The 142,401-nt window shown below is 41.2% G+C and overlaps 3 protein-coding genes across 3 annotated transcripts; all 3 read left to right on the forward strand.

The window, feature by feature from the left end:
* The first annotated feature begins 1,409 nt into the window (after positions 1-1,409).
* LOC124277703 (cyclin-F-like) lies at positions 1,410-11,417 on the forward strand. The gene is made up of 14 exons (XM_046713432.1): positions 1,410-1,540; positions 3,426-3,598; positions 3,912-4,018; positions 4,186-4,253; positions 4,470-4,660; positions 4,855-5,013; positions 6,115-6,344; positions 6,472-6,636; positions 7,515-7,822; positions 8,238-8,325; positions 8,532-8,631; positions 8,758-8,894; positions 9,247-9,386; positions 9,550-11,417. The coding sequence occupies exons 1-14, from the start codon at positions 1,534-1,536 to the stop codon at positions 9,999-10,001; spliced, it is 2,325 nt and encodes a 774-aa protein (XP_046569388.1). The 5' UTR covers positions 1,410-1,533; the 3' UTR covers positions 10,002-11,417.
* A 2,909-nt stretch (positions 11,418-14,326) lies between these two features.
* Positions 14,327-58,422, forward strand: LOC124277695 (cytochrome P450 4V2-like). The gene is made up of 15 exons (XM_046713423.1): positions 14,327-14,496; positions 18,669-18,781; positions 20,365-20,388; positions 33,909-34,002; positions 35,479-35,755; positions 36,134-36,306; positions 37,102-37,314; positions 37,911-37,980; positions 38,221-38,347; positions 38,844-39,038; positions 51,939-52,041; positions 52,903-52,970; positions 55,067-55,133; positions 55,679-55,858; positions 57,020-58,422. The coding sequence occupies exons 1-15, from the start codon at positions 14,337-14,339 to the stop codon at positions 57,178-57,180; spliced, it is 2,025 nt and encodes a 674-aa protein (XP_046569379.1). The 5' UTR covers positions 14,327-14,336; the 3' UTR covers positions 57,181-58,422.
* Positions 58,423-78,410: 19,988 nt separating this feature from the next.
* On the forward strand, positions 78,411-103,892 carry LOC124277696 (espin-like). The gene is made up of 7 exons (XM_046713424.1): positions 78,411-78,754; positions 89,832-90,133; positions 91,927-92,160; positions 93,347-93,522; positions 93,992-94,106; positions 99,505-99,608; positions 103,764-103,892. The coding sequence occupies exons 1-7, from the start codon at positions 78,411-78,413 to the stop codon at positions 103,890-103,892; spliced, it is 1,404 nt and encodes a 467-aa protein (XP_046569380.1).
* The last annotated feature ends 38,509 nt before the right edge of the window (positions 103,893-142,401 follow it).

The raw sequence follows: 142,401 nt of genomic DNA on the forward strand, positions 1-142,401 counted from the left end.
CAAAACAACTAACGGGAATGGCTCGCAGTAATTTCATTGTTTTACTCAAACTGTCATTCCAAATTAAAGACAATTAACATTTTCACGTCTCGTTGCATATTTTAAATCGTTCATGTTTGTTTTCAGAGTGACTCAAAGTACCTGATTCCTGGACAATCAAAGGAATCATTAAATACTGAATAATTGTAGTGCATATGCAGTACCTCATTAGAGAGATTGTAATATACACGAGATGTGCTCACATGTTCCCAACGTTTTGTTGTGGCCTACCAAGGATCATACGAAACACAAATGAGTTAAATGAAGAGAAAATAAGGTTATATAATCTGCACAACATGGTTTTTGTTTTGCACACAGATTCTAATGAAATGAAACATATACAACCTCAATTTCTAAAGATGAGGATCCCTATAGCAGTAGAGGTGGTCCGTGTTGTTACACTCACACCTATCTAAGTGTAAACATTCCTCTAAACCCTTGTGGTTTTTTAGCGAATGTGACGTTATGAATTGATGCAACATGTATCTGAGCATTATTACCCCCTGGGTTCTCTCAACGAGTAATGATTTATGATCACTTTTATAAACCTTGCTGTTGTCTACATGTGCACACATCGTTCAATGTGGTGATCCAGTGGCAGTCCATCACCCCGAGGCAGAGGTGGTGTCAAATCGAAAACACACAACAAAAAGAAATAAGGAAAAGGGTAGCGGCAGTGATTGGTGTGTCGGGCGTATGCCTGTGGCAAGGCACTCTACAGGGATCTGCACTGCTCATTGGTATTAAATTATCACAGATAGCAAGATACACAATGCACACCTGCCAGTTAGGTGTTAATTCTTAGACATAAAATAAAGTTCCTTAGAAAATCCTTTACACATCTTGCCACCTACATCTATTGTTTCATCGTTCAGTATTTATTGATAGCATATTCATTGTGCATAGACAATAAATGAATATTGCATACTTAACAAATAAATTATATTTATAAATGTAATATGTTATTTCATCATTATTATTTTGAGTAGTGTATAGTTGGCACGCCCACTGGACTATATAAATACAAATGATGAAAGTAATGTGTGAGTAAAAATACTGCACACGAAATATGTAGGTACGTACATCACATGCACAAGGTCTATTATATTTGCTTTCACCCTCTGCACATTCTGACATTTTCCATTGATAGGGTGGGTACAAAAAGCCATAGACAATTATAACCAAACGCCATCATTAATGTCTCTGAGTTATGCATTTGAAATAAAAAGAGATGTCAGTCCGTTAAAATGTCACATTTTCAAAAACATAAACATACTCTCATCCGCGTGCCCCTCACACGGATCACGCTATGCATTGTGGGAATGGTTGGGAAGAGCCCTCAATCGTTTTGAAACGTCACAAAACTCAACCAATCAGCGACGCGGACCGTTGATTTCGTAGCGATTAAGTGGCGACGGACTAAACTCGACGATCACAGTCAACTATCTTGTCTGTTTGCATGAATCTGGATTCATCTTTGGCAAATTTTACGATATGAAAGGTAAGTTAATTATATATTCAACATATGGACAATGCAACTTAAGTCTAATTAATCTATACAGTTAGTAACACGTATTGTTTTGATCGAGGGGGCGGGATCTCCCAACCGCTAAGCCGGAGCCTGTTTTGATTGAGGCGGACTCACCAAATATTTTGAACCGTGTATTATGTAGTATATATGTACATGTTGGCAAAGTAGACATGTGATTAATCTCATCAATGTTTGTTATGTCCAATATTATCAGTTTTCATTTTGAAGGCGACATTCGCCTTGTTTTCATTTTTTGGCGCAATGGTCAGTGAACGAGACCCGATTTAACTGTTCGAGTGTCCGCCAATTTCTTGCGAAAGCTATCTGAATGTTTAGGGCCGTTTAATTTTACAGTGCTCTCTTGAAAACGTATGTGAATATGTTGTGCCAGTCACACACCATTCTAGAAAAGTACAATCTGTTTTTGTCACGAAGGTGATGTGATAACCGAAGGACAAACGTGGCAAAATATTCAGTAGGCCTATAATGTATGGTGTGTGAGAGCGCCGAGGGCTGTAGATATTATGAAGTATTATGTCACTGCGAGTCTGGCTTACAGTCAGTCATAACCTCACTGAATAGTTGGGTTCTTTTGAAGTCATTAGACTACACTTACACATTAATTGTTTTCTGAATAAAAAGGTGCGTAAATGACAATAAGTTGCCAGTCTTAACTTGGCAAGGATTAGCAGATGTCTTCACCAGGCGATGTGTAGTCCAGTTGGTATACGTAGTGTACATTAGGTACATTAGAAACATCGCCGGGCAGTAGTTAGTGCACTTTGAAGAAGGAAACGATTTGGACGGCAATGCTTGTTCTATCCACATGTCCAACATATATGAGTTACCAAATTGAAATACAAACTCAAAGAAATAATGTCTATTGACAGGGAGTTATTTTGACATGGTATTGAACCAATGGCAGCATATTGTTAATTAACTACTTAATCTTCTTAATTAAAACCCCATTAATTAACTTAAGAAAAGAGAGACCAGAAGCTTTAAGTACCATTGAAAGCGTACTGTTGGAATGTTTTGACAAGCATATAATACTTCAGCCTCGTTACTCCAGTTAACAACTTCTGAAACCTAGCCCTCTGATTGGCTTATATGAAAATAAACGTGTCTTGATTGGTTGCTAGGCTTTGTTGCCCCCACGCTGTGCTATTTTTAGCTACGCACATGGCAAGTGAGATCGGGTCGTGTCTCGACTTGAAATAGGACCCTGAATCACTGTCAGCGTCAGTTCCACCTACTTTGTCTTACCAAACGGTCACATGTCTATTGTAGATATGTTTTGGCAAAACTGTAAGTAGATATTCAACATCCACTGCTAATTATGCAATGGTTTATACATAGTGAAATGTAACAAAAAATACGTCCTTTCCTTGTTGATGGACTGGATAGGCTTACAAGATTGCAGTATGTCAACTAGCGATGGCGACCACCATCATGCTTCTTATAAGACTTATGCGTGGAGTTGTCTCTTCTGTTTTCAAATGCATTTTGATGTCTTTGGTATGTCAATATTACAAGTACTCTGATTCAGGCCACAGGGGCTTGTGTTGCTGAAAATAATACATCCCAGGTCAAACGCTTGTTCACTGATAGCCATCTACATATAAATGCAGCAATATGAGCCCCTGTTATTCAGGCAAGTGCTTGCCTTTTAAGTAGTACTTGATACATTACTGATGCATATCTTGAAAGTACTTATTTGCATTCAGGTTCGGATGATAATTTTACTATGAGCCTTTGGTAACTTAGATATCACTGGAATATTGCCTACTGAGGTACTGTAACAGTTGATATAACTAACCTATGTATAAACATATGTATGCTTGATCTGTTTCAGTAATACAGAGTATAAGTCGGCTGCAGCGATCACCTGAGAATGTTTTCATCCCTGTGCACACACAACTGCGTCCCCGTACACGCAGCAGTGTCACTATATGGCATCTTCCTGAAGAAATACTCCTACATTTTCTTAAAGGTCTACAGATTAAAGATTTGCTGAACATGAGGGTGGTAAGTCTGCTGTTTTAACAATCGTGACATGTATGATAGTTGATGTGGTTTTCATATTGTGATACATTCAAATGTATTATGTATTTGCTAGCTACTTATAATGGAGGAACATTGTCAGTGCAACTTGTATTATGTCTGATACAGTGGGTGTAGGTTAGTGTGTATTTCTTAAATTGGATGCTGTAATAATTCTGCTTGTTTATAAGAAACATTTTTCATTGTTTCATTTAGCTTCTAGCATCTTTTTTACAAGAATTTACAGCTGTATTCCCTTTTTGTAGCATGTTTGTATAATAAATATGTTGCTTGGCAGGTTCATCCCTACTTCCTGCAACTGATCGACACACACACCTCTATCTGGACCGCAGTTACATTCCACAACTGCTGGCCATCCCCTGCCAACCTTCAACATTTCCAGAGGTGAGTGTCATCGTCACATACATATACTTTACTTCAGGAAGTTCCAAGTGACACAGTTAATCTTAATTACTTCCACAATATTGTCAATATACCAAATATGTCTGGTTAGCATATGAGTGTGTGATGCCTGTTGGTTATTGATGACAATGCTTCTTTCCATTGTACAGAGCTCAAGAAAATGGTAACCTGGAAGCCTTAATCAAGCTTGCTGTGGCATACCTCTACAGCGAGGGATGTAAGTATAAAGCCAACCTGTACTGTTTGGGATAATGTCTAACACTGGAGGTTTTCCAGTCCATGCAGAAGTAAATTGATGTAGTCAGGACATTATTTGAGTGACCTTCAAATAACTTGTTGGGTAATGATGAAGACAATAGCACATTTTGTACACCTGTGATTTATTCATTTAGAACTTTATATTACATATTCACTTTTCCTTGTTTTACTTTAGTGCCAAGTCCTGCAACCTCTGAACTGTGTCCATCCAATGGTAACCGTGCTGCGGAGCTGTTCTGTAAGACTGAAGCTCTCACCCCTAACACAGTCCCTTTCACATGGCTCTTTATCCGCCCTCCATGGTCTGTGAGTGGCGCCTGCTGCAAGGAGGGTGTCTTTCAGTTCATGAAGAAATACCTAGAGAAGGTAATTATGCTTAGCCATTCCTTTGATGTGCAGGAAGCATATGTAGGCAGGCAAAGTAATCAAACATTGTTGTTACGAGTATCTCTCAACACCTTATCCAGGCATATTAAGAATGCAGCAGTGGTTGTATTGAACTTGAAGGACTAGCTGCCTGTGGAGGTACACTAGCTGTATGTGATATTGTGGTGTTGCAGGAAGTCAACCGAGATATCAGTGTTTGTGTTGGGAAGATGTTGCAACTCCTGGATGGGGAAGGTACTGAGGCAGCTGCCGTCCACTACTTACAGTTGGCTGCCAAGCATGGGTCAGCTGATGCAGCACTTGCATTGTGGGAGTTGCAGTATTCACAGAGGGTAAGGTGGTTTTGTTAACATAACAAATATTTAAAGTGTTATGTGTGAACAGTATACTGTAACCATATATATTTTCACAGGGTGCAATTTTCGCGGAAAGTTCACATAAAGCCCGTTAGCGCAGTTGTTTTTTCACGCATTTCAAACACCTGAGTGATGGTATCCATCACAACGTTTACACCACCGATAGACATGCAATGATGAAAGCTAGCTGCCTTAATTGAATCGTGTTTACTAAAACAATCAGAGAGAGGTGGGATTATACTGTACTTGTGTCAACATTGTGATTTGTGACTGACGTCATATCGCTTCGCGTAAACGAACATACAAGAGAAGACCAAAGACGTCAAATTTGCTATTGTAAATTGCTGGAAAAGATTATTTACCTGTTCAGTTCTAATTTGTTTTTGCTAGGCATTGTCTTATATGCAGGTATTAAGATTACCGTGTGTAATTGTCTCGTATACCGCGCCGGAAATAGCAGTGCACACGTTCCCCTACCCGTGATTTAGTTTAAACGTACCCGATAATATTCCGAGATGAATTCTGATGCAGTGATCTTAAAAAGTTAGTATCTGAAAGTATTGTTATATAAAGAGAAATATATTCTAGTTTTGTGTCATTGTTATTGCAGGTTGTGCTCTATAAATGTAAAATATTTATAATCGTAACTAAGTTTATGCGACAGCTTTTTGGTGTATAGCCGGATAGTTTGTATGCATGGAACAATTTAACCTGTCACCGATGAGGTTTCGCGCGATCTCGCTATTTCCGCTGCGAACATCTGTGGACTTCTTGACATTGTTTGATCACGTAATTTACATGGACTGGGAATAATTGCTTTGATGTTGTTATCTGAGAGAATAAACAAATTGCATGTTGTTCCTACTTGAGTATTTGTCGTGACTTCACCATAAATATTTCGCTTGGTATGATTATTGGTGTAAATCTTTTTGCGCTAAAAGCACAAAAATTAAACCCACTCGAAAATAACTACGATTACGGTATTTCTTAAATGTCTATGTTAACAGGTTGATTCCGAGGAAGCGTTTCTTATAATAACAGTCATCTCAAAATGTCCTGTTTGTTTCTTTTGTGCAGGTATTAGACAAAGCAGCTGAACTAGAAAGTATGCGCCAGTTGCGTGATGTGGCCAGTATGGGATGTCTGAACGCCCGACTGTATTTGTGCAAGTTTTATGCATCTGGGAAATATGGTGGCATATCTCGCTCTCAAGTGGCAGCGTTCCTGAGAGAAGTCTTTCAAACTACCTCTCCCACAGGCACTCACAAGACGTTCCAGAACCACAGAGACCTCACCCCATCCATGAGGTAAGGATGAAGGACAAGATCAGTATAATATAAATAGGGCCTTCTTTGGTGAAGCTAACTATTGTGCTTTAACACTACACAGGTCCATGTTGGTAGCACATGTGTAATGTTTGGGTGTTTTCTTCAGATACATCCTTGTTGACTGGCTGGTAGAAGTAGCAGGGATGAAGGACTTCTCCACCCTCACCCTCCATGCTGCCGTCAACCTGGTGGATCGATTCCTGCAGGTGCATGCTGTTCCCCGCTCTCAACTGCAGCTCCTGGGAGTAGCAGCTATGGTTATTTGCTCAAGGTCAGTTACTACAGTCCTCATGACAATCCCAGTAGCCTAACCCACAGTCCTCATGACAATCCCAGTAGCCTAACCCACAGTCCTCATGACAATCCCAGTAGCCTAACCCACAGTCCTCATGACAATCCCAGTAGCCTAACCCAAAGACCCCTATGGTGATTCCAGCATAGAAATGTTTACCAATAACAAATGCTATAATAACTAAAATCAGTGTATGAAATAAGCCAAAACTCCAGCCAGCCATCAGGGCTGGTAACTTGAAAATGTTACCAGCCCCAAATGGATTTAACCAGACCAGACACCAAGCAAGATATGGTGAATTTACTCAGATGTATGCAACATCTAAAAAAATTTACCAGACCATTAGGCTGGCTAGCTGTAAATCTAGACCGTCTGTCAGAACTCTAGCCCGTCTTGCACGGTCGGCCGGGCCTTATTTCATACACTGCTAAAATGGATTGATAATCAAGCTCTGGGTGTAGCTACATCTGTTGTAACTGTTATATTGTACTTAACATAAGCTTACAACAGTTGTAGGGTTAAGATTGTTTATGAAACAGGTCCCAGAGTAACAACTACTGGTTTATATAGCCTAGACATGGTTATTTACTGGTCACTCTGATATAACGGGAATATTACGGACATCACCAGCATTTAATGACCTTCCTTCACTGAGAACATGTGTGGATGTACACTGATATTTTGCCTCGGTTAATCCATCATTTTCTTACAAATCATGTCACACAAACTATAACAGTTTTAGCTGGAGGGTCATACATGAGCAGACCCTCATCAAATCTTTTTCAACTAAAATGTTGCTATGATGTGTTTGTGCTATTGTCATGCAAGTATCTTGATATGTGTGGTTGTATGTACAGATTCCTTGGCAAGGATATTATCACAATCCGTGAGGCGGCCTGGCTCACTGACAGCACCTACAGCTATGAGGATGTAGTGAGGATGATGGGAGAGATCACAGCCACAGTGCGGGGCAACATTCGGGTGGCTACCAGCCTGGACTACGTGAACATACTGACTGTGCTGGCACCAGGCATGGACCGACGCTGTACCAAACTTGCCGAGTACATCTGTGAACTGAGCTTGCTGCAGGCTGAGATGGGACAGTACAGCCCAGCTGAGATTGCTGCTAGCTGTGTCCTCCTAGCTCGTATTCTAGTCAAAATGGGTGAGTTGCTGTCTTTATCATAACATTATCAATACAAGACCTACATAGACTTATAATGCTAAAAACATGTGTCTACTTTTTGAGATCTGAACATGCCAACTTTGAAATGATCTTGGGCAAAAGATTATTTATACAGCTATAATTTATTATTATTATACATAAAGACATCTTGTAGTTGTAGCCTATTTTCGAAACTATATTTTTCATCTTCATATTGCTTTGTCTGGCAGATTGTTTTGTCACAGATACATTTAATGACGATAATAATCTGAGGCAGACGTCATATCTTGTATACTTATCGTGTTTCATCTTCTAACATAAGTTCATAAGATTGGTGTTAACTATTGACAAAATTGATCACCTGGGTCCTTGTATGATGTACAACATCTGATGTCGTATTATTTTGTTGCTCCAGAAACCCCCTGGCCCTCTATGATGGAAGAGTTCACAGGGTTTTCAGTGGAAGACATTAGCAGGTGTGCCTTCCATGTCCATGAGAAATGGTAAGTGTTATCTCCATGCTAAGGATGATCTAACACATGCTATTCATGCTGAAATAACCCTCAAGCACGTAGTCCATTGGTGGAGCAGATATTGTGCATGAAAGCCTCTAACTAACTAACTAACTAGTCAACGACTAGTCAAGTAAAATATTCAAAAGTACCACATACTGGTTCTGTTATATAAGAATGACTATTTTTGTCTTCAGCTTCATGGAGGGGTCAGTTGTAGACCATCGTGACATCACTCTACAAGCAGTCAAACAGAGATACTCGGATGAGAAATACCACTGTGTCAGCAATATTGATGTAAGTATAGAATATGTAACAAATATGAATAATATCCTTGCTCTTTGAGATCCTACTTGTAATATCTAGAAAACTGAATCAAAAGTATCAGAGGTTTGTTTTCAAGGAGATTGCTATTGATTACAGATAATGAGTTACGAACAGCTCTGCTCAATCATGGGTGTAACAGAACACGTCCTGCATGGAACTGACGTGAAGCTCCGATTCAAGAATGCAGATGAACTCATTGTCTCACCATCACGGGGGAAGAGTCGCAGTCACAGGTACACACAGGTTTCATTGTTAATGCACTGCTAACTGGAGCAGGCTAATGTTGGGAATGACTTGAGCAGGCTAATGTTGGGAATGACTTTGAGCAGGCTAATGATGGGAATGACTTTGAGCAGGCTAATGATGGGAATGACTTGAGCAGGCTAATGTTGGGAATGACTTTGAGCAGGCTAATGATGGGAATGACTTGAGCAGGCTAATGATGGAAATGACTTGAGCAGGCTAATGTTGGGAATGACTTGAGCAGGCTAATGATGGGAATGACAATAACAGACAGTTGATCTGAAGTTGATAAGTTTCGTTTTGAAGACATGTTGGTATATTGTCCTTTTTTTGTTGACTCAGAACTATCAAACGCAGTATGGAACGTGAGAAAGCCTCAACTCCAACTGTTGAAAAGTGGGAATTCCCAGAGAGCGCAGTGATGTCAGGTTATGATGGTGACCATGAAGATGATGATGAGGAATCATTTATGGAACTTAATGGTGAGAACATTTCAGTATTGCATGATGCAGTAAATGTTTCCATACACATAGTATGTTATCTGCAACCGCTATGAAACGAACAGCTGTCTATACACCACTGCCTCGTCAGTACTCCATGTTATAAGGTGATCTTGAGGTATAAATAGCTTATTGTCCCTTTCAGACTCCATAAACAGTGTGATGACCTGTGACAGCTCTGACCTGACCATCGACTCCGACAGTGACACATACACTGCATGTCTTTCAAGCTTCTGCAATGGAGAATCCAGTTTGGGAGGAATAAAAGTGAAGCTGCTGGGTGCCTCCTCCTCATCTTCCCCTTGCCTCCCTTTCCCCACCAGCTGCCGGTGTGCTCAGTCTTCCTCCACCTCGGGCGTCTCCTCCCCCAGCAGCCAGTCTAGTCCCTCCCCACAAACAAAACGCACAAAGTGCAATTTCCGCAGTTTCTCTTGCTACTCCATGTCTCACAGTGACTATGACACTAAAAGCCCATTCGAGGATTCCTTCACCACAAGAAAGAGTCCTCGCACAGCAACGCAGATGACCTCGCCAAATGCTTTAAAAAGAAAGAGTCGTAAAAGAACAAGTAACACTGGAGGAAACAGTATATCCTAGATGGCCTGCACAGTTGCGAGCTTGTTGGGTCAAGCTGCAGACTGGGCAGACAACTTATGATATGTCCAGTATGTGTTGTGGAAATAGTACAAGTATCACTGACAAAGTGTTTACATTGTCAAGTAAGCTTGCTCACAAATCAATCATGTCCAACTGTTCCGAGTCAGTATCTTATATGTGATAATACCCCATGTGGCTGATGTCAGCTCATTGCTGACTGAACATGCCCCATGTTCGTAACTCAGGTGCTAACTCAGTGAAACTGAAACCTCAGTCAGGCTGTCTCTTTCATTGATCATATGATCTCCTGGCCTGTGATACACTTTGGGTGAATGAATGACGTTTTCATCTTCCAGAGGTATGCCTCAAGTTGACGGCTGAACAGAATGAAATGACCCCCTCAACTTGTGCTATTCCTCTGATGTGAGTGACTGGTTATTACAAGTGCTATGTGTGTAAATTATAAAGAGCATTATTGTTTATTTGTACATGAAGTTGTATTATTTATGAAACGTCCATCAGTATTGTTCAATGCTGTTTTGTGTATTTCTGTACATAGTTGTTAAGTTGGAAGAGAGAAGTCCAGTACAACTTGGTCATCTAGAGTAGCACGGAGGCTACACAAGCTCTCTGTTGTCTAGTTGCACATGTTGATTAGCTTGTAAAATCATTGAGAAAATTATCAAATGTTTCATGAATCCTGCATACCATGGTTTCTTAACAAATTAGATTTTTCACATACATGTCATAATCAAAATATCTTTTGGAAGAAGTATTGTGACCAGTGTTTTATATTTACCACAGTGCAGTTGCTGCCTCCTTGGACAGAAACATCTGGTACTGACACTCTTGCTCAGGGCATTATTCTAGCTCCTCGCCATATTTTAAATGGCCTATTTTTTAAAATCAATTTACAGTATTCATTATGTGCTTCCATTTTGTAAGAAAATCTTTACATAAAAAGTATGTATGAGTTATGTGGCATAAGATTACTTGATGAAAATGTTAAAGGATGTGTTGGAAAATATTGCCATAATGATGAAAACAAGTGAATTCAGCATAATCTCTGAAAACCTCATTAAATCTGCAGAGATTGTAGAACTTTATCATAAGGAATTGGTATGTGAGGAACAAGCAATTTATTTATTGAAACATTGTGAGAGGAAGACAGTTTGCATGGAGATAATTGTGACAGTGTCAGGGTGGCTCACTCTACTCAACCCGCTGACATGGTTGGAGGCATTGTCACCATGTTACCAAGTTGGAGCTGTGTTACCAAGAAAAGCCTAGTATGTTGGATGTTGGGTGCATGAGGTTTGAATGCAACTGAGAGCTGATATGCAGATCTGTGAATGTCAACACTGATATTGAGACATATTTATTATTTTTTTGTAATAAACACAAATACCAAATTTACACCCTTGACTATGTTTCATTTGGAACTGACATGCAGGATATGTACTAAACTTAGTACAATGAAAACTTTGTGACAAGAACAATACTATCAGGTGCTTATGACCTTGACATTGAAACTCACCTTCAGTATCAGTTGCAAGTTAGTAGTTTAATTCTGGAATATTCCAGATATATGATGGTGTCCTCTCATCAGGGCTTGGCCAAGGCCGTCCAGTGATGTTTTACGTGTATTTGGGATACAATGACATGCATCTACCAGGTCAGCAAGTCTAATCACCCAATCCCATTTGTCGCCTCATACAACAAACACGGTTTGCTGGATATCATTTCTTGCACGGATTTTCTCAGGTCCAGTTGCAAGCATCCCAAAGGGCTGGCTATTCAGCATGTAAACCTACAATGATATCCCATGGTGGTATTGAATGTAGAAATGCATATAGCACATGACCGTGTCATCACTTGTCAGTAGTCCTACACATTCAGATACAGGACACTAGTTATAATCAACTCAAACGGATCACTTATCTTAGTTCCTTGTAACTAGTTTGGTACATTTTGATGATAATATAGAGCAAGTAGCCAGACCAGTTCATTATATCTCTGTTATAAGCATGTTTGTTATAAACAGTTTACTGTAACAACTACATTCATAAAACTATCAAAAAATGTGCAGAAATTGGCATGTCAGTGAAAGGCAAACCCACTTCTGTGTGAGATTAACCTTCTATCTAGGACTCTCACGACCATTTCTGGTGTGACCCCTGCCCTAAGGACGATGTACCAAGTTCCACTGAGATACAGCCAATCCATTGTCAGTTAAAAAGAAGAAGCTATGACCCTTGACAGAAGTAGAAGTAATTTTGCGAGGCTGTAACGGAGATAAACATCCAAGTGGGACATCCAAGCACTGCTTGAAGACAAGCAACAACTCTCCGGCGCACAGAAAAAAGTCGCTCATACTGTTAATGTACCAGCAGTACACATCTGTGTAAAACATAGAACTGATATTTGTTTCTCCTTTGTGTTTAAACATAACTCGACAATTTCTGTTTACTGACTAAAGCAGGACAGTATGCGTTACCAGCATCATTCATTGCACGTTACCGTCATCCAGACTTTGAGTTACCGACATCCTCGCGTGATTTTAAAAATGCTTATTCTTCAACACATAGACATTAATAAGCAAATTCAGTGCATTGAATGTATTTCCACCATCAAAGTTTATCAGGGTGCTAAATAATGTTGATTGTATACACGTGTAAGGCTGCTCATTCGAGGGGAATAACCACCAAGCGATCTTACCTGCCGGCATGTTGGAAACTGGTAATGTGCGTTACCAGCATCACCTTAGGTACAGTGACTATGGAACCTTTCTAACCTTGTGGTGATAGCTGCCTGGCAATACCTTGAAGGAGCTACATATACATGAGTCTCCTCAATCATAATAAATATCATGGGTTTTAAACGTCAGTGTGGTCATATTGTGGGCTTAAAACATAGTGTGGTTATGTAGTCAGGTTAAAACAAATGGTGGATTTAAAACATCAGTGTGGTCATATAGTGGGTTTAAAACAGCGTGGTCATGTGGAGGGTTTAAAACGTCAGTGTGTTCATATGGTGGGTTTAAAACATCAGTGTGGTCATGTGGTGGGTTTAAAATCGTCAGTGTGGTGGTGGGTTTAATATGGTGGGTTTAAAATATCAGTGTGGTCATATGGTGGGTTTAAAACGTCAGTGTGGTCATATGGTGGGTTTAAAACATCAGTGTGGTCATGTGGTGGGTTTACAATATCAGTGTGGTCATGTGGTGGGTTTAAAACATCAGTGTGGTCATATGGTGGGTTTAAAATATCAGTGTGGTCATGTGGTGGGTTTAAAACATCAGTGTGGTCATGTGGTGGGTTTAAAATATCAGTGGTCATATAGTGGGTTCAAAACATCAGTGTGGTCATGTGGTGGGTTTACAATATCAGTGTGGTCATGTGGTGGGTTTAAAACATCAGTGTGGTCATGTGGTGGGTTTAAAATATCAGTGTGGTCATATAGTGGGTTTAAATCGTCAGTGTGTTCATATGGTGCGTTTAAAATATCAGTGTGGTCATGTGGTGGACATTAAACGTCAGTGTGGTCATATAGTGGGTTTAAAACATCAGTGTGGTCATGTGGTGGATTTAAAACGTCAGTGTGGTCATGTGGTGGGTTTGAATCCTGTTATCAATTATCCCATTTTGGGTTTGAATAATCTGTATGTTTACATGGTGGGTTTGAATCATCAATGTTTGAATAATTAGAATGTTATTATGCTGTTCATATGTCATGATTTGGAATCTTAATAATGTTTGACTGACTGTATGCTGATCTATGGTGAGATTCTAATGTTTGACTGACTGTATGTTGAATCATGGTGACATTCTAATGTTTGACTGACTGTATGCTGATCTATGCTGACATTCTAATGTTTGACTGACTATGGTGAACTATGGTGACATTCTAATGTTTGAATATGGTGACATTCTAATGTTTGACTGACTGCATGGTGAATTATGGTGACATTCTAATGTTTGACTGTATGGTGAATTATGGTCACATTCTAATGTTTGACTATGGTGAACTATGGTGACATTCTAATGTTTGGCTGACTGTATGTTGAACTATGGTCACATTCCAATGTTTGACTGACTGTATAAGAAACTGACATACGGTTAATTTGCGGTATGCCCCACAACAATTAATGCTTTCCTATGGCAATACCTTGCTCTTTATTCATTCAAAAAGACGTTAACCTCTGACCTACATGACTGTACCGCTAGGTTGATGCTGAAATTCATAGATTATTTGCACATGCGAGACAGTACAGTTATTTCGTATCTTGACCGATATTAACTTGGCTGATCACGTGACATCTGTCAAAGTCTTAACATGGCGGCAGTTGCAGTGATTGTTGCGGTTGTGGCGATTATATTCGTAACAATATGGTTTTTACAATCATCACGCAACCGGAAACTTGTAAACAAAGTGCCCGGTCCCGCTGCTTTACCTTTGATCGGAAATGCTCACCAACTGTCACCATCTGGCGCAGGTAAGAGGCGAATTTCAGGGAGTCGGTGTATGCGGTTTGTGACCTAGTAGTGCCGAGTGTATCGAAGGTAGTCAGATCCAGACGACGCGGTTGGTCTAAACATGGGATTCCAAAATTACGAGCAGTAAAGGTACGACTTGCGTGAAATGTTTAGTATGCTCCTCTTTTGCGGTGTGATGCACTTTGCTGAGATGTCGAAGTAAAACTCAGTAAAGAAATTGTTATTTTACATAAGGCTTCTTACAAGACACATCAAAATCAAAATCCATCTAGTGCACAGGTGACTTTCTTGAACCCAAACAATGATACACAACAAAGTACACAAAGAATGGGTTTTGAGAAGGACCAGATTTTTTAGGTCCACCTATTTTGGTCCACTGTAGATGTAAAGGCTTTTTTTCATAAAAAGAAGAAAAAGGTTTGTAGGTTTAATTAAATATTTATGACTGATGGCAAACAATTAGTGTGTTCTTTACTTGTTAAAAGAGTAACGTGTGGTTATGACATGATAATGTCACAGGAATAGGCCTATATGTGTGGAAAATGTTTTTATTACTCACCCATTGAAGATATCACTGTTTAATAAATATACAATGTTATTACACATTGAGTAATAACGTGTGATGCCAGACATATGATGTCATAATGGTTCACAGTTATGACGTCACAATATGCTAGTGCCTCTGTCCCAATGGTATTAGACCTTGCTTGACTGTGGAAAGCTAAGAGTCATCACACTGTAGGCAGTTTCTGTCAATGTATGTTGGAAAGTAATAAACAGAATGCTAAACTCGCTTCTGTGAAATACCATTTTTAAAACTTGTGAAAGATTTTGTATTACTTTCACGTGTTTGATACCAAATCATTAACTTATTTAATAAAAATATTATTACATTCGTTTAGTAACGTCTATATCTTGATTGACCTGATCATACACTGTTCATACACTGATTTTAACGTTTCAAACATCATATGTTTTCGGATGTCACTAGTAGGGGTGTAAAGCCTTGAATGATGGCTTGTGTTTAGGATAAAGTTACCTTTAAGTTAGTGAGATGTTTTAATGTTGTTCATGCAATTACAACAAATGTTTCTTAAGTGTCCCAAAATCTGTAAAACAAATATATATGCCGGAACAACCATGATATATGTGGTATGATACACACATGTAATAACTATCCATTAAATGCCATAATTATTTTAGTCAAAAAGATTATATACAATTGTAGTAAGAAAGGTTTCAATCGAAATATTTCTTACATCAAGAGACAAATCATACAATATTATAAAATATAATGCCACAAAATATGTATACATTAATCTTGACGCTACTTTCTAAAACTATGGTCCAGTTTACACATGCTATTCAGAACCGTTGAGTAGGTAAATTATATAATAATAATTATATAATTATATATTATTTTGCTTTTTTTTATACATGTATGTGATATGTGATATGTTACTGCATCATGCCAAATATAATTACAGTAGATGCCTGTTTAGTATAAATTGTTTGATCGGCATTCTTGAAATTGGTGAGTCTAAAATGAAGCATACAATTTTATGAATAGCAACTTCTTGTTTATTGCATGGATAGAGTGACCTTTTAGCTTGATAACGGTGTAAGAGTCTACACCAAAGTCGCTCTATGCAATAAACAAGAAGTTGTCATCCATAAGGTCATCCCATTCTGGTGTCCCCCGCCGTGATATTGCTGGAATATTCCTAAAAACGGCATAAAACCACACTCACTCACTCCCATAAGGTCGTATGCTTAATTTTTGACACTCCGGTATTGTTGTTATCAGTTGGGTCAGAAAGTAGGACATGCCTGGCCTCTAGCTTGATAACACACTCACACACACACACACACACTTTGCCCAGCATGTAGGTGTTGTGGTGCAATTGTCCTATAATAAATCTTGTCAATAGATTTTGTGGATTCCAGCATATCTAGGCCAAGTTTATGGGGAATCTTTTTGTCTAGCTTTAGGGAGGGTCTGCATAAAATGGATCATTTTGGAAAAAAATTGATGACAGTGTCCAAATTAGTTGTATTTTTCCAGTGATAATTATGTGTCAGGATGTCATAAAAAAAAAATAACATCAAGACTGCTGACTTAGAATTCCTTGATGTGGTGAGGGTGATAGCTGTTTGATTAGCATGTAAATAATTTCATCACAAACATTCACTGCCTGACATGGGATCTAAGCAGCAGGAAATAATATCATCACAAACATTCACTGCCTGACATGGGATCTAAGTAGCAGGTAAATAATATCATCACAAACATTCACTGCCTGACATGGGATCTAAGTAGCAGGTAAATAATATCATCACAAACATTCACTGCCTGACATGGGATCTAAGTAGCAGGAAATAGAAATAGAATTCCAAATGCAGCATATTCAAATGAGATAGGTCAGAGACAAACACTCCTTTGAATGTTTATGAGCAGTAAAGGTAAGATATTTTACACATTCCCAAGGCAAGGGAGGCAAGCTATTTTATGGATGACAACTTCATAATAGAAAACAAAGTTGTCATCCATAAAATATCCAGCTTCTCCAGCCAAGACATTCTCTTCCCACAGAGGTTACTCCTGTCATATCTTCCTACATAACCTCTGTTCTAATACGACCCTTTCTTGGTGTCAGCGTTCAAGGCTCGTGATTGGAGACAAGCCGATTTAGTTGTGCAATCAGCGACGTTGTTTCAAAAGTGATCATTCGCAAGGCCTCGGTAATTTCCGTATGCTTCGGGAAAACTAGAACCTCTTCCCCAGCGCGATGCGCAAACGTTTCTTCTAGACAGAACTCAGTCATGTAATGGCGTATCAATGGCGTCTCCATCGCCCTCGTTGACAACGGACAAGCTAGCCATTAAACGTCTTGTGTGTAACATCAACACAATTCCCCGGCAGATGGGGGATATTTGTGGCCCCGCATTTGCTTGTGTTAGTCAAATTGAATCTAAGTCGATGTAACACGTGTTCTGATTGGATAGAAAGAAGGGAGATAATTCGTGTTGCGATCTTTTGCCGCTAGGGGATTTTACGAGGACCGGGAAATATGGCCGTATTAGAACAGAGGTTATGTAGGAAGATATGACAGGAGTAACCTCTGTGGGAAGAGAATGCAGCCAAGAGGGTTTAACATACTACATATGCCCAGTCTCCAGCACTGCCGAACTAGACTGTTACACTAGTGGCTGTTATGAGTAATGTCATTTGTATGTCCCTGTTATAGGCCAGTCATATTTCTTCATTTCATTTAAGTAAAATGGCGGGGCATGGTCAAGATGATCTGATCAAGATCTACACTGTAATAAAATGGGTCTTACCTCACAAAGTGCATCAACTTACTTGAGTACCATGTATAAAAACATGAAAACATATGGAAAATATCTGGTACCACCTGATATCTGCAGTGCAGTTGATGAGCTGGATGCAGATGTCCTTTCGTGATTTTATTGGACTATGTATAGACCCATTTGCAGCCTAGTTTGGCATGACTGGAAACTGGACTTTAGATATCCGTTAACTCCCTTGCTCAGGGAAGATGGATATAAAATGGATAGCTTCTTGTTTATTCAATTACAGAGTTCTAACACATCATGCCTTTACTGTTACTCACCAACTTGTTAAATGTCTGTATGTATATGAGCAGGGTTGTGTTTTCACCACCGATGTTATTACTGTACCTTACATGTTCATTATGTGAGTGAGCAATGGTTTGCTTGCACTTGTCATGTGTAGGCATATGTTTGGGACAAAGACACAGTCATAGAACGTTTGCGAGTGTCAACAATTGCATGATGAACTTGTATACATACAGTGACCACTGTAAACTGCATTGTATTTTGTTAGAGCTGTTGGGTATGTCATGTGGTTCTGCCTATGCCAAGTGAACATGATGTGACAATATGCTCCAAAATATCCAGATACATGTTTAATTGTGGCACTTTAGTAAGGCTAGCAAGGGACATTCACATTATTAGTGTTACTTTCATGCTAGAATATTACATGATTGGAAGTGTTAAAGTTGAACTGTTACAATATGGTTGTGATATTGACCACTACAAAAGTAAACTTGCAAATGTAATGTTGTACCTTCAGTGTTGACAATTGGTTGTGTCTGTAACCATGTTAACAAGGATATTCTTGTGTTAGATTTCTACGGTCAGCTGCTACAGTTCGCGGAGACGTACAAGGAAGCAGGGATGTTCCGTATATGGCTGGGTGTGACACCGGTCATAGCCCTCTACAAGGCAGAACTGTCAGAGGTCAGTGCTGCAGTCATACAAGTATTGGTTTACTATATTCACTGTTGATGAGAGCACAATATTATTCACAGGATCTCATTTAATGATTTATTGATACAAGGGAAATTGAGAAAATGAGTCTGCTAAATTTGAATATGTGTGTGACCTGGCTGACCTTTTGCCATCACATCATTGGTCACATTACAACCCATCCTCTCATCAGCCGACTGATTGATGCACATTGACTCCTTCTGGGGGTGATTGTTTGATATTGTTTTTCACTGGTCACATTTTCACCCTTCCCTTCACCTGTTGATTGACTCACATACAAACTCCTTCTGGATGTGGAGGTGGCTGTTTTTTCACTGTCCTTATTTTGACCCATCCCTTCACCTGTTGACTGACTCACATACAAACGCCTTCTGGATGTGGAGGTGGCTGTTTTTTCACTGTCCTTATTTTGACCCATCCCTTCACCTGTTGACTGACTCACATACAAACGCCTTCTGGATGTGGAGGTGGCTGTTTTTTCACTGTCCTTATTTTGACCCATCCCTTCACCTGTTGACTGACTCACATACAAACTCCTTCTGGATGTGGAGGTGGCTGTTTTTTCACTGTCCTTATTTTGACCCATCCATTCACCTGTGGACTGACTCACATACCAACATGGTGTTCCGGATGTAGCTATGCTTATGATGACACAATCGGAGACATGAAGCAGGTTGGACAAAGACAGAAGTGGGAGACACGTCAGCCCCGGACATCCAAGACACCGACTCAGCCAGACACCCACAGGGCTACAGATAAGGGGCGTACAGGCGTAATGTACGCCTCAAAATCAATTAAGTACGACATAATATAAGATATCAAGCTTATCGTGTACGCACATAAATACCTTTGTACGTCTAACATTGTATTTCCGTGCATATCGTGCAAATAGAAATCTATTTCGGATAAATACTTGTCAAGTTTCTTTTGCGGAACACGATTTGACACATGAGGAAACCCCGACAGTAGGAATCACTTGCGTTGCCATGCAACGATATGCGTCACTATTTTTCGATTGTCTAAAAACTACACTGTTCCTATTTATATCCAGTCGGACCTGACATTTCGTGCATCACACGGTCGCTCAGTTATTTCTCACACGTCTTCAAATACAAATGCATGGTTGGAAATAGTGATCGATGAATCGTCCAGACAAACCACATCACCAACTCGCTCACACAAAAACATGTCAGTACTCCTTCAAAATTCTCAGTACACCTCCACTTGCAATATGATGTGTAAGTACACTCGCACCCCCAAAAGTTATCTGGAGCCCTGCACCCAGCCTACAACATCAAGCTAGGACATTGGCCGTGGCCCCGGACCTTCAACCTCTACACTATCAGAACACCGTGACAATACATCAAAACAACATCTATCAGTATTAGCATGGAATATAAACGGTCTACACTCAAAAATAGACAATTGTGAGATGTTTAGTTTCTGTAATTATTTTGACATATTTTGCTTTATTGAAACAATGTATCCATATTCCTCGAATGTATCGAGTATACTAGAAAATGCATTTCCAAATCATAAATGTTTTATTTCAGATGCTAATCATGCAGGTGATCGTGGTAGATACTCGGGAGGAATAAGTGTGTGTATCAGACGCTGTATACCTACACACTTCTTGAGACTGTATGAACAATGGACAAAGATGATTGTTTTAAAAATAAATTCATGCATTAATTACGAACATATATTTATTTTGTTTCTCTACATACATCCGGAAAATGCAAGGGTGTACACTGGTTCTGACGACGATGGGATTTCCCTTCTTTGGAAGAAACTACTGCACATTATGTCCGACTTAGGTGATGAGATAAAGTTTATACTTCTCGGAGATTTTAATACTAGAACTGCTTTAGATTCAGACTGTATTATAAATGATGATATTGACTATTTGCCTCTGCATGACGACTACAACTCAGACCATTTTGATATGCAAAGAATGTCATGTGACAAACAAACCAATAATTATGGCAGGAGTCTACTAACATTGTGCAAAGTTTTCAACCTCCATATTGTAAATGGAAGGAAGCAGGGAGATCTGCTTGGCCATTTTACTTTCATTTCAACAGCAGGTGCCAGCATTGTTGATTATCTCATAGTATCCAGTGAACTGTTTTCCAGTATAAGTGACATGAGTGTAATGCAGAGGATAGAATTGGACCATCTGCCAATAACGTGTCATTTCAATGGCCACTGGACAACTTAAACCCGGCTCTTTGAAGTTTCATCAACGACTCCAGCAACCACCCTGGTTTGATGAAGATTGCGAATGCTTAAAATCTGAGAAATACAGACACCTTCATAAGTTCAGGAAATTCAGATGTGACAAAAATCTGGATGCAAAAAAATCTTTCAAAGAATGTTGCAAATTTAAGAAAACACAGTACAATAGGAAACTGGCAGATGAAATTAATGCTGCAGCTGCAGCTGGAAACTGTAAAGAATTTTGGAAACAAATTAAGAACCAATTCCGTACGAACCACGTTTCTTCAATTGCAGCATGTGAATGGCAAGATTATTTTAGGAAATTATTAAATCCTGTACTGATTAACACCAACACTGATTTTGATGAACATGTCAAGGAATTCTTGGAAAACCACACATGTAATGACTCTGCAGGTTGTGCAAATAGTGACGCTTACCTTAACACTGAAATAACTGAGGATGAAATTACACCGGCAATATTGCACCTCAAAAGTGGAAAGGCTCCAGGCATTGATGGGCTTACGTCAGAACTCTTCAAATTATCATCAGGTTTCCTAACTCTGTATCTAAAGCTGCTATTTAACAAAATATTGGATGAAGGTATGTTCCCGAAACAATGGAATATTGGAATAATCTTAGCACTCTACAAATCAGGTGACAAGAAGGAGCCTACCAATTACAGAGGCATATCATTATTAAATGTTATGGGGAAGATTTTTACAACAATAATTGAAAAACGACTTAGATTATGGATTGATTTCAACAATTTACTCTCTGAAAGGCAAGCTGGATTCCGTCTACAATATTAAACGACAGACCATATCTTCACGTTACAGGCACTGTGCTCTAAGTATCTAAATAGAACGAAAGGGCGATTCTACTGCAAATTTATCGACTTCACAAAGGCCTTCGACTATGTGGATAGGAATAAATTATTGTATACATTAGTTAAAAGTGGATGCCACGGAAAGTTACTTTTGCTACTGAAGAGTATGTATACGTCAGTGCAAGCATGTGTTAGAGTGGACAACCAGAGATCAGAAGCATTTGATACTTCGTGTGGGGTTAGACAAGGATGTATCCTTAGTCCGGTACTATTTCTCCTGTTCATCAATAAACTTGCAACTGAATTATATAAGTCATGTAATCATGGGATATTCGTCACTCCAGAAATACAGGATCTTCTCCTCCTTATGTTTGCTGACGACATCGTTCTATTCTCAAGCAGCGTCATTGCTCTTCAACGTCAATTTAATGTCCTAGAACAATTCTGTGCCAAATGGGGACTGGAAGTGAATCTGAATAAATCTAATATCGTTGTGTTTCGCAACGGAGGAATCCTCACCCAGTTTGAAAAATGGAGGTATCGCAAACTGCCAATAAAAGTTGTAACATATTATGAATACCTTGGGATAGTGTTTTCTTCAAGACTTATTTGGACAAAAGCAGGTGAAACTCTTGCACAACAAGCGAACAAAGCTTGTCTGTCTGTGTTCAGACTATTTAATAAAAAAAAAAGAATTTACTTATTCCATCGCTTCAACCATATTTGATAGGAAAATAGTACCGATACTTCTGTACGGATCGGAAATATGGGGCTTCAGATACACAGAGGTCATTGAACGGATCCAAACAACGTATTTCAAAAGGTTCTTAAAACTTGGAAAATGTGTGTCAAACAAGGCCATCCTTGGTGAACTAGGACGTCTTCCTATGTTTGTGCTCACACAGGCTAAAGTAATAAAATTCTGGTTCAAATTACTGCTTATGGAGAATAATCGTTACCCTTTACAATCATATAAGATGCTTAAATCTTTCGACAATATGGGCAAGAGCAACTGGGTGTCAAATGTAAGAACCATTCTTTTCCGAACCGGCTTTTCACACATATGGTTCAACCAAGGAGTTGACAATGTAAAGTTATTCATGTTTATCTTCCAACAACGACTTACAGATATAGGACGCCAAAGCTGGCGCAACGATATCAATACATCAAAACATCTAAATCAATACTCACAGTTCAAATACAATCTCCAACTGGAACCTTACATCACAGAACTAAAAAGTAAAGATCTCATACGTGCTCTCTGCAAATTTTGGATTGCCCACAACGATTTTAAAGCCAACATCTTTTGTCATCAGGATGTGCCTATTGAAGAGCTCTACTGTACATTCTGCAATTCCCCACAGATTGAAGACGAAAAACATATTTTCTTTTCTTGTAAATAGTACCAACACTTCCGCGAAAAATATCTCATCCAACTTAGAAATGTATATATGGGCCCACTCTCACTCAATAATATTTTAAGCTCTAAACATCCACGTATTATATACATTACTGCTTTATTTATACACCAAATACTCTCTTGCAGGTATAAAGCTACAATGTAGTTAATGAGAATGACCATTGTCCATCTGTACCTTATATTATGTAACTGTATTATGGGCCATTAGGCCGACATTACAAAATAAACTCTGTCTGTCTGTCCTGGATGTGGAGGTGGCTGTTTCCTCTCTTTCTTTTGACCCATCCATTCACCTGTTGACTGACTCACATACCAACTCCTTCTGGATGTGGAGGTGGCTGTTTCTTCTCTGTCTTTTGACCCATCCACTCACCTGTTGACTGACTCACATACCAACTCCTTCTGGATGTGGAGGTGGCTGTTTCTTCTCTGTCTTTTGACCCATCCACTCACCTGTTGACTGACTCACATACCAACTCCTTCTGGATGTGGAGGTGGCTGTTTCTTCTCTGTCTTTTGACCTGTTCACTCACCTGTTGACTGACTCACATACCAACTCCTTCTGGATGTCCATTCCTTCCATTCCATCCTCCATTCCATTCCATTCCATCCATTTTATTCTTCCACTCCTTTCCCACACCTCCATCCTTCATTTGTGTTCCTTCCACTCCATTCCATTCTTCAATCCTGTCTTTTCCATCCCTAGCTCCATTTCACTTCTTCCATTCCTTCTTCTGGATGTGGAGTGTTCATTATTCCATTCTGTCTTCCATTCCTGTCCTTACATCCTTCCAACTCCTTTTTGTTCCATTTCACTCCTTTCTTTTCCATCCTCCGTTGTGTCCCTTTCCTCCTTCTCCTTTCCATTTCCATTCCATTCCTCCTTCCTCTTCCTTCCTGATCCATTCCTTTCTTCCTCCTTCCTTCCTCTTCTTTTCCATCCTCCCTTTCCTCCATTCCTCTTCCTTCCTCCTTCCTCTTCCTCCCTTCTTCCTCCTCCCTTCCTCCTCTCCTTCCTTTCCTCCTTCTCTTCCTTCTTTCCTTCCTTCCTTCCTTCCTTCCTTTCCTTCCTTCTTTCCTTCCTTTCCTTCCTTCCCTTCCTCCTTCCCTCTCTCTTCCCTTCCTTTCCTCCTCCTTTCCTCCTTCCTCCCTTTCCTCCTCTCCTTCCTCTCCTTCTTCTCTTTCCTCCTCCTTCCCTTCCTTTCCTTTCCTTCCTCCTTCCCTTTCCTTTCTCTCCTCCTTTCCTTTCCTTTCCTCTCCTCCCTTCCTTCTCTTTCCTTCCTTCCTTCCTCCTTCCTCCCTTCCTCCTTTCTTTCTTCCTTCCTTTCCTCCTCCTTCCTTCCTTCCTTCTTCCTTCCTTCCTTCCTCTTCTCCATCTCTTTCCTCTTCCTTTCCTTCTCCTTCCTTCCTTTCTCTTCCTTTCCTTCCTCTTCCCTTCCTCCTTTTCCTCTCCTTCCTTTCTTCCTTCCTTCTCTCTTCCTTCCTCCTTTCCTTTCCTTTCCTCTCTCTTCCTTTCCTTTCTTTCCCTTCCTTTCCTTCCTTTCCTTTCCTCTCTTCCTTTTCCTTTCCTTCCTCCTTCCTTCCTTTTCTTCCTCCTTCTTTCCTCTCTCCTTTTCCTTCCTCCTCCTTCCTTCCTTCTCTTTTCCTTTCCTTTCTTCCTTTCCTTTCCTCTCTCCTCCTCTTCCCTTTCCTCCTTCCTTTCCTTCCGGTCCTTCCTTTCCTTCCTCTCCTTTTCCTTCCTCTTCCTTCCTTTCCTTCTCTTCCTCTTCCTTCCTTCCCTTTCCTTTTCCTTCCTTGTTTCCTTCCTCCTTTTCCTCTTTTCTCTTCTTCCTTCCTTTTCCTTCCTTTCCTTTCTCCTTTCCTTCCTTCTCCTTTCCTTTCCTTTTCCTTCCTTGTCCTCCTTCCTTTTCCATTCTTCCTCCTCCTCTTTTCTTTCTCTCTTCCTTTCCTTTATTGCCAGGGGACCACCCTCTCCCTCCTCTTGGGATCTGGAAATCCTCTCTTCCATTAATCTCCCTCCCTCTCTTGCCCTTTCCTTTCTCTCTTCCTTTCCCATGGTGATGGATGGTCTGAGGACCCCAACCGTGGTTTAAAAGGACTTGTCTCACGTCCAGTTGGGTTCAAGTATTCAGAATGTGTCCCCTGGATTCCTATTATTGGAGAATTATGTCTTTATATCTTCAGTGAAAACCACCGAACTTCAGTGATGCGGCCAGTGGATTTATTAATGTAGACAGAAAACTGTTTAGCCAATATCACAACAATCAAAATATTTTCAATGCATATGCAAATTTTCAGTAGTGATAAAAAACACCTTCATAGTTAATTTTTTAATGTTTATTAACCGTGGATACAAGGCGTTATGTGTTGTGAGGAGTTATATCCCTTTACTCAGGGCACAGATGCCGTACAGGTCTAGAGATCCTACCTAGGTCTCTCAGCAGGGAAGGCAATTAAACCGGACAGTGTGTGCATCGGTCCTCTATCTTTAACACGATACGTTATTTCATTGCGAGTCCTGATTTGAACCAAATAAACATTGTATTCCAAGAGATGTATTTACAACATAAGCACTCACAAATTAGAAGCACATGACATTTGCATTATACACGTACATTTCAGAAAAAGTTGTAACTAAATGATAATGAACTTTGAACTCAATGTACAAGTTTGGGTAAGCATTCTATCCAGTATCATGGCATTACACTAAACATGTGTAACTGAACTGATCATGTCCATCAGTTTCTCGAGAGGACACTTTAGTGTGTGCTCCAAGTGAGACAAGTTTGTCTCTCAAATCAGCCACACACAGGGTCATCTAAAAGTGGTTGAGGTACTAGAGGCGACATTTCTGATGTCATTTTGGATACTAGCCCTTTTGGCTTCTAGCCTCATGTATCTCAGATTCCCAGTACTCAAGCTTACATTTAGTGTAAGAGATGCGTTTTGAGTGAGCCAGATGTGATTGACTTTCCACTGCGGCTTTTCGGACAGTCATAGCCTCAATGGGACCATCCCACTTTTGGGTTTCTGCTGATGAATCCTTTTGATGTCATCATTCATTTTTCCAGGGCCTGTCCACTAAAACCTACCAATGTTCCGTGCCTCGACATGAACACAGGAACATGGTACCTAAATTTCAGTGCATGTAGGCGTGATGTTCTTAGACAAGCACCCTTCCTTTTCTCTCCTACTCTAAGAATCAGCTGTATCCACTCCCTGGCCATGTCGTGGGTACAATTGCCGTGCATCGTTGCTCTCCAGCTAACTACCAACTTGTAGATGTCCTAAATCCTGTCCAAATGTCGATGAAGTCCGTCTCTGTGTCTGGTGTCAGTCGATCGTGAAGTTTGTCAGGCAGTTGATTCAGAATTTTCTTCTTGCTGTCCCCTGAAAGACTTGTCCATTTTAGTCCCTTAGCGGTCCCTATCTTCCCACACACTGAGCGACACCCACAGCTTCTGATGCTTTCCACTATCCCATCTAAATATCTAGGTTTCCCTTGCCTTAATTTTGTTAACTCTTTATCCCTTGTTTCCCCATCCTGAATAATCATTCTTTCCAGAGCGTCCGTGATTCTCATCAAGAGATGTAGCTTCGTCCAGGACAAAATTGTCGATACCTATTTCAACCAGTGGAGTGTGTTGAACACCAAACTGGAGCTTATCTGCGTGAGATCTTATCTGCGTCAATTGTCCTGCACATGGGCTCGTGGAATAGTACAACCAGTCATCGTCATGTTGTGTCGGTTAGATCCTTGTGCACTTTACACAGTGGACGCGCATAGTTTCAGTAGAACCCCTAACCTAGAACTAACTGGATCATTTTCATGTCAGCCCCAAAGAAAATCTCGATCCTATCGTTTGTCCCCAATCTGAATAAACTTGGCCTTTGCAGCAGAATTGACTTCTTCAAATAATGGAACCAGAGACATTTTGAGGTGGTAGTAGTTCTCTTTGCAGCTGACAATTGCTAAAGTACATTGGTTTCTTGATGCTTGCTTGACTGTGTCATCTCACGATGTTAAATGAAAACTACAAAATTTGAGGCTGCTAACCCTAGTCCGTCCCCACCGAACTTAATCTCAGCGTTTTTCTACATATGGCGAGATTCTAAATACTTGCTAGCTAGATTCAAGCTCGTTCTTAAAGCTCATCACTGCTCCAGGAACACTGCCAGGTACTCTGTGTATTTTGAACTCCGCGTGACGGTTTGCTTGAGGTTAAGCAACTCTTCCGACTCTGGGCGGGTCCTTGTTGACCTGGGCAGATTTCATGATAAGTTGAGTCACTTCGCCAAACTTATCAAGTACAAACAAGGATTTGTGACAAATTTTCCTCATCTTCTGATTTAGTCTGGTCATATCTAACAGTGAATTCATCACCATTTGATGACTTTAGTTTGAGGCTAGATGGTGTAAGTCCAAGATTAGCGTTACAAAGTCTAAAGCTTTTAACGTTGGCCTGAGCGTTGTTCAGGGTTCTGTCGTCTGGCGTTTGCTCATCTTTTCAATTGGTCTGCTGTGAGTGAGTGATGTTTGGTGGAGTTTCAGCGGACTGCCATGACAGTCCTGCTCATTTGCCTTGTATTTACAAGTTCATTTTCCAATAAACCCAATCTGTAGGTCTGCTTCAAATAGGCCTGCTTTTCACCCCAGTCAGCTTTTTGTACTTTGGATTAACTTTTGATATGATATGGTGGCGTCTGGCGTTCATCTATTCTAACAGATTGTTGCAATTGTACAACATTTAAATTTTAAGTTCAGAATGTCCACAAATGTAAAATCCTATGCGTAGTTGAATAACGGTCTATTTCTCTCAGACATGCATGGGATATTTCTAAACCTAGAGATTTTTTCAGCTGATTGTGAACTTTGTGGTGCACTGACAAATGATATGTCAATCCTACAGCCACTAGATCTTCCACCAACTTCACTGTTTTTGCCATGTCTATATTGTTTGCTAACCACAAACCCAGAGCTAAGTATATTACCGAATATAGACCATACTAACAGTCTATTACTGAGAGTTCAGTGTTCTCAAGGTGCACACTTTACTGGTGACAAACATGACCATCTTCTCCACCGGCTTTTGTCATAGCGTCAGGACTCCCGTCGTCATCCATATCTTCTTCATGGTAAGCCGTGGTGAAACTCTCACAGGAAAGTTAATCTCCTGACCTTAATGCATGATGATTCAGGAATACCACCAGTGTTGAGACAGACACAGTCTACTGAAATCGTTCTTATGAAAAATCTCCTTATGGTTGGCCCGGTAGGTGACCAAATCGTTATCTGTATGTGTCCAGCTGCGTAATGGCTGAATGTGGACCGCCGGTGACTTTACTGCTGTCTTCGGTGACCTCTCAACAGTAGCTGAAGCAAGTCTGAAGCTCACTAGACGGGAGGGCAACTGTAGTCTTCCAGCAGATGGGCAGGAATGTGGCCTGTGTGTTCCCAGGTAGCCTCTTCTAGAGGGTAGTCCGACCACTCCACTAGGTAAAGCAGGCCCTTTAATTAAAAATGTAATTTAGATTAACATACCCCCTCAAACATATGACAAGCATTAAACCATTCATGTAACCCCCATTATAATATGAATTGTTTTATGAAATGACTCGTGTGGGTATATCTGTATCTTACCAGCCCTGTGGGCTTGTTGGTTGTTTCAGTTACATTTGATACATGTGCATGTTGTTATATATAACTGAATAATGTTTATGAGTGGTTGAGACACATATTGAAGCGAACCGGTAAAACCTCTACCCGGCATAGGGAAGTCAGTAGAATGATCACATATGATAATTTTTGAAGATAATTAACTAAATACAATACATTAACACATACTGCAGTATGTCTAAATATAGCGTTTGACATTTCTTTTTGTCTTCATCATATTAGAAATGGACACAACCATTTCAGATGAAAAAACCCTTTAAAACAAGGTTTTAGATAGATAAACTTTTCGCCAGAAGTATATATGGATTATATTGTCCACAATCAATTGTCAGTTTCCTACCGCGAGGAGATGTTTTAAGCGTCTTGTCAAACAAGAAATATCCGAACTTGTTGAATGTAAAAGAAAGGAAATGCATCATGAAAAGCACCTTAAACATGTTTCTATGGTCTCTTGTGTTATCAAGACATAAGAATATGAACATACCTGAGGAGACTTAAGCTTCCAAATGACTCTCTGTACTGGATAGATTCCAACTGTGACACGGTTGCTTACAGATTTGTTCAGGGCAAAGTTGTCGCCGTGGAGTTGTCTGTAGTTTGTGACTGTTAAACGGTCGAAGTTCCATTTTTAACATTTGTTCGAACTGATTACACCAATGGCATTCTGAGCTTTTAGAGCTTATGCTTTCAATCCAGTGAAAACACAACACAAGCCTGACCTTTCATTGCTCTCATTGTCCCACCTGTCATAGCGAGGTTCACATGTCTGTACAGTACAACTAATGTTGTTATAGAAATTAGAATGGGACAGGTTGTAACTCTAATAGACTTAGTGATGTTTTCATATCAATCAAGGATCAGTATAGGCACACTTTAACTGGGTAGAGACAGATTAAGCCCGATTATCAACATTTCCTGATTAACAACTTTGTGTTGAAAACAGCATTGTTCTGTGTTTACAATGTGTTCCCGCGCCACCAGCTGTGGAAATTGGTCGTTATGAAACTTTGCATACATGTCGGCTAAATTACTCTCGAGATACCACGGACAGTAGAGCTCATAAACACGTGGTTGCCATAAGTAAATGTGTTAATTATTGACATATGACATATAAGATCATAGCATGATATTGAAATATATACATGTATATATATATACATGTATATATATATATATATATATATATGTAGAGAAATTCTCATATATATATATATGTGTGTGTGTGTATTATTGCAATGTGTATATGTTATTGTGAGCACTGTTGTAATTTGTTTTACCAGTTGGTAATGGAACATGTTTTGAATTCTTATAATTATGACACACACTACATATGTACATGGCCAACTTACGAGATATATTCAGAACTGATACATTCTTACTTTCCCCATCAAGTGCAGTTGTCAAGAACTAAATCTAACTATGGCCTGTGGTGAAGACTCTCGCCGGGATGCCAGAGTAATGACTTTTGGTCCAAAAGCTAGAACCACATGTGTTGTTATCTATATTGAAGGGCATTAAAATGTCCGAAGATAGAATCATAAGTCTATGCTTTGCCAATGATAACATGCCTTATTTTGATTTGGTTTACATGAGTGTGCATGAGCTTCCAACTAAACCATGGCTTTCAGGCAGACATGCCACCTGTCTCCCTCCCTATCCTAATACCCTTTCCTTTCTCTCTTCCCTTTCCTTTACCGCTCTCCCTCCCTCTCTTGCCCTTTCCTTTCTCTCTTCCTTTCCTTTACCGCTCTCCCTCCCTCTCTCGCCCTTTTCCTTCTCTCTTCCTTTCCCTTACCTGTCTCCCTCACTCTCTTGCCCTTTCCTTTCTCTCTTCCTTTCCTTTACCTGTCTCCTTCCCTCTCTTGCCCTTTCCTTTCTCTCTTCCTTCCCTTCCCTCACTTTCTCCCTTCTCTCTCTTCCTTTCCTTACCTGTCTCCTCCTCTCTTGCCCTTTCCTTTCTCTCTTCCTTTCCACCTGTCTCCTTCCTCTCTTGCCTTCCTTTCTCTCTTCCTTTCCTTCCTCCCTCCTTCCACTTCTCTTCCTTTTCCTTTCTTCCTTCCATCAGTCCTCCCTCTCTTGCCATTTCCTTTCCTCTTCCTTTCCTTACCTGTCTCCTTCCTCTTTTCCTTTCCTTCTCTTCCTTTCCTTTCATTCCATTCCTCCTCTTCCTTTCCTCCTTATTTTCCTTTCTCTTCCATTCCTTTCCTTTACCTGTCTCTCCTCTCTTCCCTTTCTTTCTCTTTCCTTTCTTCCTTACCTGTCTCCCTCCCTCTTTCCTTCCCCTTTCCTTTCTCTCTTCCCTTTCCTCTCTCCCTCCTTCTTCCTTCCTTTTCCTTCCTCTCTTCCTTTCCTTCCCTTCCTTCCTTCCTTCTCTCTTGCCTTTCCTCCTCTTCCTTTCTTTTTCCTGTCTCCTTCCTCTCTTGCCCTTTCCTTCCTCTCTTCCTTGCCTGTCTCCCTCCTCCCTCTCTTGCCTTTCCTTCCTCCTTCCTTCCATTTCCTCCATTCCTCCTTCCTTCCTTCCTTCCTTTTCCTTTCCTTCCTTCCTTTCCTTTGCCTTCCTTCCTCCTTCCTTCCTTTCTTTCCTTTCCTTCCATTCCTTCCTTCCTCCTTCCTCCTTCCTTTCCTTCCCTTCCTTCCTCCTTCCTTTCCTCCTTCCTTCCTTCCTCCTTCCTTCCACTTTCCTTCCTTCCTTTCCTTCCTTCTTTTCCTTCCTCCTCCTTCCTTTTCCTTCCTCTTCCTTCCCTCCTTCCTTTCCTTCCTTCCTCCTTTCTCCATTTCCTTCCTCCTTCCTCTTTCCTTCCTCCATTCTTCCTTCCTTCCTTCCTTTCCTTTTCCATCTTTCTTCCTTCCTTCCTTCCTCCCTTCCTCCCTTCCTTCCTCCTTCCTTCCTTATTCTTTCCTCCCTCCCTCCTTTCCTTTCCTTTTTCCTCCCTTCCTCCTTCCTTCCTTCCTTCCTTCCTTCCTTTTTCCTTCCTTCCTTTCCTTCCTTCCTTCCTTTCTTTCCTTCCTTCCTTCCTTCCTTTCCTTCCTTCCTTCCTCCTTTCCACCTCTCTCCTTCCTTCCTTCTCTCCTCCTTTCCTTCCTTCCTTCTTCCTTTCCTTCCTTCCTTCCTTTCCCTTCCTCTTCCTTCCTCCTTTCCTTTCTCTCCTTCCTTTCCTTCCTCCTCTCTCCTTCCTCTCCTCTTGCCCTTTCCTTTCTCTCTTCCTTTCCTTTCCTTCTCCTCCCTCCTTCCCTTCCTTTCCTCTCTTCCTTTCCTTCCTCCTCCCTCCTCCTCCTTCCTTTCCTTTTCCTTCCTTCTCTCCTTTCCTTTCCTCCTTCCTCCTCTTCCTTTCCTCCTTTCTTCCTTCCTTTCCTCCTTTCCTCTTCTTTCCTCCCTCTCTTCCTTCCTTTCCTTTCTCTCCTTCCTTTCCTTTCCTCCATCTCCCTCCCTCTCTTCCTTTCCTCTCCTTTCTTTCCTTCCTCTCTTTCCTTTCCCTCTCCTTGCTCTTTCCTTTCTCTCTTCCTTTCCTTTACCTCTCTCCCTCCCTCTCCCTTTTCCTTCTCTTTCCTTCCTTACCTGTTCCCTCCCTCTCTTGCCCTTTTCCTTTCCTCTTCCTTTCCTTTTCCTTCCTCCCTCCCTCCTCCCTCCTTCCTTCCTTCCTTCTTCTTTCCTTCCCTTGTCCTCCTTCCTCTCTTCCTTCTTTCCTCCTCTCTCTCTTCCCTTCCCTTCCTGTCTCCTCCCTCTCTTGCCCCTATTCCTTCTTCTCTTACTTTCCTTACCTGTCTCCCTCCCTCTCTTGCTTTATTCCTTCTCTCTTCCTTTCCTTTACTCTCTTCCTCTCCCTCCCTTTCTTGCCCTTTCCTTTCTCTCTTCCTTTCCCTTACCTGTCTCCCCTTCAATATCCCTTCCCTCTCCCCCTTCCCTTTCTCCCTCACCCAAGCTGTAACAAATATCTGCATGTCTCCCTTCACACAGTGGTCATACATTACATAATGAGGTATACAGTCTGCTAATCAACTGAATATCATAGCAAACATCATTAGACAAGTAGTACTTGCTATTCAACAACAATACTTGCTATCCAACAACAACAACAAAATGAACAGCAAGACATAGAGAAACCATCGAGGTAGTCTACACAAGTTTCATCAGTGTTTGATGAATCAAGTTTTAACACATCAAGTTTCATTCAAGATGAAGATAATATTTAATCATCATTCAACAAAGATTTTTCACAAGATAATCGTTCCATTTAGGAAGACCATAAACTACTAGTGTGGACTGCAGATGATTCTCCCATGTCTTCACCTTCAAGGGATTCATCTTTTGCTATGTTCTGAATCAAAGGTGAAGATATCAAGACGCTGACTTTACCTCCGATGAAGCAGATTTCTCAGATTGAGAAAAATCTTGTAGCATCTTTCGTGAAGACCTAAAGTATGCTGGTTATGCCTACACCTTTGAAACCAAAGAAGTTCCCATTGCACAACATGGAGGCTTTCTGCCAAGCACCAGAGATGCAGACTGCTCACTCATGGGTGACTTACAGGGTAGAACATAAGAAGTTAACACAACCAGATACTACTTCCAGAAGATCATTCTTTGGACTGGCCATGTCTTGTGCTATTAACGCTGATGAATCCTCAATTGAACAAGGGAAAGAGAGTTTCTTTCAGCGATGGTTACACAAAAGAGGAACCAAGAGTTCATATCAGGTCACATTAGTTCTGCTTATGCAGGGCTTACTTTGCTACGAAGACAAGGATTACTTTCGAATTCTCTGTGGTCAGACCTCTAAACGAAGTCTTCACTGATGGAAGCCCACCATCTTGGATGGTTGTATTTGTTGTGTGAATAAAGGTGGTTCAAGCTTCTAAGGATGAAGTGCTGATTAAGTCAGTACAAACGATGAACTCCATGTGCAGACAGTCAATGCAGAGAACTCAGTGTAGAAGTTGTTTTTCTGGTATTCAGAAAGCTAAGGCCAGAAGATTCACACTGACCAAGGGGAAAAGGACCTCCAATTTTCGCAAGTCCCAGGAAAAGTCAAGGGATCAATGTGACAAAGGTAGGGGCACAAAGGTTCTGGTGGAACCACCCTTAACAGTAGGTCCTCCAAGGATAGTTTATTCACTACTTTCTTCTAGCAAAGTGGACAGAAGCTATAGACTCACTTTTACTCAAGGAAGTGGTAGAGATCATTCAACCAGAAGACTTAACTCTGTTGGTTTTATCATCCAATCTTCCTGGTCCCACAGAAGATTTCAGGCAAGAAATTCCTACTAATCTATCACCTGAAATATCTTCAACAAACAGAGAAGTACAAGATGCTATATTTTCTAAAGTTAAGGCAACTGATAAGGCCAAATGACTTTCTTGCAAGCATAGATCTTCACGATGCGTATTTCTACACATCCCCATTAATCAAGGGTCCAGGAAGTTTCTGTGCTTCATGTACCAAGGTCAGCATTACCAATGGAAGGTACTTGGTTGGTTGTTTACTCAGGTAACCAAGCCCATAGTATCTTATGTTTATAAGAAGGGGATCTGTTGTGCCTTCTACCTAGACAAAGGATTCAGGTTAATAATAATAATAATAATAATAATAATTGGCGCCTAGTTTCCATCACAGATGCTCAACGGCGCTGCATACATCGTTACAAACACAGTAAGTGTGAAAAGAGTTCTATTCAGAAGCCATCTTGAAGAAGTAGGTTTTGAGCAAGTTCTTGAAAAGTGACTGGGACTCAGTTCGTCTGAGGGTGACTGGAAGATTGTTCCATAGAGCTGGTGCTGCTACAGAAAAGGCTCTATCACCCATGGAGGTTTTAGTGCTTGGCTGTGTTAGTCTTAACGTATCTATTGATCTAAGAGCTCTGGTGGGAACATGCAGATGTATCTTGAAGTGGATCCTGTACTTTACTGGAAGCCAGTGATGGGATTTCAGAACTGGCGATATATGGTCATGGCGATGGGTTCGAGAGACCACACGAGCTGCTGCGTTTTGAATTTTCTGCAAATTGTTGAAGATGCCGTGTTGCAAAAGAGCGATTTGCAATAGTCCAGCTTTGAGATTACAAGTGTTTGCATTAGGAGCTTTGTTGTCTCAATATCTAGGAAGTTGCGGATCTTGCCGATGTTGTAGATGTGAAAGAAACATGACTTGCAGAGGGACTTGACATATTCATCTGGGGACATGTTGGACTGGAAGATGATTCCCAGATTTCTGGCTGAGTTTGAGGTCTTCACATCCTCAGTTCGTATCTTGAGTGTGATTCCAGGTGGCATCTTCTGCAGTTGTTGCCGTGAGCCTATGGCAAGGAAGTCAGTCTTGCTGTCGTTCAACTTCAAATAGTTGACAGCCATCCATTCCCGGATATCCATAATGCAGCGTTCGATCTTATGAACTCCTTGTGAAACTTCTGATGGTTTGATGGAAATATACAACTGATTATCGTTCATTAACTAACACAGAAACTCAAACATCAGTTGAACTTCACTCTACAGTTGTTAGCCCAACTAAACTATCTTTTACCTTCACAAGATCTCAAGTTTCTAGAAATCGGATTCCTCATGAATGAAAACCTCATCAAATTACCAGGAGATCGGTGGACAAAAATCCAGAGCTATCTACTGTTATCTCTCAACAACAAGTTAACAGTCAAGCAATATCAGATGATCTTAAGTCTCCTCACGTCAGCGCAAGAACTTACAGAGTCGAAGACCTATACAAAGGTTCTTGAGACCATTTCTGGATCATCAGGATCTAAAGATTCGTCTTCCTTCACAACTGAAGAAACACATTCGTTGGGGGGTGTCAAGTAGAATATCTGCAGAGGACCTTACTTGGAAGAGCTGGTTTGAGAGATACATCTATTCTTAGAGGTTTCACTGCAAGGTTGGGGAGCTCACTTCAACACGAAGGTGAAGGCAGGGCTATGGTCCAAAGAAGAGAAAGCTCTTCACATCAACCAGCTAGAGTTCCATATCTCACGGGGTTCAACAACTCAAGAACAAGTAGTCAGTTCCGTATCCCAGCTCTAATATCTATAGTAGGAGCAGAAGATACTGAAGGTTTATCACACTGTCAGAATGGCTTGAAGAAGAAGGCAGTTCAAGAGGTTATTCATACATCTATCACCCAACACCAAAGTGCTCAGAACAACTTTGTGATTTTGGATGAGAGCTGTAATTCTCAGAGCCTACAAAACTGGGATGGCATCCAATCTGCATGAAGAAGGAGTCATAGCATTCACACTAGTGCTTCATGGCAACAGCTCCATCACATCCATTATGGAAGCATGTTTATGGAAGTCTGATACTGTCTTTGCCAACCACTATCTCAGAGATGTTAATACACAAGATGTTGCTGGTATTTTCCAATTTGGACCTTTGGTTGTAGTGCAACAAGTGGCAGTTTGTTCGTAGAAGTCAGGTTACTGTCCTATAACAAATGACTAAAAGTCTATGCCCCCATATTTACCAAAGAAGGTGGTGCCGAGGGGTTATATGAACAGTACATGAATTCGAATTAGTGTTAGTGTTAAATGACACAGTGACAGTTTTCACACAAGACTGCCATTATAAGATATATTCATGAGAGTTGGATGGAAGCTGATTACCAGCATCTGATCTCCAACTATCGAATACCATATTTCTGCATATATCTTTTCAAATATCTTTGTTCAACAGCACACTGTGCAATGATTTTAAACATAACATATGTTTTATTTGGGATTACACTTTCTTAGTAAAGTACAGATTCTAGTACTTTTTGGGTTGAGTCCCATCCGGGATTCGAGCACACAAAGTCAGACGCCTAGACCGCTCAGCCACCGCGGCTGAGCAGTCTAGGCATCTGACTTTGTGTGCTGGCGATTAGGTGCCTGACTCTGAGGGTGTGGGTTTGAATCCTGGATGGGACTCAACCCCCAAAGTACTAGAAACTGTACTTTACTAAGAAAGTGTAATCCCAAATATAACATATGTTACATTTGACCACTTTCTAACATGGCATTGTGTATTTCATGGTTTTCAACATGTTGGGAGTATTCCCTTACTGAAAATTTCACATGCAATATATCTGTGGAGCAACATCGTTCCAAAATAATTTGTCGATACAGTTTGTATGTGTGAGTTATGAAGCAAGAGTAGTATGAAGACTGAGGTGGGGTTTTTACTTGTTGCAGCACAGGGAGGAAATGGCATGAGCGACGTAAGATGCTCACACCAACATTCCACTTCAAGATCCTCACAGATTTTGTCTTGGTGTTCAATGAGCAGGCTCAAATACTGAAGGAAAAGTTAAGGTCCAAGGTTGGAAGCAAACCATTCAACATCTTCCCAGACATCACCCTGTGTGCTCTAGACGTCATCTGTGGTGAGTAAACTATGGTCCTCCATGAGATATACGAGGGGAAGCTCCTAACTACAAATACATGTCCAATGAGTCATCATTGATTAACACAGCAATATTCCACCTAAGTGACAGTGACTGTAAGGTAATAAAGGTTTGAACCAGTGGTTGATACCATCTAATTAGCCACTTCAGATTAAGTGGTTACTCATCTGAAAGTGAGTTGATACCCAGCAGCCACCAGTTGGTTTCAGTGAACACCATACATGAGGCAAATCACCTGTAAGAGGCGACTGGCAGGATCGGGTGGTCAGGCTCGCTGACTTGATTGGCACATGTCATTGTATCCCAATTGCATGGAATGATGCTCATGATGCTGATCACTGGATTGTCTGATCCAAACTTAATTTTTTACAGACCACCACCATATAGCTGGAATATTGCTGAATGTGGTGTTAAACAACAAACCAACCAACCACAATCCCTCATATTGCTGAAAGCACATCTTCTTCCACTGTTCGCCTTGTACAGTCCATTGTGAGTAGGCTGCTGCTGCATTGTGTGTCCACAGCTACACAACTAAGTCCCTCTCATGTTAACTGTGTAATGTTTGATTCCAGAGACAGCCATGGGGAGAAACATTAATGCTCAGAGTAATAGTGACTCTGAATATGTCAATGCAGTTTACAAGTGAGTATATACTGCGTGTGCCTGGCTTGTGTGAGGCTGGCTATTCATTGAGATATAATCTGGGGTTAGAGTAAGTACTTAGTCAGGGTTGAAAGGTTCCGGTGCCAGTCCTTTATGTTCTTCTTGTACTAGCATGGGTTGTCTTTCTCAGATAAAACACAGAGTGTATATGTGTGTTAGGAATGTTCCTTTGTAATCCCAAACACAACTGATTGTTTACCTCCTCTGTTACTATGTCAGGATGAGCACAATTTTACTGAAACGCATGAGGTCTCCATGGTACTGGCCTAGTGTCCTCTTCAACGCCTTTGGTTCAGGTAGTGAACATGACAGGTGTCTCGGTATCCTGCACAGATTTACTCAGAAGGTAGGTTCCACATCATGGCCGGTATGGGACATTGATAAGAGTCACTGGTCGGTATAGGGCTTCATGAGAGTGACATAAGGGCTTGGAACATATATATACATCATAATATGCATTGTCACTGACGGGGCTTACCACTTATAAAAGGAAAGGGAGTGTAACAGCCATGGGGCGCCAAAGCACCAAATTTGTTTCAGGACAAATTCAACGATGCTCACTGTACATGTCCCTATAGAATTATACATACACGTTACAAGCCAATAGATTTACCTACAAAATGAGATAAAGATCACAAAAATAGAAGCCGTACTTATCAGGTAGGTGATGCTCATTATGAAGTATTATTGGACATTTCAGCTGAAACATTTTTTGGGGGGGGTTGTGAGCATAATGTCAATGTTTAAATGTTTATGATAACAATATTGGTCAATATGCTTTTTGTTTTGTAGAATTGTTATCAACTCGGACAGTTTCGAGTGTATCTGTGCTTTGTTATCAGGTGATCTCTGAGAAGAGGCAGGAGTTCTGTTCCAGGAAGGAGACTGGAGCAGTTGGTACAGAGGGGAAGGAAGAGGAGGTTGTGGGCAGGAAGAAGCGCTTGGCCTTCATGGACATGCTACTGCACATGTCTAATGATGGAGTCACTCTGTCTGATGATGACATCAGGGAAGAAGTCGACACTTTTATGTTTGAGGTGAGAGGGTGTCTCAGGCTTGTTTACGACACTGGTGTAGGACATTGTTAAGACATTGATGAAAGTGACAGACTGGAGTAGGACATTGTTAAGACAATGGTGACAGTGACAGACTGGTGTAGGACATTGTTAAGACATTGGTGACAGTGAAAGACTGGTGTAGGACATTGTTAAGACATTGGTGACAGTGACAGACTGGAGTAGGACATTGTTAAGACGTTGGTGACAGTGACAGACTGGAGTAGGACATTGTTAAGATATTTATGACAGTGACAGACTGGTGTAGGACATTGTTAAGACATTGGTGACAGTGACAGACTGGTGTAGGACATTGTTAAGACATTGATGACAGTGACAGACTGGAGTAGGACATTGTTAAGACATTGGTGACAGTGACAGACTGGTGTAGGACATTGTTAAAACATTGGTGACCGTGACAGACTTGTGTATGACATTGTTAAAACATTGATGACAGTGACAGACTGGTGTAGGACATTGTTAAGACATTGATGACAGTGACAAACTGGTGTAGGACTTTGTTAAGACATTGATGAAAGTGACAGTCTGGTGTAGGACATTGTTAAGACATTGATGACAGTGACAGACTGGTGTAGGACATTGTTAAGACATTGGTGACAGTGACAGACTGGTGTAGGACATTGTTAAGACGTTGGTGACAGTGACAGACTGGTGTAGGACATTGGTGACAGTGACAGACTGGTGTTGGACATTGTTATGACATTGGTAACAGACTGGAGTAGGACATTGTTAAGACATTGGTGACAGTGACAGACTGGTGTAGAACATTGATGACAGTGACAGACTGGAGGAGGACATTGTTAAGACATTGGTGACAGTGACAGACTGGTATAAGACATTGTTAAGACATTGGTGACATTGACAGACTGGTGTAGGACATTGTTAAGACATTGGTGACAGACTGGTGTAGGACATTGTTAAGACATTGGTGACAGACTGGTGTAGGACATTGTTAAGGCATTGGTGACAGTGACAGACTGGTGTAGGACATTGTTACAGACTGGCATTGGTGACAGTGACAGACTGACAGACTGTTAAATGCCAGTGACAGGTAGGGCGATAATACCTGTTAACCGGTATATCGCAATTTGAACTTTGCAATATGATATATTGTGGTACACTTTTTGCGATCCGGTTCACCCGATACGATTGGCAATTTCTGTGACCATGATCGGTACTTTTCGTGATGTAGTTAAAAATACTAATAAGATTTGTATTTCTTTTATTTTTTCTTATCCTGACTCATGATCTTTTGCTTATCTCCCTTTTCCTTGCGAATGGTAGTGGAACACTTGAATCCCTTGAAGTTCCCAAAGCGGACGTAAAAATACACTCACCCATGAGTTACCTCCCTTTTCCCGCGTAAACAGTCATGTGACCAGCCTTATTTGCCACTCTCTCCCTTTTCGCCCAAGTCGATGGTTAGGCGAGCACTGGAGTCCTGTATACGGCATTATATCCTATTTTTCCTTATCCTGACTCATGCTCTTTTGCTTGTCTTCTTCTTCTTGCGAACATAGTGGAACACTTGTATCTCCTTAATTAAAGCTCCCTTCAATGTAAAATCACTAATTAGTACTCACCAAGAGTTGCCTCCCTTTGCCTCTGCGCGGGAAAAGGTGGCGCCACCCTCTGGCCTCATGCTTCACTCTCTCCTTCTTCGCCCAGTGAGCAGGATGTGAGAGCGCCTGTGTCTCCTTACACACTATATCCTTAGGTTATTCTTACTTAGTTACCTCCTATAGGTTACTATAGAGGTATAGGTAGTATCCTTCATTAATATGTATTGATAATTAATCGTATTTCTACTGTTTATTCACGTGAGTTCGTGATTGTTCAGATAGTTTTACGTTGATGAAAATCTGTACTATTTGTAGATTACGTTTTTCTGCTGCTGACCCGCATGTAATATGCCCTAGTTGTTCTACGCCTTGTGCGTTTGATTCACGTTGCAGTTACTGCATTAATCTATCTAATTCTGCTTTTGATAAATATCATCTTTGCGTCTTGAGACGTGCAGCAGATAGGTCACGCAAACAAGGGTTAGACAATGCCGATACATCAGAACCCCTAGCCAGTCAGCTGCTGTTGGTCGACCCCCTCCCGTCTGGTGTTCCGCTAGAGTTTCCCTCGGAGGAGGGGCGTGGGATGCAGTCCGCCGCCTCCAAGAAGCGTCCTGCCTCCCCAGACATCCCGTCATCGCAGCCAAAGTCTAAGAGGGCCTCGACATCTACTCAACGCAGACTCCGTACCCCCAGGGCAGCGTCTACCTCCAAGGGGAAGTCTACGAAGTCGTCAAGAACTTTCTCGGCCGAGATCGTTCCAGCCGCCGAACTGGGCCTCTACGATGATCAGCCGATCATCATCCCCGACCTACGCCACAAGAAACGACCGGTGACAGCTACAGTGACGTCAGCAGAGATCGCCATGCAGCCTGATGTGTCTACACCGATGTCGGACGATCTCCCTGAGGGCTCCGCCGCTAACATCGCAGAGAGGGCACCGACTACATCGTCGCAGACCGTCCCAGATAAACTGATGTGGAAAATCATGATCATGATGGAGGACCACTACAGACTGGAGAAACAACCAGCCCAGGGCCTGAGCCTTCGCGAAGGCTCCAATGCAGACGACACCCCAGAGGGACCCCCTGTCAACGTAGCAGCCACGACGAAGCCACCTTCGCGAAGGAAGTCACAGACCACCTCGACGAAGGACCCAGATGTACAGCCTTCGCGAAGGCGGGATAGATCATCACCTTCCTCGGCTTCATCCTTAGATGCGGACTCAGACCACCGGACTTCACATCAACCTCTCATCAGCGATCCCGGGGTAGAAGATGATGGAGGCATCATTTTCTCAGACGCTGAGATACGATATTGGATGGTAAACAACCTAGACCTTTCTTCACCTTCCAAGAGTGGTAACTCGGCGCTTACTTACCTGATGAAGGAGGACGATGCAGACGCCGTCACCTTACCTCCGATCGACCCGATTGCTGCGGTACCACAGAATCTAGATACAGCCTTCCATAAAGCCACGAAAGTTCAGACGCCACACCTACCTAACTTTCACGCTAAGAAGTTTTCAACTCATAACATGGACCCCTTCCTCAAGGCACAAGACATCGATGACAACTACAAGCTGATCAGCGATGTCAAGAATAAGAACTACAAGATTGACGATCGCAAGCTGGTGCAGATAGAAACCATGACAAGACGCATGTTCTTTGGCCTTAATAGATCTAGAACGATCAATGAGACTCTTATCACCAGATTTCGTGACACGACTTCTGAAGATGATAGGATGATCTACTCGGCCCTACTTATGCAAAAGAAGGACCAGCAGTTCCTAACAGATCATCTCACATCAGTCTCAGCAGCGCTAACCTTAGCTCGTCGTCAAGGCCTCCTCGCTTCCTGCAGCTGGGGTGAGCAGTTTACAGCTCCACTCTATACAGCCCCGTGGTCCTCTCCATCCATCTTTGACGGAGGAATAGAGAAAGTCTCCAAGGAAGTCACTAAGGATTCCAGAGAAGTCCTTATGATTAAGTCGATGGACACGCTAGCCAGCGTCATCAGGCAGACTTCACAAAGATATTCAGGGAGATCTAAATTCACTGGATTACAGAGAGCACGGGATAGGAAGATGGCCAGCTCCAGGGGAAAAGATTCTTTTCGTCGCCCATATGGCAACTATAGAGGAGGATCAGGAAGAGGCAGGGCACCCAGAGGTTCCCGCAACTATAAACGTTGAAAGACAGGTTCGGAACGACTGGAGTCTTCCACCCCCAGCCGTTCCAGTACAACCGTCACAAGTGGGTGGACGCCTTCAACTACACTGGGAGAACTGGGGAATGTTACAAGACCCTTATGTCTCCAACATTCTTCAACACGGATATTGTATCCCACTACAGGCCACGCCTCCGCTGACAGTCAACCCTCACAAGTTCGACTTCCAGGCACAACAACTACCAAAGTTAAGAGAGGCTGTTACATCGCTCTTAACCAAACAGGCCATAGAAGTACTAGATCAAGTAAACGTCGAACCAGGCTTCTACTCCCCAGTTTTCCTAGTACCCAAGAAAAACTCCAAGGAGAAATACGGACTCATTTACAACATGAGCATATTCAACAGACATTATCTACACAACCGCCAAAGTTTCGCATGATACATCTACCTCTGTTACGGCAGTTGATTCGTCCCATGGATTACATGGCCAGTATAGATCTGCAAGACGCATATCTACACGTCCCAATACATCCCGAATCCAGGAAATACCTACGATTTACACTAGACGGGCTGCATTACCAATGGAAAGTACTCCCATTCGGAATATCATCAGCCCCCTGGCTATTCACGAGGATAACGAAACCTATCGTCACCTATCTACTTCGTCTAGGGCTACGCAGTGCGTTCTACCTCGACGACGGGATACAAGTAGATCAAGATCCACAGCGTCTCAAACTACAGTTAAACTACATCATAAAGCTACTAACACAGCTAGGATGGTTAGTAAACTTACTCAAGTCGGACCTAGTACCATCGCAAGATCTGCAATTTCTAGGCATTCGATTTATCACGACTCTCAACCGTATCGTCGTGCCAGAAGACCGATGGCTCAAGATCCAACAGACCATTCCTCTAGCCCTACTCTCTCCCGTTACCACTACGACATTGGCAGAGCCTGTTGGCTCTCCTCACGTCAGCCCAAGACATGACAGTCAGAGGCAGAATACAGTTACGTCTGTTACAGGTCTTCATCAATGCACATCTCAACGACCTACAACCATTCAGTCTACCGAAACATCTCAGACCTCATCTACTATGGTGGACCAGGAGGTCGAATGTCTGCGAAGGTATTTGTTTAACAGAGCAGGAATTCAAAACCCATCTATATGTAGACGCGTCGCTCCAGGGTTGGGGAGCTTATCTCGCCAACCGGACGGCTTCAGGGTTATGGAATCAGCAAGAAAGCAAGCTCCATATAAACATGTTAGAGATGAAAGCGGTAATCAACGCCATACTTCATTGGAGCACGATTCTACAAAATGCGCATCTGATGATTCATACCGACAACTCGACAGTGGCGTTTTATGTGAACAAACAAGGCTCAACGAGATCACTGAACCTATTGACTTTAAGCTTTCAACTGTTCGATCTAATCGACGATCTCAACTTACATGTCAGAGCATGTCACATTCCCGGAGCCAAGAATGTACTAGCAGACGCACTCTCTCGGCCACATCTACCGTCACCGACAGAATGGATGCTCCATACAGAGATTTTTGCACAGATTATCAAGCAAATAGGAGCTCCGCTAGTAGATCAATTCGCCACACGCTTCAACAATCAGCTACCGACATTCAGATCACCAGTCCCGACCCACAAGCATGGGCAACGGACGCTCTAAGCATATCCTGGGAAGGCCTCAATGCGTACGCGTTTCCGCCGCCAGCAATAATCCCTCAAGTGTTACAGAAAATCAGACAAACACAGAGCCTCCAACTCACTTTGGTCGCGCCCTACTGGCCAGCCAGTACGTGGTTTCCCATTCTAATTCAAGAACTCGGACAACCAACACTAGAGCTACCATAGCGCTCGAATCTATTAGTACATCCACACACCAAACAGGTGCACGGAAGCCCACAAGTATTCCAACTTCACGTATGGACTGTATTAAAATGTGTTTAAACAAGAGAGGGTATTCAACCAGAGCGGCAAAAGCAGTCACGCTTGCCTTACGCTATTCTACACGTAACTTGTACGACGACAAGTGGCACAGTTTCGAAAATTACGCAGCAAATAAGGGATTTACAGCGAGAGAAGCTACACATCCACAAGTGGCAGATTATTTGTGTTACCTACGCCAAAACAAACATTTAAAAGGCTCGACATTGTCAACATATCTTGCCGCGCTTAGTTCTGTGATAACTATGAGAACGGGTGTCAAGCTAACCAAGACGCCAGAGTTACTGGCCTTACTACGTGCTTTCCGATTGGAGGATCAATAAGCGAAATTCCACGCCCCAGCTTGGGATCTGAATATAGTGCTCCAACACCTCACAAGTGAGGCTTATGAACCGTTGGAATCGACAACTTTTGAATTTCTCTCACAGAAAACGCTTTTCCTGTTATCTCTAGCCACGGCAGCCAGGATGTCAGAAATTCATGCACTAGATTATGAGAGGATACAGTTTGATGACAATCAAAACACAGCGCACCTGGGATTAAGATGGGATTTCATCGCCAAAAATCAATTGCCAGGTCAACCAGACAGATTATTCCATATTCCTGCACTCTCCTCGATTCTCGGATCTCAAGATACACTGGACTTATCTCTATGCCCAGTCAGAGCTCTCAAAATCTACTTACGACGTTCAAAAACAAGGCGACGATTTCTCAAACGATTATTCATCCCCTTATCGGCAACAACTCAGACCGAAGTCTCTCATACCACCATATCTATATGGATAAGAACTGTCATACTTCGCGCCTACAAGGCAGCAGGACTCGACCCTCCAACAGCATCAAATCCCCTTGAAATCAGGGCATTGGCTTCCACACTCGCTCTACACGGTAACTGTTCATTGAATACAATCATGGAAGGATGCTTTTGGAAATCTAACATGGTGTTTGCTAATCACTATCTGAGAGATATCACCACCGAGGACGTCTCAGGTATTCACCATTTCGGTCCCTTGGTCCTCGCACAGCAGTTGACAGTCCCTCGTAGACGTTAACACATAGTCTTACAAGATTATTATGTATATTTCATACCAGTATTATCCAGCTTATAACTCTACGGAGTTTTAGGGCTATGTATATACTTAGCTTAAGTCTACTCAGCTTTAAGCTTAGCATACTGATGATTATGTTCAGTTGTATAGCTTCTCCTTCCTCGAGTCGCTTTTATATCTTTATTTGCTGTTATCATAGTATATTATTATTGTAATACCCCATCTATGGCAATGTATAAACTTATGGTTTATAGCAGAGGAATTATCCTAAGTCAGTGCCATTATGAAGTTCCCCGTTAGGGTTATTACAGTTATATATATATAAATCACTAATTAATTTTATAAATCCAAAGTATTCTGTTCTTTTCCCACCTCCGCTTCTGTAGGATTCTACAAGCAAAGAGCATGAGTCAGGATAAGGAAAAATATGTAATTTTAGAGTAAAATTGATATTTTATACTTATCCTGACTCATGAGGTAAGCCCTCCCATCCTCCCCACATAACACTTTGGATTTCCCTGTAAATTCAAGTGTTAGGCTCGCAAAATCAGGAGAGAGTGAAGCATGAGGCCAGAGGGTGGCGCCACCTTTTCCCGCGCAGAGGCAAAGGGAGGCAACTCTTGGTGAGTACTAATTAGTGATTTTACATTGAAGGGAGCTTCAATTAAGGAGATACAAGTGTTCCACTATGTTCGCAAGAAGAAGAAGACAAGCAAAAGAGCATGAGTCAGGATAAGTATAAAATATCAATTTTATTCTAAAAATTACATTTTTTTTTAGATCCTATTCTTCAAAATTACGCTGTGTATGGAATACTTCATCGGCAGCCTTGGAAACAGTATACAACTACGGCCTGTTATCATCATGGGAATCTAATAGATGTCTAGCCTTGACAGCAGGATAAACGATGTCTATTTTTGGGAGTTGTCGCTGATAAAAGTCGGTACGAGTACCTGTCCCCTGTGATGCTACACTGCAGCCAGCCTTGCTATAAATAGACAACACTTCAATGTATGCTGATCAACACAGATCGCCTGCGTATATAAGGGGAAGAATGATGTATCATCACTGCAATCAGAGGTTAGCACTTCCAATGGAACGTCCTACCGTTTGGAATATCGAATACAAATAACCAAGCCTATCGGCACTTATCTGAAGCATCGAAGTCTACGCAGTGCGGGTTATCTGGACGACGGCATACAGGTTCTTCAAAGTGCCAATCAACTCAGACAGCAGCTGAACTTCACAATTAAGTTGCTCACGCAACTAGGATGGCTAGTGAACCTGATGAAGTTGGAGTTAGAATCAAACAAGATCTTCAAATGCTGGGAATAAGAATTATCACAACACAGAATCGAATTGTGGTCCCAGAAGATCATTGGGTCAAGATACAAGCCATGATTCCACAAGCAGTCATCTCTCCATTAACACTACGAACATGGCAATGTCTACTCGGTATACTAACCTCGGCGCAGGACTTGATTCGCACAGGAAGGTTACAACTAAGGCTGCTGCAACGGTTCCTGACAAAACCTCTGGACAGCGTCGACCCTATCTTGCTGCCAGACAATCTTAAGAGGTACCTACTTTGGTGGACCCACAGGTCGAACGTCTGCGGAGGGACCTATTTACAAGAGCCGGCCTTCGAAACACATCTCTACGTAGACGCATCGATACAAGGTTGGGGTGCACATCTCAACAATCAAGTTGCATCAAGGAAGTGGTCCAAACAGAGCAGCATTTTCACATCAATCTGCTGGAGATGAAAGCTGTGATCAACGCCTTACAACTATGGTCGAGCTCGCTTATCAACAGAATGCTGATGTCCACACGGACAACTAAATCGGGTCCACAAGGATCTACAAGATCACCAAGCCTACTACAGCTCACATTCCAGTTGTTTGACATCATGGAGGAGGCAAACATCTGGATAAAGGCGTGTCACATACCCGGAGCCAAGAACGTGCTTGCAGACGCTCTCTCCCGACCACTGCACCCGTCACCTACAGAATTGATACTCCATCCAGAAGCATTTCGGCTCATCATAAGGGAAATAGGATCCCCATGCATAGACCTGTTTGCCATGAGGTTCGGCAAACAACTACAGACATTTGTCTCGCCAATTCTAGATCCTCAAGCCTGGGCAACAGATGCACTGAACATATCATGGGAAGGACTAAACGCTTATGCGTTTCCACCCCAAAGTACTGTTGAAGATCAAGCAGACACAGGCGCTACAACTGACCATGGTCGCGCTATACTGGCCAGCGAGAGTATGTTTCCTAGACCTAATAGAAGATCTCGGAAGTCCAACAATCAAGTTACCAGATTGGCCGAACCTACTCATGCATCCGCACACCAAGCAAGTCCACGGGGAACCCAACACTGTTCCAGCTACACGTGTGGACCGTATCAAAACATGTTTGAAGAAAAGAGGATACTCCCCCAGGGCAGCCAAGGCAGTCACGCTAGTGTTAAGCAGATCTACTCGTAACATGTATGATGACAAGTGGCTGAAGTTTGAGACTTATGCAAGGCGGAAAGACTTCATTACGGTGAAAGCTACTCATCCTCAAGTGGCGGAATACCTGTGTCATCTTAGACAGACCAGACATCTGAAAGGTTCGACATTATCTACATACCTTGCCACCATCAGTACAGTGATTACCATGAAAATAGGCATCAAGTTGATGAGAGTACCAGAATTACTTGCTCTGCTGAGATCTTTTAAACGGGAGGACCAGCAAAAGAGGTTCAGAGCTCCGGCCTGGGATCTGAATGTAATTCTACGTCATCTTACCAGTGATGCCTACGAACCTCTAGACCAGACTACACTCGAGCTGCTGACACAGAAGACTCTGTTCCTGCTTGCGCTAACCACGGCAGCTCGAATATCAGAGATACATGCGCTGGACTGTGGTCGAACCAGATTCGACACCGGGCAACATGCTGCAGTTCATCTAGGACTTAGATGGGACTTCATTGCCAAGAACCAACTACCTGGTCAGCCAGATAGACAGTTCTATGTACCAGCTCTATCTACAATCCTCGGACCAGAGGACATAAAGAACCTATCCTTGTGTCCGGTCAGAGCCCTGAAGATATATCTTCAAAGACTAAGACAAGGAGCTGAAAATTCTAGCGCCTATTTATCCCATTATCCACAGAGACATCAGCAGAAGTCTCAAGAACGACGATATTGTTCTGCGTGAGAGCTGTCATATTGAGAGCCTATAAAGCAGCAGGACTAGAACCTCCAAGAGCTTCCAACCCACAAGAAGTCAGAGCATTGGCGTCAACACTAGCTCTGCATGGAAATTGCTCTATATCAGCAATTATGGAGGGCTGCTTTTAGAAGTCGGACACGGTGTTTGCCAACCACTACCTCCAAGACATAGCCACTGAAGAGGTCTCAGGCATTCACCAATTTGGGCCTCTCGTTGTAGCACAGCTACTAACGGCTCCACAGCGCTGAGTTGGAAAATCTCACCCTTTATCACGTTGAATTGTTGATAACTTTTACTAAGGAAAAGTATTAGTTTGAAAGTCCATGCGCATGGTCTAGGACAGGCTAGCATGAGTGATTAAACATCCTGTACGGGTAAAGATCTTACCTGTACATGAAAGGGTCGCAACTCATTTATGATAAAGATCTTATCATAATCTATGGGTTGTTATAAGATATCTAGTAATAAGAAGATACTAGTTTATCTGAAGTCACATGAATCAAGACGATTCATCTTGTCTGAGATGGAAGTAAGACAAGAAGTGGTCCCCCCAAGTTATAACGGAAGTTGGAAGAATAGGATCTCGGAAATGCCACTACACAGTTCCCATGGGGGGATACAGGACGTATCTAAGGACAGCTGATGAATCCAGGAAGCGGCTTGACCCACCACCAATCCGTCGGATTCTATAAGCAAAAGATCATGAGTCTGGATAAGAAAAAATATGTAATTGTTCAGTGACTACTGGCATTGTTTCAAATGAAAGGAAGACAGTAATTTCATTACCTTAGTCAACCCATTCAACACCACAGTCTAGAAAAACAGCCAAGACGTCACCAGACCCAGACACCGAAAGGCCGGTAAACTGGCCTGGCAGTAGGCGCATCAAAATGGTATATAATTTTAGGAACCTACCTAACATATGATTCACTTATTAAATCTATCACTTTTTACAATGTCTGAAAATACTTATTACATTTCAAATGAACTTATATTATTGACAGAATTAGAATTATAAACTTTTTTTTTTTTAAACAAAAAAACGATTCGGCAACGGGTCCACATCAAAGTTGTCAAAGAGGAAAAGTAACGATGTTTCGACGAAAAATAATTAAACAAATTGAATAAACTAAAGAATAAAATCAAGAACAGTACTCATAAAAGTTGTCAAACGTACATTATAAGTTCTTATTTTCCATCTTTTTGAGTGCGATCATGAAATGTAAGCCAAATAACATTTTGGCTTTCTTCGCCTCGAACTTCATGCTTGCACACGATGTTTAATGCTAAAATATATGCTTGAAGCATTTTGGTCACAGGTCATAACCAAGCACGAGATGACAACTAAGTTCCATAAGGTGGTGATTTTGTGCGTAACCCGTTCAGAATAGGATTATTTTACCCAACACTTTCGTCTACATCTAAAGTTTTCGTTTATGAGGACGGTATCCATTGCTGTAATAATATTGGTTGCCTTAGCTCACATGCATGATTTTGACTAATCACAAGCCTTATAGCAGACATTCATAAACTACTCGTGTCATTCCGGCAAGCCGGATGGTGACTCGTACCTCTCTTGTGGCCATGTTCACGACTAGTCTAGGAATAAGAAAAGCAAGATTGATCAGTCTAAGTAAACTTAGGCTCATTATTCGTTACACTGCTATACTGAGTCTAACAAAACCTTGTAGAAGGTCGCGTCAAAACATTGGTGACAGTGACAGACTGGTGTAGGACATTGTTAAGACATTGGTGACAGTGACAGACTGGTGTAGGACATTGTTAAGACATTGGTGACAGTGACAGACTGGAGTAGGACATTGTTAAGACATTGATGACAGTGACAGACTGATGTAGGACATTGTTAAGACATTGATGACAGTGACAGACTGGTGTAGGACATTGTTAAGACACTGGTGACAGACTGGAATAGTAGGGTAGGGTGATAATACCGTTTAACCGGTATATCGCAATTTGAACTTTGCAATATGATATATTGTGGTACACCCGATATGATTGGCAATTTCTGTGACCATGATCGGTACTTTTCGTGAAGTAGTTAAAAATTCTAATAAGATTTGTATTGTTAAGACATTGGTGACAGTGACAGACTGGTGTAGGACATTGTTAAGACATTGGTGACAGTGACAGACTGGTGTAGGACATTGTTAAGACATTGATGAAAGTGACAGACAGGAGTAGGACATTGTTAAGACATTGATGACAGTGACAGACTGGTGTAGGACATTGTTAAAACATTGATGACAGTGACAGACTGATGTAGGACATTGTTAAGACATTGATGACAGTGACAGACTGGTGTAGGACATTGTTAAGACATTGATGACAGTGACAGACTGGTGTAGGACATTGCTGACAGTCATAGGCTGGTAAAGGACAGGCTGGTATGAGGAGGATATGGCATGCATTTTACAGTAAGAAAACGTACACTATGAATTTATGATGATCAGTGATGACAGACAGGGATATGAACAGGTGTCAGTGATGACAGACAGGGATATGAGCAGGTGTCAGTGATGACAGACAGGGTATGAGCAGGTGTCAGTGATGACAGACGGTATGAGCAGGTGTCAGTGGTGACAGACAGGGATATGAGCAGCTGTCAGTGGTGACAGACAGGGGTATAAGCAGGTGTCAGTGGTGACAGACAGGGATATGAGCAGGTGTCAGTGGTGACAGACAGGGATATGAGCAGGTGTCAGTGGAGGCAGACAGGGATATGAGCAGGTGTCAGTGGTGACAGACAGTGATATGAGCAGGTGTCAGTGGAGACAGACAGGGATATGAGCAGGTGGCTGTGATGACAAGACATTGGGACATGAATGGGTTTCAGTGATGACAGAGTAAGCTAATGGTAAGATGAATATTTCCAGGGCCATGACACAACTGCAGCAGCCATGAACTGGGCAGTGTTCCTCATCAGTTCCAACACAAGGATACAGCAGAAAGTACATGAGGAACTGGACTCAGTGTTTGGTAAGAATGCTTTGCAAATCAGCTAAGAGGATATACTGCAGTGGTAATCTGGTCATTGCTGAAATAACACCCAAAAATATGTTCACACTTGGATTCTGATTTTGTACATGACAGTCATATCAAAAGAATGTTCACAAAGTTGTAACAAGTCGCAGTGCCAGACCAAGTGAGCTGAAACGGTAAGGCCATTTGTAAGACCGTGAGCATAAGAATGTAGATTTGTCTGAGTTGGGATGTAGTACAAGGTTAATTTAAACTTTCTCTTCTCGGAAACTAAAAGGCTCATAGAGGTCATATTTTGTAAGGATAGCAAGCTTTTAGTGGGGTTCAGTGTTTATCATTGCATTTTTGTACAGAGTATAGCATTATTGCCAAATTGGAAAGACTGATCTTTTCTGTAATTTCTCAGACAATATCACTCTTAGTGATTGGCTGTATTATAGATTATGTAATTTGTTTGATCTGGCTGAGAATTTGTGATGGCATCCCTTTCATTCATTCCCAAATCTACAAGCTGTATCATGTGAAATATGTATGGCATTGATTAACATATTTACTCAGATTTCAGATTGAACATGAAGTTATTCTTCAGCTTATTCTTTGTTATCATTGCATTTCTATTCATTTGCTATTTTGTTTCTGCCCACAAAAAACACTGAAGCAAATATGTGAGCCCCATGGGTAGCTGTAGAAATGCGTGATATTTGTCTTGAATACAGTTGACTCTGTCGCTTATTAATGGAGAAGATTCAAAATTCCAACGTAGGTGTGTACACAGTTGTGTCTGTATACCACATAGACATGTACTCAACTACAGTATGCTACAGACCTATACAGTGAGTATACTTGTATTACCCACAGGGGACAGTGAGGAGCCTGCCACAATGGAGAACCTGAAGGATCTCAAGTACCTGGAGTGCTGCATCAAGGTGAGGAGGAGGAAACACTCTGCACAACATGTGTTTGTCTACATTTCATGTGATGAGAAATACATTGAATGTAGAAAGTTTCCTTAAGTCCTGATCACTGTCAACTATCTATAACTAGTTGAGATATTAATAATGTCTTCTTACTAAGCTCCATAGCATACATGGCCACAAAGTCCTCCCTTGTTTCCTGTGTTTTTGGTTTCTGTCAACATTAGAAACACTTTTCTTAGTTGTCATAGCAATTACCCAAGTTGCACACTGTAGCAATTACCTAAGTTGCACACTGTAGCAATTACCTAAGTTGCTTTGCCTCGGTGAATATCACATGTCCAAGGTCGATAAATCATTGGATCAAACCCACTAGAAGTCAATAATTGTATAATACTACAAGCATGGACACAATTACCTCATATACAGTGACTGGATATAGCTTGATATCATTATAGAGTTACACAATTCAAATACAAAGATGTATAGACAACATACAGTTGGTATTCAAGGGTTTAAGCATCGTACAGCCAGTCACCTGCTATGGTGTTTGTGAAATCAAAAATTGTAAAGTTCTAAACATGTCTACAGTTCATATTATAATGGCATTACATGTAATATTGATCTTTGTGTTGAATATAATATCTTAATATTTGAAATGGCTAGTTTTTAGACTCAAATTGTGATAACTTGCTAATGTTTTACTGTCCTTTGTGACAGATATATCTGATAGTTAACCTAACTCTTCTCCTCCCTTTATGGCTGAAATATTGCCGATGTGATGTTAAATTTGAACTGACTCACTCATCCTAAACATTCCATACATACTGGTGTGAGGGAGTTCTAGTTACACTCATTCTTGACATGTAAATGTTATATGAGGATGATAGCTGACATGGTGCATACTTGCTTGTACTATCTCTTATTCTTCATAAGGCCAGAACAATTTTATTTCTTTTTTTACAGGTTTTTGTCCTGAGAAAACCTAAAGGCAGGAGGGAAAAAAAATAAAAATAAAATCACCAGTCAAAGTAATATTCCTTCTAAATACTCAAAGTATTTTACTTTTGGCAATTTATGAAGTGTATATGGGGCAAAAAACAATCTAAAAAAATTGTTCTTGTAAGTTTACATTTTTGGCCAATAAAAACATTAGGATTTATTTTTGAGCGGGGAAAATTAATTGATTTTGTTTTCTTATTCTTGAATATGACATGCAGATCCGTAAAACAAGAAATAACATTGGTCTGGCCTAAACTGACATTGTAACATGCAAATTACTTCAATCATAATTAACATGTAGCACACAGTGTAAACACTATAACACAGATCCTCTAATGCAAGGAATGTTAAGTAAATATGTTATCAAACAAGAATATAATAGCCTTTCATAGCCATTCAAACTTCATTGGAACATATCCCTAGTTCATATCGGGAATGTACCAGATACATGCAGCAATGCTATAGCAATTACATGAAGTTAGGACAATGTACTGTTTGCTTGGAAAGATTTCCACCCGTAACCCCCGTAATATATAAAATCATTATATGCCTAAGACTATACTCCTATGTTTTTTTATATACACCCTAAACCCTAAATCCTGACCTTAAACCTAACCCTAAAATCTAACCTCAAATCTAACCCTAAACCCTCGAAATAATCCTAATAAATAGAATGCATTTCAAGCGGGGGTTAAAGCCGAACTCTTACTGATTGCTCTACATGCACATATATTTGTGTTGTTCACTAACCTTGATTACATGCTGCAGATAAACTTCTAGCTGATGTATACAGCTTACACTATTAGGGCTGTGTTCTCTGTATGAATGTGTGTGACAGAGTGAAATGTTGGTAGGGACATTTAGAGACTGGCCGGACAGATTATATAATCTGGCTTGTGACTTATGTGACTAAGACAAAGAGAGTTGCTTCAGCCATGGCAGAATAATAGAGGACTACAGCTTAGCATAAAAGCTGACTTGTCAAGAATGAATAAAGATACTCTAATTACTAAAACCAGCAAATGTAAAACTATTCTATATTCCACAAAGAAAAACTAAAACCCCCTGCCACAAATTGATGACTGTTGTTTGATGTTGTATATCAGGAAGCTCTGAGACTCTACCCATCTGTACCGTCCTTCGCTCGCACCCTCACCAAGGATGCTGACATAGGTATGCAAAGGAGACATAGTTGTTGCCTCATTTGTGCAGAGACCATATAATAGAGGGACGGCCCTCCCCAACAGTTTATCACTAACCATCAGCGCTACGGCCTGGCATGTAACTGATACACATCAACACCCTGCTGCTAACTTCCCGCTACCAGTACACATGCGTGAGAGATGCGCAGACATTCGCAAATGAGCACTCTGGTAACCATGTAAACAATATTGCGTAATATCCGGGCCGAGAGTTAATTCCCTTAGCGGGATTTCACCGGCTGCGTTTGACAGTTAAACATTACATGGACAGCTCCAATAAATTATCTAAATCTATTATATGGTCTCTGATTTGTGACACAGGTATTAGGCACTGACTTCACTTAAGAAGGGAAGGTAGGGAAGAGATTTTTTGAAAATTTAAATATTACTTGTTATTCATTTTGTGTTGATGTAGAAACATGATGGACATGTAATAATATGTTGGTGAGTGTTCATGTAATAATGGCAGTAACAGGTGATATAGCACAACACACATATTGTCGTGTCCTGCTTCAGGGGGCCTTGTCATCCCTAAAGATGCTTCAGTCGTACTGTTGACGTCTGCCCTCCACCGTGACCCCCGGTACTTCCCTGACCCAGAGGTCTTCAACCCTGACAGGTTCCTCCCGGAGAATGTCAAGAATCGGCACCCCTACACCTATGTGCCGTTCTCAGCTGGTATGAGGAATTGCATTGGTAAGTGTCCACAGTTGACAGATAACTACAGGTGTCAAGACAAACTGAACTGACAAAAAGTTTGTGTTACCTGAGAACATTTGTAAACATTCCCTCTATGAATACACAATGCCATTTAGAAAGTGGTCAAATGTAACACATGTTATATTTGGGATTACACTTTCTCAGTAAAGTACAGATTCTAGTACTTTTGTTGGCTTGGAAATATCGAGAGTGCATGATGAAATGGTTTAAAGTAAAAAATTTGGGCTAATGGAAATAGTCCTGGAACTTGCACTTAAGTCACTTTCACACGCTATATTTGTTCAGCAATGATTCGAAAGCAGACTCACCCTCGTGGCGTCACCACACATGCTCACGTCTTCCTCTTTCCTTTGTGCAATCCACATTATTTTGCAGTGTTCCCTGCATCTCTTTTCTGTCACAATATCACCCGATCATTTTTAAATGCACATCATTCATGCATATTGTGAATTCGACTATTAACTTCTGACATCTACTGCCATTTTCATTTAGTGCCATATCAGCTCGTTCCACATCCCGCTGTATGTCCACAAATTACGGAATGGGACGAGTATGCCAAATAGCATCAGGATCATTGGTATAGTGTCCGTTGATTAAAATCACAGGGCACCATGTTTACCCGTAACCTTAGTGGGTCCCACCTTAGTAATTGTCCCTGACCTAATTGACCCTTTCTATTTATTTCCGTAACCCTCAGGAATAACTAGATAAATTTGTACAAATTGGAACAGTGTGAATGTAGCTCAGTTGGTTTGCTGGTGGGCTAACAATCCGAAGGGTGTGAGTTAGTGTCATGGATTCTCACAAAACTGGTCAAGTTATGGTGGTGAAATCTGAAGGTGCTCCAAACAAGAGGTCTGGTAAAGACTGGTTCAACAGGACTAGTCTGTCTAATGACATGTTAGTCCTGAATATTCTCTCTCTTATTATGATGTAAATAAGTGTAAGAGTATGGTTATGAAAACTCACTCACTCATACTTACTTGCACAGAATTTATTTTACTGTTGCTTCTTGCTTGAACAACTGGGTTACCTCCCTTTGCTCAATGCAGTGTAAATGACACTTTCAGTCAGTTCAGACTTTGTTTACTTCATTTCAGCCTTCATGCAGCTATTCATATACACAACTGTTTGTAGGTCAGAAGTTTGCCCTGCTGGAAGAGAAAGTCATCTTGTCCACCATCTTCCGCAACTTCACAGTGAGGTCACACCAGAAACGTGAAGACCTGAAACCTGTGGGTGATCTGATCCTGCGACCAGAGAAGGGTATCTTTGTCACCCTCAGCAGCCGAACCTGAGGGGGCCCCACACATCACCATGGCCACACCGTGAGGTCAGCACCTCGTCTTACGGATCATGCCATTGTAGGCCCAAAATGTATAAAGGCGCATGGTTTTGAATTGCATTGATCTCTGAATCTGATTAATGAAAACAAATACAGCAAATCAAGAAATTAATACAAAATTAATGCAAACAATTGCAATCATCACTTGCTCAAATTAATAGAGTGACTATTTGGAATTGATTGATAAGTCAGGTTCAAGGCACCTTGGAAGAAACAATGACATAAATAAAAATGCTCAGAATACGCATGCTAGATCCAAAGGCAGGGCTACGCACATCAAGAGCGTGACATGTATTTTGCCAAAGGTCGACACTTGCATTAATTTGGTATGTGTAATACTTAACAAAGCATGTCCAGTAAGTGTTGACAAACATGATCACTTGTTTTCGATTACCACATGATTCTATTACAAACACATCAACTGATTACTTCAAAATTCTGCTATCTTCGGTAATATATGGTAGCTCCATAGGTAGAACTGTCTTAACGCTGGTAATAGGTGGTGTATATATTTATATGATGTATGTATATCATCACCCTGCTTGTCACATAACATCATCACAGATATAGATGACACTACTGTTTTCACCTTGAGTCAGCCACACAACGCACAGCAGTGCAGGGAGGAACTAGCAGCACTTGTGTGATTATCACCAACAAAGGGGCCACAGTTTCACGGGATGTAATTGTTGAACTATATTGTTTCACCTTCTCAGTGTACACTTTTATAATCAAGTATGCACCTGTCTTCAAACTAGTCGATCATACAGCTCAGTGTGGCAGTTAATGTATGTTGTAATACACAGCCTGCAGTAGAACTAGCAGAATCTGCTGAGTGGGCCAAAGTTAGTTGTCAGGCTGCTTGAAGTCCCCAGCTGGCCATCAGGGTGAGGGATCAGCTTGCCAGGTGTGGTGTCCAGAATGAATGTTGACATGTTGCTGTCATAACGCCGGAATAACGCTGACCAACAAACAAACAAATCCATGACAGATTAGTCATTTACTGAACAGTCATCTTGCCATGCTCCATCTTGAGATGGTGGACTTTATTTCTACTGCATATTAATTTACTGTTGTTTTACATGTAGTATGTTGTCATTTATACTTCTGTTGGCTGCTCAGTCATTATATATACATGTATGATTTACACATCTGCACAGGGAAACATCAATAAATTGTGTTTTCACAAATTTTACTACTGGTATTTAGTATTTTGTTATCATTTTGTTTCTTTAGTAATGATGATTTTGTCCACTTCAGAATCGGTTGTAAATATGAGTTTTGTGAAGAGTATTGACAGATGTTGGAGACTTCATACTGTATGTCAGGGTCACTCAGCATGAACTTGCTATCAAAAGTGGTTGTGTATGCATAACTTGAGTAGAACAGTTTCTGGTATTACCCAACAGCCAAGGTTGTGTATGCATAACTTGAGTAGAACAGTTTCTGGTATTACCCAACAGCCAAGGTTGTGTATGCATAACTTGAGTAGAACAGTTTCTGGTATTACCCAACTGCCAAGGTTGTGTATGCATAACTTTAGTAGAACAGTTTCTGGTATTACCCAACTGCCAAGGTTGTGTATGCATAACATTAGAACAGTTTCTGGTATTACCCAACAGCCAAGGTTGTGTATGCATAACTTGAGTAGAACAGTTTCTGGTATTACCCAACAGCCAAGGTTGTGTATGCATAACCTGAGTAGAACAGTTTCTGGTATTACCCAACATCCAAGGTTGTGTATGCATAACTTGAGTAGAACAGTTTCTGGTATTACCCAACAGCCAAGGTTGTGTATGCATAACTTGAGTAGAACAGTTTCTGGTATTACCCAACAGCCAAGGTTGTGTATGCATAACCTGAGTAGAACAGTTTCTGGTATTACCCAACAGCCAAGGTTGTGTATGCATAACTTGAGTAGAACAGTTTCTGGTATTACCCAACAGCCAAGGTTGTGTATGCATAACTTGAGTAGAACAGTTTCTGGTATTACCCAACAGCCAAGGTTGTGTATGCATAACTTGAGTAGAACAGTTTCTGGTATTACCCAACAGCCAAGACTCAATGCCGTCTGATTCCTGCTGTATGTGATTACATGAATCAGTAATTATTACAATACACACAACACACATTTCAGTGTGAATCATAATAGAATAAATGCTTTTCAGCAAGACTGTTTGGCCAATAGTTTTAGGCATGGTCAACTTATGTTTTGTTGCACTCTGAGGAACACCCAGGTTGAGCCATTCTGAAACTCTTATATCAACCTATTGTTTACACTGGGGTCTGGCTATTCCAAACATAGGTGTTATTGAATGCTTCAGTTGAGTTGTTCTGATCTCTTCTGGTGAGCAATACTGTGAGGGTATTTCATAATGCATCCCTGAAACTAGAATACCAGTAAATGCACACTTGTGCATACCTCTTCAGAACAACATATAGACCTCAATGTAATGAAATTCCAACAAGAATGAAAACTAACCAAAATAGTGATATGTTATTGTGCTTTGATGTCCCAGATGTTGTCAATAAATAACAGTTTTGTAATTATTCACATGGATTCCAGATTCTGTGCTCTTACAGTAGTGTTTCTTCTATTTTTCTTAGATTTATCCTAAATGATTTCTCATATAACCCTGAACATCTTAAAAATAATCATAAGGTTGTTAACATCACACTTAGTGAGTTAGAATTTATCAACACAGCAGCATCATAGAGAAATGAGAATGTAATTTAATATATATATGTCTTATATAAAACATTCCAGTTTTATGTCTTTCAGTGGCATTTAGAAGTTGTACATTGATGTCCAAGATATTTTTGGACCTGGAATGGTCTCGAAACGTCGTGAGAGAAAATAAAAAAGAAGTTTAATCCATAAAAATATCTTGGACATTCCAGTTTTATCTAAAGCAAATTTAGAAGAGCAATACGATTTACAACTATTTATAACAGAGACTACAAGCCACCAGCAAGTAATATTGGAACAACTCATTAGGCATCGTGGAGATTTTTGTTCCTCAATGCCCACAATTGGCCCCTATATCCAATAAAACCTTGTCTTTGACTGAAATAAAAAAAAATGTTATATTGTAATGAGTAACCCTGTTTGGGCCAAGACTTTTTGGCTGAGCATAATAATTGCATATATACACACAAAGTGTAAGGATGTGATCCTGTTGTTTCTTTTCTGCCTGTATATTTTACATTCTCTTTCAAGGCATGGCAATAGGATTAGTCTGTCTCACAGTCCCTGAACCACATTAATTTCCCTACTGCCAAGCCCTCTCTGCAGTGCTAAAGCCCTAAATAAAGCAAGTCTAGATTTCCTCAGGTTCAGGGTCTGTTAACATCTGCAAGAAAACTAACTCACTTTGGGGGTCGGGTTACAAAGTAAACATATCTAACTACCATGGCTGGCCGGACCAACATCCTCACCAGTGGTCTGGAATCTTGCCTCACATTTTCATCTGTCAACTCTTAATTAACAAGCACATTGGGTGACATGAAGCTATAGTGGAGGCCTTGTGCACAGTTTCTGGTCTTGAAGAGACAAATCAAGCAAAATCTTGGGGAAAGGTTCCTCCTGAATGTTATGTTGTAAACAGTATTGTTTCATTGTCTGACTTGGGTCCACGCATAGCAGCCCAATTGTAAATGCGGTTAAGGATTTAATTGTAATTAAAACAATGGTTATTTTTCTTATTCCTGATATAAGATTATTGTGTGAAACTCTAGTGTGTTTTGAGTATCTGTTTTTATCTAATTGCTCAACAGTAAAACACATGGCAGGGACCTAGCACTCATGAAGAGTGAGTGAGTGAGTTTGGGTTTACATCGCATTCAGTAATATTCCATATATGGCGGCGGTCTGTAAATAAGTCGAGTCTGGACCAGACAATCCAGTGGTCAACAGCATGAGCATCTACGCAATTGGGATACGATGACATGTGTCAACCAAGTCAGCAAGCCTGACCACCCGACCCCGTTAGTCGCCTTCTCATGAAGAACCAAATTCAAAAGGCACAGCATCTCGGAATTAAATATGTTTACCTTCGTGATGTGATTGAGGCATGCAAGGTGAAATCTAGTGAGGATGATCTTGTATCTAGAAATACCCAGAACATCTTCAAGCGTAAGACAGACGCTGGCCTTTTCACTTCCATTGAACAGTTTGTTTAAAAAAGGTGGTTATCTATATCCTCTTCGCATATTATACAAATGGAAACTTTTGAATTTGGAGATAAGTTCAAATTCATAAATAATTTTGTTGGTGTTCCACACAGATCTTGCACCTTGGTCATCTAGTGTCCAAGTGACATTGTGGGCTGCAAGTTTCCCAACAGTAAAATGTTAGGCAGTAGGGGCACTTGACCGGCCCACATGAGGTGATGACAGCATGGAGATAGGACAGGGCTTAACAGGAGGGCCAATAAATATGCCTTTCACTTATAGCGTTATCTGATGGTTGTATGATGTGACTTCTAATTGGTAATGACCCCAGCACGTGTAGCCCCAATGCAGATGTTCTTAGTCTCTGAATCTCTGGTCTCCCTAGGGCTCCTTTTCAATATAAATGGGCTTGTTTGTTACTATCAAAATTATATATATTCAGAGACTAAGCCTTAGGTAGTTGTCTCAGATGAACAAACTGCCTGCCGATATGCACTTTGTATTTAATTACCAACGTTCAGTATTTGCCATCACGCATGGCAAATGAAGTTATATTCCTGTCCTATCGTTCAGCCTACGCCACTGCTTAGTTTGTACCTATGTCTACATACAGGTCGTCACCAAACACTTCAGTCTGAATAAATACACTGTTTATTGTTTAATGTTGGCAGACGATGTAGCTCCTGGACTGCTACACAAGGTATATTCGTATCAAGGCATGCCCTTAGGATAATACTAATTCTAGTTCACACGATTTGGCCATCGGAAGAATTTACATGAAGAAAGATAAACTGTTGTTTTTGTGGTATGCTGTGAGCAAATACCGTTACCATATTGACATGCAGCCGCCATGTTTGAAATTGGTGCTGAAAACCGCCAGCCAGGTTGAAGAAGTCAGCAACGTGGATATTGCAAACTTTTGCGACATTCCGTCATCAACAGTAATCCAGAGTGAGTTTGAGAAGCTCTTGAAATTCATATTGATCTGTTTAGGAAGATTCTAACGCGACCTTGAAGGTTGGAGATCGATCTGAAACTATATAGTGTCTGCGTGTTGCTATTTGGCGAGGTTTGACTCCTTGTAGACACAAGTTCAAGTGTCACTTCTCGAGGAACAACAGCGCATGCTTGTCATATTTGTGCACGATGTATGTAGTTCCGTGCTGGATGTATCCATGTTGGCTTCACTTACCATGAAATTGTTATATGACGGGGATCTGTGTTTAATAGATTGTTAATCACATTAAAATCTTGCGAACTCTTCCTCATCTTCAGTGTTAGGAACATAAATAGAGTCAGTATACTTGTTATGAAGAAAATATGTATGTGGATCCACGCTTTACCACCGACATACGTTGACTAGCTGCCAACGTATCTATAGGTCAAAATTATGTCAACTGTTTACAGATAAAGGAAATATATAGTCTCAATCAAATCATCTCTCGAGTTGACGAGTTAATGTAGTTATAGTCACACAAACTCTAGTTCTATGAAACCCATAACCAGACTTACACTCTGTCAATTATCTAGCCCGTTTACTTGATTTTCAGTGTGTACTGAGGGAGCTTGCAAAACTAGATAAAGTTTAATGATGTGCGATACGTATTCACAATGAGCATATTGCATTCCCAAATGTATTACCAAAATACAAGTCTTTGCTACATTACCTTTGAAGATCCAGGTTAGAATTGATCTTCATTAAACCATACTTGTCGTAAGAGGCGACTAACGGTATCGGGTGGTCAGGCTCGCTGACTTGGTTGACACATGTCATCGTATCCAAATTGCATAGATCGATGCTCATGCTGTTGATCACTGGATTGTCCAGACTCGATTATTTACAGACCGCTGCCCTGTAGCTGGAATTGCTGAGTGCGGCGTAAAACTAAACTCACTCACTCACTTTACTCCATTAAATTTGTAGGTTTATTTAGCATCAACCCGTTCTTCTTAACCGTGTGTTTCATTCAGTGTCATAGTACAGCTGGGTATATCCCTGATTCACAAGGAACGAACGGCGGGGTACGGGACATCTCGGGCACCTGTCTCATCAGTCTCACACGAGACGCAGTCATCCTCACTCCGGCAAGTCTCCCAGTCATGATGCTACACCACATCCACCCCGAGTACAGTATGAGGCCATGGGATGGTGGTCACTGTTCTGTAGCATGTATGCGGATTATCTTGTCAGTTATATATGTATTATGTGTTTACGACGTGTTTATGATGATGTTTGAAGTAGATCCTATGCTGTATATATTCACAAGAGCTTTTATTAGTAATTTAGCTGGTTATTACAGAGGATCCATTCATTCTCCCAACTACTATGATTCTTATAAAAGTACATCTTGAACTCCGAAGACGAACAAGGAATTTTGTTTCCCCAAGTCCCCAGTTGCACCAAATAAACTTATCTGTTTTTCCTTAACCACCTGTAAAACCCCTACAAGAAACGTATTGTTTCTTGAAGTACAAAATCCGAGTCTTATCTTCGTATTGTACAATTGTAACTGATGATACCCGTGAAGGTCCGGGTTAGAATATTGATCTTCAGCACCCCATGCTTGTCGTAAGAGGCGACTCACGGGATCGGGTGGTCAGGCTCGCTGACTTGATTGACACCTGTCATCGGTTCCAAATTGCGCAGATCGATGCCCATGCTGTTGATCACTAGATTGTCTTGTCCAGACTCGATTATTTACAGACCGCCGCCATATGGCTGGAATATTGCTGAGTGCGGCGTAAAACTAAACGCACTCACTCACTCGCTGTAACTGATGAGGTCGTCTACCGTAATGTATATATTGCATGAATGTTTGCATCACACGCTACACATTGTTAGGATGCCGTTAATACCAGCCTTGATGTCTCTGTTTGAACTGACAGGAACGGTACTAACTACATCCACACATGAACTGTCTCTGTGGATTAACTCTCAATTACACACTTGGAAAGTTTCAAACTCGTCTTTCAGGGTGAATAAATTACACAACAAACCTGGTCCTTCAATTAAGTATTGTCGATTACCATTGGCTTTGTGTTAATATGTTTTGTACGTTTTTAAACTGGCTGACATGAAATTGGCTTTCTTTACAGTTTATGCTTGATAAAGCAAATAGTGTTTCAGTCAACGCCACAATAAGAATGGATATGTTGCCAGACTCACTTGGCACTACCTTCAGACAAGAACAGCTGTAACAACAGATCATTAATGCCCAAGAAAATTCTCGTTTGTTGATGAAAAATCAAAGTAAATCCACAGTTGTACGACGTCATTCAAGGCCACACGTAAAATAATTAAAAATAGTTAAATTTACATAACAAAATGACAGTGGACTCCCGGGACAGATGTTGATCTTGTAGGTTCCCGTGAGTTTAGTGTGAAGATTGGCATACTGGTACACATTATTTTGACGTCTCGACACCAAGGAAGCTGACCTAAGATCCTCATTGACTTGTCATCCTAATACCAACAACAGCTTTCAGTGTTATTGGCTCTTGACTAATTCATCATGCTAGCTTTCTTTCAAATCACTTTCCAGAGTTTACAACGCATCCAGACAATATATTTGTAAGCGACAAACATCAGTGCTACGTGCATTTTCCCCACCAAAAAGACGGAACTTGAAATGGTATGTAGATTTTCAATAGTGCGAAATGTCGTTTTTCTGTAGGAAATGGCGTTAAGAGATCGCTGTGTTCAATTGTTCGACTACTGTAGACACAGTGTTTTACCGCTGTAAAGGAGGCTTCCGATTAAACGGTGTCAGCTGACATTTTCATTGATATTTCTTGTTAAGTTAGATCTGGTCACAAGGAAGTGCTTATTAATCACGTTCCGAGTCCAACGGCATTATTTAACAAAACCATGTGAACAAAGTTCCAGGAAAGTAGTTCCGCATGTCCGTGCGCACACATCGTTTATGTAAATTCTAGAAAATGCACCCAGTGCGAATGGATCAAGCTTTTAAACAAATTGCAAACAAGAATCGACCTGTGTCGTACAACACACTGTCGTAGGAAACACCCAATACAGGCACTCAACACACTGTCGTAGGAAACACCCAATACAGACACCCAACACACTGCCGTAGGAAACACCCAATACAGGCACTCAACACACTGCCGTAGGAAACACCCAATACAGGCACTCAACACACTGCTGTAGGAAACACCCAATACAGACACCCAACACACTGCCGTAGGAAACAGCCAATACAGGCACCCAACACACCGCCGTAGGAAACACCCAATAGAGACACCCAACACACTCCTGTAGGAAACACCCAATACAGACACCCAACACACTGCTGTACGAAACACCCAATACAGGCACTCAACACACCGCCGTAGGAAACACCCAATACAGACACTCAACACACTGCTGTAGGAAACACCCAATACAGACACCCAACACACTGCCGTAGGAAACACCCAATACAGGCACTCAACACACTGATGTAGGAAACAGCCAATACAGGCACCCAACACACTGCTGTAGGAAACACCCAATACAGGCACTCAACACACCGCCGTAGGAAACACCCAATACAGACACCCAACACACTGCTGTAGGAAACACCCAATACAGGCACAACACACTGGCACCCAATACACACACACTGCCGGAAGCTGTAGGAAACACCAGAACCCAACACACTGCAGTAGAAACACCCAATACAGGCACAACACACTGCTAGGAAACACCCAATACAGACACTCAACACACTGCTGGAAACACTCAACACACTGATTTAGGAAACACCCAATACAGGCACTCAACACACACTGCTGTAGGAAACACCCAATACAGACACTCAACACACTGCTGTAGGAAAACACCAATACAGGCACCCAACACACTGCTGTAGGAAACACCCAATACAGGCACTCAACACACTGCTGTAGGAAACACCCAATACAGACACCCAACACACTGCTGTAGGAAACACCCAATACAGGCACCCAACACACTGCTGTAGGAAACACCCAATATAGGCACTCAACACACATTTAGGAAACTGCTGTAGGAAACACCCAATACAGGCACTCAACACACTGCTGTAGGAAACACTCAATACAAACACTCAACACAGGCACTCAACAACACACTGCTGTAGGAAACACTCAACACACTGCTGTAGGAAACACCCAATACAGACACCCAACACACTGCAGTAGAAAACACCCAATACAGGCACCGAACACACTGCTGTAGGAAACACCCAATACAAACACTCAACACACTGCTGTAGGAAACACTCACTCACCCAACACACTGCTGTAGGAAACACTCAATACACTGACTGACTGAGTTTAGTTTTACGCCGCTTTTAGCAATATTCCAGCAATATCACGGCGGGGGACACCAGAAATGCATTCAATACAAACACCCAACACACCGCGTAGGAAACACCCAATAAGAGACACCCAACACACTCCTGTAGGAAACACCCAATACAGGCACCCAACACACTGCTGTAGGAAACACCCAATACAGGCACCCAACACACTGCTGTAAGAAACACTCAATACAAACACTCAACACACTCTCGTGTAGAAACACCCAATACAGACACCCAACACACTGTTGTAGGAAACACCCAATACAGACACCCAACACACTGCAGTAGAAAACACCCAATACAGGCACTCAACACACTGCTGTAGGAAACACTCAATACAAACACTCAACACACTGCTGTAGGAAACACCCAATATAGGCACTCAACACACTGATTTAGGAAACACTCAACACACTGCTGTAGGAAACACCCAATACAGACACTCAACACACTGCTGTAGGAAACACCCAATACAGACACCGAACACACTGCTGTAGGAAACACTCAATACAAACACTCAACACACTGTCGTAGGAAACACCCAATACAGACACCCAACACACTGCAGTAGAAAACACCCAATACAGACACCCAACACACTGCAGTAGGAAACACCCAATACAGGCACCCAACACACTGCTGTAGGAAACACCCAATACAAACACTCAACACACTGCTGTAGGAAACACTCAATACAGGCACCCAACACACTGCTGTAGGAAACACTCAATACACTGACTGACTGAGTTTAGTTTTACGCCGCTTTTAGCAATATTCCAGCAATATCACGGCGGGGGACACCAGAAATGCATTCAATACAAACACCCAACACACCGCGTAGGAAACACCCAATAAGAGACACCCAACACACTCCTGTAGGAAACACCCAATACAGGCACCCAACACACTGCTGTAGGAAACACCCAATACAGGCACCCAACACACTGCTGTAAGAAACACTCAATACAAACACTCAACACACTCTCGTAGGAAACACCCAATACAGACACCCAACACACTGTTGTAGGAAACACCCAATACAGACACCCAACACACTGCAGTAGAAAACACCCAATACAGGCACTCAACACACTGCTGTAGGAAACACTCAATACAAACACTCAACACACTGCTGTAGGAAACACCCAATATAGGCACTCAACACACTGATTTAGGAAACACTCAACACACTGCTGTAGGAAACACTCAATACAGGCACTCAACACACTGCTGTAGGAAACACCCAATACAGACACCGAACACACTGCTGTAGGAAACACTCAATACAAACACTCAACACACTGTCGTAGGAAACACCCAATACAGACACCCAACACACTGCAGTAGAAAACACCCAATACAGGCACCGAACACACTGCTGTAGGAAACACTCAATACAAACACTCAACACACTGCTGTAGGAAACACCCAATATAGGCACTCAACACACTGATTTAGGAAACACTCAACACACTGCTGTAGGAAACACTCAATACAGGCACTCAACACACTGCTGTAGGAAACACCCAATACAGACACCCAACACACTGCTGTAGGAAACACCCAATACAGACACCCAACACACTGTTGTAGGAAACACTCAATACAAACACTCAACACACTGTCGTAGGAAACACCCAATACAGACACCCAACACACTGCAGTAGAAAACACCCAATACAGGCACCGAACACACTGCTGTAGGAAACACCCACTACAGGCACCCAACATACTGTTGTAGGAAACACCCAATATAGGCACTTAACACACTGATTTAGGAAACACACAATATAGGCACTCAACACACTGATTTAGAAAACACACATTATAGGCACTCAACACACTGATTTAGGAAACACACAATATAGGCACTCAACACACTGCTGTAGGAAACACTCAACACACTGCTGTAGGAAACAACCAATATAGACACCCAACACGCTGCTGTAGGAAACACCCAATACAGACACCCAACACACTGCTGTAGGAAACACCCAATACAGGCACCCAACACACTGTTGTAGGAAACACCCAATACAGGCACCCGACACACTGTTTTAGGAAACACCCAATACAGGCACTCAACACACTGCTGTAGGAATCACCCAATACAGACACTCAACACACTGCTGTAGGAAACATCCAATACAGACACCCGACACACTGCTGTAGGAAACACAATATAGACACCCAACACATTGCTGTAGGAAACACCCAATACTGTTTCCTACAGCAGTGTGTTGAGTGCCTGTATTGGGTGTTTCCTACATCAGTGTGTTGAGTGCCTGTATTGGGTGTTTCCTACAGCAGTGTGTTGAGTGCCTGTATTGGGTGTTTCCTACAGCAGTGTGTCGGGTGCCTGTATTGGGTGTTTCCTACAGCAGTGTGTTGGGTGCCTGTATTGGGTGTTTTCTACTGCCGTGTGTTGGGTGTCTGTATTGGGTGTTTCCTACAGCAGTGTGTTGAGTGTTTCCTACAGACACTCAACACACTGCAAGACACAGATAGCAAAAGAGACTATGGTAGAAGGCAGTCAACACGCTTTAGTCAACATATATTGAGAATTTCTTGCTCTGCACAGCACGTCCTTCAAGGACACCGAACACACTGCGACAGAGAATATATCGAGTTTTACCGCAATGATATTGAGCTGATCCCCATTTTGAAAATATGTTTGCCTGCAATGCATTGGTGTGTGTATAAAGCAAGGAGAACGTCCAACGCCCTATGGCTTGTATTAGAGAAGATAGATGAACAGAGATTGACCGATATAAAACAAATGAAGGAACTTTGGCTTTATGGTTGTATTTTTTAAATACCCTAGAAAACGTTTTCTACTCACTGTATCAAATAATTGATCAGTTTTTTCTACCAGTAACGTGTAAACATGGATTTTCTTTTCCTTTTGAACACGTGTGAGGAACAGTAAAGGTTAAACATCACTCTTGAGAACACAGCCAGGCGACAAGTGTACAGTGCCAGGGCACATTCCACCATGACACAGCGAGTGACACAGATAGGTAGAAAAACGTCATGTTTTTGTTGACGGAGTAAGGATTCCTGGCCAAGAGTCTCGCTAGCAGGTAACAACAGTGCAGCAATATTGGTGAAATGAAGACAATTCTAAGCCACAAAGCCCGCTTATCTGCAATACTACAACACCGACCTGGCGCCGTCTCAAAACAGCCCGGCTGTCGTCTGCTGCACCCCAGGCAGTGTTTGGACCTGCAAACTCAGCGAAACACAAGCAATAACAACCGCACAAATAGCCATATCAGGAATTGGTGGAATCCACACTAGACGCATTTGACATGAATTCCAGATGTTGGTAAATGCATGTAGAATATTGAACGGTGACCAGGTTCCAAGAATCCTTCTAACGTGGAAAACGTAAATGTTTCATTTATCAAAGGTAAACTTTCAGGACATGGCAGCAGCGTTTCACACACTGTCCATAGGACTAGACAACTATTGGTATATCTTTTGGAGCGGTAGGTTTATGTTTTTGAAATATGCACACAGGTTAATCCTAACTTCAACACCATCGCCACTAGAGATGAATACAGAGCAACACATATAAACTTTACATTGAAAATAAAGTTTATCCTAAAAATGCCTGGAGACGCAGGTGCGTTTCTCTTGTGGCGAGTTGTTTAAAGACGTCAAGTATAGTCATGTACTGCTGTGTTTATCTTGTGGCGAGTTGTTTAAAGACGTCAAGTATAGTCATGTACTATTGTGTTTCTCTTGTGGCGAGTTGTTTAAAGACGTCAAGTATAGTCATGTACTGCTGTGTTTCCCTTGTGGCGAGTTGTTTAAAGACGTCAAGTATAGTCATGTACTGCTGTGTTTCTCTTGTGGCGAATTGTTTAAAGACGGTCAAGTATTGTCATGTACTGCTGTGTTTCTCTTGTGGCGAGTTGTTTAAAGACGTCAAGTATAGTCATGTACTGTTGTGTTTCTCTTGTGGCGAGTTGTTTAAAGACGTCAAGTATAGTCATGTACTGCTGTGTTTCCCTTGTGGCGAGTTGTTTAAAGACGTCAAGTATAGTCATGTACTGTTGTGTTTCTCTTGTGGCGAGTTGTTTAAAGACGTCAAGTATAGTCATGTACTGCTGTGTTTATCTTGTGGCGAGTTGTTTAAAGACGTCAAGTATTGTCATGTACTGTTGTGTTTATCTTGTGGCGAGTTGTTTAAAGACGTCAAGTATAGTCATGTACTGCTGTGTTTACCTTGTGGCGAGTTGTTTAAAGACGTCAAGTATAGTCATGTACTGCTGTGTTTCCCTTGTGGCGAGTTGTTTAAAGACGTCAAGTATAGTCATGTACTGCTGTGTTTCTCTTGTGGCGAGTTGTTTAAAGACGTCAAGTATAGTCATGTACTGCTGTGTTTCTCTTGTGGCGAGTTGTTTAAAGACGTCAAGTATTGTCATGTACTACTGTGTTTCCCTTGTGGCGAGTTGTTTAAAGACGTCAAGTATAGTCATGTACTGCTGTGTTTCTCTTGTGGCGAGTTGGTTAAAGACGTCAAGTATAGTCATGTACTGCTGTGTTTCCCTTATAGCAAGTTGTTTAAAGACGTCAAGTATAGTCATGTACTGCTGTGTTTACCTTGTGGCGAGTTGTTTAAAGACGTCAAGTATAGTCATGTACTGCTGTGTTTCTCTTGTGGCGAGTTGGTTAAAGACGTCAAGTATAGTCATGTACTGCTGTGTTTCCCTTATAGCAAGTTGTTTAAAGACGTCAAGTATAGTCATGTACTGCTGTGTTTACCTTGTGGCGAGTTGTTTAAAGACGTCAAGTATAGTCATGTACTGCTGTGTTTCTCTTGTGGCGAGTTGTTTAAAGACGGTCAAGTATTGTCATGTACTGCTGTGTTTATCTTGTGGCGAGTTGTTTAAAGACGTCAAGTATAGTCATGTACTGCTGTGTTTCTCTTGTGGCGAGTTGTTTAAAGACGGTCAAGTATTGTCATGTACTGCTGTGTTTATCTTGTGGCGAGTTGTTTAAAGACGTCAAGTATAGTCATGTACTGCTGTGTTTATCTTGTGGCGAGTTGTTTAAAGACGTCAAGTATAGTCATGTACTGCTGTGTTTCTCTTGTGGCGAGTTGGTTAAAGACGTCAAGTATAGTCATGTACTGCTGTGTTTCCCTTATAGCAAGTTGTTTAAAGACGTCAAGTATAGTCATGTACTGCTGTGTTTACCTTGTGGCGAGTTGTTTAAAGACGTCAAGTATAGTCATGTACTGCTGTGTTTCTCTTGTGGCGAGTTGTTTAAAGACGGTCAAGTATTGTCATGTACTGCTGTGTTTATCTTGTGGCGAGTTGTTTAAAGACGTCAAGTATAGTCATGTACTGCTGTGTTTCTCTTGTGGCGAGTTGTTTAAAGACGGTCAAGTATTGTCATGTACTGCTGTGTTTATCTTGTGGCGAGTTGTTTAAAGACGTCAAGTATAGTCATGTACTGCTGTGTTTCTCTTGTGGCGAGTTGTTTAAAGACGTCAAGTATAGTCATGTACTGCTGTGTTTCTCTTGTGGCGAGTTGGTTAAAGACGTCAAGTATAGTCATGTACTGCTGTGTTTCCCTTATAGCAAGTTGTTTAAAGACGTCAAGTATAGTCATGTACTGCTGTGTTTACCTTGTGGCGAGTTGTTTAAAGACGTCAAGTATAGTCATGTACTGCTGTGTTTCTCTTGTGGCGAGTTGTTTAAAGACGGTCAAGTATTGTCATGTACTGCTGTGTTTATCTTGTGGCGAGTTGTTTAAAGACGTCAAGTATAGTCATGTACTGCTGTGTTTACCTTGTGGCGAGTTGTTTAAAGACGTCAAGTATAGTCATGTACTGCTGTGTTTCCCTTGTGGCGAGTTGTTTAAAGACGTCAAGTATAGTCATGTACTGCTGTGTTTCCCTTGTGGCGAGTTGTTTAAAGACGTCAAGTATAGTCATGTACTGCTGTGTTTATCTTGTGGCGAGTTGTTTAAAGACGTCAAGTATAGTCATGTACTGCTGTGTTTCTCTTGTGGCGAGTTGTTTAAAGACGTCAAGTATAGTCATGTACTGTTGTGTTTCTCTTGTGGCGAGTTGTTTAAAGACGTCAAGTATAGTCATGTACTGCTGTGTTTCTCTTGTGGCGAGTTGTTTAAAGACGTCAAGTATTGTCATGTACTGTTGTGTTTCTCTTGTGGCGAGTTGTTTAAAGACGTCAAGTATAGTCATGTACTGCTGTGTTTATCTTGTGGCGAGTTGTTTAAAGACGTCAAGTATAGTCATGTACTGTTGTGTTTCTCTTGTGGCGAGTTGTTTAAAGACGTCAAGTATAGTCATGTACTGTTGTGTTTATCTTGTGGCGAGTTGTTTAAAGACGTCAAGTATAGTCATGTACTGTTGTGTTTCTCTTGTGGCGAGTTGTTTAAAGACGTCAAGTATAGTCATGTACTGTTGTGTTTATCTTGTGGCGAGTTGTTTAAAGACGTCAAGTATTGTCATGTACTGTTGTGTTTCTCTTGTGGCGAGTTGTTTAAAGACGTCAAGTATAGTCATGTACTGTTGTGTTTATCTTGTGGCGAGTTGTTTAAAGACGTCAAGTATAGTCATGTACTGCTGTGTTTATCTTGTGGCGAGTTGTTTAAAGACGTCAAGTATTGTCATGTACTGTTGTGTTTCTCTTGTGGCGAGTTGTTTAAAGACGTCAAGTATAGTCATGTACTATTGTGTTTCTCTTGTGGCGAGTTGTTTAAAGACGTCAAGTATAGTCATGTACTGCTGTGTTTCTCTTGTGGCGAGTTGTTTAAAGACGTCAAGTATAGTCATGTACTGTTGTGTTTCCCTTGTGGCGAGTTGTTTAAAGACGTCAAGTATTGTCATGTACTGCTGTGTTTACCTTGTGGCGAGTTGTTTAAAGACGTCTACAGCTGTAATATCGTCGCAAGTGTGACATCATTCCGATTCACATGATAATAAGGTTTGGATGAAGTCGCCCGCCCAGATGACATACACAATGCGATGGTCCTCGTCAAATGATATTTCACTTGTTCACACATAATGTTCATTGTGTCTGATATTTCTAACCGTGTGAGTGATAGGATCATAAGACCTAATAAGAAGTTATCAGATTTCGGGTGGAACATAGTATGTTTCAGGGATAATCTCAGTATGTAGCGATAATGACGAGTTCATACATGACTGTGTTTATTCCCAATATATTTGCCATCCCAAACACACGCCTCTTATCTGTCCCATTAGCTTCAGTCCGAGTATTATGTCAGCAGGTCAGTGATGTGTCAGTGACAGCGGAAACCTGTCTCTTAGTCAGGGGCATGTCACTACGGTTGGGCTTCCAGCACTATATCTGTGCTTGTCATTGGTTCTATGCTTCCATTTCAACCTGAACGTAATCTTAGGAAGTAAAGACTGCGTAACCACATAAGTCCCTTGTGCTGAATATGATATGACAAGGTAACTCATACTATGACTAACTCTTTTAATGTACACCCAAGTTGCAATGATCTTTGCTACGTGTAGACCATATGTTTAATCATTTCTCTGTATAATTGTATTGTTTTTATAAATGTGAGAACTGTTTGTAAATACTACCACGACGTCAATGGTAAGTAAATTCATAATGAATTTTGCCACAGCTGCATTGGCAGTGAAGTAAGTATCGGATGTTTTGGTTCCAAATCTGAAAAGGTCTCGTGGTAACTGAGCTCGGTTTGAAGGTGATCAAGAAATGTGCTTTAGTGACTGTAGAAGTAGCCCGGATTCAAACACTTCCATGCCACAGTCCAAACTGTGGAAGCCGTTGGCATCAGTGCCACCAAATATCGACAAAGTCGATTCATCGGTTGCATCCGGGATCATCTCCGTTTTCTATGATTGGAAAATGGATAATAACAAAGCATATTATTTTGATGCAATTATGGAATGAAATTAAGAATTAGAGATGTGTAGTCCCTGGGAAGTACAAGCTAGGTGCTGAAGGCGTTCATGCCAGACTACTCCTGATTTCTGTGTGTTCGGTAAAGTGTATAAAGCTCTACTTACATGAAGGATCACGTCACAGCATATGCGTATGTGGGGAACCATTTTGACAGCCAAAAAGACCTCTGCTAAACTGGGATGTAATCCCTCAAACCTCATTTGAATAACTTAAGATCAAGTCTAACTCTGTAAGACTATGAACTGAATAATTAATAAATGAATGCAATGGTCCCATGTCGACATACCGACAAAGTTATGCCAGGAAATGGGTAAAGTTTGATTTTTTTCCCCGTTATGCTTTGAATGGTATTGCAGCATCGACCCGACAAATGTGTATCAGAGAGACGACCCGTTGGAAGTCTTTATGGTGCTCTGTAGAATATTGCATATAGGATTAATTGCCATCACACCACTTCTAGTTTACATGGAGTACTTGCTAAATCACATTTTGATAGATATCACTGGGTGAGTGAACCAATGTCTTTTCACGCGACACCGAGGAATACTTACGTCTCAGTAAGCAATGCATGCAGCTCTGACAATCCATCGTCAGGGAAATGTATCTACCTCATGTAGTCATACACATTCTATATATACTGCCAGAGTATATTTAGGCGAATAATTTTCAGTAAGAAACGAGATAATACTGACTTCATATAAAGAGCTCTGTATGCAGGATATAACTTATTTCATGTGAACTTTTAAAAAAATTATGAATCGAGTAAAGTAACCTGTGCCAAAAGGCACGAGGACATATCCACAAAGTGGGCATGTTGACACGCAATCAACACAGACATTGTACAAGACCACTATCAATCCAGATGTACTACAAGTAGCCTGACCCGGGACACACAGTGTGGTATCAATTTGCCGTCCTCTACACCTTGAAATATACAGCAAGACAAGACACAAGAAGGGTTGTCAAGAAGGGATCATGATTGTGGAAACACGTGTTGTCGATTTAAAACGACTGTTCCCATGTTAGTCTAAAGTGATAAATTTAGAACGGCAAATGTAATTGAGATGTTTACAAAGATTCCGAACCGTTAAAACAAACTGAAAAACATTTAAGGTATTAAAAGTGCAACTTTGAGATGCAACAGTACAGGGGAGCCCAAGTGTGGTGTAGTCGGCGGCAATACCTGAATGTGGGGAAACATGCAGGGCTGCACACAAAAACACATTTCAAATTTCAATGAAAGCCCAAGTTGTTTTAAAGCAACAAAAAAAGACATGTAGGGGAAAAAGCTTTAACAGATACGAGGTTTACATTGCAGGGATGGCGGGTGTAGTTATTGATTGATGAGTGTGTGTGGAAGACATAGAGATACATTAAAACACTTCGTTGCCACATTTGGTCCTGAGGTCAAACAGTAGAGACATAGGACTACAGCAGTCCTCTCTGTGACAACAAGACCTGTAGGTGCTGAATGTATACTGTTGTCTGGGAATGTATGCTTGATGCAGTTCAATGTTCAAAGTACGAACCAGATCACTTCTTGGAACTTCAGACTATTTAAAACAATTGACAGTTTTGAAAACTGGAATGCCACTGAGACGTGAAGAACACGTTTCTGTGTATATAGAATGGCAGCAGATTGATTTTCAATTGACTTCAGCCTGTATAACATATGGTGGGAAGATGCGCAGAAGAAAATAGAAAAAATGTCAATGTAGTATTTCCTTCTGTCTATTTGCTAGAAAATGCGCAAAGTTCACATAGTTTAATTTCCTAAATCGAAGGACACAAACAGAGACAAATATTATCAATGTAAAGTATTTTTAGAAATAACCGTTCGATATATGGAACGTCAACTCCAACATCCAGGCAGCTGAGGTTCCATTATCGTACTCAGCAGGTTCCACTGTGCGCAACAGGCAAGATGAAAATAACAGTTAATTTCATTGTATATCAAATATTAAAAAATATGTTTGCAAAGATGCACTGGCAACCACATACGAGTGTTTACTGTATGTATTTCTGTGTTTTCTAAAATTGGTCACATTAGGATGACACGTTGTTGTTTACCCGTGATGCAAGCAGCTTGGTAAGGAATGAAGTATTGTCACTGGGGAGGGAAGGGCTCACCCTGTGCGATATTTCCAGGAATAGTGTTATATATGAAAGCATTACTGACAAAAAAGAGGGTTGAGGATGCTCACTGTCAACTCAGGCAAGGGAAGTCAGATAACTCTGTTCCCAAGGGTATTGATAGGTACGTGATCACCCTTTCCCCCTGATTACCGTTAACCATTGTGAAGTACTCACATTGTTGCACTATTTCTTACAACTCTTATCTCGGAATATACCTGTCGTTTTATCGTCTGCTTCAAATCAACCAAAACAATACCTCACACATGTAGACTCAAGAACTAGGGCTGGACAAACATCTGGATCACTAGGTTTGCCTTCTACAGCTAGGTGTTGAAATATGATACTCGTCACATATCCTGCCATTGAGTTTTCACGTCTTTCCTGGAGGACATTTGACGTGAGTAAATATGAAACACGTTTTGTACAGGTATTTCAGATGTCACCTTTTCCGATCGACTCACTCCTGGAGATATGTTGCAGGTTCCAGACGGACGGGCAGCGCGAGACAAACAGATAATTTATAAAAGAGACAAACACTACGCGCTCGCGATTCGCGCATAAACTGCTGACGACTGAATTCGGAGATAACGATGACGTCCTTGATTCCCAATACCGAGGACCATCCGACACCCGCCATGTTTGAACACGTGGAGAACAAATCAACGTTAAATACAAATAATTATTGCAGATCACTGTATTCAACAACAACTGCACAGAGATATATTTTCTATTTTATTGCATTTTCTATGGCAAGATAATCAACATTCTATGAAGCACTTGAATATATCACTTATGAAAACTATTAGTTTGTGATCAGGATGAAAAAAATACTACAAAAGAACGTCGGCGACCGTGAAACCACACTCTCGCCGTGCCTGGTGGCGTGATTCGACCCTGTGTGAACATATTTGCGATTCTTCCGCATCTATTTGTCCACTGCCTCAAATCTATAATGCCGCACTCTGGCTCCCCTAATCGCTGACACGATACTGTAGAGCGCCTCTACAAGCACCGATCAGTAAATTTGCTATACAATTGGCCACGTGGTCCAGGGGGCGGGTTTTCGGGGCTCTTTCACGTGCCCCCAAGAGATATGGTGTATTGGTCTGGTTTTCAGAGAAAGAACTAACAGTGGATGCCACAGGTGACACACCAACCTGTTGCGATTTAATGAAGATTCCGTGATTCGATTGATCAGTGTAACATTAATTGGGGGCCAGAAGGCTACACATGGTCTTCATTGAGAAACTAGAGACGACGGGAAGGTGGACGATATAACCACTGCCGCTGCAGGCATTGATTGTGACATTCTGACAGAGAACTGTCACGTATTCCCATCTCCTCGCACATCTGCCGAGTCGTGCCCCGCATTACTTCCACTCTCTACATTATTTCGTTATGACTGTGACAGAGGTTATGATTGCGGTAAACACTCCAGCAGTTCTTTTACTCTAGGATAATATTTCGTATAACGGAGACTTGGTGGACTTGTGTTAAAGATGCCTGCTTCTTTACAGGATGCGCTTATGTATCGGACACTTGACCGACCCATGCAAACTCAATATAAGAAGTTCGAATGGGCTAAAATGCATGACCGTGGACTAAGTGCCAATGATCGGAAACGTATGGCGCTTGCGTCAGGACATATACCCCTTCCAGGGGGAATGTCACCTCGGATAGCCCGACGGGTGGCTCCTGGTCAGCCCAAACCCAAGGCCCAGCAGACCGTGGCGTCGGTCAGGAGGAACCTGAGCATAGGCCGGGAGATGAGTCGAGACTTTCTCACCCTGGCTTGCTATAATGCTATAGCCACTGGTCAAATGAGCATTCTCAAGGCCATATACAAGACCGGCAAAGCACCCCAGGTGGATAAGAATGGAAACACTCCGCTACACGTGGCTGCTAAGTGTGGTCAACTGAGGTCACTGAGGTGAGTACTGGCCAGTACTTTAATACTTTTAATACCTTCACTTTCATTCTTACAAGCCATTAAGCAGCGCAGAATTTCTGCGTATATTTAATTCTTTACTTATTCTTTTGTTGAACAACGATAAGCACGTACCATTCCAAAGACTGTCTCTGTTGCATCATTCACGTCACCAGCTGCAGCTACTGTACAATTGTTCAAGGACTTCATGCTCCTCCTAAATGTGTGCTTCATTAATCATGCTATATTTCTTTAACCGTACCAGTTCTAAAACTTATACCTTCAACCTCTATTCGTGGGCAATCTTTTCTTCATTTCTCAAAACGAACATAACGGTGAGTATTTTTGCAAAGTAAGACGGGCTTTCAGTCTGAAATTACGTTGCAAGTACCCAGAATCTAAGCATCGTGCTCGTTGGTCCTGAAAGCAATGAGACAGAATTTGACCTTGCCACTCTTAGAGAATGTCATTGTGAGATACGGCGATCTCATGTGACACCTGGCCTCAAGTGTTGCTCTTCATCGGTTGATGGCGGTCATATAACGGGATATTAATACCCTAGCTTTAGTTAACAAAATAAACCTGGTAATTGTTGAAGTCATTATTCTGACTCCACCTCAGCAGTATATCAGCTCCGTCTGATATTCCAGGCACTGGTTACAATGTAGTGTAGGTCGGCGGAGACATATTCCTACAGCAATCCTGCCAAGCCAATAGCTAAGAAGTTACTACCTATTGCTTGTATGATGCCAGGTAGCGTGTAGACCATATCGTAGATCTGGCAATAAACCCCCGGCCACACTGACGTACGAGGAGTTGGAACATATTGGGGTTTGAATCATGCAAGGTGCTAGATAAACAGCTGGCATGTCAGAACACCTTGTGAATGTTTGCTTCGAGGTTTGAAACTAAGATATGACAAACACAGTGGTATCTGTTAAAGCTAGTTACACGATTATATGTTGTTAAAGACACAAAGTGTTGACTTGCTTAAACGAACATATTCTACGTTAGTTGCTCAAAGTGCGCCTTGACTCGTAAAGAGCTTGATACGGAAGATTTAGTCATGGTTTTCACATACAACGCCTAATCCTAATCAAAATAGATCTGCTTTAGTTCAAAAGAATTTGCCGTTTCGAAATGTCTAACTTGTATCATGTCTATCCAAACTTTAGTCGGTTGATATCAAAGGAATGCCTATCGAAATACTCTGATCGAGAGGCTTCTGGATAGGTCTACACAATGTATTGTACTAACTAATTCTGCATCAGTGGAGGAAAAGATGAAGAGAAGATAAGTAAGTCCATTTAGTTTCCTAAAAGCGCAGGTTTGTGAAAGATAAGCTGAAATGACACTCATCACGCAGAATGGCTGAAAGTCGTCAAGTTTCCTAAATGCACGCATTGAGCCCCACAACTCCATGAATAACGTACATGCTGCTGATCGATACTGTATACCATTCCGAGTAGACACTGGGCAATGTGCCGACATATCACCAAGGTTACCAGGTGAAGAAAAGAGGTAATATTAAAGATCAAGTCTTAGTATGACTAACATACTTGTGATCATCTGACGTATCCAGTTAATGGAGGCCACCAAGGCATCACTGTGGACGCTAGTCTCCACGTCATACAATGTACCGTAGTCATTGCTGCTGAGGCCAACCAAGGGTACATTCACTCATTAAGCCATTATCTTACCACTGTAACGTGTCAGAGATTTTGGAAATGTAACTACGAGCAACCACGTGACATAAGACTAAGTTTTAAACTTACTTTTTTACCGTCTTTACTTTAATGGCTGGGTCAAACGCTTGCTCGTGCTCATATGTCCTTCCTAAAATCTTTCAAATACTAGTATACTTTTCAAAGCAGCGAGCATAATATCTGCCGAGGAGCCAGCTAAAATACCTTTTGTTATTGTCGCTAGGGGTGCTCCGGTGTCACGAGTCAAATATTTCACACTGTTTGTTATTTTAATGAAAATAGTTATAACGACAACAATGTTTCAGTTGATATAGAAAACACCCCACAGCTAGTGGAAGTCCCACTGCGTTCTGTGTGTGTGATGGCTCAAGACAAGATGACATATACTGCTGAGTATAGAAACTAGAACTTCAAGAAATGGATACGATCAAACACTACAGATATTTCAAAACGTTACTAGGTTGAAAACGGTCGCCGAAACATTGTAAACTTAAATCCAAATGAAAACTGTATAAAATACATGAGCCTGGAATAGCCATTAATTTGTTGTTTGTTTCATGTTGAGCCTCCATCAAGCGTGGGTACTTTCCTCTAGCCTCGGTTTGCTTTCATTGAGTCACTAGGACCATGTGATCAAGCCAGCCCAGACATGTTGTGGATACGGCGTTCTCTCTAACTGTAAACATTTGTTCTGTGGCATGATCATGGTTGATTAGCATAGTAAACAAAGAAGCATGACAATCTGAAGCTGACAAATTCTTTAATATCAACTGAAATTGGGGAGACAAAAAGGCATGGTAACTTTGGTAAAGGATAGCAGTGTTGACGCATTTGGTTTTGGGATCTCACACTGTGCATAGCTGGAATATTGTAAAACCACACACTCTCACTCATGTTGGGCATTGTGTTATAAACCGACATAAGACAGATAAACAAATAGCGCATAGCACACAACAATATACACATGCAGAAGTGTAAGTCTAGTCTGCTTCAGGTATTAGTTCTATGTAAACACAGCTTGTAGTGAGGTTTCTGTAACTGACTATATTAGAATATTGTCTGAAGGCAGTACTGTGGATGCTGAACCATCTATAACTGACTATATTAGAATAGTGTCTGAAGGCAGTACTGTGGACGCTGAACCATCTATAACTGACTATATTAGAATAGTGTCTGAAGGCAGTACTGTGGACGCTGAACCATCTATAACTGACTATATTAGAATAGTGTCTGAAGGCAGTACTGTGGACGCTGAACCATCTATAACTGACTATATTAGAATAGTGTCTGAAGGCAGTGCTGTGGACGCTGAACCATCTATAACTGACTATATTAGAATAGTGTCTGAAGGCAGTACTGTGGACGCTGAACCATCTATAACTGACTATATTAGAATAGTGTCTGAAGGCAGTACTGTGGACGCTGAACCATCTATAACTGACTATATTAGAATAGTGTCTGCAGGCAGTACTGTGGACGCTGAACCAGTACTGTACTGTGGACGCTGGACGCTGAACCATCTATAACTGACTATATTAGAATAGTGTCTGCAGGCAGTACTGTGGAACCATCTATAACTGACTATATTAGAATAGTGTCTGAAGGCAGTACTGAACCATGGATCTATAACTGACTATATTAGAATAGTGTCTGCAGGCAGTACTGTGTGAACCATCTATAACTGACTAGAATAGTGTCTGCAGTACTGTGGACGCTGAACCATCTATAACTGACTATATTAGAATAGTGTCTGAAGGCAGTACTGTGGACGCTGAACCATCTATAACTGACTATATTAGAATAGTGTCTGAAGTCAGTACTGTGGACGCTGAACCATCTATAACTGACTATATTAGAATAGTGTCTGCAGGCAGTACTGTGGACGCTGAACCATCTATAACTGACTATATTAGAATAGTGTCTGCAGGCAGTACTGTGGACGCTGAACCATCTATAACTGACTATATTAGAATAGTGTCTGCAGGCAGTACTGTGGACGCTGAACCATCTATAACTGACTATATTAGAATAGTGTCTGAAGGCAGTACTGTGGACGCTGAACCATCTATAACTGACTATATTAGAATAGTGTCTGCAGGCAGTACTGTGGACGCTGAACCATCTATAACTGACTATATTAGAATAGTGTCTGCAGGCAGTACTGTGGACGCTGAACCATCTATAACTGACTATATTAGAATAGTGTCTGCAGTACTGTGGACGCTGAACCATCTATAACTGTACTGTGGACGCTGAACCATCTATAACTGACTATATTAGAATAGTGTCTGAAGGCAGTACTGTGGACGCTGAACCATCTATAACTGACTATATTAGAATAGTGTCTGCAGGCAGTACTGTGGACGCTGTCTACTGTGGAATAGTGTCTGAACCATCTATGTGGAACCATCTATAACTGACTATATTAGAATAGTGTCTGAAGGCAGTACTGTGGACGCTGAACCATCTATAACTGACTATATTAGAATAGTGTCTGAAGGCAGTACTGTGGACGCTGAAACCATCTATAACTGACTATATTAGAATAGTGTCTGAAGGCAGTACTGTGGACGCTGAACCATCTATAACTGACTATATTAGAATAGTGTCTGAAGGCAGTACTGTGGACGCTGAACCATCTATAACTGACTATATTAGAATAGTGTCTGAAGGCAGTACTGTGGACGCTGAAAAATCTATAACTGACTATATTAGAATAGTGTCTGAAGGCAGTACTGTGGACGCTGAAAAATCTATAACTGACTATATTAGAAAAGTGTCTGAAGGCAGTACTGTGGACGCTGAACCATCTATAACTGACTATATTAGAATAGTGTCTGAAGGCAGTACTGTGGACGCTGAACCATCTATAACTGACTATATTAGAATAGTGTCTGAAGGCAGTACTGTGGACGCTGAACCATCTATAACTGACTATATTAGAATAGTGTCTGAAGGCAGTACTGTGGACGCTGAACCATGAACCAATAGTGTCTGAAGGCAGTACTGTGGACGCTGAACCATCTATAACTGACTATATTAGAATAGTGTCTGAAGGCAGTACTGTGGACGCTGAACCATCTATAACTGACTATATTAGAATAGTGTCTGAAGGCAGTACTGTGGACGCTGAACCATCTATAACTGACTATATTAGAATAGTGTCTGAAGGCAGTACTGTGGACGCTGAACCATCTATAACTGACTATATTAGAATAGTGTCTGCAGGCAGTACTGTGGACGCTGAACCATCTATAACAGTAACACTTTCTACTGACGTAAAAATCAGTATACATTTTCATGAGAACTTTTCTTGAGTATATTATCTCCTACTCCTGATCTGCACAATGTTGTATTATCTGATACTATTTCATGCTGGGGCTAAAACCAGTTTTGGACATAACAAGCGGCTGAACCGTTACATCCTCCTTCCTAATCATGTCCCGTCACGGTCAGCATGCGCATAGTGTAAGGAGGGCACATTGTACGGTAGTTACTTCGTCTCACACTGAAAACATAGAGGGTATATGATGACTGCACACTGAAATGTTGATACAAAATACAATATGTGGAAGTATGGACAGTTGTGTTTCACAGGTTACTCTAAGTTACGGTGAGATCTGATATGCTATGATGATGTCTATAACGCTTAGAAATGTATTAGAACACACCTCACACTTTGCCCGGCGTTGGTGAGAAAGTCTGACCACCACATATTGCAAAGGGTGTAGATCAAGACGGAAAGGGAATATATATAAACCAGTATGTTGGGGCAGTCGGGTTGATCAAGGTGATCCGTGACAGAGGTCATCAACACCGTGTGTTCTGTGACGTCACACAGAACCCCATGTATTACTACAACAAGCACTGCAAGACTAAAAGCATGTGTCACATGCATCATTTAGCCTAAACTGCAGATCATATTTGATCGCGTTGTTTCTCTGCGAGATGAGCAGCATTTTATAAAAGGCATGTTAAATTCATGCAGAACGATGCAGTTGACAAACTCACATGCGCCGCAATCCGCCATAACGCTGAGACGTTGCCTACACGCCAGGACAGCGTGGCATGTCGTCACAGACGGTGCTCAGCTCCCAGTGTATACCCTGTTCAAACGATCCAGTATGGTCGGCTTACGTTTGTTCATTGGGAAAAAAGAATGTCTTATTTTACTATCAAACTGAAACTGGGGTCGTTGCTAAATGGCGCAGCCGCTAATTTGGTGAGATGTGTATATAAGGATTTCATGTAATCACATTAAACCCGTGTCTCAAAATAACACCTGTTGAAAGACATTCTCGCTAGCAGCCACACGGAGTACTCGTGTACCAGTTATTGTCCGTGGCGTTTACTTGTGTCTTCCCACTGCACGGTTCATACAACCCAGAGCTTAAGTATGGCTTACTTTTTATTGCTGCACTCAGCAATATTCCATCTTTAGGGCGGCGGTCTGTAAATACTCGTGTGTGGACAATCCAGTGGTGGACATCGTGAGTATCGTTGTAGGCAACTGGAATACGATAATACGCATCAACCAAGTCAGAGAGCCTCACCATCCGTTAGTCGCCTCTTGCAAGCAAGGGTCGCTGAAGACCAATTTTAACCCGGATGTTGAAGTTGTGACCCTACATGAGCTGTTTCTCTTATTGATCTTTAGAAGCTTTCCTCTCCTATAAACAAACAGGAAACAGGGTAATTGTTCATATTGTTTAGTTGACTCTAAGGGACCTAGAACCTTGGGCTGGTCACAGTGACCACGTTGTGGATGTCTGTATATGACCATTACAAAAACAGATTCCTAATGTATCGTGTATCACTTCGTTCCGAAAATCTAAGACAACACAGAATGGTAATGGAAATTCTATGGTGCATCAATACTATAAGTCCTTTCCTTCATATTCCATGTCGTCAAATTGCCCATGTTCCTTTTATTCTTGTCATTAGACACTGGCTTATATATCATGTAAGAATTAGCTGAATAATTCAGAAAGAAGGGTGACTCACAGTGCAATAACTATAACCCTTGGGCAAGGCGCCATGGTGGTTGAAAATCAATTACAGTCAACGTTTTACCTATAAAAGAATGCAGAAAACGAACGCTTATGTCGGATGTGGCCGGTGCAAGGTCGCGGATGCCTGACATAACTCCTGGAGCACTTGATCGAACTTGTAATGTTGCAAACAGCAGGTCAAGGTTAACGTTTTTCAGCCGTTTGGCTGCCGTGAAACTTGCTGAGAGAACTTGAAAACTGTTTGTTCTCTTTCAACAATACTGACGGGGTAAACAGTTTAACATTTAATCCACCAATATGTGCCCAGCTTCAATTTACGCGTGGTCAGATCCCTCATCTGATGTTGGTGAGCGTGAGTTGATCTCCTCGTGTCCACTGCTGACCACTCTCCCCCCACCCCACCCTTCAGCATACTGTGTGGGCAGATTGTGATGTCAGTAAACAGTGATACAGATGTACCGTACTGAACGTTGTACCAATGACGTATACATGGAGACGTTCTATATGTCATGTTTGATCATTTAACTTTGACAGAAAGCATATGGCAATATAGCATGGACATGTTTGTAATTGTTTGAATCTTTCAAATGCATTATTTACATGTTTGATTAATCCCCATATATTTGAACTGTGATTGAAAGTTAATGTCTTATTTGTTGTTTCACTTGATGATGATTAGGGTCGTTATATACACACAATAGATGATGATTAGGGTCGTTATATACACACAATAGATGATGATTAGGGTCGTTATATACACACAATAGATGATGATTAGGGTCGTTATATACACACAATAGATGGTGATTAGGGTCGTTATATACACACAATAGATGATGATTAGGGTCGTTATATACACACAATAGATGATGATTAGGGTCGTTTTATACACACAATAGATGATGATTAGGGTCGTTATATACACACAATAGATGATGATTAGGGTCGTTATATACACACAATAGATGATGATTAGGGTCGTTATATACACACAATAGATATGACACTTCGTGGACACAACTAAGCTAACAATGACAAACATGTGTTAGTTAAATACCGATGAATTGTCCTTGATATTTATAGAAAAATAGAAATAGATCGTTCATGCATAAAAACATGTGTTCAGTGTGAGAGTTATTTTTCTTAACCCTACAGTGAGAGTTTAAGGCCGAGAATGAAACTGGTTATTATCGGGATTTCTTGAAAGTCCCTCATAAGATGTTTCTGTCTATTTTGTTATACACTGTGATCCCTTAATGCTTGTAGACCCCCTCTAAGTGCCGTTCAAACACGCGTTAATTCCCAACATTCCTACGAGATGATCTGCATCTTCCTTGACGTCATGAATGTGACGAGGCGGCGGCAGCCCCGTCAGTGACTCACAGTGTCTCACATATCTGTATGTGCTCTAGTGTACTTTCCTCTTAGCTGCTGTGTTTGTGACCACGTGAGTCACAGCTTACCCCCAACGTCGTCAACAGCTGCCCCGGCTCGACATATCAGCTGCATGTAGGTAGCATGTTGATAGCGTGCTGGTAGCACAGGAGACACGCAGACCAACACGCCCAGCTATCTCACACAGCACCTCGGCCATCTCACACGAAACTGATAAATTCCCCCGAACGAGAAACAATGCATTTTTCACAGAATCGCTACCTGTCAAAGTGTTATTCAATAATGGAATTGTGTTGTCATTCCACCTCAACATTGCAATGAGTATCAAACTCTCGTTGTTGGCATGTATTGTAGCAAGTTGGGGAATATCACACCTGTTAGCTGGTGGACATTCAGTGGAACAATACAGTCGCTGGTTAATACTCTTAATGTTATACATTACATAATACACTTGACTATCATTTCTACATTCTAAAAATGGTACACGTGATTTGTTTTTGCTCTTTTGCAGTACATTATGATTATCAACACGACACAAGAAATATGTATTTTAAGAAACTCCATTAAACTTTGTAATTAAAATGTGTATGTGTGCAGACTTGGTCTCGGTGCAATATGGCTGAAAGAATGCCGATGCGACGAACATTTTTAACTCATCTTTTAATTCATCTTTCTCATCACAAGCATGTGAACTCACCTTGTGCATCTTGTGAGGGAAATGATCTTTTCAAGAATCTATGTTTTCATTTTTAATTACAACACACGGTGTGAACGAATGGATGGAACTGTAATTTGACGTTGATAATCGATTCTGGTTCTTGATAATGACAGCACTTCACGTGGACATGTGGTTTCTAAAACAGTGAGCTTCCCCCCGTATTTTAAGAACCGTGTGCGACCTGCTGTCTGGTAGAGAGGAATGTTGTACTGGTTGGAATCCCGGCATGCCCCGGGGTCTACGTCACCACTGCTCGCTAAGACAAACTGTCATTAAAGAGATTTTGTCTGTCTTGAAATAGCGCTTTGAAAGAACATGTTTAGTTGTTAAACACACCGACTGATGCATTTAGTTTCTACTGACAATAGACGTACAGGTAACACTGTACCTGATGCCTCGTGCTTACTTCACTTTCCAAGTCTGAGTATATATTGGTGTTTCTTCCAACTTTAAAATAAGTGTCTACATCTTTGTAAACAACTGAAAACAAGAGTTCGCGTTCTGTTTAAATACAATTGGTTTAAAGGTGAAGTAATTCACTGAAAATTCACTGAATTACTCCGTGTTATAAACTCTAGCACGAGTGCAAAGTTGTGTGTGCTTTGGGGTGAGTTTGTAACCTGTCGGATTATCGGGCGGCACTTTGACCATGTTCTATTGGTGGGTTAACAGATGCGTATGTTCACGATTCATGTGTCGTGTACAGGAACAGTAGACATCCAAGCAAGTTCACTCTTCTGTGTGAAATATCTAGACCGAACTAACAGTCATGGTTTGGTCGGGACTAAGATACAAATAAGTCGAGCTGACACACCAGTCTAACAGTGCTGTAGGAGATACCCGTGTGTTTCATGTGCATTTTACAGAATTACTGTGTTTTACGATGTTATAGATAACAAGTGACGCCCCTCACCCTACCTACACAACAAGTGACGCCCCTCACCCTACCTACATAACAAGTGACGCCCCTCACCCTACCTACACAACAAGTGACGCCCCTCACCCTATCTACATAACAAGTGACGACCCTCACCCTACCTACATAACAAGTGACGACCCTCACCCTACCTACATAACAAGTGACGACCCTCACTCTACCTACATAACAAGTGACGCCCCTCACCCTACCTACGTAACAAGTGACGCCCCTCGCTCTACCTACATAACAAGTGACGACCCTCACCCTACCTACATAACAAGTGACGACCCTCACCCTACCTACATAACAAGTGACGACCCTCACCCTACCTACATAACAAGTGACGACCCTCACCCTACCTACATAACAAGTGACGACCCTCACCCTACCTACATAACAAGTGACGACCCTCACCCTACCTACATAACAAGTGACGACCCTCACCCTACCTACATAACAAGTGACGCCCCTCTACCTACCTAACACAAGTGACGACCCTCACCCTACCTACATAACAAGTGACGACCCTCACCCTAATATGATAATCACCTACATAACAAGTGACGACCCTCACTCTACCTACATAACAAGTGACGCCCCACCCCTACCTACATAACAAGTGACGCCCCTCACTCTACCTACATAACAAGTGACGACCCTCACCCTACCTACATAACAAGTGACACCCCTCACTCTACCTACATAACAAGTCACGCCCCACCCCCTACCTACATAACAAGTGACGCCCCTCACCCTACCTACATAATAAGTGACGACCCTCACCCTACCTACATAACAAGTGACGACCCTCACTCTACCTACATAACAAGTGACGCCCCACCCCCTACCTACATAACAAGTGACGCCCCTCACCCTACCTACATAACAAGTGACGACCCTCACCCTACCTACATAACAAGTGACGCCCCTCACTCTACCTACATAACAAGTGACGCCCCACCCCCTACCTACATAACAAGTGACGCCCCTCACCCTACCTACATAACAAGTGACGCCCCTCATTCTACCTACATAACAAGTGAGGCCCCTCACCCTACCTACATAACAAGTGACGCCCCTAACCCTACCTACATAACAAGTGACGACCTCACCCTACCTACATAACAAGTGACCCTACCTACGACCCTCACTCTACCTACATAACAAGTGACGCCCCTCACTCTACCTACATAACAAGTGACGACCCTACCTACATAACAAGTCACGACCCTACCTACATAACAAGTGACGCCCCTCACCCTACCTACATAACAAGTGACGCCCCTCACCCTACCTACCTACACTCCACCTACACACTGTTGTGTTTCAGATGGCTTCTCCAGCACTCCAATGTCCCCCTTCTGGCCAAGAACGCCCGGGGGGAGACGTGTCTGCATGTGGCAGCCCTACAGGGACATCTCAAGTGTATGCAGACCATCATTGTGTGCAAGAAGGAGAAACCAAGTATTGCCGTCTCTGAGCGCGATAACCTCGGCATGACGGGGCTCCACCACGCCACCATCGGCAACAGGGAACGTCTTGTACACTGGCTGGTTCAGGAGTTCGGGAAGGACCTGTGTCTGGTCAAATCTTGTGACGGCGTCCTCGCCATACATCTCGCAGCTGCTGCAGGTGCGACAGCAACGCCTCAACGGTCATTTGTTATACATACGTCCATACATCACCTTACATATTCAATCACAATAGGGTATAGCAATTGGCAGCATTATATCATTAATGATCCTCTAACGAGTACAAATATAATAGTCTGACAATGTGAAATGTTTCATTTGAAAGCCATCATATCTTGTAAAAGCAATCATATTAAATAACGCGGCATGGCATTAGAAGTGATAGGTGATCGATGACCACGAAGGTGGTGTAGGCACTGGCAACTCGAGGTGGGAGAACGAGATAGGAGTGGAAGCCCCTCATGTGCTTGTTGATCTAGTTTCTGCATTTTTAATTATGTTGTTGGACCTGAGTCTGTTACTGGGTCTATTTTCGGTCTATCCATTATTTCTATCAGTTCAAGTTTGTACATTTTGTGTGGGGACCGTGAGATTAATATTTCTAATCCAGGTTCAAGTTCAAGAGTACAATGTAAACATTGTTATGATAATATTTTCTCCTTCAAGTTGAAGTTTGTGAGGTGTGTTTGTGGGTCGTGGCGTTGATCAAGCGCCATCACTCTATATATAGATCGCCAATCAGCAGGTATGAAAAACAACCCACATCATCAACACGTAACATTGTGCACCCAGGATAAACAACCACATACAAAACAACCAAGGACAATTAACCACTACTTTCTTCTACTACATTGTTTATCGTGCTGAATGTGTAGAGTTTATTTGCAGGCAACAGACAATGCACACAACTTCTGGCAGAAGCATGCAAGGGATCCGTGAACATGACCGATGTTTTCGGTGAGTGTAGCTGTGTTGAAGGGAGGGGCCACTATGTATGAACATGACCGATGTTTTCGGTGAGTGTAGCTGTGTTGAAGGGAGGGGTCACTATGTATGAACATAGCCGTCTACGGGATACATGACTGGGACTGTAGAATAATGCCATGCACTCAGTGATGTACATGACGTATGGAGAAATACAGACCTGGTGTATTTGAAATGACATTGATGTTTACCTGCAGTCGGGCGCCACTACAGAAAACCTGCATGCATAAATATTAGCAATACTTTCTTGTTGTCCAGTCATGACATTCTCTATTTGACGATGCATACTGAAATGTTTGATGTGTCCTTAATTTTAGAATTGCGATAGCAAGATGGCGCAATATCTAGCGAGCTTACCTTTCCTCACAAACCAGCATTATAGTTTACACCCGGTGTCTGTTGGCTTACACAACATCCCAAAATCTAGTACTCTCATATCTCTTTAAGGGAGAGGTGATTTTGTTTTTACTAACTTAAAAGATGTTAGAATATAGAAATCTTAAAACATCTTCATCAACATGTGAAATAAATACAAAGGTGCGTGAAGCACTGTTGACACAGAGGAGAACAACCTGTCAGTGTCACTGAGCTCGTGACAGGCAAACTGTTCCGTCCCCACTGTTCCGTGAGTGCTTCCACTCTGCTAGAGGACAACAGAAGAGAAGAAATGGTTGCTAGTGATGAGCTGCTGTCGTCTAGTTCCTCTTGCAGAATGGTTACATTACGTCGTTGCATTAAAACATGACAATAATAGCATCAAGGAAAACCAAGTTCTGTGGGTAGTCATAGAGGAGTCATGAGGAGTCTGCCACGTGATGATTACCTAAAACACACTTGGTTTTGCTTCATCTTCTTAAATGCTTCTCAGACAAGTTAATAATAGCATTCACAAGACGTAATGTGATCAGCTGGCAGTAGTGTGAAGCTTCCATGGTAGTCACTGACGGCAATATTTATGTCATCTCTCAGGGGCAACCCCGGTCTTCTATGCAGCCCAGGAGGGGCACCTAGAATGTCTGCAATACCTGGTTGAACACATGGATGGATCTCTCAAAATTGTAGCTTTTGAGGGGATGACAGCGTTTCTGTCTGCTGCTGAAGGAGGCCATCTTCACGTGATGAACTACCTGCTGGAGAAGCAGGGTTCTGACGCTCTGCTGTCCACCACTAACGATGGCGCGACCGTCTTTCACTACGTGGCCAGTAAGTGATTCATTTCTTTCGTCTTGGGGATGCTGTATTGAGACGTGGAAGGGTTTCTAATTTACAATTTAAATGTGAAAAAGTATAGAGTAAGTTTAGCTCGATTCCAATGCTTTAATTGAGAAAGGTAGATATGTAAATATGAATAGAGAATATAGAACCTGCCAATTACATTACATTACATTGATATACATTAATATAGCGCTAATATCCAGTCTTAAGAAGACTGCTCAAGAGCACTGCTGAACTCCGTATGCAATGCTGAACAAATGAGTTTTTAATCTGGATTTGAATGTGCTGAACGTCTCTACTGATCGAACAGAGAGGGGTAATATGGTTCCACAAAGTTAGACCGACAAACTGAAAAGACCTGTCACCAGATGTCTTGGTCCGACTTACTACAGTCTGGCACAAGGTCTGAGAAGTAAACTGGTGCTGTGTTGTGCAAGGCTTTGAACATCAGTACCAATATTATGTAATTTAAATGCAATTGAAGACGAGTATCATTTTCTTCTTGTATGTCCTAACTACGATAATCTTCGTAGAAAGTATATAAAAGAAAAAAAATATGTCCATCCATACAAGCTTAAGTTTTCACTACTGCTAAACAGTTCAAATACTAAAGAAATTGAAAACCTGTCCATGTATATTTTCTAAGCATTTGTACATAAAAAGCATATTGTTTCATTTCAATATGTAAAACAAATGTATATGGTGTACTATAGACCCGGAATAAGACTGATAGATGAAATTAAAGGGCATTTATAATTCTGTATTAATATAAAATAATTGCATACATGCATTATATATTATAAGCTATTGTTCTGACTAGCTTTACTGCTAAAACTTCAGGAATATTCCACCATGTCAAGGGTGCCTGTCAATACTGCATTAAACTAACTAATGTGTAAATCCACAACACCTGGGTGCTATGACGGTAGACATCCAGGTGTAGCTTATAACCACACTGAAAGGTTAATATCTGGGTCACTCGCGTCAAATATTCAAAATAATATCTGCAGTACAGTCGAATGTGTTAGGTGACGTAGGGAAATCACTAGCTGTACATGTCTAGTAATTAATACAAAAGCCTCTATAGAAACAATGATAGACTTCAAATCGGATCACAAATTGCAGTACAAATGTCTAATTGTAACTGTCACTGTCACTCACTCCTTCACTCCAGGTACAGGCAACTTCCACATCCTGCAGTACCTCCTGGGGATTCCAAACATTGGGGACCTGCTCCGGGTCACTGATGCTTTCGACCGTAATCCTGCTCACGACGCCGCCGAGAACGGCTTCGTGGAGTGTCTACGTATGTTGGTGGAGGCGGGCATCAGTCTGTATCTGCCGGACAAGGTAAGCACAGCCTATCAGTCACACATACATGGTGACCAGGACTTTTCTGCCCACACCTTCCCTCACGTTCTGCCAATACTACAGTGAAAACCTCTGTGCACTTGAAGGATATTTTGCGTCGGTGAAAACCTCTATGCCTCTTTTGTTTGGAGAATGTCTTAATGTTACATTTAGTCTTCCGATTATATTTTCAGAATGTTTACTTTATGCATATCTCTAAGGAATGGTATTTGTTAAACGAGAGGCATCCTGCATACCCCAGTGTTTAAACCCCTACCATTACCGTCTCTGTCAGTCACCTGCACAGATGCTTGCAAATATACATGTCGTGCATCCCCACTCGGGTAACAGACCTAGATGACGGTTGACCAACAGCACCTTACAAGAATCTGTCCACGCTGCAACTAACGTACATGTATATAATATATATGTGACTAGCCCAGTGTACAGTGTTCGTTGCTGTCCCCAGGATGGCGAGACGCCCTTGTCCCTGGCAATGAGAAGTGGCAACCCAAAATGTGTACTCTTTGCCCGAGCCGTGGCCGACTCCACTATGGACATGGCGAGTCTCAAGATGCTCAAAAGTAAGTTCTAAAACATCCGTGTTTCTTTCATCAGAAATATACAAGTTGATTCTGGAATGTTCCCGTTGATGGGAATATCTGCCTCTCTCCCTGTAACCTCACATGACAAGTCGTAATTTGCGTCATTCAATAGTATTTACCAGGGAAACAGAGAGTGAGTGTGGTGTTTGGAAATGCTTCAGTCATTTCACCACGTGTTTAGTGACTTGAACGAGGGCCTAAAGCCGGATAGATATTCACAATACTGTGAGAAGCAGAGTCGACTGGTAAGTCTGGGTATATCATAATCGGGAGTTTATTTATCACGTTCAAATTGTGATGTGCCAGGTGTTGTACAAGCGTATCCTGGCGAACGGTGGCACTCCTCACAAATACGTGCAAAGGCAAGTCAGTTATTCACCTGAAGAAAAGAAACAACAAAAAGTCCAAAACCAAAAACAGACAAACAGTCACTTATTTGTCAAATGTCTACCAGCTTTACAGAGGTCTTGAATGGTGATTCAAACCACTGCCGAGCAAGTGTCGCATCACGGTATGAAATGTTGATAGAGAGGGCATGTTCACATGTACAAATTTTGTGAAATGTATGGAGGAAATAAAATCTGAGTGTATTTACTTAGCCCTGTTTGTTTCAATCGGTTTGATCAGCTAACGGGTAAGACATTGTGAAATAAACTCTTGGGTTGAATACAGGACACTTCTAAGATCTCTTGACACCCGGGTGCATCACGAATCTACGACACTCTCCTATGTGATGTAATACTGTCACAGATCGAGGATTCAGTTGTCCACACAGTCGGAATAAACAGTTGGCAATGTATGTATCAGCAGTTGTGAGAGGCGGACGTATGATCTACACAGAGAGGCGGACGTATAATCTACTCAGAGAGGCGGACGTATAATGAATATATTTATCGCCAGAGTCGCAGCGCTCGGCCACTGATGACGTGTTGGGGCAATAGACAGAGTATCGTATCAGTCAGTATTTTACGTTGTAGGTGAAGCGGCTGTAACAGTACGCTAGGGGCGACACACTCCCGCGAGACTCATGCGTCAGATAGGCAGTAGGCGATACCTAATACTGGAATTATATCCATACTCACAAGACACATACATATAGCACAGGGGGCCTTTTACCCAAAACAGTGTTGGAAAAAAACGATGCAATGAAATCATTTCTGTCCTATACAAATTCTTATTAAAGCAATATGGACGTTTTAGGGGCGGTTAGGAAATGTCTGTATTGTTGTTTTCAAAGTAAGTGTTCTATTTTGTATACCAGCATATGTAGAGAATATAAATGTAAATATTAATTGTGTTTGGTTTTCGTCTGGGCCATATCAGGCACAGATACGAGTAGGCTTGTCTATTGCAGGCATAAAAATGCCTACGAAATGAGAACCATACAAATACATCTACAGTGTAGTTTGTGTGGAACAAGTGAATAGAACGCAACTCCTTGGCGGGTTATTATGAGCTGTTATACATGGGGCTACTTAGAGGCATATTATTATAGACCTATATATACGGGGCTACTTATAGGCTTGTTATTATAGACCTATATATACGGGGCTACTTATAGGCATGTTGTTATAGACCTATATATACGGGGCTACTTATAGGTATGTTCTTATAGACCTATATATACGGGGCTACTTATAGGCATGTTGTTATAGACCTATATATACGGGGCTACTTATAGGCATGTTGTTATAGACCTATATATACGGGGCTACTTAAAGGCATATTATTATAGACCTCTATATAGTGGGCTACTTATAGGCATGTTATTATAGACCTATATATATGGGGCTACTTATAGGCATGTTGTTATAGACCTATATATATGGGGCTACTTATAGATATGTTATTATAGACCTATATATATGGGGCTACTTATAGGTATGTTATTATAGACCTCTATATACCGCGCTACTTAGAGGCACGTTGTTATAGGCCTATATATACGGGGCTACTTATAGGCATATTATTATAGACCTATATATATGGGGCTACTTATAGGCATGTTATTATAGACCTATATATACGGGGCTACTTATAGGCATGTTGTTATAGACCTATATATATGGGGCTACTTAGAGGCATGTTGTTATAGACCTATATATACGGGGCTACTTATAGACATGTTGTTATAGACCTATATGTACGGGGCTACTTATAGGCATGTTATTATAGACCTATATATAAGGGGCTACTTATAGGTATGTTATTATAGACCTCTATATACCGCGCTACTTAGAGGCATGTTATTATAGACCTATATATACGGGGTTACCTATAGGTATGTTCTTATAGACCTATATATACGGGGCTACTTAGAGGCATGTTGTTATAGACCTGTATATACGGGGCTACTTATAGACATGTTATTATAGACCTATATATACGGGGCTACTTATAGGCATGTCATTATAGACCTATATATATGGGGCTACTTATAGGCATGTTGTTATAGGCCTATATATACGGGGCTACTTAGAGGCATATTATTATAGACCTATATATATGGGGCTACTTATAGGCATGTTATTATAGACCTATATATACGGGGCTACTTACAGGCATGTTGTTATAGACCTATATATACGGGGCTACTTATAGGCATGTTGTTATAGACCTATGTATACGGGGCTACTTATAGGCATGTTATTATAGACCTATATATACGGGGCTACTTATAGGTATGTTATTATAGACCTCTATATACCGCGCTACTTAGAGGCATGTTGTTATAGACCTGTATATACGGGGCTACTTATAGGCATGTTATTATAGACCTATATATACGGGGCTACTTATAGGCATGTTATTATAGACCTATATATACGGGGCTACTTATAGGCATGTTGTTATAGGCCTATATATACGGGGCTACTTATAGGCATATTATTATAGACTTATATATATGGGGCTACTTAGAGGCATATTATTATAGACCTATATATTTGGGTTTACTTGTAGGCATGTTTGTATAGACCCATATATATGAGGTTACTTAGGGGCATGTTACCATAGACCTATAAAGATGGGGCTACTTAGAGGCATATTATTAAAGGCCTATATATACCGGGCTACTTATATGCATGTTATTATAGACCTCTATATAGTGGGCTACTTATAGGCATGTTATCATAGATCTATATATATGGGGCTACCTAGGGGCATGTTATTATAGATCTCTATATATGGGGCTACTGAAAGTTTATTAAATGAACATTGAAACTCTCATGAAAACGTGTGAAAATGCACTGTGCATTAGTTGGAGTCATTATAAACCTATATACACAGACCTACCTTAGAGCAGGTTATTATATACTTCTGTACATGGGGGTCATTATAAACCTATATACACAGACCTACCTTAGAGCAGGTTATTATATACTTCTGTACATGGGGGTCATTATAAACCTATATACACAGACCTACCTTAGAGCAGGTTATTATATACTTCTGTACATGGGGGTCATTATAAACCTATATACACAGACCTACCTTAGAGCAGGTTATTATATGCTTCTGTACATGGGGGTCATTATAAACCTATATACACGGACCTACCTTAGAGCAGGTTATTATATACTTTTGTACGTGGGGGTCATTATAAACCTCTATACACGGACCTACCTTAGAGCAGGTTATTATATACTTCTGTACGTGGGGGTCATTATAAACCTATATACACAGACCTACCTTAGAGCAGGTTATTATATATTTCTGTACGTGGGGGTCATTATAAACCTATATACACGGACCTACCTTAGAGCAGGCTATTATGTACCTCTATACATGTGGGCAGGTTGTCAGTCAACTGCAGTGTTATCTCCGAGTAGCTGCGACACGTGAGATATCTGCAGCTCAACAGACTCACAAGACGTGTTTACTAAAGACGCACGGTAAACACCAGAAGCTGGGGGATTCTTCACAGCGTCTGACGTCACAAGGGGATAAGAATGTTTGGTTCTGACCTGAGACGCCCGTCCCACCTCCTCCCGACCGCGTAACAAGCTGTAGACGATGTTGCCTCCTCCCTCAGGGTACAACAACGTGGCTTGCAGATCAAGGCGATATTTTTGAAAAGTTTTTGTTTCAGGTTTTGAGAATAAATATTTGACAAAAGAATTGTATTCTCAAAAACGAACGTTTGAACACATCACAGCGTTGATCTTAAGGTGTGGCTTCGTTGATAGACATTGCAACATCGACTGTTTGTGTCCTTGTTCTTGTACATGAACCAAGGATGTGCGTTTTACATAGTTCTACATGTGGAAATGGAAACAAGTAACTAAATATTCCACAAACACGTACATGCCGTATCTGCAGGCGAGGGTAAGCGCCACTGGTAATTGTGTACGAGCAGTAAAAATTCTAATGAGTCTTCTGATTAAACTGCTTCCGGTGGAAAAGTTATTGTTAGAAACATAGTTTTAGTCAATACAAACACAAATATAGCATATTCCTATAAACTTCAATATACTCTTAAAATTGCTCGTCATTACGATTTTGGTAGGAAATAAAATCTCAAAGGTAATTTCAACAGTGGAAACTGCTCGTCCAGCTTCTAGCATTCTGAAATTTGTCGCATTTGACCAAAGTTATCACCTCTGTGTAAAGAACAAAAGTAACAGTGGTAATGATATAAGTAAAAACATGTATTCATATTAGTATTGCGAAATACTGAAATTTTAATAATAAGTATGACGATAGTGGCGATATAATTGATAACAATATTCTCAACTTTGATGTGAAAGGTGTACATAAATACTCTACATTCATGAACGTATAAAGTTGTTACGTTTTAAGACTGAGATATAAGTATGTCCAGCAATTAGCCAGACGTGTCTTCTTTCTGTCAACAGTTGTCTGCATGTTCGTCTGCACATGTATGTAATGATCCATTGTTGAATGACACGCTGACATGCTGGAAGCTGTGAACGGCTCGTGTCTGCGTGAGCCTAACCCAGGTCGGGGGGTTATGGTGTGTAACGACTGAGCTTTAGGTAGTAAGCCGGCGATGAGAAGTATTTGTGTTCTGCAGATCATGTCTATATTACCCATGTAGGCATTATGCTGGACACAACTACATCAGCTGACACAGAATAACGACACACCCCTCATCGTGTTGAACGTCCCCAGGTGTTCTAATGGAGTGTTTATCCCCGGGCCTTCACGTCAAACACGCGGGAATTCCCCTGTAGTTCCACGAGGAATGACGTTACAACACATATGTTTGAAACAAACCCGTTCAGAAATATCAATGTTACTGAAAATGATATTTATTTGGGTTGGTTCTATTTTTTTATTTTAATCAGTTGACAATCTGTAGAGTGGAATGTTTGACAACACATAACTAAAATACTACGTGTGAATTTCTCCCCAGAGAAACTAGGCTCCAAGTTTAACCAGATCAGCGGCATAGTGACAGTGCAGGCGTTGTCCAGGGATGCTGCTATATGCTTCAAGAGGGACAGGAAGTCAAATACCGTGAGTACATGTGTGTTGACATACATACCGGGAGTCAACACATATTGTCTGTAGTTTAATCAGTCGACCTAAAACACGATACAATACAAACCTTGTACAGTGTTTATTATTTGGAAGCATATGTGTTTTGAACGTTCATACATTGTTGTCATATGACATGTACTAATGTTACATAAAGTAACTAGCCATGGTGGGATGACACAGTGAGACCATATAGTCACGTTGCTGTACTGTACAAAGTGGAGAATGAGGATACTTGTTATGGATATACAACTTCTTCATTCTGTGATAGGCGACGTTTCATATAGATTCTAATGTTGGCACTTGCTTGACAACGACATTAGAATCTATGTCGAAACGTCGCCTTTCGCAGAAGAAAGAAGTTGTATGTCCATAAAAAACATCATCATTCTTCATCCCCCCAACTTCTATATGTCAAACAAGGAAGTGTACAAAGTGGAGTTGTAAACTTAACACTTTGTTTCAATGTTGGCATAACACAGGGCATGCCTGGACATACCTATACATGAGTGCTCCTGTCCAGCCAGAGCTAGAAGGAAGATCTGAGGCGAATAGTGACAACCGTAAGGGGCAAGATTTGATTTACGCGAGAAATGAATGGCATATATATTCAATTTGTTGGGGTTTTTTGTGCTTACCTGTTACTTGATAAAAATTGACACTTTACATGACGAAGTGACGTTGTTAAATGAAGTTTATTACAGGTGAAATGTTGCGTTCCAGCCGTTTGTAACTCATGGGTGAAACAAGTGCACAGCACACACGATGTATAAGAAACCAATTATTTCATGAACAAATCGCTGCTTATTTCGTAATCGTTTTATTTCGAAATGGGAAATGCATGAAACGGATATAAGTTCTGTGAATGTGTATACACAGTCTGAACACAGTTGCGCTCTTTTAATAGGGTGATGAATATAGTTAAAGCTATTTTAATGGGGTGATGAATACAGTTAAAGCTATTTTAATGGGGTGAAGAATACAGTTAAAGCTGTTTTAATGGGGTGATGAATACAGTTAAAGCTATTTTAATGGGGTGATGAATACAGTTAAAGCTATTTTAATAGGGTGATGAATACAGTTAAAGCTGTTTTAATGGGTGATGAATACAGTTAAAGCTATTTTAATGGGGTGATGAATACAGTTAAAGCTGTTTTAATGGGGTGAAGAATACAGTTAAAGCTGTTTTAATGGGGTGATGAATACAGTTAAAGCTGTTTTAATGGGGTGATGAATACAGTTAAAGCTGTTTTAATGGGGTGATGAATACAGTTAAAGCTATTTTAATGGGGTGATGAATACAGTTAAAGCTGTTTTAATGGGGTGATGAATACAGTTAAAGCTGTTTTAATGGGGTGATGAATACAGTTAAAGCTGTTTTAATGGGGTGATGAATACAGTTAAAGCTATTTTAATGGGGTGATGAATACAGTTAAAGCTATTTTAATGGGGTGATGAATACAGTTAAAGCTGTTTTAATGGGGTGATGAATATAGTTAAAGCTATTTTAATGGGGTGGTGAATATAGTTAAAGCTGTTTTAATGGGGTGATGAATACAGTTAAAGCTGTTTTAATGGGGTGATGAATACAGTTAAAGCTGTTTTAATGGGGTGATGAATATAGTTAAAGCTGTTTTAATGGGGTGATGAATATAGTTAAAGCTATTTTAATGGGGTGATGAATACAGTTAAAGCTGTTTTAATGGGGTGATGAATACAGTTAAAGCTATTTTAATGGGGTGATGAATACAGTTAAAGCTGTTTTAATGGGGTGATGAATATATAGTTAAAGGTATTTTAATGGGGTGATGAATACAGTTAAAGCTGTTTTAATGGGGTGATGAATACAGTTAAAGCTGTTTTAATGGGGTGATGAATACAGTTAAAGCTGTTTTAATGGGGTGATGATGAATACAGTTAAATGCTTAAAGCCATTTTAATGGGGTGATGAATACAGTTAAAGCTATTTTAATTTTAATACAGGGGTGATGAATACAGTTAAAGCTATTTTAATGGGGTGATGAATACAGTTAAAGCTGTTTTAATGGGGTGATGAATACAGTTAAAGCTATTTTAATGGGGTGATGAATACAGTTAAAGCTATTTTAATGGGGTGATGAATACAGTTAAAGCTGTTTTAATGGGGTGATGAATATAGTTAAAGCTATTTTAATGGGGTGATGAATACAGTTAAAGCTGTTTTAATGGGGTGATGAATACAGTTAAAGCTGTTTTAATGGGGTGATGAATACAGTTAAAGCTGTTTTAATGGGGTGATGAATACAGTTAAAGCTATTTTAATGGGGTGATGAATACAGTTAAATCTGTTTTAATGGGGTGATGAATACAGTTAAAGCTAGTTTGTAAACATGTACCTCTGCAGTCGTTGGAGGTAAACACGGCATGGACGAGGTCTTGAACTCAGGTCAAATGCTATTTTCAAGACACGCTGAACACGCTGGAAATACATATGATGAGAGCATGCGAGATATTTCCAAGTCTGTCACAAGCAAGCGAAGTTTGCCACATTGTTCCCCGACACACTGGGGGTCAGATGGGGATAGCATCTCGGGTTTCCATCAGCTGAGAAGTACCTCAACGTCACTGATACATTCATTGATGTAACTTAAAGTCCCAATGAGAACCAATTGATGCTTAACGTGCGGGTTTTTACAACTTTCCTATAAAGCACGTCTTGAATAGATAGCTCTTCTTTCTGTATTCAAAATAGGGTTTATAAAAGTCAGTTCGACTAGAATTCTTGGAAAGGCGTTGGCAATAGAAAACATTTAAGCAGAAACACAAAGTCTAAATTTCAAGATGTTCTAATCCTTAAGCAAAGCTTAATTTCTTTGAAAGCAAATTGCATTTGGAAAAGTTTCAATAACGAGCAAGTCCCTCAATTTCTCCTCACGACAGTTATATTTGTACAGAAGGAGATGCAACATCAAGCATGTGTTCCTTGGTTTAATTATCAACCTGAGGGTTTTACCAAGTCCAATACATTTTCTTTTAACTGAAGTGACATTTGGCGCTGGCGCGGGGGCGATGTGTGCTCTGGACCAGGGCTGTTCTCTCTCTGCCTAACTATTAGGCAAATTACAAGACGGGCTTCTTTGGCATAGCTCATTAGTCTGGAACGCCTTGTATATCTGCAACTGATGTTATGCAATTGCTGGAAAGGTTTTGTAGTTAAACATTACGGGGCAGGGCGTTGTAGACAAGAGACGCCATCCGCTAATCGCAAACTACAGCACAGTGTTATATATTATATATGTTTGCTTCATCAAGGCAAACCCGCGTTGATTTTCAATATGTAATTTCTATTCATTTCCAGTTTGTAATCTGTATACGAAACATCCGTGAGAACTTAAAGGATAAGGAAATGTTCACCTCTGAAGGAAGTCCTTATAAAGTAGAGTTGATTCGTTCATTTTTATAAGATTTAATCGTCTTATTACGTATCACGTGTTGCCCAGAACATTGATGCACCGACTCCTGCTTAACACTTACTGTACTGATGGATAGACTATACCAATGTCCGGATCTACTTACTTAAATGTCGGATCATATGCGTAAGTAATGCATTGTATTTGTTCGTACTGAAACGTTCGACGCAGTATATGCTAATTATATACAGCGTAGAGTCTGTCAAAGAGTAGAGTAAATAATTTGTAACGCTGATGACAGCCATATCAGTACAGGACAGGGATTCACATAGTAGTTGTTACGTTATTTATTAGGTGGGGCGTTTTCGTATTCGTGGTGCGCTATTTAAAATATACTAGTTTAAAAGGAATTCAAGGACTACTGAAGTATTATTAAAATCCTTGTGAGCACTCACGCACGACCACACACAAGCGCTCACACATACACGATCACACATACACGATCACACACGCACGATCACACAAACACGATCAAACACACACGATCACACATACACGATCACACATGCACGATCACACATGCACGATCACACACACGATCACACATACACGATCACACATGCACGATCACACATACACGATCACACATACACGATCACACATACACGAAACACATGTTATCACGGAGTTGCTGCACCTCATGCCTCCCAAACGACCTAATTAGTGAGGAGTCCGATGTTGGCAGGTTGTCGTCTTCAGGAAACACGAGATGAGCTGTGATCAGATCGGCCAGTTTACACAGGAAGAAAGACAATTGCCGGCTTACTGCTGGGCGGACTATCCAGAGACTGCTGGGGACCCGGGTCCTCAGTAAACACACAACTGTCACTAGGATACCTCCCTCCTAGGGCCGCAACATGCATGGGGATGTCATACAATGTGCCACGGTTATCTTGATATGTAATGTACATACTCAGTGTCTTACCTCTGTTCTTTCATGAATCATGCAAGAATTCACAGACGAGCTCATACATCCAGATTAAATACAAATAGTAATGATAAAAAATATTGATCTTCAACCCACGAGTAAACTATGGTTTGCGTAATTGATTTTTCCAGAACATGAAATGGACTCCAGCCGCAAAACATCATGTATCGTCATGTTTTATCAGTTGAAAAATAGACTTCATGAAATTACTGCAGCTGTTTGATATACGGCTTTGAAACAATGCTCCCAGTGAAAACTATCACGTACTGCTAGAGATAGACATCCCACTTCATACTAGGTAGGTACGTTGCGAGGCCACCCGTCCCTTGTCCAACTAAAACTTTCAACTTGAGACAGGGGCCATACCCTAAACTGGTACCCCTGTGAGGTGGTTCTGTTTGTTAGGGATACCTCTGTGATAACGGTGTCCCAGTGAGTGGGTGCGGGTGTTGGGGTAGCCCTGTGATGGGGAAGGGGTCTTTAGGGGTACCCGTCTGATCGGGGGTGGGGTGTTAGGGGGTCTGGCCAAGTCTGCTAGTGACTTGATCCCCACATCCGTGTTTCCTGCTGCACCCCGGCTTCATGACCGTCTCCCCCTCTCGCTGACCCCCTGGCGGCTCAAGGGGTTGCGCCTTAGGCACACACAATGTCTTTCCATTGCACATATACTCTCATTTCCGGCATTGCGTCACGTGCCATTTTTCTCTGTCTTGTTTTTCATTAAGTATGGTAGTTAATTGAAGCCCTTGTACTATTGTCACAAAGTATGTTCACTAATATTTGTGCCTCAGTGGTTAGAGTTGAAATGATTAGTGACTGTATGACTAATAGGCAACTACATACTTATGTGTCGTGATTAACAGTTGGACGGATAATGTCATTGTTCGGGGTAAACTTATAACAAACAAGTTTGACATGGAAAAGGATTCATAATGTGAGTATAGGATTATGACACACTGAATTAATCATATTTTATTTTTCACTTTGATTGTCATCGTTATAATTTGAAATGACGTTAATAGGTTATGTTGACATTCTCACGCCAATAGCGGTATGATGACATGGCGACAACCTGTTATATGGTGTTGTTGATGAGGAGTTGGCCCTCTGATGAGACATGGTGGTCAGTGGCAATGTGTTCATTCCCGTTAATAGCATCATGGCCACAACTCCATCTTACCATGTCCGGTGAAAGGATTGGAAGAAGTACATGGGAAGATAGCATCTATTGTATAGTGACATGGACGCGAGGATGAGCGTTAATCTAGTAACAATGTCCTCTGAGATGGGCGTAGGCTACAACCACATCCGCTATCATAGCCACTGACCATCTGACCAGTCACCGGAAACGACCATCGGCATCAAACAACTTCATTGTCCTTGTCATAGAAACTGAAAGATAATAGCATATCATTAATGTGTCCTCCAGAATGTTGTTACTGTCTGTTATCACCTCGTGATTCAGACTAACCACCCTTTCAACTTTACTACAGGGTACAACATGTATGTCGGATCCTATTCGTCAGTGACACGGAGTTCAGGTTTTTACCTTTAGGAATTAATGTCTTTCCGTTAACGTCTATGTTCTATTTCCGTTTCATTTTCCGCATTGTTGCTCTTAAGTATTAATATCCATATGTCTGCAAGAATATCAGAAATAGAAACTGTTTGGAATCATATACAAAAAGAATGTAGAAAACTGTAATAAAAAACGTGTCAGACTATGTAAGCTATTCTCGTTTGGGACCAATTAGCAGTTCTTTCACACACCTAAGCATCAACACCAAAGAAGATAAAATCCTCATTATTTACACGTTGTTCCTTAAAATGCATTCCTCCTGGCGTGTCCACACACCGTCTCTGACAATACTAATATACAAAACAATGGCCTATTGACGTGGTTCATATTTCGCATACATCAGGCGTAGGAGTCACTGACTGCGTCTCAGCTCCTGGAGGTTTGCGCAGCAGAGGTGGAGCCTAAACTGTTGTAATCCTCATCAAACACAGAATCAGAGCTAATCCTTAACCAGCTTCCTAGCATCGCTGTCTGGATTCAGAAGTGGTTGGGCATACAAAGACTTCTCAAATAACCAAATAAACCAGCTAGAGTCTTCGTTCAACAACCATTTCTCTCGTTTTCCGAATTAGCGCAATTTTATTACAAACAGGGGTTGATAATTTGGCTGCTGTCTCCTGAAACGCAGTGTACCCCAGGCGTCCCTGTCTCCAGACCGCTGCCAAAGAGGAAGTGGTGGCCCACTCACCCCAAGGGAAAGTTACCGCTTAAGAGGTTAAGCCGCTGAACATAGGTTTTTTGGCGATCAAAGATGACTAGCATTTGTCTTCTGCTTCCATAGCCCTCATGACGTGCTTGGGGAGCTCTGGACTATAAGATCGGACAATGCTGTAACAGTATACACCAAAACACACGTCGGAATTATACCATCTTGTTTTTGCAGTCTTCTCGTAAGAAAATGGGACAGTACGAATCATCTCACTCGGACTATTCAGAACTCCTTGCTCTGAAACAAGGAGTACAGATGTGGCCCAGCTGGCACCGAAGTTTAGCCTCAAGGAGGTCTCCAAGAGCCGCCAACAGAGGAATATTTCGTGGAGAGTTTATTCTGTTGAGATCCTCACCCCCTGGTACTTGTGCAGGCAGGGACGGACGCAGGAAAGGCAGCCCTCAAAACGGTTATCTTTATGCGCAGAGGAACCGTGAGTACAGATGTGGTTATGTTTTCCTTGAATGTCATTTGTATTCCATCTTACCATTCTAATGACGAATATTTCAGGACATTTCTTTAGATATGGAAGTTTGTTCCTCAGTACATTACATGACATCCAGTAAACAGTATATTGGCAACACCCCTTAACTGTCTTGCTTGATGGGAGCAGTGGGCGTGCCTGTCAAGGGCTAAATGATTCTGTGCTCTGAATTTGAATACAAAACACATTGATAAGGAAATTTTGAATACAATATTACTTCTCTTAGATCTAGTTTTGGGGATACATGTCTATGTGTAAACACCCATTCACACCCAGGAGAACAGACACCACGCACGTCAGGTTAACTTCGGGTTGCAGTGTGGAATATAGTTAATGTGCTGGGTTTACCCTGAAGCCTCGCAGACTACACTACTGTGTACAGTGTAGTGGTAGGAGTAGTGCTCTCAGAAGATATCCATACCATTACATAACTTGATGTTATCAGTATATACACAGCGTCAACAGTTATGTTTGACATAGATAGTTTTTGAAACGAAAGAAAACATTAACACATTTTAATGTAAGATCGCATATTTCTTTATGTACAACTTTCATTAATATATGTTACCTCACTACAGAGAGAATCTTGTGCATAACGTATACTAGTTTGACCATGATGTTTTTAAACAAACCTTTTGTTTTTATCTTTATAAAACGATAATGGCTTTATTACTATGTGACAAACACATGTTATTGTGCCTGGTACCACGGTCCTTCATCTGAAGAGGCTGACGCCCATCAACATGTATTTAAACTGATGCAACGTCTATTCAGTGCATTCGAGACAGTCCTGTCGACTTTTGTGTGAGAAACAAGTGACAGTGTTAGCTTTGTGAATAAGTCAAATTGTCTGCCTACTCTCGGTGTCTATGATCTGTGTTTAGAGTTAATATCTCCGGTGTTGAATCCCTGCTAAGTGAGCGAGGGTTGCAATGGGAAGTGCCGACTTCAAGCGATATGTTACAGAGCTAAAGTAAAATGTCCTAAAGCGGACAGACAAATGGTGTTGTCGTGATCGTGCCAAGATACAGTGCGTAACCCGCCGCCACTCCTCTCTTAATACAGACTCAGCTGTACCGATGTGGCGCACGCACGGTGTGCCTTGAAAGTCTTAAATGTTAGAAATCATGGACGTCATAACGCACTGAAGGTATTCGTTCCGTCAAGAGGCGTTTTAAGTGGTTAATTGATCTCCACAACTTAAAGTTTGTCATTTTTGTTGTTGAAGGCAGCATAAAAGATCTTAACATAGAGCCAGTCTCTGATGTAACCTCTGAGTTTTGACAGTAAGAATTCCCCCGAAAATTAGTTTTTGTCATAATGGATCAATGAGGTATTTTGATTTGGTAACTTTCCTGTTCTACACAAATACACAGAAGAAAATATTTGGTGTAATTCCCTTCACATTCCACATTGTGAATAAATCACATTCATTAGAAAGGAAAACCAACTTCTGAAAAGAAGAAAGTGTTAGGCAAGGATTACAATATTGGGAACAATACAGCATTTGACATGACACAACATCGTTACAAAGAATAACACCATCCATTTGATTCTTAAATCTGCATAATTATATGACTTAAAGAGACATGCATTTGATTTTGCTTCTTAAGCCTGTTGGAGAAAATCGGGTTTTTTTTGTTTGAAATAGATTGCTGGAATGGTGAAAGAGCTTTGGTGTTTCATGTTAAGGAATATTATATACTTGTGAAGTATGTTTTGCAGACACCCAGAATTCTGGAATTAAGCGGATAACCCGTGTAACTTCATGTTATGTATCATGCCTTGGTGCATTAGTCAGGTTTCCGTTATACTGGATATTGTTACAAGTAGGCGTCTTGACGATTGCTCCTTAATTATTTGATGTTTGGCAGTTTCGGTGTTCTTGCAGTGCCCTGTTGACACCTTATCTTTTGGAGGACCTATATAGAATAACTTAAAGCCTTCATGCCTGTTTAGTTGAGCCATTCTTAGGTGAAAAGAAAGTGAATTTCACAGCACTTAAAGAAGTGAGAACTGTAATTGCCAAATGAGGAATGGTAACCCAGTCTGTTCCTTGATAGGTTTTTAAAACGACATCTTCAATGAAGTTACCTATGCGAATAAAATCACCTTTTATAATCTTCCTGTAATGATAGTGTTGATAGGTTCGTACTCACCGGGAATTTCATCCACAAAACACAGAGGAAATGGCCTATTTTAAGTACTTATTGTAACGTCCAAGACAGTAAGCCATGAATGTCGTTTCTATAAGCAAGTTATGGAACACGTGCCAAATGTGGAAACAACGTGTGCACCATCAGCGCCTTTAGCTGGTGGTATGAGGTGCTAGTCAGTGTCGATCTGCTTATAGTAGTTAGCATCTAGACGTACGTTGTCAAGACAAGACAAGACAAGACAAGACAAGAATTTTATTGTATTCAAGGCCTCCGGCCCATATACAGTTTACAGAGTTGTACATAAGTATTTTTTACAAGTAAGTTGTAACTAATGTTTCAACAATTCATCTCTTAACTTACTGGAGTGTTTTATAAACAATGACAGATTTCTAATATTTTGTTCATTGCAAGAGCATAATAGTGATTTAAAAGCTGCATCGGGGGGTTTTGACAGGTAATACTCCGGTATATATTTCTTCCTAATGTCAGCATAAGATTTACAGATAAAGGTGAAGTGAATTTCGTTTTCTACTGCTTCTTTGCATAATGGACAGATTCTTTGATTCGTCTCGATGGACATTTTTCTTCCTTCATTTACGATTAAATTTAGCAAGCCTAGTCTGAATTTTATAAACGTATCCCTTAGACGTACGTTGTCAATAGTTGTATGTTACATATGAGGAACATCTGAGAAAGGGGGGAGGGGGTGGGGGTGGGTAATACAACAAGGTAACCTGTTAGATTACAAGGAGATGGGCCAACTGTGATCCCGGAAGGGGTGTCCTAGCCCCTGATGACAGGCACATCTGTGGGGGAGGTGAGGCGGAGATCCTGCACAGAGGTGCACATTTCTCACAACATCCGTCTTGGTATCCAATGTGTATACAAAGTCTGCTATAAGTGGTTCTTCAGATAACAAATTACTATAACACCTGATGTTTATATATGTTTCCATGTTTTTATATTTAACATTATATTTTGAATTTGCTGATGACATGACTGCAGTTTTCGATCCAGAATGTCAGTAACAATGTATGCACATGGATGTGCCACAGGCAATATTCATAACTGATTTTCAAAAACTTACCATTTCGATTGCATTGTAATCTCAATTAATCGTGAAAGGGTGTTTCCAATAATCATAGCTGATTTTTTAAACTTACCATTTTGATTGTGTCTTTTACAACCATGTGTTGTGATAATTGTTTTGGATGTGGGCGTTATAGTTGAATAATCTGAAACCAAGGGACTAAACGTCTTCCCAACGCTCAAGTCTGCAGTGTGAGTGGGTTTAGTGACTCAGCAATATTCCAACTATATGAGCATCAACCTACGCAAATAGGGATACGATGACATGTGTCAGCCAAGTCAGCGATCCTGACCACCCGATCCCGTTAGTCGCCTCTTACGACAAGCATGGGTTACTGAAGATCAATATTCTAACCCGGACCTTCACGGGTATGTCTGCAGTGTGGCAGCTTTAACCTTTAGCAGATTCAGCAGCCTGTCATGCTCCATTACGTGGAGATACAAACAGGAAGTATAGGGACAACACCTATCAGAGCAGCCTGGTACTCCTGAACCGATGTGAGGATATGATCGGCGAATAATTCTGTTCCTTTAGAGTATATCTGGCAGCATGTGATCAGCAGGCGACGTATGGTTAAAATGTTAGCAAGTCACATGGAAGCCCTGGCTGGTTCCTAACATGGTCGATACAGTGTGAGACGCACGGTGTCCTTCCTTTCCACATCCACAAAATGTTAAAGACCTGCTTGTTACCTAATCTTTACGTTTACACTGACTATCAGTTACTGCTGGATGCAATGAGTGGAACACGACAGTAAACTGATGTGGGGCTTTGGTCTTTCCGGTAAATATAGCCGTCAGTGTTCTTAGAATCAGTACGAAACTCCTTCCACATTGTTTTGTTAAGATGTGCAATGAGGCATAAGTAAGTAATAATAAATACATGAATTCACAAGGAAAAAATCAAGGGCGTCCTTGTGAAGTTCTAAGTAGTCTGTCATACAGACAAATTAAGCCAAGAACAACCATGCAAGTCTAGAATATGTGGCAAGTCTAGATTTGATCTGAAAATGAAGAAAGTCTCTGGGCTCCTTTTCATTATATTTTATGATTATAATTTAGGAACTATTTTTTCCTGTAAAATATGTTCATTTCAGAGACTAAGGGGCAAGATTTCCCCTTCCATCAAGATGGTGTTAGGTGTAGTCCGGTACCAGCCTGTGGCATCCACATTTGAAAATACCCTTCAACTAGCATTGAACTGTAATGATCACGTGGGTAAAGATTTATTGGTATCGAGTTGATAATCAGCATAAAACTGTCTTCAGTGGAACATATTTAAAGTATAAGCATCAAGGTAACTGTGACAATTATTAATGATAATCGTTATAAGTATTGATACACTCTTACTGCATAATCATCGACACAATAATAATGTGTCAAGTATTGATATTAATAAAATGCCACTGCATGGTACATCCATGCTCATTGTAAGAACAATCACTGCTTACAGTTGCCCATTGTTACAAGTACTACTAGTTCTAAACACTGTTACAAGAAACTATTATTCTCCATGTGTATTGGCCTTGGGTCCAGTATCGGTGTAAGTATATTGCTGGAGTTCCGGGACATATATACTGAACTGTAGCAGGTGAAGATGGCGTGTTCTCCACAATCAGAATACGAACTGTTGGGGATCCACTCATGTCCCAGATTGAATGATTCTGAAAGTCACGGCGATGTTGACATGTTCATAGCTCGAGTTCTTCATGATGATGTAATTGCAAACCAATGGTTATTTCTCCAATACAAATTTAACAAACGACAAAACATTGGCATTGTCTTGTAATCAATGAAAGTTTCACACCAACTATTTCACATTAACACGACGCTACATGTTTTGCTTCAACCCAGAACTTGTGGCTTGGGATAGCAAACACGGTGAGCTAACACTGTGGGGTTTACGGACGTCTGTGAGGCTGGCTTGGGTGAAGGAGCATCGATCGCTCACCCAGCTAGACAAACACTCAGCGAAGAGCAAGGGTATCAGGGTACCTTATGCTGTTATTCTAATAGTCTTATAAATTGTTTATTTCGTTGAGTATACTTTTGGAGATGAAAGTTCTAGAAAGTAAGTAGGGGAAATGCATATTAATGGTCTGTTGTGTTCACTCTGATGTTGTAGAAATGCCAAACTTCCCTGTACGAGGGAAGGGTAGAAATGCATATTCTTGGTCTGTTTTGTTCTCCTCGTGGAGATGCCAAACTTCCCTGTACGAGGGAAGGGTAGGCATGCCTACTACTGGTCTGTTGTGTTCTCCTTGGAGAGGTGCCAAACCTCCTGGAACAACAGAAGGGTAGACATGCATGTTACTGGTCTGTTGTGTTTCCACTGTTTTTACTGCGTGGTGTACTGATCAGGGTGTTTTTTTTCTAAATATGTTTTTTAATTCAAATTACTCTGTTGCTAAAAGCTCGTTAAGGCACACTGGGCTGTGACTTATGACGAGCCAAAATACCTATTTGCCCCAAACTGCTTATATGGTTATGTTAAAGAATGAGTTAGAATTGACATCTTTTATAAGAGTGGGTGAATAAATGTTGTTTACAACCGCGGTTAATAATATTATGGCGACGTCATCAACAATTGGGTCTAGATCAGAAAAAGAAGTGACTAAAAGCTAGAACAACTGGTATACCTAATTCCAAGTATTCTTTATGTGACGCTGAACAGGTTTCTCTGCACCTGGACGGTTCTGTGTTATATACCTTATATACTTGAGTACATGTTCATAATGCCTGGATTGATATCGGAAAGGACTTTCGAAAGCAAAAGTACGCCAATACATGCTTCGCTGTACTTTATCTATTCTCTACACTTCGGGGCCATCAGTAAAGCTGTTGTTGCCGTGTCCAACAGTAACTGAGCCTATGGAATTGTATCGACTTCTGTGGAATATTACAGTGTGTTGAAACGACTTCACTGAATGCCACAAGAACAGTGTTGTAAAGACGGAGATGTTTTCTCTTCAACACAGATGTGAGCAATTCCACATTTTGGGGTAACAAAATTCCTTTAGTTTTAGTCAAGAAAGGAGACCTAATCTGTGCAATGGTTTTGTGACAAGGAAGATGAGTCACAAATATTGGCAAATGTTACAATCATGTATTCTACTTGAAAAATATATCTAGGTAAAGGAGGCTTGATGTTTCAGAGGCACATAACCTTGTTTTAGTTTTACTATTGTAACTGTGTTTAATTTCTAAAGTTTTGCCCAGCCAAAGGAAATTTAGGGCGTGGCTGTCGTGTTGCCCAAATACCCAACAGCGTCAAGTCTTGACGTGTCATTGTGGACATACAGGAAGAGAAGAATCTATATATGTGAAGTGATACATCGGTATAATCACTGTAAGCATTCATTATCCATTTTGTTTAAGTATCAATACACGTATACGCTCTTCCCTTGAGGGTATAATAAATGTTACGTGAAATAAGAATTGTGATGAACGTTCAGTTAGGAGAAAGCCAGATTGTGAGTCCTGAGCGCAGTTAACCTCGACAGACCGTAAAGACTAACAACTCACGTCCGACATCGACTGATGAAATAATTGAAATGTTACTCGTTTCAGGCGTGATGTGACTTTACTTAAATGCATAATACGTGTCTGTGTGATAACGATGGGAAAGTTGAGTTGACTAGTTATAATATGCAAAATCTGAGCTTAAACATGTTACAGTGAGACGGTTAAGTCAGTCACGTTATGAAATAACTAAATCTTTAGGTGAAATAATTAGAGTAAAGAGACACTAAAATCTACAGACATCTCATGAAATGCTTGAAAAACAAGTGAGTGGGTGAGTGAGCAATATTCCAGCAATATCCCGGCCGGGTACACACATTGTACCCATGTGGGGAATCGAACCCGAGCGACTGCTTTAATCCTACCGCTCCCTGAAAAACAAGTGTCTGTTATACATTACACTCGCTGATTACTCGAGTTGTTGATTGTGTCATTGGTCTGATCCGATTACATCGGCCAATGTTCCTTGGGCATCCGGGATATTGATCACTCGGCAGTGACTCGGATCTCTGCACATGTCATCAAATAAAAGCCACAAAAACACTCTTTCCATATCAACAAAGAATGCCTGCCAAGAACAAAAACATCCGAGATATCTGGTTTGAGTTGACTTCAGTTCATCGCAAAGTACAAAAGCTTCAGAGCCAGTTTTGGTAGAAAGGGTTAGTGGAGATATTAAACACATGCGTGTGCCTTGGACGAGTGACAGTAGTTCCCGAAGTTGGCCATGTGTTATTGCATGTGTGCAGTATGCTAATACATGCGCACGTCGTCAGGGCACCCAGCACAGTCCATGTGCAGCCACGTTTGGTATGAAGGCACGAGTTGGCCACAGTTCGAGATCCTTGTTGCAGGGCATCATCGAGCGGCTTCACACTGAGCATAACCTTTACAGTATTGTCTACTCCTATACAGTACACATTATACCACCCAGTACCATCCAGTACCTCCATCCTATACAGTACACATTATATAACCCAGTACCATCCAGTACCTCCATCCTACACAGTACACATTATATAACCCAGTACCATCCAGTACCTCCATCCTACACACAGTACACATTATATCACCCTGTACCATCCAGTACCTCCATCCTACACACAGTACACATTATATCACCCTGTACCATCCAGTACCTCCATCCTACACACAGTACACATTATATCACCCAGTACCATCCAGTACCTCCATCTTACACACAGTACACATTATATCACCACCATCCAGTACCTCCATCCTACAGACAGTACACATTATATAACCCAGTACCTCCATCCCATACAGTACACATTATATCACTCAGTACCATCCAGTACCTCCATCCTACACACAGTACACATTATATCACCCAGTACCACCCAGTACCTCCATCCTACACACAGTACACATTATATAACCCAGTACCACCCAGTACCCTACCACAGTACCTCCATCCTACACACAGTACACATTACACCACCCAGTACCATCTAGTACCTCCATCCTATACAGTACACATTATATCACCCAGTACCATTCAGTACCTCCATCCTACACACAGTACACATTATGTCACCCAGTACCATCCAGTACCTCCATCCTACACACAGTACACATTATATCACCCAGTACCACCCAGTACCTCCATCCTATACAGTACACATTATATAACCCAGTACCATATTGTACCTCCATCCTATACAGTACACATTATATCACCCAGTACCATCCAGTACCTGGATGTGCGTGTGCGTGCAAGCCTGTCTTTACATAATATAGACCTCGAATGAATGATTAAGTGGTTTACAATATCGATTTTCATTCCAATAACTCACTGAATAGAGTGTGAGATTTGAAAGATTCTTACCATATGTCGAAAATGATATTTTGGACAATGATCCCAGAGAGATAACCTGAACAAGAGACTTTTCAGCACAGGGCGTGTAGTGTTTGTTTTAAGGTTCAGAGAGTTGTCTCGTCCTGGCGATGAAGACTGGGGGAATATGTCATTGCATTCCCATTTACCCTGTACTGGCTCAGTGCTGCTTCTACTAGTCCCCACTTACAATCTACTCGCTCAGTGCTGCCTCTACTAGTCACCCACTTACAATGTACTTGCTCAGTGCTGCTTCTACTAGTCACCCACTTACAATGTACTCGCTCAGCGCTGCTTCTACTAGTCCTCCGCTTAAAATGTACTCGCTCAGCGCTGCTTCTACTAGTCCTCCGCTTAAAATGTACTTCGCTCAGCGCTGCTTCTACTAGTCCTCCGCTTAAAATGTACTCACTCAGTGCTGCTTCTACTAGTCCTCCACTTAAAATGTACTCGCTCAGTGCTGCTTCTACTAGTCCTCCGCTTAAAATGTACTACTCAATGCAGTGTGTTCTTCTACTAGTCCTCCGCTTAAAATGTACTCACACTCAGTGCTGCTTCTACTAGTCCTCCGCTTAAAATGTACTCTCACTCAGTGCTTCTTCTACTAGTCCTCCCACTTAAAATGTACTCACTCAGTGCTGCCTCTACTAGTCACCCACTTACAATGTACTGTACTCAGCTGCTCTACTAGTCCTCCTTAAATGTACTCGGCTCAGCCAGTCTTCTACTAGTCCTCCACTTAAAATGTACTCGCCAGTGCTGCTTTCTACTAGTCCTCCTCTGCTTTAAAATGTACTCACTCAGTGCTGCTTCTACTAGTCCTCCACTTAAAATGTACTCAAGCTCCAGCTGCTTCTACTAGTCCTCCTGTACTCTACTTCAGTCCTTCTACTAGTCCTCCGGATTAACAATGTACTCACTCAGTCCTGCTGCTTCTACTAGTCCTCCACTTAATGTAATGTACTTCTGTGCTTCTTCTACTAGTCCTCTAGTCTCACTCAGCTGCTCTACTAGTCCTCCCACTTACAATGTACTCACTTCGCTGCTGCTTCTACTAGTCCTCCGCTTTAAAATGTACTCACTCAGTGCTGCTTCTACTAGTCCTCACTTACAATGTACTCAATGTGCTTCTCAGTCCTCTCAGTGCTGCTTCTACTAGTCCTCCGCTTAAAATGTACTTGCTCAGCGCTGCTTCTACTAGTCCTCCGGCTTAAAATGTACTCACTTCGTGCTGCTTCTACTAGCTGCTTCTACTAGTCCTCCGCTTTCAATGCTTAACTTGTGCTTCTACTCACGATTCAATGCTCACTCAGCTTCTCTACTAGTCCTCCGCTTAAAATGTACTCACTCTAGTGCTGCTTCTACTAGTCCTTCCTAGTCTTACAATGTACTCACTCAGTGCTGCTTCTACTAGTCCTCCGGCTTAAAATGTACTCGCTCAGCTGCTTCTACTAGTCCTCCGCTTAAAATGTACTCACTCAGCTCATGCTGCTTCTACTAGTCCTCCGCTTAAAATGTACTCACTCAGTGCTGCTCTACTAGTCCTCCGCTTAAATGTACTCACTCAGTGCTGCTTCTACTAGTCCTCCGCTTAAAATGTACTTGCTCAGTGCTGCTTCTACTAGTCCTCCACTTACAATGTACTCACTCCAAGCTGCTTCTACTAGTCCTCCGCTTAAAATACTACTCGCGCTCAGCTCCGCTTTCTCGCTCAGCTTCTACTAGTCCTCCGCTTAAAATGTACTCGCTCAGCTGCTGCTTCTACTAGTCCTCCGCTTAAAATGTACTCGCTCAGCGCTGATTCTACTAGTCCTCCGCTTAAAATGTACTCACTTCGTGCTTCTTCTACTAGTCCTCCGCTTAAAGTGTACTCACTCAGTGCTGCCTCTACTAGTCACCCACTTACAATGTACTCGCTCAGCGCTGCTTCTACTAGTCCTCCGCTTAAAATGTACTCGCTCAGCGCTGCTTCTACTAGTCCTCTGCTTAAAATGTACTCGTTCAGAGCTGCTTCTACTAGTCCTCTGCTTAAAATGTACTCACTCAGTGATGCCTCTACTAGTCACCCACTTACAATGTACTCGCTCAGCGCTGCTTCTACTAGTCCTCCGCTTACAATGTACTCACTTCGTGCTGCTTCTACTAGTCCCGATTAACAATGTACTCACTTCGTGCTGCTTCTACTAGTCCTCCGCTTTCAATGTACTCACTTCGTGCTGCTTCTACTAGTCCCGATTTACAATGTACTCACTCAGCGCTGTCTCTACTAGTCCTCCGCTTACAATGTACTCACTTCGTGCTGCTTCTACTAGTCCTCCGCTTAAATTGTACTTGCTCAGTGCCGCTTCTACTAGTCACCCACTTACAATTTACTCACTCAGTGCTGCCTCTACTAGTCCTCCGCTTACAATGTACTCACTTAGCGCTGCTTCTACTAGTCCTCTGCTTAAAATGTACTTGCTCAGTGCTGCTTCTACTAGTCCTCCGCTTACAATGTACTCGCTCAGCGCTGCTTCTACTAGTCCTCCGCTTAAAATGTACTCACTTCGTGCTTCTTCTACTAGTCCCCCACTTACAATGTACTCACTTCGTGCTGCTTCTACTAGTTCCGATTTACAATGTACTCGCTCAATGCTGCTTCTACTAGTCCTCCGCTTACAATGTACTCACTTCGTGCTGCTTCTACTAGTTCCGATTTACAATGTACTCGCTCAGTGCTGCTTCTACTAGTCCTCTGCTTACAATGTACTCGCTCAGTGCTGCTTATACTAGTCCTCCGCTTACAATGTACTTGCTCAGCACTGCTTATACTTGTCCTCCACTTACAATGTACTCGCTTAGTGCTGCTTCTACTAGTCCTTCGCTTACAATGTACTCTCTCAATGCTGCTTCTGCTAGTCCTCCGCTTTCAATGTACTTGCTCAGTACTGCTTATACTAGTCCTCCGCTTATAATGTGCTCGCTCAGCGCTGCTTCTACTAGTCCTCCGCTTACAATGTACTGGCTCAGTGCTGCCTCTACTAGCCCTCCGCTTACAATGTACTCGCTGAGTGCTGCTTCTACTAGTCCACCACTTTTTTATCATTATTTGACAGTGTGACTAGTAACTGAAACAACATTTAGGCTAAGTGACTCCCATTGAGGTTGGTGTATGTGAGACGATCGACATGACAAGAAATCCATCTTCCACACCATCACTACAATGATATCTTAGTTTATTTATTTATTGACTACTCGTTAGTGGCGATATCGACTGACTAAGCCTCCACTGATCACTCATTTTTATGACACATATTTGGCTGTGACCCGACTGACTACTCGTTAGATGGCGATATTGGCTGACTAAGTCTGCACTGATTACTCATTCTTATGACACTTATTTGGCTGTTTCCCAACTGACTACTCGTTAGATGGCTATATTGGCCTGCTAAGCCTCCACTGATTACTCAGTTTTACGACATTATTTGGCTGTTTCCCCATTGACTACTCGTTAGATGGTGATATTGGATGACTAAGCCTTAACTGATTACTCATTTTTATGACATTATTTGGCTGTTTCCCGATTGAATACTTGTTAGATGGCGATATTGGCCTACTAAGCCTCCACAGATTACTCATTTTGATGACATTTTTGGCTGTTTCCCGATTGAATACTTGTTATATGGCGATATTGGCCTACTAAGCCTCCACAGATTACTCATTTTGATGACATTTTTGGCTGTTTCCCGATTGAATACTTGTTAGATGGCGATATTGGCCTACTAATCCTCCACAGATTACTCATTTTGATGACATTTTTGGCTGTTTCCCGATTGAATACTTGTTAGATGGCGATATTGGCCTACTAATCCTCCACAGATTACTCATTTTGATGACATTTTTGGCTGTTTCCCGATTGAATACTTGTTAGATGGCGATATTGGCCTACTACTCCACTGATTACTCATTTTGATGACATTTTGGCGATATTGAATACTTGTTACTATTGGCCTACCTCCACAGATTACTCATTTTGATGACATTTTTGGCTGTTTCCCGATTGAATACTTGTTAGATGGCGATATTGGATGACTAAGCCTCCACTGCCTACTCATTTTTATGACACATATTTGGCTGTTTCCGACTGACTACTCGTTAGATGGCGATATTTGATAACTAAGCCTTAACTGATTACTCATTTTTTGGCTGTTTCCCGATTGGCTACTTGTTATATTAAGTACTATTTCTAATTACTGAAGATAGCTCATGTCTGATCCGCGGAAGGTTGCTACCTACTCGACGTAGCATATACTTGTCTGCAGCCTCAGCATTATCAGTTTGCGATTGTATGATGATCGGTAAGGAGAATGTATATGAATCGGATGACATTAGTAACTTCGATTAAGAAATGTCTGTGCCACGAACACATTGGATTGTGTGGTCTCAATCCTAGTAGGAGAATCAACAGAATGTTTATACCCAAGATTTTTCCACTCCGTTCTGCTGATATATTCATGAAGTTAAGTTAATTCTGCTCTGTCGCAAACGCCCTGTCGAAGATCGTCGAAGTGATATTACATAGAAAGAGGCATACCTAGTCTCAAACAAATTGAACACGCGTTGTCGTTCTTACCAAATATGTCGGACATTCCTTTCTTGGTCTCCAGAGTTATGTCTGCCATGATAAAACACGTCTTTCCTATCTGTCATTCCCCAATACACGTGGTGTTTACTTCCACTGCAACCTTAAGTGATGTTTTACCTCAACTGGTTCACAGCAGAGGCAGTCCAGCGGGATCCTGAAATAATGAATCTGTTGTCCTAACGCTAACCATGCACTTACTGGGCGTGTCGAAATGCATCTACAACATTGCCGGTAAAGTAGTGGCACGAAGCAGATGAAGAATATACTCATTACGATACTGGGATTGTTAGACGTGTAAGTACAGGCTCAATTAGGAAGTTTTCATTATCATACGTTACACAACCTGATGTCAACTATGTCTTCAGAAAATATTGTCGTAACACATTTTGAAAACTGTGTAGTCCGTACAAATGAGTGATTTAGGGTGAAGTTTGCTTTAACATGTAGTCCTTAATCCCATGGTTGATTCCATGCATGATTCCAGTTGTTCATGCCGTTATGTGCGCTACGACAGAGGTTATAGTGAATGCTGATCCTTCTGACTGACGCATGTTTCAGTGTTTAGGAACCATTCCTAAAAAGGAGAAAAAAACATGCCTAATAATCTTCCCCCAGCGAAAACACCTCATGAGTTGAAATCTTCTCTGACGATTTCAGTTGGGCAAAATCGTTAGAGACCATTAGAGGTAGAGTGTTCCCAACCTTTTAATGTCTTTGAATGGAGAATGTACATGTTTCTTTTCTTTACAATATTTTAAATTGAGTTTATAATGTTAGGGATTGTGGATTTCCATTGTATATTGCAGCAACCTTGTCATCTGTATCACATGGTCAACACTTTATGGTATATGTTTTGTTCTCACTATTCAAACAGTAGCCGTGCGGGCTCAGTGTGTGTTGGGAGGGTGTTAGGGGACACTTTTTAGGTTATAATGTATCTAACCATTTCTTGCTGAAGGATGACAATGATGATTCTGAATGAGATTAGAAAACATTTCTCGAGAATGAAGATGACGAATGTTGTTAAGTCGTTATAAAGGGAAGCGGAAGTTGTTATAAAGGGAAGGGGAAAAAGATGACGAATGTTGTTAAGTTGTTATAAAGGGAAGGGGAAAAGATGACGAATGTTGTTAAGTTGTTATAAAGGGAAGGGGAAAAGATGACGAATGTTGTTAAGTTGTTATAAAGGGAAGGGGAAAGATGACGAATGTTGTTAAGTTGTTATAAAGGGAAGGGGAAAAGATGACGAATGTTGTTAAGTTGTTATAAAGGGAAGGGGAAAAGATGACGAATGTTGTTAAGTTGTTATAAAGGGAAGGGAAAATATGACGAATGTTGTTAAGTTGCTATAAAGGAAGGGGAAAAGATGACGAATGTTGTTAAGTTGTTATAAAAAGGAGGGGGAAAGATGACGAATGTTGTTAAGTTGTTATAAAGGGAAGGGAAAAGATGACGAATGTTGTTAAGTTGTTATAAAGGAAGGGGAAGTTGTTATAAAGGGAAGTGGAAAAGATGACGAATCCTATGAGATATACATCCGATATCATCTCGCGGATTAAGTCTGAAGCGCTGCAGATAACCTGCATATAATTGTGTTCATGTGTACATATATACGAGACTTTCATTTCAAGGCATACTGTTTCAGATTTGATTTGTTGCTATTTTTGTTTCCTCAAATTGATCCTTTCTAGATTCCATTAATATATATCCAGTTGACTAAGTTACTGTCTCCACACTGTCAACTCGGCCAAGAGGACGTAGGCCTTGTTAGAACTAACAGCTATAATCAGATTTGTTACAATATTACACTTAGGAACTGGTTTAACGCATCACATTTAGCATGAAGCACAGTGAGCACATGCAGCAAGACAATATGTAGACGGTGCAGTATGAAGCACAGTGAGCACATGCAGCAAGACAATATGTAGACGGTGCAGTATGAAGCACAGTGAGCACATGCAGCAAGACAATATGTAGACGGTGCAGTATGAAGCACAGTGAGCACATGCAGCAAGACAATATGTAGACGGTGCAGTATGAAGCACAGTGAGCACATGCAGCAAGACAATATGTAGACGGTGCAGTATGAAGCACAGTGAGCACATGCAGCAAGACAATATGTAGACGGTGCAGTATGAAGCACAGTGAGCACATGCAGCAAGACAATATGTAGACGGTGCAGTATGAAGCACAGTGAGCACATGCAGCAAGACAATATGTAGACGGTGCAGTATGAAGCACAGTGAGCACATGCAGCAAGACAATATGCAGTAGCACAGTGAGCACATGCAGTATGAAGCACAGTGAGCACATGTGAGCAAGACAATATGTAGACGGTGCAGTATGAAGCACAGTGAGCACATGCAGCAAGACAATATGTAGACGGTGCAGTATGAAGCACAGTGAGCACATGTAGCAAGACAATATGTAGACGGTGCAGTATGAAGCACAGTGAGCACATGTAGCAAGACAATATGTAGACGGTGCAGTATGAAGCACAGTGAGCACATGTAGCAAGACAATATGTAGACAATATGAGCAGCAAGACAATATGTAGACGGTGCAGTATGTAAGACAATGTAGCAAGACATATGTAGCACAGTGAAGCACATGCAGCAAGACAATATGTAGACGGTGCAGTATGAAGCACAGTGAGCACATGCAGCAAGACAATATGTAGACGGTGCAGTATGAAGCACAGTGAGCACATGCAGCAAGACAATATGTAGACGGTGCAGTATGAAGCACAGTGAGCACATGCAGCAAGACAATATGTAGACGGTGCAGTATGAAGCACAGTGAGCACATGCAGCAAGACAATATGTAGACGGTGCAGTATGAAGCACAGTGAGCACATGCAGCAAGACAATATGTAGACGGTGCAGTATGAAGCACAGTGAGCACATGCAGCAAGACAATATGTAGACGGTGCAGTATGAAGCACAGTGAGCACATGTAGCAAGACAATATGTAGACGGTGCAGTATGAAGCACAGTGAGCACATGTAGCAAGACAATATGTAGACGGTGCAGTATGAAGCACAGTGAGCACATGCAGCAAGACAATATGTAGACGGTGCAGTAAAGTGAACTGTTTAAACTCTTAGGAGCTCATGACATATAAATGTTAACATCAAATACTAGTATTAGAACAAAGGTAGGGGTTGACTATACAAATGCTATGAAAAGAAAAAAATTGTCTATAAAACAGTTTAAAGTTTGCACGTGCCGCAAACAGTATATAGACGCAACAATGCAGTATATACCACTGTAACAGACTATATAGACGCTAAAACAGAGTGTATCGATCATATAACACAGTGTATCGATCATATAACACAGTGTATCGATCATATAACACAGTATATAGATGCTGTCAATCTTTATTCCGTACTGAAGAGGCCATAGGCCTATACTACATAAAACATACATACATGTATATTCACCCGACTAGTAACATTTACATTTTTTCAAATATTATTTTTCTTTGTAATGTTACATGGAATATACACATTGATGAATTCTGAAGCATGAAATTGTTTGTACTTGTTAGTAAGGATGTAAATTTAATAACGTTTTGATATCTGTAAAAACGATTAGGTAAATGTGTTCTTCTAAGATCTGAGTACAGCGGACAAACAAGAAGGAAATGGTACTCATCCTCGACAGTATTTAAATCACATAGTTGGCATAGTCTGTCTGGTCGATTAATATTAGTATAGCGTCCAGTTTCTATAAATACATCATGAACATCGAAAACGTGATAGTGCAACTCAGAACTTCTATACTGTTATCTTAGAGGGACCAGTCAAAGCTTATTGCGCTTTAAAGAGTTTGTAATAAAAACATTTGTTTCATGAAGTTAGTGATTCAAACCATGGACATTAGTATTAAGTACATGTATTTGAGTCAGTGACATGATAAAAGTAGGGGAGCAGCTAACGTTTTGCTCAAACAATGCGTTACCAAAACCAGTTTTATAAAGCAATGTTTTTATGATCGTTACCCAATTCTTTTTCCATTATTGTCATAGACTATCATCATATTGTAACACATTTTGGGAAATATATGTGCCGGCATGTTTAACAATCTTAACCAGTATTTGATAGCCTTAACTTGAGAAAAATATACATTGGGAATCGACCAAATTCACCATAAACCATAACACTGGGTGTATTTGTCTTAACGCCAAGAAATCTTTTACAGACATATAAATGTTCTTTTTCTATGACATCGAAATGTTGTAAGCCCCAGACTTACCAGTAGTATAGGGCTTATTTTAACATCAATTTTTTTATAAAGCGACTTAAATGAAACTTTTCCTAAAACATTTAACTACTTATAGATACATTTAAAAACCTTCTGAGCTTGTATGGCTGCCTGCTTAGTGTGTTTATTCCATGACAGGGTTTTGGTGACGTAAACACCTAAATACTTATAGAACGACGTTATTTCTAAAACTTCTCCTTGAAAAACCATTTTTCTTCTCCCGATATTTGTCCCATCAATTCAAAGACTACAAAATTCGTTTTATCTTTATTTGCACTTAGTTTCCAATTATCACAATAATTCTTATTTCATGAATTTGTCTCCGTAGACCATTAACAGTACTGGAAAATAATACAATATCATCTGCAAATAAAAGCAAAAACAGCTGCGTAATATAAGGATTAGCTGGATGCCATGATTGCAATTTTCATGAATTGGAGTTGCTAATTGATTTATGAAGAAACTAAACAGAAAAGGGCTTAAATACAGCCCTGTCTTACTCCTAACTGGCTTGTAAACGTTTTTGAAACATCATTATTATTTCTTACACATACGTTACATTTTCATAAACGCTACATAATAGTTTATTCATTTTCCCACTTAAAGATTCCATAGTTTATTTATATTTGCCGAGTCAAATGCTTTCGATGAATCTACATAAAGAGCATAAAATTTACCACATTTAGTACTTAAATAGTTTTGTTCAATTGTTTGAAGAATAAAGATACATTGTATTGTCAACTGTTGATTTTCCTTCTCTGAATCCCGCTTGCACATCATGTATTTTATCCAGAGTATATGCCAAAGAACTATTTATGATATAAGTAAAAAATACTAAATATGCAAAGGAGGGTAATCCTTCTATATTTACTCATACTATTTATATCGCCCCGTTTATGTATGGTGATAATTACACCAACTGACCAAGATTGTGTGAATATACCAGTCTCGAATATAACATTAAATATTAGTTCCAAATATGGCATTCATATATCCGCTATAGTCTTAAATATTTCAAGAATAGTATCATCAATACCAGGGGGTTTGTTGCACTTGAGACGTTGATTGCTTTCAAGTATCTCATCTCTCGTTGTTGGTGCATCTAAAATCTGATTTACAAATATCATATAAGAATTACTTTCTGGTGCTCCATGAGAATAGTGGGCGTCAAGAGTCATTATCTGGGACTGCAAACAAATTTTCAAAGTATTTATACCACTCTTCAATATGTATACTATTTTCAGTCTTTTTCGGATTAAAACTCTTTAGCTCCAACCAAAACTGTTTTGAATCATTGATACTGTCTTCCAAACGTTTTTGTTCACATTCAAAATACTCCAAACGTTTTTGTTTGCACATAGCTGTGTCCTTGTTCCTAGTTTGTGATCTTCATCAAGAGATTGCCTATCCCTGTTTTTTCGAAAGTAATTTAATGATTTGCATCTATCTTTCTTTAAACTTTCACAATCCCTATCATACCATTTATTTGAATTATCTGCCCATGGTTTACACTGTCTGCATCTTTACATATAGACACATAGTCGGAACGCTACAACTCTATATACACGCTACATGTATTATGACGCTGAATATATCGTCATAACACTGTATATATCGTTATAACACAGTATATAGATGCTATAACGCAGTTTATTTGGTATGACACTGAATATATCGTTATAACACTGTACGTATCGTTATAACATTGTATAGATGCTATAACACAGTGTGTAGCACTATAGACCCTATAGCACGGTATTCTGAACATTGGTGTGAAGTTTGTGTGCCTGTATGTGTATGTAACTAATCATTTGAAAGATGTACATGCATGTCCTTCTATCTGGGGTAACTGAACATTTGAAAGATGTATGCATGTCCTTCTATCTGGGGTAACTAAACATTTGAAAGATGTATGCATGTCCTTCTATCTGGGGTAACTAAACATTTGAAAGATGTATGCATGTCCTTCTATCTGGGGTAACTAAACATTTGAACGATGTATTTGAACTATGAAAGATGTATGCATGTCCTTCTATCTGGGGTAACTAAACATTTGAAAGATGTATGCATGTCCTTCTATCTGGGGTAACTTCTAAAACATTTGAAAGATGTATGCATGTCCTTCTATCTGGGGTAACTAAACATTTGAAAGATGTATGCATGTCCTTCTATCTGGGGTAACTAAACGTTTGAAAGATGTATGCATGTCCTTCTATCTGGGGTAACTAAACATTTGAAAGATGTATGCATGTCCTTCTATCTGGGGTAACTAAACATTTGAAAGATGTATGCATGTCCTTCTATCTGGGGTAACTAAACATTTGAAAGATGTATGCATGTCCTTCTATCTGGGGTAACTAAACGTTTGAAAGATGTATGCATGTCCTTCTATCTGGGGTAACTAAACGTTTGAAAAATTTATGCATGTCCTTCTATCTGGGGATGTATAATCTGGGGTAACTAAACATTTGAAAGATGTATGCATGTCCTTCTATCTGGGGTAACTAAATGTCCTTCTATCTGGGTAACTAAACTTTGAACAAAGATGTATGCATGTCCTTCTATCTGGGGTAACTAAACATTTGAAAGATGTATGCATGTCCTTCTATCTGGGGTAACTAAACATTTGAAAGATGTATGCATGTCCTTCTATCTGGGGAAAGATAATGTCCTTCTATCTAAACATTTGAAAGATGTATGCATGTCCTTCTATCTGGGGTAACTAAACATTTGAAAGATGCATGTGTCCTCTATCTGGGGTAACTGCATGTATGCCCTTCTATCTGGGGTAACTAAACATTTGAAAGATGTATGCATGTCCTTCTATCTGGGGTAACTAAACATTTGAAAGATGTATGCATGTCCTTCTATCTGGGGTAACTAAACATTTGAAAGATGTATGCATGTCCTTCTATCTGGGGTAACTAAACATTTGAAACTAAACATGTATGCATGTCCTTCTATCTGGGGTAACTAAACATTTGAAAGATGTATGCATGTCCTTCTATCTGGGGTAACTAAACATTTGAAAGATGTATGCATGTCCTTCTATCTGGGGTAACTAAACATTTGAAAGATGTATGCATGTCCTTCTATCTGGGGTAACTAAACGTTTGAAAGATGTATGCATGTCCTTCTATCTGGGGTAACTAAACATTTGAAAGATGTATGCATGTCCTTCTATCTGGGGTAACTAAACGTTTGAAAGATGTATGCATGTCCTTCTATCTGGGGTAACTAAACATTTGAAAGATGTATGCATGTCCTTCTATCTGGGGTAACTGAACGTTTGAACGATGTATGCATGTCCTTCTATCTGGGGTAACTAAACATTTGAAAGATGTATGCATGTCCTTCTATCTGGGGTAACTAAACTTTTGAAAGATGCATGCATGTCCTTCTATCTGGGGTAACTAAACATTTGAAAGATGTATGCATGTCCTTCTCTCTGGGGAACTGAACATTTGAAAAATGTATGCATGTCCTTCTATCTGGGGTAACTAAACATTTGAAAGATGCATGCATGTCCTTCTATCTGGGGTAACTAAACATTTGAAAGATGCATGCATGTCCTTCTATCTGGGGTAACTAAACATTTGAAAGATGTATGCATGTCCTTCTCTCTGGGGTAACTAAACATTTGAAAGATGTATGCATGTCCTTCTATCTGGGGTAACTAAACGTTTGAAAGATGCATGCATGTCCTTCTATCTGGGGTATCTAAACATTTGAAAGATGTATGCATGTCCTTCTCTCTGGGGTAACTAAACGTTTGAAAGATGCATGCATGTCCTTCTATCTGGGGTAACTAAACGTTTGAAAGATGCATGCATGTCCTTCTATCTGGGGTATCTAAACGTTTGAAAGATGTATGCATGTCCTTCTATCTGGGGTAACTGAACATCTGAATGACGTATGCACGTGTTTTGTTATCATCTGATTCACATATGCACTTGCCTGTGTGCAGTAAGCGAGGGCAGCTTGTGGGGGCAACTGAGGCAGCACAAATACAAATATTGAATACAATAAATATTTTATATGAAAAGTGGCTTATTGCTCTTGACGTGCTTTGCAGAAAGAACCCGGTCATGTATGGTGGAAATACAAGGACAATACTTCTATAACAAACTGGATTCATTGTGGAACACGGAGGTCCATAGAATGTACAAAGGAATATTTAAGTATAACTCTACAACATCCTATTACAAAATGTTAAAGTTTGTAAAAATAGTTGGACACAAATATCTAAGATTTTATTCACTGTCAGATACATATTTCATCTCTTCCTCTTGATTTTTAGTCATTTGACACAAATGTTAAACTTTGAAGATGTCTTTCACATTACAGAACCATTACATGGAAACATTATTCCTATAAAAACTGACCCTGAAATCCACAGGTCACAACGTGCGCACAACGAGACCTTGAAGTTGGAGAGTATGTGTCACTCTGATGTCTTACAGTCCAATATTTAGACAAGAGCGCTAATCCATAATTACTGTTGGTGAACTTCACCTTCGGGTCTGCGTCAGTATGCGTACATGAGGCCGCTCAACTCCGGCCGCCGCCATGTTTACTTTCTTGTGTGCAGGACTATTCCTTAGACTCATTGCAAGATACACGTGAGGAACTGTTTACTGGATATATTTTATCTTGTAACGACAGAATCTGTAGAAAGTCCACAGATTACAGGTCTAAGATAAACGTAGTTAGACAATACACTTATACAAATCCTCTTTACATACAGGTTCAATGTAGATTTTCCCAGTACATGCCCACTCGGTATGAGAAGAATGTATGGAACAATGTATTCACTAACCGTCAGTGTGTGTGTGTGTGTGTGTGTGTGTGTGTGTGTGCGTGCGTGCGTGCGTGCGTGTGTGCGTGCGTGCATACAACAGCTAGAGCAGGGGTATCGGTGCAGGAGTTGAACAGAGTGGAATTGTCCGACAAGTGGAAGTGACCAGTGATGTGGCTAGGGTGTAGGGGCTACTGTATGTACACAAGTAGTATACACATTGAGAGAACAGGACCACTCGCCCTCATCAAGCCTTTTCACCCCAATAAGCTGGGTGAAAGTGAGTTGGCTTCACCGCCACAGTCCGTGGTATTTCACGTATTTCATCAGATTCATGTAGGTTGGTGGGGGGGGGGAGTCCGACATTGTGTTCAAGTCACAGACGGTCAACAGAGAACCATAGAGATAATGCTAACAGACCAGTGCTAAAAGACCCTAGAAAACACTGGACTTGAACCTCAATCCACAACCGTCTAGAAATTTAAGGGATGAACTTTTCAAGTCAATCCGGCCAATTTGCCCCTGTATGTGCTCTGTCGCACAGCCCCTGAACCGCTTTAGTTTCCGTCCCGCCCAGCCCTTTCTGCAATGCTAATGCACTAAATGAAGCAAGTCGCAAAAATTCCTCGCGATCTGAATCACCCTTCTCACTGAGGCTCCTTTTCAATGTAAAAGGAATTTTATATGTATCAAATTTATACATGTATTATATTTATATACCTATCCAAACCGAAGCAATCTGCCCTGTCTGAAGATGATACACATATATTGCGTGTCCCGATGAACATTTAGTACATTCATTGGGACGCCTCATTGTATTTGTTAGGCAGTGAGGCCAACCGGTCCCAGCGCGACGGTTAGCAGAACGAGTCAATCGTTTATAACATGGTTAATATATATGAAATTATTATTACGTTAGACTGGTATTTCTGAACAAAAACGATTTAGCTCGACTGTAGTAGATATCTCTCACAAACCGAGCCGATTTATAGCAGTCACAATGTTAAACAGTGTTTGTAATGAACTGCAGCATCTGTTAACTGGTGCAAGAGATTCCGATCACCTGTTGACTGGTGCACGTGAATCTGATCATCTGTTGACTGGTGCACGTGAATCTGATCATCTGTTGACTGGTGCACGTGAATCTGATCATCTGTTGACTGGTGCAAGAGATTCCGATCATCTGTTAACTGGTGCACGTGAATCTGATCATCTGTTGACTGGTGCAAGAGATTCCGATCATCTGTTAACTGGTGCACGTGAATCTGATCATCTGTTGACTGGTGCAAGAGATTCCGATCATCTGTTGACTGGTGCACGTGAATCTGATCATCTGTTAACTGGTGCAAGAGATTCCGATCATCTGTTGACTGGTGCACGTGAATCTGATCATCTGTTGACTGCCACGCAAGATTCTGATCATCTATTGACTACCACAAGGGATTCCGTTCATCTGTTAACTGGTGCACGTGAATCTGATCATCTGTTGACTGGTGCACGTGAATCTGATCATCTGTTAACTGCCACGCAAGATTCTGATCATATATTGACTACCACAAGGGATTCCGTTCATCTGTTAACTGGTGCACGTGAATCTGATCATCTGTTGACTGGTGCACGTGAATCTGATTATCTGTCGACTGGTGCACGTGAATCTGATCATCTATTGACTACCACAAGGGATTCCGTTCATCTGTTAACTGGTGCACGTGAATCTGATCATCTGTCGACTGGTGCACGTGAATCTGATCATCTATTGACTGGTGCAAGAGATTCCGATCATCTGTTGACTGGTGCACGTGAATCTGATCATCTGTTGACTGCCACGCAAGATTCTGATCATCTATTGACTACCACAAGGGATTCCGTTCATCTGTTAACTGGTGCACGTGAATCTGATCATCTGTTGACTGGTGCACGTGAGTCTGATCATCTGTTAACTGCCACGCAAGATTCTGATCATATATTGACTACCACAAGGGAATCTTATCATCTGTTAACTGGTGCACGTGAATCTGATCATCTGTTAACTGGTGCACGTGGATCTGATCATCTGTTAACTGGCTCACAGTATCCCCAGATTTGACAAGCGCATCACGTATTTATGTGTGTTGTCTACCTTGAACTTGTGGGACTTTGCTGTAGAAGGGTTCCAGCTTTACGTGTAGTGTGCCTGACGTCGGGAGGTGACCCACGTAAGCTCACAGAGATAGGACCAAGGCCTGTTGTTGGTTCATCTTCCGACTCCAGTGTTCACTGTGGCTGCACACATCTGTTGGTGTTTACCGCACGCAGTCCCCGAATAAGGCGATCACGGGTTTGAGGAAACATTGACCCCTGGTCAGTGACACTCCTACTGGCGTCTGTTTCAACATTCAGCAACTCGTCTGATCAGACCTTGATACATGAGCGTGTCGGGGACTTCTTTATTGAACTGTTCTCACATACAATACTTTCAGCTAATCTCAGCATCGTATTTACTTCAGCAAGCTCGTTAGATCAGTAGGGCATGAACAAATGATACGTGGTGTTCCTAATGTTATCAAGCAGCTGTGATAGTCCAGCTACGTCTACTCTGTAGTCTATAGTGCTCTGTAGTGTAAAATGCTCTGTAGTGTAGTGCTCTGTAGTGTATAGTGCTCTTTAGTGTATAGTTCTCTGTAGTGTATAGTGCTCTGTAGTGTATAGTTCCCTGTAGTGTATAGTGCTCTCTAGTGTATAATGCTCTGCAGTGTATAGTGATCTGTAGTGTATAGTTCTCTGTAGTGTATAGTGCTCTTTAGTGTATAGTTCTCTTTAGTGTATAGTTCTCTGTAGTGTATAGTTCTCTGCAGTATATAGTTCTCTGTAGTGTATAGTTCTCTATAGTGTATAGTTCTCTGTAGTGTATAGTTCTCTGTAGTGTATAGTTCTCTGCAGTGTATAGTGATCTGTAGTGTATAGTTCCCTGTAGTGTATAGTTCTCTGTAGTGTATAATTCTCTGTAGTGTTTAGTTCTCTGTAGTGTATAGTTCTCTGCAATGTATAGTTCTCTGCAGTGTATAGTGATCTGTAGTGTATAGTTCTCTGCAGTGTATAGTTCCATGTAGTATATCAAGCTCTGTAGTGTATAGTTCTCTGTAGTATATAGTGCTCTGTAGTGTAAAATTCTCTGTAGTGTTTAGTTCTCTGTAGTGTATAGTTCTCTGCAATGTATAGTTCTCTGTAGTGTATAGTTCTCTGCAGTGCATAGCTAGCGTCAAGAAGGCGAAGCAAACGTTTAGCTTGCGGCAAAGGTCAACCCTTCCACAGGCCACTTAAGTATGCACACACCTGCTCAGTACTCCCTGCTAACACATACCTCCATCGCTGCCGACCCTCTGAGCTACAAGGAAGATTTCCGGTGCCCCAGTTGTGTGCACTATGTTGCGCATGCATGTAAATCCCGTGCAAATCTCACCGGCTGCGCAGGAATTTCGGGACGGCCCCAACTCTTTTCAAATCCTCAGCATCCAAAATGGACTTTGTGTTAAGCTTTCACAGTGTTATGTAAATCATGCAGACTTTCAAATGATAGGTTATGCGAGAAATGAAATGATAGATGTTTGAAGAAGTTACGGACGCTGGTTTCAACAACTGTAGACAGATGCCTTACAGTTATCTTGATGTTGATCTTTCCAATTATGTCTGGCGGCTGAGAAACAGCGGAAGCACACCTTAATCTGGAAAATCATCCGCGAAAAAAACAGTATTGTGAAAACTGTTGGTGAGCGACATTGTAGTTCTATCTTACACCCCTGTCCAGGAGAAGCCACAAGCAGGATGTGTCACATAATTGCCAGGAACTCCCAGCCATCTCTTGTTGTAATGTACTCAGTATCCACATAGCGTCTCCTGAGCCACCAAGTTGGGGCCTATCAACAGCCTGGCAGCAACATACTGCTCGATAGCTTGCTGAACAATTACCAGTGACACTGGAATCTTCTGTGACTTTTGGTGTACACAATGCATACATTATCTACATGCACGGTGTGCTTGCACAAACATACACCAACAGTGGTATTAGGAGCTGAACACTATTGGTTGGCATGTAATGGGTTAATTCTAGTTGCATTACACTGGGATCAGTATTCCATGCCAACTGCTTAGAAGGTATAACTGTGGCTGAAGTGCCTTACACACAGAGCAGTTCTTCTCTGATTACACGGTACAAATGCACTTGAAAATGGTAATAGGTCACATATTTAATTACATTTACAAACAATTGATCACAGAATCCATAATAAAAGAAACCAAGTTGATATTGTCGTGTTGAATACAACCCGTTCAACATTAAGTCACAACGGACTGAAGGTGCAGCTACTAGTAACCAAATGCATAACTACACATATAATATAGTCAGAGTAAATGGTCTGTAAGAGTCTGTATTTGTGATCTTTACATCCATGGCCATATTGAAATATGAACCCCATTGCATAGTTTACAGGGAGATAACTCTGTTCCTTCCTTGTGTTTCCAGGGCCGTGCCCTATCAGCCTTCCTCTACAGAAACATGAGTACCCCACCCGCATCCACCAGATCGAGGCTGAGGAGGAGTTGGACATCGACGACATAGACAGGCAAGTCAAGTATCCAGTGTTAACTGGGATGTGAGGCGTCATGTCTACTAAGCAGACTTCTCTCAATGAAAATATAACATTAATGCTTTGGTTTTGTCCTCTATAACATCACCTGTCATGGTAAACATTTACTTAGTGTGAAATATTTATATGTCATGTATGTTTTTAACTTCATATTTGTCAGTTAAATGTTGTATATGTACTTTGAATATGTTGAGTATCAGCTTGTGTTTGAGAACCTTTGCTTTATGTATATTTAACGTCCCTATTTGAACTGCCATTTTCCTGTGAACAGGTTCAACCACCGGTCGCCGCTGGGTCTGATCCAGGAGTACAACGGCTTCCGGCAGGGGAGTCGCGAGACTTCGCTTGATGACATCCAGGAGGAGGAGGAGGACCTGGATTGTATGTCCATCTACAGTCGCAAGGTCGGAGCCAGGAGTCTGGGCAAGAACAGTATCTATGAGGAGGCCGAGACGGTGTTCTCCTCTAACTCCATGGTTGACATTACCCGGGATTGTGGGGATGGATCAGGCTTGACTCCGATCAGCGCGGAGATCAAAAGAAACAGTCCTATGATACCAGAGGAAGACTATAGCGCTGATGAGTCCGGTATTTCCGCTCACTCAGATGCTGAAGATAAGACAGGGTATACACCATCTAGCTCTGATGAATCACACAACAAGAAATGTTGGGATGGATCATCGGATTCCGCCATGAGAGATTCTGACGGATCCTCTTCTATGTGTTCTGATGCTGAGGTGACGGCTACTGTGGCCCAACTGCATATACCTAAAAACGGGAAACCTCCCAACGTGGTATCCAGTGATGACATGAGTGGCGACGACGGTCAACCATTATCCAAAAATAGTCTCCCCGACTCTGATGACACCGGCTTGTTTTCGATCAGTGAAAATACAGATGGACATGGTTCAGATGAAGCTAGTCGAGAACGTCTTCCTCGATTTGCACTTCCTACAGCAGAAAGCCGAAGTCTGAAGAGTCTGGACACCCCCTCTGGTCACTCCAGGAAGTGGAGCAGCACCTCCTCAAGTGATGACGAAGCAGGAGTCACTGTCCCCAACGTCCATCGCTACAAGTCTAGGGGAAGCCATGCTAATCTTCAGTCTTCTCAAAACCAAGGGCCCAAACCTTCAACGTCTGAAGACGACCACCTGTACTCTGAAATCACAATTGTCAGCGATGCTGACGAGTCTGATGCCGAGGATACAGACATGGTTCCACAAATGAGTGCCACATCCGCAGACCTACTCAAGAGAAGTCCTGGGCGGGGTAAAACAAAACAGGAGACTAAACTCAGCTCGGGATCTCTGGCAGACATCATGCGACAGAGCATCAGCATGGGAACCTTCACCAGGAAAGGAAAGCCTATGACACAGAAGAAAACGTGTAATCCGGTATTTGACTCCTCCAGTATCAAAAAGGACAGGCAAGCTGCTGCCGAGAGAAGACTGTCGGTCACAAAACGGCTGAGTCAGTCATCTGATGACGACATTACGAGTCCATATGACAGTTCAGACGATTCCAGATCATCAAATGATAGCAGTAAACCCAAATGTGGGCAAAAGATTAAGGCGTTACAAGATATTTTGATCAAACAATCACTTCCGTTTGCAAACCCTGCCTTTTTCATGGTATCTCCAAAGAAGGAGGAGAGCGTATCTCAGCCTAGCAGTCCTGTGGACAAGAAGCCTCTTGACCATGTCTATGAGCCCAAGCCTAAAGTAGTCACCTCAGTGCCAAGAACTTTTCCTCCCGGAACTGTGCCTCCGCCCCCACCCCCGCCTCCCCCACCACCAAGTACTCTCCCTAAGGTGCAGAGACCTGTAGCGAAGTCTTCCAACTTGTCAAACATCATGCGTAGGGTGTCAGAAAAAGCTTACTGTAAAGGAAAGGATTCTGACGACTACTGCCTTGACACAGAGACAAAAACAAGGATTATGTCAATCAAGTCGATGCTGCAGAGAGCCAGTAGCTTGACTGAGAAGGACGGTACAGCCAGGACCCTGCCAAGGTGATGTTTTCACCTCCTTGCAACTACATTGTGATGAACTTTATGACTGTGATACGTTCATACGACGGTTGTCTCCCTGACTTAGTCGACACATGAATCAATCGGTGATAGTGGAGAGTTGGATGCCGAGGATGCTTTGTACCAGGTGGCAGAAACAGCATTCTCGATGCACAACTCTCCTTGTAGAAGCAGTGTGTTCAACCTTGTGTAAGGATATGCGAGGAAGACAACAGACTAAATGACTGCGAGGTATTATGATTCCCCGGTAGTATTACGGCAGTTGCGGACAGTGTAGGGTGGAAGTGGAGAGGAGAGACAACGTTGTGCTTGTGGTTCCACGGTACTGTGATTGCGAGGGGAGAGGAGAGACTACGTTGTGCTGCTGGCTCCTCGGCACTGTGACTGCGAGGAGAGGAGAGACTATACATGGTGCTGCTGGCTCCTCGGTACTGTGACTGAGGGGAGATGGGGGAGACTACGTGGTGCTACTGTGATCGAAAGGAGAGAGGAGAGACTACGTTGTGCTGCTGGCTCCATGGTACTGTGATCGAAAGGAGAGAGGAGAGACTACGTTGTGCTGCTGGCTCCTCGGCACTGTGACTGAGAGGAGAGAGGAGAGACTATACATGGTGCTGCTGGCTCCTCGGTACTGTGACTGAGGGGAGAGCGGGGAGACTACGTGGTGCTACTGTGATCGAAAGGAGAGAGGAGAGACTATGTTGTGCTGGTGGCTCCACGGTAGTGTGATTGAAAGGAGAGAGGAGAGACGAGGCTTTGCTGCTGGCTCCACGGTACTCTGATTGAAAAGAGAGGGGAGAGATTACTCTATGTCGTTAGCTCCACGATACTGTGACTGAGAGGAGAGACTCCACGTTGTGTTGGTGAGAGAGATAGCACAGTACAGTGACAGGAGAAGGTGTGGACATTTTGTAGACACCTTGCACAGAAGTACTTCCTGGTGAAGTAAGACAACGGGGCTATTTGGCACTTGACTGTGCTAAGACTTCTCTGGTACTGTTGTGTAGGGGTGAGGTCACGGGTCACGTACCAGCACCCATCAGCAATGAACATGGAGATATTTACTGTACACTATTGGCTGATGTTTATTTGGGGTCCCATGGGTAGCAATGCGTGTACATTACCAGTCATCACGACCAACTAAGCTTTCTCACAAAAACAAATGTTATAATGATAAATATATGAACTACTAGTATTTAATGTCAACTCGGTATCGGTAGTTATATTTCATGTGTGAAAGTTAGCACATGAATCAAGGATGTATTGAACAGTGTTATGGACTAGTATTGTATATAAGATATATGTTACTATCTGTTACAGTTGTTATGTACATAGTGTCTATATTGTTACCGCGTCACGCGGAAATGGTTTACAGAGGTCTGTTAAAATGTAAGAGATCTACTTACTTTAATTGTACATAAGTACAGAAGCCAAACATAGTAGTACAGAAATCAATCTATTTGTATTGCACTATTAAGGTTTCATTGTTGTATTAGTATAATTGTTTCATTGATTTTATCCAAGCAATCCTTAAAAAACGCTAGTCAATTGCACCTCCCGACCTTCATTGATTGTATGTCCTGCCACATTATAACTCACCTTCCGACCTTCATTGATTGTATGTCCCGCCACATTATAACTCACCTTCCGACCTTCATTGATTGTATGTCCCGCCACATTATAACTCACCTTCCGACCATCATTGATTGTATGTCCCGCCACATTATAACTCACCTTCCGACCTTCATTGATTGTATGTCCCGCCACATTATAACTCACCTTCCGACCTTCATTGATTGTATGTCCCGCCACATTATAACTCACCTAATATATTGTTATGCATATTGTTATATATCACATCGCCATATTATTCATATATATTATCAGCTTTGTAATACAACCAATTTTTAATAAAATCTGAAATGATAAGGCGGATTTGTGTTCTCACTGCAGCAACAGCGAGATGGCTCACAGCCAGTTGTTTGTGTGGTATCTTCAGGTAGTGTCCACTCAATGTGCTCATGTGTTAGGGAATACAGACGTGTCACGTGATTCTCACTGTACGTGTGTGAGTTTAGTTTTACGCTGCACTCAGCAGTATTCCAGCCTTCTGGCGGCGAACTGTAAATAATCGAGTGATCATGAACATCGATCTACGCAATACGATGACACGTGTCCACTGTACGTGTAACAGTAGTTGGTGACAATATGATATAAGTATGTATGTATGTGTGTATGTAATACTCGTACCTATAGACAGCGGGGAGTCAGGGTTAGAATGGGTTCCTGTGTTCTGTAGAGGAACTTCAGACATGAACCAGAGGGATGCATGGGACATTTGGTGATAATGTCAACCACTTGGCTGACTAGCACAGAAACTGTCGTGGACTGAAGTGGCAGAGAGATTTAAAATTAAGGCTGATGGGTCTTCAACAGGTCGTCAAAGGATCTATACTACTGGAATAAAGTAGCTGTGCAGTATTTCATGTTATACAAATTTTAATGCAAAAAGATAATGACATGATTTGTGGTGTTTTCCTTAATCACTGTTTAGCTGTTGACAGGATAATATCGAAATCTGTATGATTTCACACTAGGCATCGCGACATGCCCTTGAGGAGATGTGGTGTCAAAAGTCAGTTCACAAATTCAGCATCGTGTGTGTCCACTCCCATACCATAACGCTTTCAGACACCAAACTGAAAACGTTGTTCAACAGCGCACGCGTCAGCATACCGTTCACCTCGCCGTCTGTACACCATTGCCCTGCCATCTGAGCTGTCCAGATGAAATCTCGACTCGTCAGTGAACAAAACACCATCCCAATCTTGTCATTTGTACCGTAGATCTATGCTGTGTGCACCGGGCAAGACGTGCCTGTCGGTGACGTTGGAGCAATATTGGACGTATTGCAGGCCGTCGGGGCCGGGTGTTGTGGTCCCTCAGTCAATTCAGTTCTTTATGGTATGAAAGGCCATAGGCCCATATACAAAAGAGATACATATTAACAATGGCATATATAATCAACTTTCTAACTAATCAATTCTTTTCTTAACAAAAATGCATTGTAAATAAATAGGGCTACTTTGTGTTGTTTTGGAGGTTCTTTGCAGGAAAGTAAGGAGGACAATAGATTAACGTTGATTTGAGATAAAGACAGTTGCGGTAGATACTTATTTCTTAGATTTTCATATACAGGACAAATAAACATAAAATGGAATTCATCTTCAATAATGTAACAGAATGGACATAATCTTTGGGTTTTTTCCATAGAAACATATCTTCCACGGTTAATTAATAAATCATTAAGGCCTAATCTAAAGTGTATAAATGCATTGCGAACATTTCTGTAGCGAAGGTGAGCAAGATAAGACTCTGGCTCAAGCAACGACTTAAATTGACAATATGAAGCATATCTAGAACTTTCATTAATAGTTAAATGCCATTCCTGCGTAAACATACCAATAGCCCGCATACGGAACTGTCTAATAAACATATTTACACTGCCAACTGTCTGTGATAACCAAATACAACCAAAACCATAAATAAATAGTAAGGTGCAAATATGAGATGTCCAATTATTCTTTCCAAGATAATCAAGATGCACAAGCATATTGAAGGCTTTTTAGGTAAACGATGTTCAGGCATATTAATTATTTTACACCAGTATTTTAAACAGCGACAATAAGATGATATGTATAATGGAAACCTCCCACATTCACCATAAACCATAGCGTTTGGGGTTGAAAAACCAACATTTAGAATTTTTTATAGGCGAGCAAATTAAGTTTTTCTATGGTATAATACTCTTTAAAACCCTATATTTCAGATCCGTATAAAGTCAAATCGGTTGTATTTGAGAATCATATAATTTGAAGTAAATAGTCGGCGGAATAACACCGAGCATAGGAACAACAGAGTGAACTTGTGAAAGAGCCTTCTTCGCTCTCCTCGCCAGGGTAAGTACAGACTTATTCTGATTCATCGTGTGGGTAAACAATATGCCAAGGTATTTTTATCATTCACAATATTCATACGTTTATCTTTAAAAAACATTTCTCACTGGCCGACAAAGGACCACCTCTACGGAATATAACAATGTTTGTTTTATCAAGATTCCCACTCAACTGCCATTTATCTGTATACGCTGAAAGTACATCTAGTTGATTTTGAAGACCAATTAGAGAACTGGACATATGAATCACATCATCAGCAAATAATAACATGAAAAGTTTGATTAGATCGGGAGAAAGTTGGATGCCATGTTCACCAGACTTCATGATGTCTAAATAAATGTCTGTCGGTTCCGTACAGTCCTAGAACTGATTGGACGTAAGCCAGGATTGGTCCGAGCAAACTGGCAGTCTGGAATCGATTCCTTAGACATCCTCGATAATCTCCAGGGCATACGTTACGATCACTCTCCACTATACCCTGGATGCATCCACGGCTTAGCCCGATAATTATATTACCTCCCTTTGTGATTGTAACGTGTACCCTGGAGCTTATCGAGGACGTTCCTTAGATGGGTCAGCTGAATGTGGTTGTCTTGCTGACGTGACGTCACGCATGGACGGACGGTCCGAAACAAATCTCTCGTGTTCCCATTATGTTGAAAATGTCTCCATAGAGATGGGATCGTTTTTCGATGGACACCAAAATGCCTGGCCACTTCATTTTGGGTCATTCCAGTCTCTACCCACGGCGCGGCGACGCTGATTTTCTGTAAGCCGTGGCATGACGTATACGCAGTTTAGGTTGAAATTAACGTGTTTTCCACAACATTCAGAGGCTAGAGAATAATCAACCGTCCTTTAATATTCAGTATCAGGTGTGTGAACTTCAGGTGTCAAAAAGCATGCAAAAAGTGAGTAAGTTCATTGTGCACAAAGTGCAAGTGCCACGCGCGATACGTGACATCAAATTCATGCAAAGTGCTTTGTTACATGTTTATTTAGGGTTATTTTTGTAACTTTTCAAATAACTGTTGTTTTATGCAGTTTTATGCATGCACAGTTACTTCTTTCCATTAGTATGTATGTTTTTATGCTCAACATGATGGTGGTCATTATTTGTCATAACCTAACTACCACAACACTACCCTTACACTTTATCGTGACACCGTAATTTAATACCATAACAACAAGTCGTAGTGTAGATTTTAACGGTAACAATAAGTTTCAACACTAATGTAGATGATACTGTAACAATAAGTTATACTGTAAACAATGTCGTAACAATAAGTTGTAACACTACTGTAGATTATGCCATAATAAATTGTACTATTAATGTATATGATTCTGTATACCAATAAATCCTAACACTAATGTAGATGATATCGTAACAATAAGTTGTAACACTACTGTAGATTATGCCGTAACAATTCATGTTGAAACTAAACAAATGTCACAATCTGATCGAGGCGGTCATATTAAAAATGAGATTCGACACTCTTGAAAAATCATTTGTGGGAGCAAGCATTGGAAGTTTCAACATGATTGGCCACTGGTGTCTTGGGAGATGATTTCTGGGGGTAAAATTCGTTATTGAAACGTGGTCTATACATAGCACCCATCCCCTTGTCCTCAGCAACTCCGTCCTCCCCTTCCTTTTGGTAATACGGCTGCTGCACGGCATCATCACTGTACGTGATGGGCCATTGGGGATAGTTGCACTCTTCGTGAGTGAGTGAGTTTAGTTTTACGCCGCACTCAGCAATATTCCAGCTATATGGCGGCGGTCTGTAAATAATCGAGTCTGGACCAGACAATCCAGTGATCAACAGCATGAATATCGACCTACGCAATTGGGATACGATTACATGTGTCAACCAAGTCAGCGAGCCTGACCACCCGATCCCGTTAGTCGCCTCTTACACGACAAGCATGGGTTACTGAAGATCAAGTCTAACGCGGACCTTCACGGGTTACGCAACGAACAAGTGTGCTGGGTGTGCCTGGTGTCCAGGGTGGAATGTACCTCATGTTCAGCATAACTGAATACATGCAGATTATTAGTAATTTAAAAGGACTGAATAATATCTCTTTTAGTAATTATACTTTCATAATTACAAAGTAACATACGGGTACACAAGTCCGAACACGTGTCGATATAGTGGGATTCACATCATATAAGTACGTGCATTACCTTGCATTTACTGCAAAAATATTCTTCAAGAAAACCTGCAAAATGTAATGCATGTCCAACCTCTCTAATATCGCTGGCAACATGAGATTGAACCACAGCTAGTTGTCTGTGTTACTGAGAATCAAGTCAACTGTCCAAACGTCGTCTTCACAGACTGGGCATGTCGCTGGCAATACTCCACCTATTCATGCTGTTCTCTGGGGTCAAATATGCTGATTTTACTCCCGATTCAGTAGATTGTGGTCTGGCGTAAGACAAGCGGTGTAACTGGTAGAGTCGGGTTTGGTGTTGGTGGATAGCTAGGGGTGGGGCTATCGTGTGCATATGTAGAAGGAACCTGAACGACACTTTATTCAATTCCCTCGTAAAAGCTGTGTTTTACGTTGACTGAAATCCTTCGTGGTTTACATGGATTCTTCATAGTAGACCAGTTTTAGTGTTCCTAAATGAAACATTGAAAACAATATAGCATCCTCCAGGCGCTCTCCCAGCAGCGGCGTAGCTACC

This window comes from Haliotis rubra, unplaced genomic scaffold (assembly GCF_003918875.1).
Source record: "Haliotis rubra isolate DU_JTF1 unplaced genomic scaffold, ASM391887v1 Scf226, whole genome shotgun sequence".
Classification (NCBI taxonomy): Eukaryota; Metazoa; Mollusca; class Gastropoda; order Lepetellida; family Haliotidae; genus Haliotis; species Haliotis rubra.

Coding starts and splice junctions, on each gene's coding strand:
- LOC124277703 (XM_046713432.1), top strand. Junction 7,823..8,237: donor TCGTATTCTAGTCAAAATGG/GTGAGTTGCTGT, acceptor TTGTTGCTCCAG/AAACCCCCTGGCCCTCTATG. Junction 9,387..9,549: donor ATCATTTATGGAACTTAATG/GTGAGAACATTT, acceptor TGTCCCTTTCAG/ACTCCATAAACAGTGTGATG.
- LOC124277695 (XM_046713423.1), top strand. CDS start 14,337: ATGGCGGCAGTTGCAGTGATTGTTGCGGTTGTGGCGATTATATTCGTA. Junction 35,756..36,133: donor CATTCGTTGGGGGGTGTCAA/GTAGAATATCTG, acceptor TGTAATTCTCAG/AGCCTACAAAACTGGGATGG. Junction 39,039..51,938: donor TCGACACTTTTATGTTTGAG/GTGAGAGGGTGT, acceptor GAATATTTCCAG/GGCCATGACACAACTGCAGC.
- LOC124277696 (XM_046713424.1), top strand. CDS start 78,411: ATGCATGACCGTGGACTAAGTGCCAATGATCGGAAACGTATGGCGCTT. Junction 78,755..89,831: donor GGTCAACTGAGGTCACTGAG/GTGAGTACTGGC, acceptor GTTGTGTTTCAG/ATGGCTTCTCCAGCACTCCA. Junction 90,134..91,926: donor ACATCTCGCAGCTGCTGCAG/GTGCGACAGCAA, acceptor GTCATCTCTCAG/GGGCAACCCCGGTCTTCTAT.